At 44.1% G+C, this 144,179-nt stretch overlaps 3 protein-coding genes across 6 annotated transcripts; 1 reads left to right on the top strand and 2 right to left on the bottom strand.

Moving 5' to 3' along the window:
- Positions 1 to 34,498: 34,498 nt before the first annotated feature.
- On the bottom strand, positions 34,499 to 60,305 carry YIPF7 (Yip1 domain family member 7). 2 transcript variants are annotated; one of them, XM_081209106.1, is made up of 6 exons: positions 60,206 to 60,305; positions 58,157 to 58,273; positions 55,024 to 55,190; positions 49,392 to 49,537; positions 41,424 to 41,605; positions 34,499 to 37,415 (listed from the first exon to the last, which is right to left on the bottom strand). In XM_081209106.1, exons 2-6 carry the CDS (start codon positions 58,270 to 58,272, stop codon positions 37,253 to 37,255), a joined length of 774 nt encoding a protein of 257 aa, XP_081065232.1. In that variant the 5' UTR covers position 58,273; positions 60,206 to 60,305; the 3' UTR covers positions 34,499 to 37,252. The 2 variants fall into 2 exon arrangements, with proteins under 2 accessions (XP_081065232.1, XP_081065231.1); XM_081209105.1 differs by having other exon boundaries at positions 60,160 to 60,257.
- A 12,201-nt stretch (positions 60,306 to 72,506) lies between these two features.
- On the top strand, positions 72,507 to 96,698 carry GUF1 (GTP binding elongation factor GUF1). Of its 3 annotated transcripts, none has more exons than XR_014011737.1 (18): positions 72,507 to 72,571; positions 76,139 to 76,544; positions 78,492 to 78,603; positions 80,531 to 80,679; positions 81,961 to 82,041; positions 82,504 to 82,581; positions 84,427 to 84,510; positions 84,856 to 84,920; positions 85,939 to 86,142; positions 87,490 to 87,629; positions 88,748 to 88,871; positions 89,050 to 89,182; positions 89,256 to 89,399; positions 91,526 to 91,659; positions 93,646 to 93,747; positions 94,690 to 94,809; positions 95,793 to 95,882; positions 96,339 to 96,391. XR_014011737.1 is itself a non-coding variant. In XM_081208864.1 (18 exons), the coding sequence occupies exons 2-18, from the start codon at positions 76,392 to 76,394 to the stop codon at positions 96,474 to 96,476; spliced, it is 1,998 nt and encodes a 665-aa protein (XP_081064990.1). In that variant the 5' UTR covers positions 72,507 to 72,571; positions 76,139 to 76,391; the 3' UTR covers positions 96,477 to 96,698. The 3 variants fall into 3 exon arrangements, 2 of the variants coding, with proteins under 2 accessions (XP_081064990.1, XP_081064991.1); XM_081208864.1 differs by having other exon boundaries at positions 95,846 to 95,882; positions 96,339 to 96,698; XM_081208865.1 differs by lacking the exon at positions 82,504 to 82,581 and having other exon boundaries at positions 95,846 to 95,882; positions 96,339 to 96,698.
- A 1,714-nt stretch (positions 96,699 to 98,412) lies between these two features.
- Positions 98,413 to 106,165, bottom strand: GNPDA2 (glucosamine-6-phosphate deaminase 2). The gene is made up of 6 exons (XM_081209094.1): positions 105,917 to 106,165; positions 103,252 to 103,353; positions 102,958 to 103,140; positions 102,265 to 102,449; positions 100,894 to 101,068; positions 98,413 to 99,185 (listed from the first exon to the last, which is right to left on the bottom strand). The coding sequence occupies exons 1-6, from the start codon at positions 106,038 to 106,040 to the stop codon at positions 99,124 to 99,126; spliced, it is 831 nt and encodes a 276-aa protein (XP_081065220.1). The 5' UTR covers positions 106,041 to 106,165; the 3' UTR covers positions 98,413 to 99,123.
- Positions 106,166 to 144,179: the final 38,014 nt, after the last annotated feature.

The following is a 144,179-nucleotide window of genomic DNA, read 5'->3' as shown; positions in this document are numbered from 1 at the left end:
GTGCATATTGTGGTCTGGTGCGTCTCATAGAGCGAAAAATACGGTAACAGGGACACCTTTCTCCTCTCTTCTGACAAAGGTCAATGTACAGGGCTACCAAAGCAGTTTCTGTGCCAAAACCTCTACCTCTACACCAATTGAAATGGATTTAGAAAACCAGTTTCCTCTTCCTCCCAGAGTGCCTGGATACACCCAGTCAAGACCCTTGCCCAAGAAGGAGAAATAGGCAACTGTCCACCGGGCTGCTTCATAGTGAAATGCTATTGGCAGGAAGACCCCATTATTAAGAATGATACCAATTAGAACTGCCCTTTAGAAGATTATGTGTTTATATTTATATGTATACTCTCTTTCTCTCTCTTACACACACACACAAACACACACAGAGAGAGATTTTATAAAAAAAATGGGTATTATAAACACAATAGGTTTTGTCCAAGTACAGTTATGTATGAAAAGGAATCGTAAGCAATGACTACTCTCCCCCCCCCCATCGTAATACTGCAGTGAAGCAATGTAATCAGAGTGTAAAACACCTTCATATTGCAAGGTGCTGCATTTAAAAGCAGCAGTCTCCCAAATGCATCATAAGGATAAATTAACGTTAGTGCTGCAATACATGAATAAGGTTAAAGGTGACAAGCTCTACAGAGCAGCTTAATAAGCTAACATATGTAAATGCAGAATTCAGTGGCGTCTTCCTCATAATAATGCAAATCTAACTTTAGCATCCAGTCCATGGTTGCCAGTGAGGAAACTGGCATCAGAAACATGACAGGAAAAGGCAATACAGAGAAATCTGCAAGAGGAGATTTACCCCAGAGTCTTGTGAACATGTCACTCGGAATGAGTCAAACTATTGGTCAATTTAGCTCAATAATAACAACTTGAAATTGCACCTCAGGATCTTTTGTCTTTTCCTGAGATTCTTAACTCAGTGGTGGGGAACCTGTCATTATTCAGATGTCACGGACTCCAGCTTCCATAGGTCACAACCAGCATTGCCAGTGGTCAGGGATTCTGGGAGTTGTAGTCTTGCGATATCTAGAAGGGTCATGGATTCCTCACTCCCTAATTCAACTGGAGATGTCAGTGATAGAACGTAGTGACTTCTGTCTGCATGTATGTGTCCTTCCTTGGGATCAATGGTCCTCCTGGTATAGGGAGGAGGTGAAAGAAGCTTGTTATATTGCACATTCCAGCTTTAGTCCCTAACATCTTAAGTTGGAAGGAATCGTTGGCATCCATCTGTCTCAAGAGACTACGGAGTGTGGCTCTGGAGGTGGAGTCAAACCGCTACACATTAAAGTGTCACACCGAATAGAACTGATCCATAGAAAGGACTTTATGATCTGAAAATAGAGGCGATGTATGTATGTAGGGGATGTGGGTGGTGCTGTGGGTTAAACAACAGAACCTAGGACTCGTCGATCAGAAGGTCGGCAGTTCGATTCCCCGCGACGGGGTGAGCTCCTGTTGCTCGGTCCCTGCTCCTGCCAACCTACCAGTTCGAAAGCACAACAAAGTGAAAGTAGATACATAGGTACCGCTCTGGCACGAAGGTAAACAGCTTTTCCATGCACTGCTCTGGTTTGCCAGAAGCAGCTTAGTCATGCTGGCCACATGACCCAGAAGCTGTACGCTGGCTCCCTCGGCCAATAAAGCAAGATGAGCGCTGCAACCCCAGAGTTGGTCACGACTGGACCTAATGGTCAGGGGTCCCTTTACCCTTTATGTACTTTTGTAAGCCAAGAAAATTATTAGCAAAAGCAATGAATTAGCAGCACCAAAGTGACCTCCACAGGAATGCAAGCCTGATCAGCGTGTATGGACATCATGGGCTGGGAACTGGCATTTAAAGCACATGCCTTCCCCAGGGCCGGATTTAGGTTTGATGAGGCCCTAAGCTACTGAAGGTAATGGGGCCCTTTATATGTTCAGCTGTCCTTTGTGAATAACAAATTGTCACTGTTTTTTTGTGTTGAATATATGCTATATGGTAATTTATGGACCTAATAGGCTAGCAGGTGGGGCCCATTACTTACATCATAGGAGCCTACACAATGCAACACAACACAAAACACTGTTGCTGTATGTAGGTTTATTTGTTTTTTATCATATTTTGGAAATGTACATCCAGTTGGTTTTTTCCTTTATTTTTTTTTTGGGGGGGAACCCCCAAGAAAGTAGGACCCTAAGCTATAGCTTGTTTAGCTTATACGTAAATCCAGCATTGGTCTTCCCCCAAGGAATCATGAGAACTGATTTCCAAAGCATTTTTTTATATATTTAAAAAAAAGTAGTGGGAAACCATTCATAGGTGAGGATAAAATATGCGAGAAACACTTCCAATCACCCAACAATGCTCTCTTGCTCTGTGTTCTGAATGACTTCTTTGATTCTTGCCAACCTTTCAAAGTTTGGCATGTTTAGTGGGGGGAAATGTATTTTTAGAACCCACATCAATCAATGAGCGGCTCAGCGTTTTTCCTGCACTATGAGATCACTTCATTTTTAGAAAGCTAACTCGTTCCATGATAAATAAGGCTGTTTACCTATGTATTGGCATAGTAGGACTCCCCCCCCCCAAGGATCCTCAAATCTTTATGGAGTCGCATCTCTATAAATAGATACATAAAAATAATGGAAATGTAAAAGAGCTTGTGAAGGAGACATTAAAAGGAAATGCAATCTTAAAAGTGAAAACGTGCCGTATAATTGATTCATATGGGGTTTATAAACATTAATATCCAAGATTCCAGGCTCTGTAACGGAACACTGTTAAAATGCTACATAAAAAAATGAAAAGAAGTTGCAGCTGATTTGTAATAAAAAGAAAAGTAGTATGGTTATACTTAAAACATGCTAGAAGATTACATAAATTTGGCTATTAAATGATAAAGGGTCTGTGCAAGATCAGATTACAGCCAGAAAAAGATTGTAGTTGAGTTTACTCATTAGATACTGGGAGTGGCTGTATATACTGTAGAATAAGAAATCCCATTTGTTTGGATTGAGTGGACTAGACTAGTCGTGATATCAACCACATCATTTCATTTACTGGAATTATTATTATCAACTTTATCAACACTTTAGAGTGTGCAAAGCGAAGCAAATAACACATACACATTACCTCAGCAATGATGCTTTGGAGGCGGAAAATAATGTTATGAGTGAGGTGGATGTGAAATAACGTTCTGAATGAAGTCAGAATAGCACAAGACCAAGTCGTGTTGGCGAAAGCTATAAGTAACAATCCTAATGAAATAAGACAAGTGGCAAAAGGTCAGTTGACAATATGTCTCAAGGAAGAGCGGGATAAATTTAGTAAACTAAAAAAAGCAGGGCGGGGGCGAAGGGTTGGACAAGTTAGATGAATAATTAAAATGCTGATGGTATAGTGGGGGGGGGGAATATTTGGGGAATCCTAGCTTAGTGAAAGGATCAGATCAATTGTTTGATGGATAAAGCAATTAGGCAATGTACCATCTTGGTCATACATGCCCCTAAGGGCAATAACCTCTCTTGTTGGGTTGGATGCAGTTGGGTAACCTCTCTGTGGCTCCTGTTGCTAGTCGCACCTAAGGTTCTTCACTGCCTCCTATGTGGTCCTTTCCCTGGATAACCACATCCCTCAGTGAGGAAAAGAGCCATTCTCCTTTCCTAAACCATGAATGATATTTAACTAAGTTTTACTCAGAACAGACCCATTGAAATACAAGGCTAGGCACTGAACAATTCTAAGTTAGGTCCATTAATTTAAATAGGTCTACTCTGAATAAGACTTAGCAAAATCCCACCTGGTCTCTCTGCCCATTTCCTAGTCCTTGTGGGCCAGCTATGGAAAATCAACAATGAATTTCCCTAACAAAGCCTAACAAACAACAACAACTCATTATTTATATCCTGCCCATCTGGCCGGGCCTCCCCAGCCACTCTGGGCGGCTTCTAACAGGATATTAAAAACACAATAAGAGATCAAACATTAAAACTTCCCTAAACAGGGCTGCCTTCAGATGTCTTCTAAAAGTCAGATAGTTGTTGATTTCCTTGACATCTGGTGAGAGGGTTTCCACAGGGCGGATGCCACTGCCGAGAAGGCCCACTGTCTGGTTCCCGGCTACCTCACTTCTCGCAATGAGGGAACCCCAGAAGGCCCTTGGTGCTGGACCTCAGTGTCTGGGCAGAATGATGGAGGTGGAGATGCTCCTTCAGGTATGCAGGGCCGAGGCTGTTTAGGGCTTTAAAGGTCAGCACCAACACTTTGAATTGTGCTTGGAAACATCATGGGATCCAATGTAGGTCTTCCAGGACCAGTGTTATATGGCCACTTGGCGGCCATTAAGAACTCCAGTGCTCTGATCAGGTATCCCTCAGGAACCTACACTGATAGAGGACTCATTCACCGAAGTCTTAAAGTCAGTGATGGGAAGGATTCAAGGAGGTCATCCAGAGCAACCAACGTCAAACTCACAACACTCTATATATTGATATTTGGTGAAAATGCACTGTGGTAGCACATTTTCAAGCTTTTAACACCTGACGGTCAATCAAGACTTCTCTGGATGTGTGGCAGCCACAACTATCTGACTTTTAGAAGACATCTGAAAGCAGCCCTGTTTGAGGAAGTTTTTAATGTTTGATGTTTTATGGTGTTTTTAATATTCTGTTGGGAGCCACCCAGGGTGCTGGGGAAACCCAGCCAGATGATCTGGGTATAAATAAAATTACCGTATTTTTTGCTCTATAAGACTGACTTTTTCCCTCCTAAAAAGTAAGGGGAAATGTGTGTGCGTCTTATGGAGCGAATGCAGGCTGCGCAGCTATCCCAGAAGCCAGAACAGCAAGAGGGATTGCGGCTTTCGCTGCACAGTGATCCCTCTTGCTGTTCTGGCTTCTGGGATTCAGAATATTTTTTTCTTGTGTTTCTCCTCCAAAAACTAGGTGCGTCTTATGGTCTGGTGCATCTTATAGAGCGAAAAATGCAGTGTTGTTGTTGTTGTTACGTGTGGGATCCACCCAACCAACCAACCATGCATATTCAGGGGCATCCATTAAAATTGCACATCTGTGCAGTGTCACAAGCAGTCCCCCGCTGAATGTGGTGGCATTTGAGCACCAAGCTTGACTATATCTTGGGCCTTAATCACATTGAGTGAGCATCAGCTTCCTTGCTCTTTGATAGGGAAGACAGTGGAGAAAGTGATAATTGCTGATTCGGTAATGGGCCGGATTTGAAAGGGACTTTGTGGCATGGGAGCATTTTGTATCCCGCTTTCTTCAAAGAGAGCAGCTGAACTGTGAAATGAGTGCATAAATGAGAAAGGCATATGAAAAGGTCGGAGGTGTCACAGTAGTAAATGGGAGCATTTCTTCACCTGGTGATGGATGTGCTAGTATTAACTGGCAAGAATGAAGCTGGCTCCGTGTGGCTGCACACAGATATGGCACGGAGCTGCATTTCGGCTCAGGTTTCATCCTAATCTGAGCAAGAGTAATTGTCGAGCGAGCGACAAGCCCCCTACAAACAAAACATGCATGGAGGGCAGAATGCAGAGATTACTTCGGTCTAAGGTTTCAGACGGGAGAAATAAATTAAGATGGAAGAGCCACAATTAAAAGGCAACCTGATGCAGCCACCCCAGTCAAATGGGCCGATCAAATGGGAGGATGGATATCATGGAGGGTGAAATCCAGTTGAAGATGATAAGCCGGTAAATGGCTGTAAATAAAGGATGCCCCAAATGACACGTTACACTGTCCTGATCTTGCTGTTCCCTCAATGGATTTACGATGCTAGCTATTGGCCTTGACAAAACTTTGGGCTACATGCAAATACGCTTACGAGCTGACAGACCATCTTGACCGATAAAAGCCACTTCCAAGGACTGGGATCAGCAGCAGAGAGGGGGCAGATGGGAGGGAGGGGCTCACCATTTCCTGGCCTGTTATTTCCCCACTCCAAATTGCTGCACACACATGCACCCATAATATTTTAAATCTGACTGCATATTGCATTTTGGACTCTGTGAGTGTGTGTGAGCGGGGGATGCAAAGTAGGGAAAGTGTTGTGGCCTCTTCCCACAATTCCTCCATTTCAAATTTCATGCTCTGACAACAGTTTTTCCATTCAAAAGAACCTACCAGGCCCACCATCACATACATTTGCATGTACCATACAGGGGCGTAGGAAGGGGGGGCGGGCTGCCCCAGGTTCCATCATGGAGGGGGGTGACAAATTATCAAGGAACAATTACTGCCCTATGAGGGCGGTTCATAAAAAAACTTTTTTAAAAAAATGCCTGCTCCAAAGGTCTTATCTTACTACACTAGGGATTATATAGCTACATATGAAATTTCATGCATATCAGTTAATATCTTGACCCTCCTCCACAAAAATAGCTGTTTATTTGGCTGTTTTCCTATGTCGTGAAGGCTGAAATTTCAATTCAGTGGAGCACAACCCTAACCCTAACCCTGCGGAAAGCCATCTATAATTAGACTTTAATTTGATTTTGACATGTTTTTAGGAGGTAATTTAATTATTGTTTGATTTTGTACCAATGTTATGTATCTGATGTTAGCCGCCCTGAGCCCGACTTCGGCCGGGGAGGGTGGGATATAAATAAAAGTTTATTATTATTATTACATATTATTATTCCTTTGTAAGAAAATAACATAAAACCAATTTTGCAGGCAAAAAAAAAAAAAAATGTGGGAGGGGGGTGAAAAGAAATCTTCTGACCAGGTACCACCTGACCTTCCTATGCGTCTGGTACCATATTGTTCTTGTTGTTTAGTTGTTTAGTCGTGTCCGACTCTTCGTGACCCCGTGGACCAGAGCATGCCAGGCACTTCTGTCTTCCACTGCCTCCCACAGTTCGGTCAAACTCATGCTGGTAGCTTCGACAACACTATCCAACCATCTCGTCCTCTGTTGTCCCCTTCTCCTTGTGCCCTCCATCTTTCCCAACATCAGGGTCTTTTCCAGGGAGTCTTCTCTTCTCATGAGGTGGCCAAAGTATTGGAGTCTCAGCTTCAGGATCTGTCCTTCCAGTGAGCACTCAGGGCTGATTTCCTTCAGAATGGATCGGTTTGATCTTCTTGCAGTCCATGGGACTCTCAAGAGTCTCCTCCAGCACCATAATTTAAAAGCATCAATTCTTTGGCAATCAGCCTTCTTTATGGTCCAGCTCTCTTCCATACATCACTACTGGGAAAACCATAGCTTTAACTATACGGACCTTAACTATACTGGTACCATATAGTTTGGACCTAAGATGAGCTCCTTATTCCTTCCCACCCCATAGAGCAAACAGTACTGAGAACACTTAAAGCCATGCATGACCCACATGGCATGTTCCTTGGACCTCAGTGTGGGTGTTTTATATTTTAATGACAATCATTACAATTGAGGCTTCACACACGTTTGTGTGAATAAAGATTTGTGCCTCTTCGTGTTAGTTTTCATTTTAGCTCAGAAACATGAGACGTAAACAGATTACCATGAAGAGAGAAAGACAAAGATAGGATAAGCTTGTGTTTCACTGCTTCCAGTGACCTGCATCAGAATTCTTGTATAGCCAAGGCCACATAGGACTTTAAATGGGCTCTTGAGCAGAAAATGTATCTGAACCCATATATAAAAGGTGCCGCAGAAGCACAAAAGATGTAGATATTGAGAGGAAGAGGGAAAGAGAAAACAGCCTTTCAGAGTCTCCTGATTACTTGCTGCCTCATATTGACTGAAATACAAAAGGAATACTCAGAAAAGAAAGTGGAATATATTCACAAGAGAGAAACAAATGAAAATCTCACCTGCAAAACGTCCCAGCTTTGTAGAAACCAACTCAGCTGGAAGAGTTTGAAATAATCAGTCCCACATATCTGCCTTGACAAAACAGGGATTGTTGACTGATCTCTCGAGTGAAATGCATACCCCCATGAAAAGTGGGAACAAGGTGTAGGCTTTAAGCTACTCTTAAGACCACAAATACTACAATATTATTGTGAAAGGTACAAAACCACGTGCGCACACTCGTCATAAGTCTAGAGTACAAACTACTATTAATGTCAACATTTCTGCATCACACAAGTGTGTTAGAAAAGCAAGTCCAACACTTAAAAGGAGACAGAGGCAGTTAAAGTGTGCTTCAGATTGCAGCCTTATAACCTGTGTTTCCTCAGAAATACAGTGGTATCTCAGGTTACATACGCTTCAGGTTACATACGCTTCAGGTTACAGACTCTGCTAACCCAGAAATAGTACCTCGGGTTAAGAACTTTGCTTCAGAATGAGAACAGAAATCGTGCTCCGACGGCGCGACGGCAGCAGGAGGCCCCATTAGCTAAAGTAGTGCTTCAGGTTAAGAACAGTTTCAGGTTAAGAACGGACCTCTGGAACGAATTAAGTACTTAACCCGAGGTACCACTGTAAGTCAAATTGACTTCAGTGGAACCTATTCACTTATTTCCTCCCACTTTGTATGCTACTTAGTTCACAATGTCTTCTGAACAATGAATGAGAAAAACCTTTTTAAAAAAACACCCCAAAACCAACGAACCCCATAAAAAGAATCAACAAAAGCTCAAAAAAACCCAGAATAAAACCAACCACAGTACAAAACTAAATAAATATATAAAGCCAATAAAAGCAATGAAAATATTTAGTCTTAAAACATCAGGGGGGAGGTTCTTCACCTGATACTGAAAATATCACAATATAAACTTACTTCCAAGTAGGTGTCTGTGGGATTGCACACTTACCCCCCCTTTCCTCAGTGAGATGCTCAAGGTAGCTACCATCTCTAGAATTCCAGAATTCCTCAGGTCCAGCTGTGAACCTGAGTTTCTCGCAGGGAGTGCTACCGCATCTGAGAAAGGTGGAACCTTTGTTGAAACCAATGGGGCTCAAAGTTACCAAATGACGCACATTAGTAATGGTTTGCTCCTCTGTATTTGTTTTCTTTTATAGAGCGTAACATACTCCCCTCATAGTTCAGTGAACACCCCGCTGTTGACTGTCATCTGTGTTTCTGAAATAATGGCATTGTTTCTATGGTCTGTTGCAAATATGTTCTCACACGGAAGTGATTTGTCTAAGATGGGCTTCATTTGAATTCAAATGAGCAAGTTATGATTCACTTTTAAGAGATCCTTTGGTAGCACTGAATAGTCTGATTAGAGATGTATCATTATGCTATATTATGGCATCCGTGGTCTTTTATGATCCAGAGTTCAGACAGCCGCCAGCATTCGTCTTTTGTGACGTCTGGAAGCCGGTTTTGGTGCCAACCTTGGTCATCATGCAAAGATTGGGAAGTCAAGGCATCATTTTCATTTGTTATAAGCAACCCAGCTGGGAGTGCAGCTGCTTAATAAGGGGGAAACAATCAAGCTTCCTTCTACCTGGAAGGCTCTCATTATTCAGCCACCTAGATAGTCTCTCAAAAGAGCAAATAAACAAGCTTCAGCTGAACAAAGAAATAGCCCTGAACCCTGGAAGCTATGGCATCTGAAACAGCTTCCAACAGGGGATACTTTATACACTGATATCAACCCAAAGATCTGCTAAATGAAACTGAAGTAATGAGTTTCCAGGGATATGTAATCCGAGAGTCCTAATTGGCCCACTTTGCCAGAGCTCTTCAGCCAGAGCTGCCTTAAAAAGCCATCCTTTCACATGAATGTCATGGCATCTGCACAGAACAAAAGAGGGGACATCTTCATACAATTACCCAGAACTTGCTACATTGAGCGCAGATCCAGGAGAACAGGTAACAAAGGAAACTCTGGCTACACAGTAAAATCCTACCCTTAGCAAGTGTAAATGAGATGATAAATTAGTGAAGCACTTTTAAGATAAAAGGAAAATGGGCTTTTCAATATATTCAACTATATAGTTATGGCAATTGGCTGTGAAAACTTCGTTATATTTGAACTTGCCTAAGATTGAGGTGAGTTGATATTACAGTAAAAGTGTTCTGGTCCATAGCAAATATTATTAATTAATTAATTAAATTTATATACTGTCCTTCATCACAAGAACTCAGAGCGGTTCACGGAATAAAATGCAAGATAAAAACACAAGTAAATAATTAAAACAATAAAAGACACATTAAAAAAGCTCTAGAATATTAAGTCAGCCAAAGGCCCGGTTGAAATGGAATGTTGCATTATATATTTCATAATATATTTTTTAAGCCCCAGGCAAACCTCCCTGGGGAGAGCATTCCCCAAATGGGGAGCCACTACAGAAAAAGTCTGTCCTTGTGTTGCTACCCTCCTGACCTTTGCATTCCTTCCGCTCCCCCCCAAAAAAAACTACTGGTAAATAGGAAAGTTTGTTTTCTTTTGTTTGACACAACTGCTTGATCTCACAGTCTGAAAAACTAGTCACTTCACACATTAGGTTAAACATAAATTTTATTAGAAGGCAATGTGTCATGTCTGCAGCAATCTTCATTCTCACCAGTAAAAGGTTGCATTAGTCATCCCAGTTTGCACATCTCTCTGTTTGCACACATCCTTTTCAAGTCCAAGGAGTTTGGAGAAATGTGCGGAGGGCAACATACGGACCTTTTATCCATGACAAAGGCAGATTTAGGTCCATATGCATTTCACGTGTACAGCCATGCCAGGCCCCTCAAGGTCAAAAGGTAAAGGACCCCTGGATGGTAAAGTCCAGTCAAAGTCGACTATGGAGTTGTAACGCTTATCTTGCTTCAGGCCGAGGCAGGCGGCGTTCGTCAACAGACAGCTTTCTGGGTCATGTGGCCAGCATGACTAAAATGCTTCTGGCGCAACAGAATACCGTGACGGAAACCAGAGCACATGGAAACTCCATTACCTTCCCGCCGCAGCAGTACCTATTTATCTACTTGCACTGGTGTACTTTCAAACTGCTAGGTTGGCAGGAGCTGGGACAGAGCAACAAGAGCTCACCCCGTTGCGGGGATTCGAACTGCCAACCTTCCGATCAGCAAGCCCAAGAGGCTCAGTAGTTTAGACCGCAGAGTCACCCGCTATATATAAGCCATCTGTTGTTAGGAAATAGGATCAAGCAAGCACTTCCAAGAGTGAGAATTGCAGATAAGACATCAGGACCATGGACAGCTCACTGAGAAGCTGGATGAAGCGTTGAGGATTGCAATCAGGCTGCTTTTTAAAGTCCCAGTCAGGAGTTACTGAGATCTGGAATACTGCTGTTGACAGTTTATGGACTCTGGAACCACATACTTGGGTGACCCAACCTAATGGCCTCCTTAGACATCTCCTTCAAGAGCAGTTTCCCAATACCATACAGTGGTACCTTGGGTTACAGACGCTTCAGGTTACAGGCTCCACTATCCCAGAAATAGTACCTCGGGTTAAGAACTTTGCTTCAGGATGAGAACAGAAATCGCATGGTGTCGGCGTGGCAGCAGCGGGAGGGCCCATTAGCTAAAGTGTTACCTCAGGTTAAGAACAGTTTCAGGTTAAGAACGGACCTCCAGAAGGAATTAAGTTCTTAACCCAAGGTACCACTGTATTGTGAACCCCATGAGTCACCCTATTTTTATGTTATTATTTTATGCATGCCCTTTTCACTCTAGCCATTTAGTTTCATTATTTTCTTTTTAACTGTGAAAAGGGTTTCTTTTTAACAAAAGAAGTTCAATGCATGGAGCAACAATTTTAAAACTACAAAATGCCAGAGGGTGGTATTCGGCCTGGTCTCTACTCTGTAATTTGCTTAGCACAATAGTGGCCAAAAACTGAAGTAGCTAACAGAGGTGTGTTGCAGATTGAGTGGATCCTCACCACTCTCCCATGGCCTGCTATTCCATTGCTTCCAAGATTTAAGTGCTGTGCATCTGAATGCTAAAGAGAGAACCTGTACTGTATATAATATCGAGTAATAGGGAACTGCACAAGAACACTTGCCAGAAAGTCTTGAAGCTGACAGCTTCTCAGTAAAAAACAACGACGAAAAACCTTCATGTAAAATTTGCAATCAATGACTCAATAACTCGCATAATATTTTCTGAAAGGAAACATGTTGCCTGCCAGCATTTTGCCCGAGGTTGAAAGGATTTCTTCCAGTCTTTTCAGTTCGGGAAAGCAAAATGATTGACCTAATTCATAGTGATTGGAAAACTGGGAAAAGACGGAAGGAGATCAAAAGAGCCATGTTCAGAGGCACAGCTGCGACTCTGTTGATACAATATAGTTGCAGGGTAGGTTGTTTCATAACCGTGCTAGAAATGTTAATACTGGGAAATGATGTTTGTCATAGAAATAGGAAGGCGTGGTGATTCTGCTCAGTGTGTGAACTCAGTAAGAATTGAGCTTATTAAGTTTAAACTTAATAAACATTGCAACCCCTGGGAGCTCGTGGCCAGGACATTGTGACCAGGACTTGTAAACAGGGGTGTTTGTGAGGGCGACGGCGAGGGAGCTGCTGCAGTGACCACAACACCTGTGCCATGCTTGACTTCCTGCCTGAAATTGTGCAAAGCTGCACCTGTAGCTTCAGATTTGACTTGGGCTGATATTTACTCTAGACCTGGCATCCCCAAACTCGGCCCTCCAGATGTTTGGGGACTACAACTCTCATCATCCCTAGCTAACAGGACCAGTGGTCAGGGATGATGGGAATTGTATTAGCAAAACCTATTTGGTGTTTCGCAACTTTCTAACTAGTTGCAGGACCTTAGCCAGACCTAGCAGAGTAAATGCAGAATCCATGGAAGCAATTGGCAACTTGGCTGCAGACAGGATAGACGAAGCAGGAACCAGGAACTTGTTTATTATATACAGTGGACTATTTACAGGAACAGAACACGGATCTTTAGCTTGCTCTCTCATACACGACTCACAACTCCTACACTGACACACTGAACCAACAGTTAGTAGGCCATTAATTATCACTCCCTTGAGAGAGCTTGACCAATCATGGAACTGTCTCCATGCCTCTGTATCACCAGGCAGACTTACTCCTTCACATGACCTTCTGGCTGTCTGCCAAACCTTAATTGACTCTGTGTGAGTAGCTGCACGTACACAGTTTCCCAACAAATTGTAGTTCCAAAACATCTGGAGGGTCGGAGATGCCTGTTCTGGAGCTCCTCCAGCCTGTTCTCTGAAGGCCAGGCTAGATGGGACATCATTGGCATGAATAGAACTCATGTGTATGTTTCTCTTAGGTCAATAGAAGCCACAGCACATGCACATGAGCAACAGCAAGATGCTTCCAGTAGAGGCTTTCACCCAACAGCGGAAAGTTTACTAAAATGAAGCCACCCTCCTGACTTTGGCATCACTGTAACTTACCCGGATAAGGCTGGTGCATCCACACAACCCCAATCTCAGCACTGCCTTGTTCCCCGGCCCCCCAAGTCCCATCTAGGTGAGCTGCAGCAATGCTGGTGTCAGGAAGGCAGTTCTGTGGCTCTTCCCTGCCACAGTGTTGCTTCCTTGCCAATGCTAATAGCAACTTGGGGAGGGGTGGTTTTCATCAGGACCATGGAAGGAGTAGCCGGATTATGGGTCCCCCTTGGCTGCTACTTACCTCACAAAAAATGCACAGGAGTTCATTGTGTTCGTACAATGAAAATCACATCCAGTTTTGTCGAGAGAATGAGCTATTTGCTCAAGGCTATTGAGGCTGCAGTCCAATACTGTAGGGTTGAGGAGGGGACCATTTTCAACCGAAGGGTTACATTCTCCCTTGGTCAGCCTTCTGAAAGATGCAGCCTTCTGAGAGGTGGGCGGGGCCAGAGGCAAAAGTAGGTGGAGCCAGATATATCTACACCCCCTACCTCTCCATCCTTCATCCAGGCATGCAAGAGGCATTGTCAACTTTTCCCTTTTCTTGCGAGGAATCCTATTTGGAATAAGGGAATTAAAAAAGGGGAAACGCTGACAGCTATGCTTGGGTAACGAACACGTTCCACCCATGAAACAGAGCCCAAGGAGAACATGTAGCAGGGCCAGTGAGAGAGCAAGGAGCCTGGGGAGAAACCCAAGGGCCACACAGAGAGGTCTGGAGGGCCTGAAGGCCTAATTGAAATAATGGGACTTACTTCTGAGGGGACATGTGTAGGATTGTGTTTTTACTGAGCTGTATAGCTGTGGGATGCGGGTGGCACTGTAGGTTAAACCACAGAGCCTAGGACTTGCTGATCAGAAGGTTGGCGGTTCAAATCCCCGCGATGGGGTGAGCTCCTGTTGCTTGGTCCCTGCTCCTGCCAACCTAGCAGTTTGAAAGCACATCAAAGTGCAAGTAGATAAATAGGTACCACTCTGGCGGGAAGGTAAACGGTGTTTATGTGCGCTGCTCTGGTTCGCCAGAAGCGGCTTAGTCATGTTGGCCACATGACCCGGAAGCTATACACCGGCTCCCTCAGCCAGTGAAGCGAGCTGAGCTCTGCAATCCCAGAGTCGGTCACGACTGGACCTAATGGTCAGGGGTCCCTTTACCTTTACCTTATGGCTGAGGGAGGATTTCAATCCAGTTCAAGCAGTTCTGTTAAGGAACATCTTCGTTGCAGAGGATTTGAAGGCATGTTCTGACTTCCCTGGGGATGATGGCCAGGTCTATTGAAACTCAGCTTTGCCTTATTATGTGAACTGTGAAAGGACTCAACACTCGCTTCACATAACACACCTGTTGCTTCACATAACAGGGAAAGATTGATTGCTAACTGTAGGTTTGGTTGTCTTCAAGGGAAACCTATATGCCATCACTAATTCATCTATTTACTTTAAAAATGTATGCCGTGCCATTCAGGATCTGGGCCCCAAAGATGGCAGATCACTAATATTCCCACTGAAGAATCACCAGTGAACTTCCATAGAAAAAGCAGGTTATTGTATTTTAGTGTTTTGTTGGAAGCCGCCCAGAGTGGCTGGGGAAACCCAGCCAGATGGGCGGGGTATAAACAATAAATTATTATTATTATTATTATTATTATTATTATTATTATTATTATTATTATTATCATCATCATCATCATCCTCGGGGGACTAATACTCCAGCTCTATTTTACAAACCGAGGGCACCCAAATACCGATTATTAAAGACCTCTGCAATACAAGATACTGTTTCAAGGGCATTATAACATGGGGAACAAAGTTATGTTTCCCTTTTCCCGACATTTAAAAACAAAGCATTCCTGTTTATTGTAAGAATAACTCACAATTGTCAGTGCAGTAAGCTAAAAGCATATACCCTGACTTTGGAAGGAATTGCATGATACTAGATATTAAGAGCACTGTTGTGGTGGTACATATAATTTTATGAATTTATAGAAAACGCTTTGTGGGGGTTTCCCTTAGCTGTATCTGTTTTGATTGAATATAACCCTGTTGTGACATAAATTGATGCCCTGCATGATTAATCTGCTTAACTCACCCCCTTTGCCTGTATGAGCTGTGATTAAAAAACACAAAAATACATATTGTTAAAAGTCACGTAAGGCTGAGAATGTAGCAAAAGTGGGGGGGGGGTTAGGCTAAACACAAAACATACTTAAATTCAAGCTAAATTTTGCATGCAACATATTTTGCAGTTTATTTAAATACTCAATTTCCTTTCTTTGAGTTTATCCAGCTTAAAATAGTGTCTTCCCATGCTAGCGTGTCACGTGTTTGCCTATAATTACTGCAATCATTTTTTTTGCAAAACAACTGTCTAGCCCATTTAAAATGAAAAAAGCTAACATCAATCTAATTATCCCCTGTGAGCCTACTTTCCATCAATTTCCATTACAAAGGTAAGTGAATTGGCCATTATTTTCCACTTCTAACTGCAGCTTCCAAAAGGTCCCCCCCCCCACTCCCTGTGTGGCAGATTTCTTTAAACCCCATAGCTTTTATTTCAGAGTGTGCATCAAGACTATTGACGACTAATAAGAATTGCATCTCAGATGTACTTCTGCACACACTTTCAGTTTTCGTATCAGTTAATTTGCTTTCACCTTGGTAATGGACATTCAGGGGTGGAGAAGCAGCAGGGGCTGGTTTTGCTCCTCATACATCTTCTTATGAACTCCACAGAGGCATCTGATTGGCTGCTGTTGGAAACCAGATACTATTTGGTGGACGCTGGGTCTGATCTAGCAAAGCAATTATTATGATGCACAGGCCTTACAGCAGTGACTCCCAACAAATGGGTCAGGAAGCCTGTGCAATCGGACCGCGTGGGCTTTAGAAGAAAACCCGAAATAACAAGAACGTTTAATCCTCGATGGGCATGATAAATTTACAGCTTTTTTGTTTGGTTGGCATATTATAATGCTTGCTAGGAGAACCCTGTTCCCTCACAGAGCTACAATTCCCAGAGTTCGCTAGCAAGAGGGATTGTTAAAGCACTCTGGAAACCGTAGCTCCATGACAGGAATGTTGTTGTTTAGTCGTTTAGTCGCGTCCGACTCTTCATCGTTTAGTCGTGTCCGACTCTTCATGACCCCATGGACCAGAGCACGCCAGGCACTCCTGTCTTCCATTGCCTCCCGCAGTTTGGTCAAACTCATGCTGGTAGCTTCGAGAACACTATCCAACCATCTTGTCCTCTGTCGTCCCCTTCTCCTTGTGCCCTCCATCTTTCCCAACATCAGGGTCTTTTCCACCTCTTCTCATGAGGTGGCCAAAGTATTGGAGCCTCAGCTTCATGATCTGTCCTTCCAGTGAGCACTCAGAGCTGATTTCCTTAAGAATGGATGCGTTTGATCTTCTTGCAGTCCTTGGGACTCTCAAGAGTCTCCTCCAGCACCATAATTCAAAAGCATCAATTCTTCGGTGACCAGCCTTCTTTATGGTCCAGCTCTCACTTCCATACATCACTACTGGGAAAACCATAGCTTTAACTATACAGACCTTTGTTGGCAAGGTGATGTCTCTGCTTTTTAAGATGCTGTCTAGGTTTGTCATTGCTTTTCCATGACAGGAATAGCAGTCTCCTAACAAATCACAGCACGCTTAAGAAACTGCACACCAAAATGCACACTTGCATAATCATACATATATGTAGCTTATGAAGCAATATCCTGCAATCTGATGGTTGGTGTTCTTATAGTCCCTTAAGCAAAACCATGAATAACTTTGTGAGTACAATAAATACTTCAACAAATTCCACATTAAGTTATTCTAAGTTAAGTTGGGTTTCTTTTGCATGGATAGATCAAGTTGAGTGACCTTATAGGTGAAGGCTGCCAAAGACGTATGGTCCAAAATTCGCCTGACAATTAATCTATGGGCCACCATAGATTTGGACATGTCTGTCATGTAAATTTGGACATGTCTGTCATGGTACCCAAAATCTGGAAACCACTGCTTTACAGTATAGTGGATTCTGACTTAATTCCTTCTCTCTGGGAGAACAGCAGCAAATGAATCATTTGGCGATGGCACAGAGGATGCATTATATTACAGTCACTATAAGGTACCACTAAATATAATCACTGTGGTGAAGCGATCCCTGTTTTATCTGTAATGTCTGCTCCAGCACAGGGATTATGTTCTTATGTTCCCTGCATTGCCTTTTTGCATTCTTCCCCTGAGAGAAACAAAAGAAAATGTGTTCCACCTTGATTTCAGTGGGATAGTTGCTTAATTTGTACTCTTCAGAGTTACATCTGTTAAGAAAAAAAAGATAAGCTGATAGAAAAGTGGCTCAATAATCCATCACACTTTTGCTGAATTGGGTTGGCTGGGTGGAAGGAGCCTTTAATGGCTGCACACACAGGAAATCACCAGGGAAAGCTTTCAGTTACCAGTAAATACAGTTTTGGGAAAGCTTCACCTGCTGAACTTCATGTTTGTTGTTTAGTCGTTTAGTCGTGTCCGACTCTTTGTGACACCGTGGACCAGAGCACGCCAGGCCCTCTTGTCTTCCACTGCCTCTCGCAGTTTGGTCAAACTCATGCTGGTAGCTTCGAGAACACTGTCCAACCATCTCGTCCTCTGTCATCCCCTTATCCTTGTGCCCTCCATCTTTCCCAACATCACAGTCTTTTCCAGGGAGTCTTCTCTTCTCATGAGGTGGCCAAAGTATTGGAGCTTCAGCTTCAGGATCTGTCCTTCCAGTGAGCATTCAGGGCTGATTTCCTTAAGAATGGATGCGTTTGATCTTCTTGCAGTCCATGGGACTCTCAAGAGTCTCCTCCAGGACCAGAATTCAAAAGCATCAATTCTTTGGCGATCAGCTTTCTTTATGGTCCAGCTCTCACTTCCATACATCGCTACTGGGAAAACCATAGCTTTCACTATACGGACCTTTGTTGGCAAGGTGATGTCTCTGCTTTTTAAGATGCTGTCTAGGTTTGTCATTGCTTTTCTCCCAAGAAGCAGGTGTCTTTTAATTTCATGTTAGGTTGTTGTTAAAGGCATGGAAGATTTGCAAGACTGACTCAAGTCACCTACACAGCAGGCTGGTTAACTCTCGTGTGCCAAGCCATTTTCATGTTCATGAATGAAACACAGATCTGTGAGAGCCAAGCCATCTGCGTTCTCATAGTGCTTTAACCTCCCCATGCCATATCTGCCTCCCTGTGAGTAAAACACCCATGCACAAAAGCGACTGTTTATGTAGCTGAAACGACAACAAAATGCTACAGGATTCAGCTAACTGTGAATGAACTCGTATCATCAGGGGCATTTTAGATGAAGCACGCACGTTGAAATATTAAAGGAGCAGCTGCACAAGGATAAGTGACTGTACTTAACAACAACACACACAGCAGATGCGTTTTCTGCAGAAATCTGTAGCTACAGGTCCAGAGATGGAACTGAAAGTGGAATTCCAACTATAGGTTCCCTGCAGGTTGTAGGAGATGCATGTCTTTCCTGTCCTCTTGACTGTATATACATTACTATAGCATTCATAATCTATAAAACATTATTAACAACAGGGGTTTTGTGTTGTTGTTTTAGAAGGAACTCAGGGGAACTGAGTTCACTTACCTTTTAAAAAATAAAATAATCATTATTTTTTTGTTGGGGGGGGGGGTTTAGAACGGATATACACCTAATGCCTGAGCCAAAATCCAGTGATATCTGTAATTTTAAAAGTTGTGGTCATTTCTAATCCAGATTATAGTCGTTTTGAGTTCATTAATCATATCTTACATTTAGCCACAGTGTTGTTGTTGCAGCACTGCAACTGGGCCCGCAATAAACAAACAAGCAAGCAAACTTTGTGGTGAGTTCCTACACATTTCCCCCCAGAAAAAAAGCACTGATTAACAACACTAACAAAATATCAACCCAAAACAAACATACTAAGCCCTGTTGAATTCATCACAGTCTCCTCACCCCTATAACTCATAATCTTCCACTTGTTCAGTTCATTAAAAGACACCTTCACACAATGCCCATGGCTGTAACTCCATTCTGAAGGCTCCTGGGGCTGGAGGGTGGGGCAAGACAGGTGGAAAGCACCTGCGCTGGTCCTGTGGGTTACCCAAGAGGCGAGGTCCAAGTCCGGTCTGTGGTCAAAGGTGCAACGTGGAGGCAGTCCGTAGTAGCTGAAGTTGGGTGCAGGGCAGGGAGCCAGGTGAAGTCAGGAACAGGCTTGCAAGCAGGGAGCCAGGGTGGGTCAGGAGCTCAGGCAGGAAAGCAGAACAGGGTTCAGGCAGGAACTAGCAACCAACAATGTTGCTCCCACAACTTGGGACTGGGGCTGGCTGGCTTTTATCTGCCCCGAGGCATAGGGCAGCCCCGATCCACAGGTGACTCGCCTCTCCTGGCCTGGAGCTGAGCACTCCTCCTGCGGGAACTTAGTTCCCTCCGCCTCTCTGCCCTGAGCCTCTGCAGCCCAGGAGAGGCTGTGTGCTGGTCCCCGGGGGGGGGGGGGGAGGTACTAATACCGTAGCCGAAGTTCAGTCCAGAGTCACTAGCAGGGTAGACGATCACTAGATGAGATGCGAGGTCCGAAACAGGGAGCCGGGTGGGGGAGTAGGAACGCTGGTAGGGCAGCAGCAGGAAGCCAGGCGGGTAACAGGAACACTGGTAGAGCGGAAGCAGGGAGCCAGGCGGGGAACAGGAACACTGGTAGAGCGGAAGCAGGGAGCCAGGCGGGGAACAGGAACACTGGTAGAGCGGAAGCAGGGAGCCAGGCGGGGAACAGGAACACTGGTGGGTCAGCAGCGGGCAGCCGGGCGAGGAACAGGCACACTGGGAGTGCAGATCTAGGTCTGGGTAAAGCAGGTACTCCACAACGACATTGCTCCCGCAACCTGGGACCGGGCTGCCTGACCTTTATTTTCTTCTAAGGCCGGGGGCGGTCCCGGCCCCCAGGAGCCCCGCCTCTCCTGGCCTTAAGGCGAGCACTCCTCCTGGGAGAGACCAGTTCCCTTCGCCTCTCTGCCCTAAGCCTCTGCAGTTCAGGAGAGGCCGAAGGGTTACTGGGCCCCGGGGGAGGCTCACCTGTAGCCACTGAGTCCTCCAGCACCTCTGGGGCCAGAATGGTCTCACCTGGTGCCTGCCCCTGAGGATCTGGCACAGGTGCAGGCTCCTCAGCATCTAGGCCTTGCCCCAGTTCAGCCGGCCCTGGAGGCGGGGACTCCTGTGCCGGCTGGGATTCCTCCGGTTCACTCTCAGACTCGGAATCCCAGGCCATCACAGGCTGGAGGATTACCAGACCCAGAGGCAACCTCAGCTTCCTCTGATGGGGCTGAGAGTGGAGCACCTGCAGGCAATGGGTCCTCCCTCACCTCAGGAGCCAGAGCAGACTCAGCTGATGCCTGCACCTGAGGATCCAGCACAGGTGAGGACCCTTCAGGCTCAGGCCCCAGCCCCGGCTCAGCTGGTTCTGGAGGCAGGGAATCCTGTACAGGCTGGGAACCCTCGGGTTCAGCATCCGAGTCCGAATCCCAGGCCATCACAGCACCATTGCCTGATGACCAGCACAAAGTCTCTCTCCCCTTACTTTGGAATGAGTCCTTGAACTCAGATACTTCTTGCTTGCCTACATATAGGATAGAGAGGAATCTATAAGTGTGAAGAAACAAGCCTGTAGCCCCCAAAAGGTTGTCCAGAAGAGAACCTCAGGTTGGAAAAAGGTTCCCACACCTCTGATGTATAGCAACATGACCAATGTGTATTCCAGAGAGTGGATCCCACTTCTTTTATCAAAGATTGGGGGGGGGGGTGTTCTGCAATCAGGGCCATTCCCTCATTACAAAATATACATCCCCCACCCCAACAAATAAATGTAGCTTTGCAAATCTACCCTTATCTGTGCAACTGAATAAAAAGAGGATATAGGAAGTTATTTCATAAGATGTGAATTGCAGAACCTATTGTGTGTCTTTGAAGAGGGCTGATAGTTCTGTCATGTTCCTAGGCTATTTCACTAGATGCATGTGTCAGGAAAAAAGGAGGCGGGAAATGGTTAAACATCTATCTTCAGAAATTTATTTTGGCTTGATGCTTTCAGTCTGCAAATACAGCTGGAGCAAGAGCTATGCATCTTGTATACACAATCACACGCATAAAATTTGCGTATTGTATACTGAATTCTACTCCTCAAGCCATAAGCTCTTGCTTTCCCCTATAAATTGCTGATAAAAATTGCTTGCACTGTACTGAGCAATCAGATTTGGAGACAGACTGATTGTTCTTACAAAACTGACCTCGTTTTCCAGATGCAAAGAATTAGGATTTTTAAAAAATATTTTTAAAAAACCAGCAATCCAGAAACAACTTTCTATGAAATAGAAACAAGCAATTTGCTTTGTAGTTTTCTGTCAATCGCTGATGTTATGAAGGCCAAAATTAAGGCCTCCAGGTGGAATCTAAAAGAAAACATTGCAATACTTTCACCAGATGGAGGTTGTGAAAAACACATCCGATGTTGTCGGTAGCCTGTCTTATCAGCTGCATCAATGGATCCTGGAATAATCTGTATAGGAAAAGCATCATGGGCATATCCACACTACAGACTTTAACTAGTTTAAGAGTCATTCTCTCATCTTAGGGAGGCTTGGGAATTGTTGTTTGGGGTTGGTGGGTAGAAAACTAAGGGGGGGGAGGGAGAACCCATCAACACCCTGACTACAATCTGCAGAAATCATTGGGAGAAGTCATTCTTTGAGGATGTATAGGAATGCTTTGCATTTATAAAAAAATCAATCATCAACATCTCTAGTTAAAGGATCTCAGGTAACAGGTGCTGAGAAAGCCATGGCCTGACTTCCCAGTGAGCCTGTGGCTGTCAGGGTAGACAATACCAGGCAATGTGTCTCAGTATAAGACAACTTCATATGTTCATGTGGCAGAAGTGACATAGGCTGGGAGTGTAGGAGATGTTGCTACAGGGAAATTGAACCTGCATCAATGTTGGAAATTCAGATCACATATTCAGATCACAAGGCCTGGTGGCCGCCGTCATTTAGCTTTGTGTGCAATTGGCTTCAAATCAGCTCAGCTCAGCTGCATTTAGTCTACCCTCTCCAGATGCAGCCGAATAAGGCATGAGGAATCATCAGTCTCTATGGCAAGGGGTTGACACTTCTGATGGAGTCAAAGCAGCCATCTCCTTTAAGCTGACATAGCACAGCATTCGGCTGCGGCGCTTGCGTCAATCACGGCACAATCTAACTCTCATCGCCCCACCGTGGTTACTCACACAAAAGGCTGTGTAATGTGACCTGGGCAGCAATTCAAGGGGGCAGCTGGAGGAGGGACCTCACTGAAGACCTCCAAGAGCAGTTGCAGCCTCATACCAGATGACTTTGACCTTCCTCTGCATGGCTCTGGAAGTGAGAAACTGCCTAGGTTCACTGAGAATCAGCATAAGAAGTGGTAATGGGGTTACAGCCCCAAGGACAGAATGAGCAAGTTGATAGTCAGGTAGGGGTCAAAGGCAAGGAGGTATGGTCAAGATTATGAGATGGCAACTGGTATGAACATGGGTTGGGGGCAAGCAGGATATTCTTTGCAGACATTTGGGGTCCTCAGTGTTGAAGGAAGGGTAGCAAAAACAGCTAAGAAGTTCGTATATATGGCTGACACCCTTCTTTGGAAATTAAACCAATGTCCAGACTTTAACATTCAAAAACTTTACTTGCAGAAACTTAGATAAAGGTAAAGGTACCCCTGCCTGTACGGGCCAGTCGTGTCCGACTATAGGGTTGTGCGCCCATCTCACTCAAGAGGCCGGGGGCCAGCGCTGTCCGGAGACACTTCCGGGTCACGTGGCCAGCGTGACGAAGCTGCTCTGGTGAGCCAGCACCAGCGCAGCACACGGAAACGCCGTTTGCCTTCCCGCTTTGTAAGCGGTACCTATTTATCTACTTGCACTTAAGGGTGCTTTCGAACTGCTAGGTGGGCAGGAGCTAGGACTGAAGACAGGAGCTCACCCCGCCGCGGGGATTCGAACCGCTGACCATGCAATCGGCAAGCCCTAGGCTCTGTGGTTTTACCCACAGCGCCACCCACGTCCCTGCAGAAACTTACAGACGAATTAAAACATAATATACAGTCACATGCCTGTCCAAGCATGGGCTTATAATCTCTTCTAACTTCCAAACAACAGTATTTTCCTCTCTTTCCGGAGCTTAGCACTCAACTTTCTGTATCTCAGGCCATGCCTTGCAGCTCTTATGAGAGATTTCCATTTTACTGTCTTCTTCCGTTTTGCTTTTTCTTTCAAGCACAGAAGCACTCAAACACTCAGTTCCACTTAGCACTGGTCACAGTGGATTCTGAAACACAGTCATCTTGCTTCACATAAAATGGAGTCTCTCCTTCACTAGATACCTCCCACATGACTGATGTTAGCCAGTGACATGAGAACTCTCTAAAATTCAATTACCAACCAATCAAATTCAAACACATGGTAATGGATACAAGCATTGGCAATTTCAGTGAATTACTGTACTTAACACTGAATCAGCAACTACCGGGAAGAAGAATGGCTAGCACAACTTAAGGCTGCCAGGATCATATCACTAGAAGACTCCTTGTGTAGAATAAAGGTAATGGTCTAGGGTCAAGTGGGGCTGTATTGGCTCCTGGCTCACCTGGTGGGGCTCTTAGGTTGTGCCTCTGGTAGCCTAATTTGACCTGCAACTTGTCAGTACTGCAGGAGATAAGAGAACTGAAGGATGCTGAAATTTATTCGGAGTCGAGAGTGGATTTCATGCTTTTTATTCAGCTCATAGTGGTGGGGAGGAATGGAAGTTCCCCCAGAATGTCTGCTTTATATACATTATTACACAATGAGCCCCACGTGATTGGTTAATTCCGGGATTCTCCTGTAGGCCAATCAGGTTGCAGATTCACTTCCACCTGGAGCTGGATTGGGTGGCTCCTGTGGGCCAATCAGACTGCTGCATTCTGGATCCTATTGTTCTAGGACCAATCAGACTGCTGCATTTTGGATCCTATTCAACTCAGTACATAACAGATGTCAACCAGTAGTCCCTCCTATCTTATATCATTTCAGCCTTGCATAAGACTCGGAGGGGAAATGAATGGGATTGTGAGGTGTTACCAAAATGATACGGGAGGAGGCAGCAGCAGGGCTGGGATGGTCCTAAGGCCCAGGGAGAGGGTTTGGTTCATCCTGGATGCAATTTGGCTATGCTTCTTGGAGGTAACTGGCAATGGATCCCCTGCTATCGAGGCTGCTGTGTGGCACTTGCGCCATGTAAATAAACAAGACTCCACTTCCTTGTCAAGGGATGGCAAAACCTGATCCATGCTCAGAATAGCACCAAGGAGCAGGGCAAATGAGGAATAAGCAAAGCGCTGACTATGTCTATTAAAGGGAATCTAAGCAGAGCTTGTAGATGAATACTCATATCAAATTCTTGCTGATCATGCATAGTGGGAGCGATAACATTCTACTCTGAAAAATGGTCTATAGCGAACCACAAGGAAGAGATCCATCAGGAAACTTTACCAAGCAAAGGCATTAATACACCGTGTGCCATTCATAGCGGTACCCTTTGATTAGGGAGTAGTATGGGAGAAATGTTTGGTAATGATTCGAGACTTTCCAATGATTCCAGGGTCAACGCTGATAGGGCTGCAATGCATCAGGGTTTTGTAACTACAGAAGGGATTATGAGAAAGATTATTGGATGGTTCCAGGTATGCAAGGTCACTGACACACACATGCTGCCATGATTTGCAGGATCTCAAAAACAGAGAAGCCATATTATATTTTTTGCATTCCGTTGGGGGTCATATAATGGCAAAACCTATTTGGTGTTTTGCAACTTTCTGACTAGTTGCAGGACCTTAGCCAGACCTAGCAGAGTCAACACAGAATCCACGGAAGCAGTTGGCGACTTGGCTGCAGACAGGATAGATGAAGCAGGAACCAGGAACTTGTAGTTAGGTGTTTATTATATACAGTGGACTATTTACAGGAACAGAACACAGATCTTTTGCTAGCTCTCTCTGACACGACTCACAACTCCTACACTTACACAGAACTATGAACAACGAACTAACAGTTAGTAGGCCATTAATTATCACTCCCTTGAGAGAGCTTGACCAATCAGGGAGCGGTCTCCATGTCTCTGTTATCACCAGGCAGACTTACTCCTTCAGATTGCCTTCTGGCTTTCTGCCAAACCTTAATTGACTCTGTGTGAGTAGCTGCACGTACACAGTTTCCCAACATCATATGTTGGTGACCACATGCCAGTTTTAGTTGTGGTCCTTAGCCAGTGGTAGGCAGGTTCAGAACCAAATGGGGTCAGTTGCCCCCTGTGTCTCTATTCCTGCCACCTTCATTTTTTTTACTTTCAGTCATGGTGTCATGTTCTCTGGCCTCAATCCCCTCCAGCTTAGATGAAGAAAGACATGGTTGGGGAGCTCAGGTACCCAGTAACCCTGATCCACTCCAGAATCCACATCTGGAAAATGTGACTTTACCTGATTCGTCAAACTCAGAGGTGTACCCACCTCTGACCCTACATGGCATTCCTCACTGTCCCTACACAAGAAGGAGCTGACAGCTGCAGAATCAAGCAATGGCCTTTAGAGCAGGCATCTCCGGCCCTCCAGATGTTTTGGGACTACAATCCTCATCATCTCTGACCACTGGTCCTGTTAGCTAGGGATGATGGGAGTTGTAGTCCCAAAACATCTGGAGGGCTGAGTTTGCCTATGCCTGCCTTAACACCTGGGAACAGACGACTAAAGAACTATGGCAAGAGAAACTGATGGACTATGCAGAATGGGCAAAGTTGACACATAAACTAGGGGACAAGGATAACTGTGATTTTAAAGATGAATGGGAACCTTTTACAAAGTATTTAAAGATGCAACAAAGTGAACTGGACTCGTTGGCAGGCTTTGAATAAATGCTCACAAACTTTTTATTGATAATAACCAGTCAGATAAATTAAGGATTTATACAATTATGTAACATGCAGAGAATAGCATTTATAGAGAAACCAGAGATTGGAACTGAGGGAAGTCGGGGGGGGAGGGGAGAGTGGGTTGTTTTATGGGGGGAAGGGGGGGAATTAAGGATGATATGTTTTAAGATAATATGTTTTGTTTAAATTCCTAATAAGAAATATTTTTTAAAAACCAAACCCCTGGAACAGAGAGTTTCAGCCAACCCCTTTCATGGTGATCTGTCCAGGGTCCTGACTGATTGGCCTTGTTATTATCTATACCTTGACTCTACTGCTATGAGCGTGACATCCCTTTCTCCCATTCTCACTCCCTCTCCAGGGCTTTTAACGCAAAGTGGCAGGACTTCATTAATTTCAATGGGTCTACTCTGAGTAGGGCTTGGTTGGCTTGCTCCCTTACAATATAAATCGGTGACCCTATTGATGGGTGAAAGAATAACAAAAGGAGCAGTGGAAAGGGTAAGAATTCATACAGGTGAATGAAATGGATACAATACATAGCTGCTGTTTTAACCTCCCATTGTCGGGAACACCGTTAACCCTGCTCTTGCCCCCCCCCCCCCAGTTAACAGCTATTTAACATCGTGTTAAGTTTTGCTTTAAGGTTCACTTGGAATCCTGCCACTGATTCCAGCACCCTCCCACCCTAACGTGCGGTAAAAATATATTAGGCACTAATGCTGCAATGGACATTGCTCTTTAATGTGCCATTGGTCCTCCTGCTCTGCTGCTGCTTTGCTGACTTGCACTTTTGAAAGACAACTGCTTGCCTGATCGATAATCTTCTTGGGAAGGGGAAAATGCAGGATGGTTCTCATAAATTGATTTCTAACCCTGCATCTTCAGCAAGAAAAAACAAACTATCACTACGGAAAGGAGGGAAATGTTCTCACCTGGCCAGGTTGCAAGTGGCTGGCCTGATCTTGGAAATGAGAGAAGTGTTTCTGTGTCCTGACAAAAGGACTAGATAAAAACATTTGATAATGACTCATGAATCTTCCTTCCCCACAAAAAAATGATACTTCAACTTGGACTGATGTTCCTTGCATTAACATTCATTCATATTCCTGGGTGCTTGACGGGGGGGGGGGGGACCATAACAACAACAACAACAACAACAACTTATTATTATTTATACCCTGCCCATCTGGCTGGGTTTCCACATCTACTCTGGGCGGCTTCCAACAAAAGATTAAAATACAAAAATCAAAGCATCAAAACATAAAGACAAAAAATACTGTATTTTTCACTCTATAAGACGTACCCGACCATAAGACACACCTAGTTTTAGAGGAGGAGAACAAGAAAAAAAATATTCTCTCCCTCTCTGCACAGTGCCTCTCCAGCAAAGTGGGAGGAGAAATGGAAGGGGCTCTTTTCTCCTCCCGCTTTGCTGAAGGGGCGCTGCACAGCTCTCCCTCTCTGCATAGCGCCTCTTTAGTGCTGCACAGCGAAAGCAGCAATCCCTCTTGCTGCTCTGGCTTCTGGGATAGCTGTGCAGCCTGCATTCGCTCCATAAGATGCACAAACATTTCCCCTTATTTTTTAGGAAGGAAAAAGTGTGTCTTACAGAGCGAAAAATATGGTAATAAACATAGCCACAAAACCAGGGATAGGACTATAGCTGAGTGATGGGAATATCTGCTTGGATGCAGTAGGGCCCCAGGTTCAATGCTAAGAAATTCCTGGGAAGTCCTCTGAAACCCTGGTCAGTGTAGACAATACTGAGATAGCAGCAAGGCCATTTCCTATGTTCCATAGCATAAAAGCTGTACAAAACAGGAAGTAGGATTAAAACTGTATCTAAAAATCTTGGTGGAGGGAGGGAGTATTTGGTGCTAAAAGAACAGAAAGGTAGGTGCCAGGCAAATGTCTCTGGAGAGAGTCTGCCACAACTGGGGCACCACCACCAAAAAGGCCCTCTCCTCAGATGATGGGGAAGCTCACAAGAACCCCTTCACTGAAGATCTGAAGGAATGGCTAGGCTTCTAAGAAGGTTGACTGGTTGTCATTTGCCTTTTAGTTGATGAAAGCAAGCATTATTTAACTAGCAAAGGTCTTGCCTAATTTGTCTTCCTGTGTCACCATCATTTAGACACATCGTTTAGACCAGACACTGAGATTCAGTTCTGAGGGCCTTCTGGCAGTTCCCTTGGTGAGAGAAGTGAAGCTGCAGGGAGTCAGGCAGAGGGCCTTCTCGGTAGTGGCGCCCACCCTGTGGAACGCCCTCCCATCAGATGCCAAGGAGATGAGTAAAAATATAATGTTTAGAAGACATCTGACTGCAACCCTGTATAGGGAAGCTTTTTAATGTGTAATGTTTTATTATGAAATCCAGCCAGATGGGCGGGGTAGAAATAATAATTGATGATGGTGTTTATATATATATATATTGGAAGCTGCCCAGAGTGGCTGAGGCAACCCAGTTAGATGCGCTGGGTACAAATAATAAAAATGTTGTTATTACTATTAGGAAATACTGCATTCACTTCTCCCTCTTTGGGCTCTTCTGATTTCTGTGTAACAGTAAACACATGGTCTAACTTTCACAACATCTGTAATTGGCAAATATGCCACGGCAGTAATTCTCTTCCCTTCTGCAAACTGCTGGAATTTCTTGCATATTATTCAGGGCCTCTTTTGTATGTGTGGCGAAACTATATCAGTTGAGGCCTTCGAGGAACTGCAACAGTGGATATGGAAAGCATTTTAATTTCCCTCCCTTAGCTATTTTAAGCAAGCAGGTCTTTACCCCATCATCACACCTCTGGCCTCTGATTTCCATAACAAGGAGATCCTAACTAACTGCTACTAATATCAAGGATGGGTCTGCATACATTTCCTTGCCTTTCAAATCCATTGGAAAGGGCGCAAAACACTGGAGAGCAGCTATCTCCTGCGGTATACAGAGTAGATCTGCAAATTCCCTTTTGTGTATTATACATATGCATCTGTAAGCTGCCCTCCTGAATAACACAGAATAAGTATAAAGGCCCAGAGGATGCTGGGAAAGATCCAGGGGGGGGGGGAGGAGGGACTAATCTGAACCAGAGTGTAGAAGAAGAAGAAGAAGAAGAGTTTGGATTTGATATCCCGCTTTATCACTACCCTAAGGAGTCTCAAAGCGGCTAACATTCTCCTTTCCCTTCCTCCCCCACAACAAACACTCTGTGAGGTGAGTGAGGCTGAGAGACTTCAAAGAAGTGTGACTGGCCCAAGGTCACCCAGCAGCTGCATGTAGAAGAGTGGAGATGCAAACCCTTTGTGGGAATGTTCAGGGATGCAGGAGAGGATATATTGTCTGATTATATTGTTATTCAACTTGTGTTAACAAGTTCCACAATTTCAGCAGAGTAACATTCCCCTTATTTTAAGCTTTGCAACAGATGTGTTTGCTCAGGCTCGCTAAAGCCTCTATAATAACTGTTCTGGTATTTTCCCCTTATTCCCTCATAAAATATAAGAGACGACACAGTCTTTTACAAAAGTATAAAAAGTATACTCACATTCTGTTCACAATCAGATCCCAGAAGGCAGACTTAGCTTAATGAAGTAACATACACTTGGAATCTATCTCATAAGAAGACAGTCCCTTTGTTCTCTCTTGGCTGGAAGCAAAGAGGGCATCTTTGGCTTAGTAGATGTTGTTTCTTCAATGCATGTGGTGAAAGAGAGAGAGATGGCTGCCTTGCCCTGTGCTTTTGTCATTGCCTGCACAGGTGAGGCCACATCCACCTCTAGTCACATGCAGCGGAAGTCCGTCCCAGCCCAGAAGGAAACAGGAAGTTTACCTGCTGGCTGGACAAACATTCCTCCCCATGTGCAAACATGTTCACTCTAGGAATGTTGTACTTTACTGCTCTTGTGTTTCACATCCTACACCCGGTTCCCCGGATTACGAGTCTATCGCTCTTAACCACTCCACCACACTGGTTCTCAGAGGGTAACAGTCAGAGTCGGTGGAAGAAGATTGGAAGAAATTTAAAGACTATTTACAGAAATATTGCAAAATTAATGAATGTTAGAATGATGCTCGATTGAAGTTAAGTGGTTTCTAGCTGTAATGGTATAAAAGAATATGGAAAAATTGTATTTTTAATAGGTAAAAATTTAATGCTATAATATATTAAGATTAAAGATTAGGATAAAATAAGGAGGGAAAGGAATTGCTGAACTAATAAATTGAACTGGAATACAAAAAAGGGAAGTATGAGGAGGTCCAGGAAACAAGTAAATGAAAGATAAGTGACAAAAAGATGGAATTATTTTTAACTGTTTTTTATTTTGTATTTTGTATTTTTCCTTTTTCATTATGTAATACTGTGAAAACTTTAATAAATATTTATTTAAAAAACAACAACAGAGGGTAACAGTCAGCAGGATATGGCAGCAAGAAGCAAGGCATGGATTTCACTGTGAATCCATCCTATAATGCATAAGAAGAAAAGAAGAAGAAGAAGAAGAAGAAGAAGAAGAAGAAGAAGAAGAAGCCGCTTTAGAAGGTCATCTGGCAGGTATATTTATATTTATGGAAGCTGAACGATTGCTATTGCTCAATGACAGCCGCCCTCGCCGCTGTGTTAAGGTGGAAGAAAGGCACTTGGGTAAACAACTAACAGTGGAAACTATTTTTGTTTAGGAGAAGAGGCTGCCGATTGAGCCTGTCCGCAGCTTCCGTTGAAACATCTGGAGCGCTTGGCTTCCTGCCCTGGTACATTACTGCCATCTGGGTCTTTTTAGATGCTGCGGACTCCATTCACTAATTGTGAAGCTGCTGATAAATCGACTGGCTCTCATAAGAAGGAAAAATTGCTCAGACCAGTCATGTTGCCATGCCATGTTTATCCAGGGAAAGTGTTCTCAGATATCACAGAATCAATACAGAAGCGTTTATTAGTTTAGTTAACATTGGGTGATGTTTTTTCCCAAGCATTGGGAGGAAAAGGGAACTGGATGAAAAACAACAACAACAATGGGGGGAAATGTTGGGAATAGAACATTTTATTGAAAACTGCAGTTGCCAATACATTTCAGATGCTGGCTTTTTTCAGGAGGCATTTTCCTCCTCTTCTATCCCATTCATTGTGATCCTTCATTCAAAACATCAAGCCTTGGCGTGGGTGAGTCATCTCCAGACTTGCACAAATGCAGAAGAAGAAGAAGAAGAAGAAGAAGAAGAAGAAGAAGAAGAAGAAGAAGAAGAGGAGGAGGAGGAGGAGGAGTAGTAGTTTGGATTTGATATCCCACCTTTCACTCCCCTTCAGGAGTCTCAAAGCGGCTAACATTCTCCTTTCCCTTCCTCCCCCACAACAAACACTCTGTGAGGTGAGTGGGGCTGAGAGACTTCAAAGAAGTGTGACTGGCTCAAGGTCACCCAGCAGCTGCATGTGGAGGAGCGGAGACGCGAACCCGGTTCACCAGATTATGAGACTACCGCTCTTAACCACTACACCACACTGGCAGGTGGGATTTGATCCCGGAACCTACTAGTTCACAGTCACCACGCAGCACAAACTCGTGTCTGGGTTCAGCAGAAGGCTCCATAAATCTCCACAACAGAGAGCTTCCATAATTTGTGCTACAAACATTAATCTATGGAAGCTTCCTCTGTTTTGAATAGTTCTGATTTAGACATAAAATACTCCGAAAGAGCAAGTGCTTCCAGTCCGTAAATTAATTTGTTACGTCGAGGGGGGAAAGTGAATTTTTAAAATCTCGCAGTAGCCCCACAACGAATGGTTTGGCTTTAATCTTTAATTAAAGAATGCAGGGGAGTTAAACGGGCATGAAACAATTTTGTTCCTCGCTGTATGGGGAATGGATGTTGATGTTGGGCCATGCTTCATGCAAAGTAATGTGAAGTGATGTGCTGTAATTTCTGATGCAACGGCCTGCAAATCTGCATGCCAGGAAATTGACTGGGCTGTTATTTCCCTGCGGATTCAAACAGGATCACCACTACAGAGAGAGATGGAGAGACTTTGCAGAAACGGCTCTCTTCTTTTCCCCCTAGCGCTGTCAGGTGATTAAAAGGCTATGTTAATTGATCAGCTGATTGATTTTTTAATTTGTAACACAAAATAACCCCAAGGGAATCCTCCCACTACCACCTTCCTTGTGTTTTCTGTTTCTGGGGGGTCATCTAGTCCTCTTCTGCTGACAGCCTGGTTCTGTGGACCTGTTTTGTTCACTTCTTTAAAGAAATCTAGTTTTGAAGTCTGTGCAGCAGTCGTGGCCCCACCAAGTGAGGTGCTGTAGAAATGCAGATCCGTAAAGGTTTATAAATCCCTAATTAATATTTTCTGACGTGGCCACAGTGCCTCTGGCAAGCGCTTGGTAGACAAGACAAGTAACAGGAAAATACTAGGAAAAACTTCACCTGCAACATCGAAAGGCATCCGCCACCCAACTCCACTTTCCCCCAGGAAGATGCAGCCAGTCTGGCTGGTCCCTCCTACTCAACTAGATCTTTCCATTGCTTCTCCTTCTTCCTGCTATGGGCAGCCCAACCCAAACCATGCCAATCCAGGACTATCTCCGGTGCCATTTTTCTAGAAAAAGAGGTGCTGGAACTCATCGTGAACTTCTCCCTTGTTCTCTGGTAATGGCAATGGCGCCCACCTGAGAGGTGCCGGGGCTGTGCTCTGGTGAGCTCAGGCTGAAAAAAAGCCCTATCTCCAGCCCATTTGGATGAAGCCCATATTTCCTCAAATCAGCCCATTTGGTTGAAGATTTGGCTGAATCCAGTGCACAGCCCAGCCCATATAAACCAGATACTATTGTCCTTTCTTAAGTGATGGAGGACAAAGTCGGAAAACTTCGGTTTTATAATGTTAAAATCACCCTTCTAAATTCTTCCCTCTCAGTATACTGGCTCCCCGTTATTCTGTTTTGTATTCTTCAAGTGGTTGGTTTGCTGCAGATGTATTGTTTGTTGACGATTCCTTCCCCATAGACTGGCTGAGTGAGCTTTGTACGTTACATGCTCAGATTAAATTCTGGCTTCCACGAGACATATTTAGGAATTACCTTGGCTCTGCAAAGGGTTGTTTCTGCTGTGACAGCAGGTGGTAGTTTAGTGGCAATTTTGGAATCAAACATTGCTGTACATTATGTACAGTACAATGGAGCTTACAGAACCATTTGTCTTGAAAAAGAGAAACAGCAACCCAATGGGCTGAAATTCAGTTAGCTCATGTGGCGCTCTAATAACATGTTCCTGTTGTCCTGTCCCATAATGTAATCCTTCAGCATCATAATAATTCCATTTAAAAAACAAACACATTTCTCATGTTTGAATAAACTCTTTGTACAAGGTGCCAAGACAAACTTGTGTTTGGATAATTTAAAACTGAAGGTCTGGAGAAAAAGATTCAGTTTCTAATCAGTATGTGAAATTCAGCGGCTATGTGGAATTGCAGTTTCTCATGTCCAGCCCTGCTTAACTTTGCCATTTTCCGTTCCATGGTTTTTTTCTTCTTCTGAAGACATTTGCCTTTCCATTCTTGATGCCAGCGTCAAACTTAGATGGCAAAAGGAGATTGCAAACTCCATGTTTTGCCCATGTAATTTGGCAGCAGCAGAAGATGGGATGGGGTGGCAGCCATTACCTGACCTCCCAGCTGTTGCTGCCTTCTGGGAGGAGAGCTGGCGGGGAGGTCAGTTCTATGCAAACAAACCAGTGGAGCCAAAATGTCCTCTAGTCCTGGCCCGGGACATCTTACTGCACCATCCAGACATGAATTACTACCTCCATCTACTGCCCTCACCCCCACCATGGTCCCATCTAAATTTGGCCTCATTCTGCTGAACAGCAGCCAGGCCTCAGTCCTGGGTGCACACAAGAAAATTGCATTGGAAACCCCAAGATATGTGGACATGTCCCTAGAACTGCAGGATTCATACATGTGCCTTTCCCATCGTCTATAAAATACATTTTATTTTATTTTCCCTGGGGGGTTTTTAAAGCAAAGTTTTCCAGTGCCTTAAAAAAAAAAAAGTCGTTTCAGCAAAAATGCTTTTAAAAGCAAACATTTACAGCTTAATGCTTTCCCTGTGTAATTATTAACATCCCCTTCCTGGTTTTATTTCATTTTCATCCATTAAACAAATAAAATGTAAATCATATAATCTAATTTCGGTAATGGGATTTAATGCATGCTAGGTAGGGGAAGAGCAGAAAACATTTAAATGTGAATACAGAAGTAGATAGCTCCAAAAATTAAAGCATAATTTTCCTGTATGCAGAATCTTTTTCATTGCCCATTCCCTCTTCGCTCTCTCATACACTGTCTTATTCACGTACACACACTTACCCTGTGTACTGATTTACAGAAAATGCTCACAGGGTATACTATTCACATATTACTCTCAAACTCAGACAATATTCACAACACAAGCTGTGTACACCTTACTAGCTTAAAATGCAGCTAGGTTGTCCTTTTTTCTCAATTCAGCTCGAAACTGGTTTTGGGGTGAAATGCATTAAAATATAGTACACTCGTACCTTCAAGGTCAAATGCCTTGCAAGCCGAACATTTTGGCTCCAGAACGCCGCAAACCTGGAAGTGAGTGTTCCGGTTTGTGAATGTTCTTTGGAACCCAAACATCCAACGCAGGTTCTGCAGGTTCCAATCGGAAGCTGTGCCTTGGTTTCTGAACGCTTTGGAAGTCGAACGGACTTCCGAAAGGATTCCGTTCGACTTCCGAGGTACGACTGTAATTCTTAAGAAATGACAGACTGGATATATATTGTGGCTAACGTCACAGATATGGATGAAGCGATATGGATTGTGGCTAATGCCAGCTGTGGGATGGCAGAGTAAAATAGGAATATGTGCACAGCCAGGCATGGTATAGTAGTTGATGTAAGTGTTACTCTTATTGCAGCATCCTTTTCCATTAACTTCATAGACCAGTATGTCCCCAGACACTGTCTGCTGGCAGTTCCCTCTCCCCACTTAATTCTGAGCATTTGGAATGGTCACAAACATTCCGTGGCACTCAAGCAGTTCAGCCAATGGCTAGAGAGGGCTCATGTTCACCATAATATTAGCCAATCACTACAGAGGTTTCAAAGAATACAGTCTTTGCTTTTCCATTTTTTAATTTGAAAAATGATTACATAATGAAGAGGGTTTAATGTGACACAATTCTTTCTCTCCACCCCTCACCCCAAACTCTATACATTCTGTTCCTCAGATCGATATTATGATCATGAAGAGTTGAATGAGCTAGATAGCAATGAGTGAATGCTCAGCTCAATTCTGAATTGACCTGGTAATTAGTAAGGTTTTTTTGTGGGGGGAACTGTTGTCTGCTTTCTGAGAATTCTCTCCCACTGGGAAATGACGGTGTGGTGACAGGGCTATCTGTAAGTGGATGATCACATAGTCTTCTGGAAAATGTAATTCCCAGCATCAGCCATGGCTGAGAACCAGCTAGAAATTCAAAACCTTCCCCACCTCAAAACAAACAAATCCAGGAGCAGGTTCCAGATCTAGAAGTGGGAGTGGAAATATATAAAAGGTTTGCAAGAAACAAATGAAGATAATTGGCCCGAACAGAGCAATTATTCACCAAGTAAAAGAGAGACGGGTTAGGTGTTCGGGCCACATACTTCATTGCAATCAACAGACATTTCACTGGGAGTTAAGAGGTTAACGTAAAAGACCTTGATGTACGTTTTCCTTCAAAGCAACCTTGTCAGAATAACGTATTATATTCTGAGCCAAGGGCAAACTTCTGGAGGAAACAAGGCTCAATTCACAATACAGCAGAGGGGCCAGTTTGTGAGGGTGATTGGGGGCGGACATCGTTGCATGCGTGACATCAGAACGCTGCAAGGAGCTGGGGGCGGAGCCAAATGCAGCGGCCATCCTGTTTCAATGGTCGGCAGCACTGCCACTGGGGGGAGACTGCTTTGACACTCCTTCCCCTCTGCGGGAAGGAAACAATCAAATTGTTTCTCAAATTGACCCTTTTACATGGTTTTGTATGTATTGTGGTATTTTATGCATTGTGACTTGCAGTTATTTTTATAGAGCATAGTTTAGTCATTATTTACTGCAGCTGTTAAGAGTGAATTTCTGCTTAATTATTATTTGCTGATGTTTTGAGACTTGAATTTTATTCTTTCCTATTATATTCTACTAGTTCTTTTGAAAATTATTTTATTTGATTTAAGTTGTTCCATTTTAAAGTTACGTTTTATTCTGACTTTTTGTAATGGATCAGATTATGATAAGGTGTGTGTTCTTTGCTGTATATTTTGTTGCCATAAACCACCTTGTATATAGAAATATAGAAGGGTGGTACAGTGGTACCTCTGGTTACGTACTTAATTCGTTCTGGAGTTCCGTTCTTAACCTGAAACTGTTCTTAACCTGAAGCACCACTTTAGCTAATGGGGCCTCCTGCTGCTGCCACGCCGCTGCCACACAATTTCTGTTCTCATCCTGAAGCAAGGTTCTTAACCTGAAGCACTATTTCTGGGTTAGCAGAGTCTGTAACCTGAAGCGTATGTAACCTGAAGCGTATGTAAGCCGAGGTTCCACTGTATACAAATTAAAAGTAAAATGAAAATGAAATGAAGGAAGAAAAGGAGCCGGCCACTCGAACCATACCGCACTCAGCGCCACGATTTGCCTTTGTACTTTTTAGACATTGGGGGGCTGGCCCTCACCCCCAAAATATTGGGGGGCCAAAAAGGCCCGGTCCCCAGGAGCTAGTGCCCTCAATACAGCAAGCTTTCCAGGCTGAATTCGAACCCTAAACCATGAGCTTTGGGGAGCAACCTCTAAATCATTCAAAAAGATCTGTAGATGGTTCTGATTTTGCAGTCCAACGTAGAGATAAGATAGCACAGTCTTCCTGGAGACCAAAGCTCAGAAGATAGCCATGAGTGCAAAGAGACCATAGAGCAAAGCACAGGGGTAGGCAACCAGAAACTGCTGGCCTTCCATCGACAAGGCGGAAGTGAATATTTTGGAGGCTGAGAGGCTGCACCATCCAATAATGAGGAGAGCTAGCAGAGTTCCGAGAAACCCCCTGCAAGAACATAAAAAACCCCCTGCTGGTTAATAAGAGCAGAATAGAAACACTTCAAGAGCCTTCCTAATCAGGGATGCATTGATAGCCAAGGGCCAGTGGCAAAGACAATATAACATCAAGCCAAACAAACAGAAGATGAGGGGAGCAGGCGGGAGGGCATTTTTCATTTCGGATGAAAAACAGCTTCATAATTTGCAGCTTTAAAAGACTAAGCAGCAAGTAGTAAATTAGTCAGCTGCTATCTCGTTTGTTAGGTTGGTAAGACAAACAACCGCAGCATTTTCATCCCGCAGCGAACCAGAAGCTGGCAGCAGATAAAGAGAAATGTGTGCATGATGTAATATTTGCAGTGTGCAATCTAGGGCAACGGGCACATCCGCCCTGCAAACTGATGCTGGCTTTGTCTCAATTTGACGGACTTGTGGAGGCAGCTGGAAGCGGCAGCTTAGCAAAGGGGCTGTGAATTTGCTCGTGCAACTGCTGCCCTCCCTCTCCGCAGAGAAACAGTTGTTGTTGTTGAAGAAGAAGACTTTGGATTTGATATCCCGCTTTATCACTACCCGAAGGAGTCTCAAAGCGGCTAACATTCTCCTTTCCCTTCCTCTCCCACAACAAACACTCTGTGAGGTGAGAGGGGCTGAGAGACTTCAAAGAAGTGTGACTGGCCCAAGGTCACCCAGCAGCTGCATGTGGAGGAGCGGGGAAGCGAACCTGGTTCCCCAGATTACGAGTCTATCACTCTTAACACTGGCTCTCAGTTGGTGCTTTTCTCCGGACAGAGAGAATGACGAATGATGTGGCCGAATCCTGTCATAATGATATGCCTACCATGTTAGCTTGTTACAGGAACAAGCTATTTGTTTGTTCTTATATTTACGTCGTATCCCCTTGTCCCCAGTGCGGCTTACAGCAATTTCATCAGTATCTAATGGGCAGCTTGAGGAAACAAAGGAAGGGAAAATGAAAATGATAAAGAATTCATTTCCAGTCACTAACCATTTTTGGTCCTCCATTACTGTTCTTCTCTGTCTTCAAAATATAGCTCTCTTGAGATACACAACCAGTGTGGTATAGTGGTTAAGAGCGGTAGATTCGTAATCTGGTGAACTAGGTTCGCTTCTCCACATTCAGCTGCTGGGTGTCCTTGGCCTAGCCACACTTCTCTGAAGTCTCTCAGCCCCACTCACCTCACAGAGTGTTTGTTGTGGGGGAGGAAAGGAAAAGGAGATTGTTAGCCGCTTTGAGACTCCTTAAAGGGTAGTGAAAGGCGGGATATCAAGTCCAAACTCTTCTTCTGTTTGGTTTCCATTTGTTTCTCTCTTCCCTACCAGTCGCCCCTCACCCCTGTCCCTGCCCTTACCCCCCACCCCGGAAAACAAATCACACTTTTAAGGAAAAGTCTATTTGGGCCCTTAAATATTTTGCAGTGAGGGGCACAGGTGATGTGACAGCTGACAGAGAAGCCACTATAGATAGGAATGGTGCCAATGATGTCTTCCTTGCTTTTTCTTCCTCTCCTGCTCACAGGAAAGTTGAGCCTAAAGATGCAAGGTGTTATTTCATTACCTATCTTACTTTATATATCTATACCTATATATCTATGTACATCAGAGGGGCGGAACTTCTGTTCCGTGGGCCCAATTAGAACCACCAGATCTCCCAGTTTGTCCTGTGAGACCATTTCAACCAAGCCACGCCCACCAGCTCTACACCCAAAGTCCTGATTCTAAATCTACACAGGCAAAAATGGGTCGCCTGACATTGTAACATCAGGTGATTGACAGGAGAGTGGTCCCACCCACCTGTCAAACTTGGTCCATTCAGGCTGGGGGAGAAAAGCTAGTGGGCTAGATCCAGTTTCCTAATTCTGATGTTCATGGAACTTTAGAGTGACATACAAGGGGCGGCGAGGAGCCACAGGGATTTTATAGTTTAAATTGTGATGGGTTCACTGGACATTTTATTTGGCCATTTTCTAAGATGGGCAACAGGTCTGCCATGAAGTCTGGCAATTCTCCAGAGTAAGCCCATTTTGCTGTTGGTGTTTTTAAAAATACGCATGCAGTGCTTTATACATTAACCAATTAACCCTGCATATTGCGGTAGAGACTGCTAGGGTTGCCATGTTTTGAAGAGCAAAAAAGAGAACACATTTGCTGACTTCTCCTTTTAACTATGAATCACTATGACAACTCTACCCATGAAAAAGAGGACATGTCCTGGAAAAAGAGGACATATCCTGGAAAAAGAGGACATATGGCAACCCTAAGGCAAGACAGAATTAATGGTGAAACCACTGTTTGCCATAATAAGGGAAGAAGAATGCTTTAGTATATGGATTGTTGCCAGGACAGACTTTAGCTGCTCAGTGGAGTAGGGAGGAAACTCAGTGCGATAAAAAAGCAACAACAACCACGTCCAACAGCAGCAAAATGTACTTAGATGCAACTGCTGCTTTGTAAAATGAATCAATGGGATTTTTTCTGTTCCATTTCCTGGCTGCAGTTTATCCAGAGCTGCTTTTGCAGCTCCGACTGTTCCATCATTGATTAGGGTTGGAAGAAAGCAGGTGGTCACCAGCAAAACATTCCCCACAATCGTATCCTAACCTGGGCCAGAGCCCTGAACAGGTGATACAAGCCAGATTTAATTACCTGGCTTCATCTGTTGGCTATGGAAGCAAAATTAAACCTTCCTTTACAGAGGCAGTGTACCACATTGTGTGCTGGGAAGAGGCAGCAGAGGGTACCAGGGCTGGGCGATATATCAATATATTGTCCAAAACCGGCTTGAAATTCATATTGTTATATTGGTTTCATATATTTTGATCTGGCAATATACAGTGGCACCTTGGTTCTCGAACTTAGTCCGTTCCGGGAGTCCCTACGACTCCTGAAACCATTCAAAAACCAAGGCGTGGCTACTGACTGGCTGCGGGAGTTTCCTGCACTCAATCGGAAGCCGCGTCGGACGTTCAGCTTCCAAAAAATGTCCACAAACTGGAACACTCCTGCATTTGCAGCACTCGAGAGCCGATTTGTTCGGGAGCCAAGCCGTTTGACAACCAAGGTACCAGTGTATCACAAAGCCTGGTGTGTGTGTGTGTGTGTGTGTGTGTGTGCAAAAATCACAATGCAGGGAAAACTGCGAAGCCAGCCAATGCCTCTACATAGCTCCATCTTTATTTCAGACACTGTGATATGTCGTTATATTGCGATGTTTAGCTGGTGATATATCACAATGTTGAAAATCAGATACAGTAGTACCTCGGGTTAAGAACTTAATTCGTTCTGGAGGTCCGTTCTTAACCTGAAACTGTTCTTAACCTGAGGTACCACTTTAGCCAATGGGCCCTCCCGCTGCTGCCGTGCCACCGCCGCACGATTTCTGTTCTCATCCTGAAGCAAAGTTCTTAACCCGAGGTACTATTTCTGGGTTAGCGGAGCCTGTAACCTGAAGCGTCTGTAACCTGAAGCGTCTTTAACCCTAGGTAGAAGAAGAAGAAGAGTTTGGATTTGATATCCCGCTTTATCACTACCTGAAGGAGTCTCAAAGCGGCTAACATTCTCCTTTCCCTTCCTCCCCCACAACAAAGACTCTGTGAGGTGAGTGGGGCTGAGAGACTTCAAAGAAGTGCGACTAGCCCAAGGTCACCCAGCAGCTGCATGTGGAGGAGCGGAGACGCGAACCCGGTTCACCGGATTACGAGACTACCGCTCTTAACCACTACACCACACTGGCCCTCTGTCTTGCCAGGCCCTAGAGGGTACCTGTCACCACCATGATCTGAGTATCTAGAATAAATTTGGCTGGCCGCAAATGGAAAAAAGCTTGCTAACCTAAACAGATCCAGCAAAGCAATTCCCATAACTCTCTGTTTCCCCATTGCTTCTCTTATCCTTTCTTGCTATTTCCTGGTGTCCTCTGTCTCAGTGAAGCTCACATTACCCCTTCCTTATCATTCAAAGCAACCTGCCAGCATTTGAGATGAAACTTCATACTTACTGTAGGGAGAAAAAGACCGCGTAGGTTGATAGGATCACCATGGGCAGCAGGCAGTAGCCTAGCACACTCGCTACACAGCCATAGGAAACACTTGTGAGGCTCATCAGGCTGAGCAAAGCATGGATTGCTGTGCAACCAATAGCACTCATGCCGTAAACGTAGCCAAAGTGGACTTTTCCCGCCTGTAGAAATGAAGAAAGAGAGGAGGGGATCACCATACAAATGGTAGATCAGCCGGAAAAGAAGTGGAAGGTCTTCCTTTCTGCCAAGCCATGGAGACAATGGGGGTAGAATTTGCTGTTATGTGATTGAATCCCACCCAAAAAAAGGAACAGAGGAGGAGGAGGAGGAGGAGGAGGAGGAGGAGGAGGAGGAGGAGAAGGAGGAAGAGAAGGAGGAGGAGGAGAGTTTGGATTTGATATCCCGCTTTATCACTACCTGAAGGAGTCTCAAAGTGGCTAACATTCTCCTTTCCCTTCCTCCCCCACAACAAAGACTCTGTGAGGTGAGTGGGGCTGAGAGACTTCAGAGAAGTGTGACTAGCTCAAGGTCACCCAGCAGTTGCATGCGGAGGAGCGGAGACGCGAACCCGGTTCACCAGATTACGAGTCCACCGCTCTTAACCACTACACCACACTGGCTCTGCATCCTTAAGAGACGCATTGATGATGAGGGAAATGCGCTGGAAAGTGTGGGGCAACATTTCATTTGACACAACATCATTAATAATCATAATCATTGTTGTTGTTGTTGTTGTTGTTGTTGTTGTTATTATTATTATTATTATTATTATTATTATTATTATTATTATTATCATCTAAGCTTCCCACAAACAAATCAGAACGAGCGCTCAATAAATAGCAGATGTAATCTAAACTCCCCGCATTTTTGTGTGCAAACAGATCAGGATGGTGGCTCATCCAATAGCCAACATTGTCTAATCTCTCTGCAAACACAGGCGAATGCTCACCAAACAGAGTATCTGGCAGTACCCTGAGATATAATTGACCTGTAACACAATTCCTTCCACATGGAAAGCCAACACACCAGGGAGTCAGCTATGCAAGACCCTTCCTTCCATCCCAACATCTAGTTTTCTACGTGGAAGGTTTTCCCTGCCATAAAGGCCTGCGGTCTGATGTAATGGAGCTTACCACTCCAGTAAGAACCAGGGTCTAGTTATTGCTGACCTTGCTGGCTTGCACCCATTCTTTTTTATTTTCTCCATACTGAGCGTTCTGGAAAGTGTTCAACATCTGGGTGCACCTTTCTGTTGCAGCAAAGATACATCATACCTCCAGGGACGCGGACTTATAAAAAATATTGGGGGGGGGGGGGAAAGCTCATGAATAATAAATAAGCTCATGAATATGCATATAAAGTGGCGCCGCCTCCTCGTGAGCGAATAGGGGAGAGCGTGCTGCGCCTATTAATCAGCTCCGGAGGAAATTGGGTGGAGCTTTTGCTCGGGAGGGAGGGCAGGAGGCATGCAGCCCGACGCTGTGCATTTTGGGCTGGGGGAGGGGCGGCGATGGCGCTCTGCTGGAGGGGCGCCGGAGATTATTGGGGGGGCAGAGCCCCCCCAAACGAATTTTTGAGGGGGCTCGGGCCCCCTCAAGCCCCATGGAGTCGGCGCCTATGCATACCTCTTCATGAAAAAGTACAAAACTTACGTAACTGAATCCACAAAATGAGTCTGAGTACGTGCGCTTGGCCATTGTAAGCAAAGGAATACCTAGAAAGTTTCAGTGATACTCTCCAAGCTAATGGCACCAATAGTACAATTGTGATTTCTTCCCTTAATATTGCAGCCAAAAAGCAGTTGCCGCTGCATTAACCTATCAATGACCGCTGACCTTTTCGTGACACTTTTCTTCTTCTTCCTTTGCTTCACCCAGTTATCATTCCCCCCCTCCTTTTAGGGTGCAATCCTACACATCCTTAAAAAGTAAAGGTAAAGGGACCCCTGGCCGTTAGGTCCAGTCGTGACCGACTCTGGGGTTGTGGCGCTCATCTCGCTTTATTGGCTGAGGGAGCCGGCGTACAGCTTCCGGGTCATGTGGCCAGCATGACTAAGCCGCTTCTGGCGAACCAGAGCAGCACACAGAACCGGCGTTTACTTCCCGCCGGAGTGGTACCTATTTATCTACTTGCACTTTGACGTGCTTTCGAACTGCTAGGTTGGCAGGAGCAGGGACCAAGCAATGGGAGTTCACCTCGTCACAGGGATTTGAACCACCGACCTTCTGATTGGCAAGTCCTAGGCTCTGTGGTTTAACCCACAGCGCCACCCGCCTTACCTGGGATTAATTCCCATTGAACTCAATGGGACTGACACGTGAGGAGACCCACATGGGACAGCATGTTAATAGCTATCGACTCCGTAACAAGGACTGTCGTGGCAATTTGAGAAGACACTTTTATCTCTGAAAGAGAATTAACGGGCCACTGGCTTTTCCAACACTCATATTTCCAGCACTCCCCCAACTGCTGCTGACATACTGTGGGTATATAATGCCATTAGTGTAACAGATTACTATCAGCAACCTCAATAGTCATTAAAGGTTTTCAATAGGTTTAGCATTTTCAATTTGGGCAGGGAGGTTTGATCTGCAATATTTCCTGCAGATGCCGCGCATAAACACAATGCCAGCAATAATCAGCTAATATTTTAACTTGTTTGTTCCAGAGCGTTTGATTAATTGACACAGCCATACTTAGCAGCTTAATCTAAGATTAACAAATTGCTTGCGCCAGAGGCAGAAGACAGCAAGATAGTGGCTAAATGAAAACTCTCTTTGATATACTGCTTGGCGGAGGAGGAAGGTTTTGGTGCAATAAGAAAGGGAAGGGGGTAGTTGGGGAGGAGAGGAGGGAAATGAAGCTAGAACAGATGAAGTCAAATTATCTTCCCATTTCCCATGTCCCACGCGTGTTTCTATCTCCTTGACTTTCATTAGAGGCTTGTTCGTGGGGTGGGGGGAATTCACTGCTTTGGAACTTAATATTCCTGATGAGGTTTATGTACACAGAACACACATTATTTTCTCAGATCTAACCTTTTATGACTTAGCCCACAGATGGCAACTTTGGCCTGGAAAAACTTGCCATCCCTCAAACTGCCTGAAATACAGACCAAGAAGAAATATGTTCAAGCCTCTCCGAGAGAGATTTTGCCAGAAATTGACACAGAAACCAGCAATCTGGAAATCTGAATGTCATTCAGTCCCAACGCACCAACTGCTCAAGGCTGCTCGGTGTCTTTTAGGTCTCTGTTTCAGGCGGTAGAACAGATGTGTGGAACCTTTGGTCCTCCAGAAATCGCTGAACTACAACTCCCATCAACTCTTGCAAGTATGGCCAATGGCCAAGGACGATGGAAGCTGTAGTTCATCGACATCTGGAGGGCCAAAGGTTCCACACATCTGGGCAGGATCTACAGAGATATGAAAAACGCTATTAAAAAGTTATTAAAAAATATAGCTCCCAAAGCATTTTGCCATTGATGATGGATCACTGCTCCACAGCGCCCTCTGGTGTCATATTTTTATAACACATTTTTAGCATTATAATGGACCAGTCCAACTGAGTCCCTGCAGGGGTAGATACAACCTAAGGCAGCCTTTCTCAACCTGTGGGTCCCCAGATGTTGTTGAAGTACAACTCCCATCACCCCTAGCTAGCAAGGCCAGAGCTCAGGGATGATGGGAGATGTAGTCCAACAACATCTGGGGACCCACAGGTTGAGAACTGCTAAGGCCATTCTGAAGGAAATCAGCCCTGAGTGCTCACTGGAAGGACAGATCCTGAAGCTGAGGCTCCAGTACTTTGGCCACCTCATGAGAAGAGAAGACTCCCTGGAAAAGACCCTGATGTTGGGAAAGATGGAGGGCACAAGGAGAAGGGGACGACAGAGGACGAGATGGTTGGACAGTGTTCTCGAAGCTACCAGCATGAGTTTGACCAAACTGCGGGAGGCAGTGGAAGACAGGATTGCCTGGAGTGCTCTGGTCCATGGGGTCACAAAGAGTTGGACACGACTAAACGACTAAACAAGGCCATTCTTAATGGTGTGACGGTACAAGGCTCTTTGTCTTTGTCCCTTTATCTGTGTTCACCAGTATCCACAATTCTGGAACAAAGGAAGCTGTTTGATCTAGCTTAGTATTGTCTACATTGATTGGTAGTGGCTCTCCACAGTTTCACAAAGAGGGATCTCCCAGGCCTACCCGGATATTTGGGACCTTCTGCATTGAAAGCAAGTGCTCCACCATTGAGCTACAGCCCTTTCCCCTATGGTACATGTGACTGTCCTCCTTAGGGTGGTTCATTTCCTCTTGTACTGCTACTAATTCCCTTCTTGCTATCTTTGCAATATATACCATAGACGATAGCTTCTTCAGCAGCAGTAGCAGGAGTGTTCCTGGGATGAGTGGCAATGCTGTAGATGGCAGGTTTCCTCCGAGCTGATTTACCCCACTCTTTTTGCACACGCCACCAGTAATTCCTAGCCAGCCTATGCCAATTTATATAACCAAACCACCACATGAATGCCAGCACCATACAACGGTAGGTGTCATGGAGCTTAAAGGATACACCAGTCAGAAAGGTAGCCAACCATGCTTTTTGTTTTGTAAACGGAGCACAGGAAACTCCTGAATCTGCACAGCTACATCTAAGTCCAGTGCCACCTAGTGACTAGACTGCATAATGACACTATCCTCCCGGTAAATTTCTGAATGTTCTCAGCTACATGTAAAAAAAACCCCAAAATGGTAAATGTGGACTCATTTCTAGGAGTGCCATAATCATCGCTCAGGTGGAATTCGGCAAGGCTGACCAAAAGAGACAAAAGAAAACTGCAGTGGAAATAGGCCTTCTGGCGGTTCCCTCACTGCGAGAAGTGAAGTTACAGGGAACCAGGCAGAGGGCCTTCTTGGTAGTGGCACCTGCCCTGTGGAATGCCCTCCCATCAGATGTCAAGAAAATAAACAACTATCTGACTTTTAGAAGACATCTGAAAGCAGCCCTGTTTAGGGAAGTTTTTAATGATATTTTAATGTATTTTTAATATTTTGTTGGAAGCTGCCTAGAGTGGCTAGGGAAACCCAGCCAGATGGACAGGGTATAAATAATAATTAATAATAATAATAATAATAATAATAATAATAATAATAATAATAATTGCATCTAAACAAAAACAGGCCCTCACCTGTGCGCCATAAACTCAACCTGCTGGCAAGGTGTGCCAATTGGTGGGGTGAAAAATTGTAGTTCTGTTCCTTCAGCAAGGTTACAACCAACATGTCACATGGATTTGTGAAATGACTTCTATTTGTGCATGGCAAGGATATGGAGTTCAAAGGTGTACTTTCAGTACCAAAAAGACTTGAAGGTCCTACAGGTGTATCAACTTTCCTTGGTTTATTTTCTATATGGTGGATGCAACAAATAATAGCCATTACAGTGGTACCTCGCAAGACGAATGCCTCGCAAGACAAAAAACTCGCTAGACGAAAGAGTTTTTTGTTTTTTGAGCTGCTTCGCAAGACGATTTTCCCTATGGGCTTGCTTCGCAAGACGGAAACGTCTTGCAAGTTTGTTTCCTTTTTCTTAACACTGTTAATACAGTTGTGACTTGACTTCGAGGAGCAACTCATAGAATGCGGTGTGGTAGCCTTTTTTGAGGTTTTTAAAGACTTTGGTGATTTTTGAAGCTTTTCCAAAACTTTCCCGACACCGTGTTTCGCAAGACGAAAAAAATCACGGAACGAATTAATTTCGTCTTGCGAGGCACCACTGTTCTTGGGTTATCAGCAGGAGATGATGCATACATTTTTCAAGGGGCGCAACCACCATGTCTTCGACTCCAGGGGTAGCAAATGTCCTACCTTCCAGAGATGGTTTGGCTACAGCTCCCATCATCCCTGACCACTGGTCCACACTGTATGGGGCCTAAAAGAGTTGGAGATCCAATGACAACTGGAAAGAACTAAGTTGGCTCCTCTCATTTAACTCCATCCCTTCGCCGGGAGCTTTGCTTAATGAGGAGGAAAAAATGCAGCCTGGTCTCCGGCCTTTAATAACAGCTTGATCTCCAGAACTCAGCGCACCGAAGGTTTTCATCACATGGGAATGAACATTCTAACCTGCTAATTGGTGCTGATCCAGCAGCTGTTTAAAAGAGTTGCCAACTTTTTGTTTCAAATGTTCTGGCACCTTAGCAGGGTCAGGCCCCGAGTGAATCAGAAAGCAGAAGTCATCAGATGCTGGTAAGCCACAGGCAGAATCACGGACAAAAGTGTTCTTCTTTGGCAGGCGCAGAGAGTAAACATGCGCAAATGAATTCTAAAATGGGACTGGCCAGGCTACATCTCTGCCTCCTTTTCTCTCCCATCTTAAGACCCCGTGGAGGGCGGCTATGGAAGAATCGTACACATATACAGTGGTACCTCAGGTTAAGAACTTATTTCGTTCCAGAGGTCCGTTCTTAACCTGAAACAGTTCTTAACCTGAAGCGCCACTTTAGCTAATGGGGCCTCCCGCTGCTGCCACGCTGCTGGAACACAATTTTTGTTCTCATCCTGAAGCAAAGTTCTTAACCCGCGGTACTATTTCTGGGTTAGCGGAGTCTGTAACCTGAAGCGTATGTAACCTGAAGCATATGTAACCCGAGGTACCACTGTACACAGCAGTCTCACATGCAGCTGTGTGTGAAATTGGGCTGAACCTAACGACCTGGCACCCTAACATGCAAAAAAAGGTAAAGGTAAAAGACCCCTGGATGGTTAAGTCCAGTCAAAGGCGATTATGGGGTTGCGGCGCTCATCTCGTTTTCAGGCCAAGGGAGCCGGCGTTTGTCCACAGACAGCTTTCCGGGTCATGTGGCCAGCATGACTAAACTGCTTCTGGCGCAACGGGACACCGTGACAGAAACCAGATTGCACAGAAACACTGTTTACCTTCTTGCCGAAGTGGTACCTATTTATCTACTTGCACTGGCATGCTTTCAAACTGCTAGGCTGGCAGGAGCTGGGACAGAGCAATAAGAACTCACCCCGTCACGTGGATTTGAACCGCCAACCTTCTGATTGGCAAGCCCAAGAGGCTCAGTGGTTTAGACCACAGCGCCACCCGCATGCACGTTTTGTGGTACGTAATGTTTAGGGAAGTTTTCAAAGTTTGATGTTTTATCGTGTTTTCATTTTTTTTGCTGGGAGCTGCCCAGAGAGGCTGGGGAAACCAAGCCAGATGGGCAGGTTATAAATAAGAAAATGACTATTATTGTTATTAATCACATCATTAGCAAAACATATAGTGTTCTAAGCAAAAGCGCTGCTGACAACTTTTAAAGGGAAATGTCCCCATAAGGTAGTTTCAGATAACTACCTAATTTTTATTTTTTAAAAAATGGGTTGGGTTGTTGTCTCTCTTCCGTTGGTACCTAGTTCATATACTGACAGCCCTATTTAGTGATGCTCTTAGCCGCTTTCCTCTCCCAGTTGCAAGAAGCCCTTTTTGAACAGGTCAAGAAGCACAGCAGCTGCATCACGTCTGAGTGGCTCGGAAGATTTCAAGTTCAGTGTGTTGCGCTTTATATAATGGAAGGTGCCTGGGGAGGGCACAACCACACAAGGCAGCTGAGAAAGCTTTCAGTTCATCAATTAAGTTGGTTAGATAGCTGTAGGTGCTGCGTTCAGGTGTCCTTTCCCACTATCCCAGCGATAGGAAGTCTGTGGCTCTCGCACATGACCTCCTATCATCCCTGACCATTGATCAGAAGCAGCTCACTTGAGCAGGGTGCAGCCACAAGCCTAGCTTCCTAGCAGATGAGTCACTGTTGCTTTCGACATTCCTTAGCACATGGGGCTTTTAATCGGGCTCCTTCTCCCTACAAAGCCCAAAGTCGTTTGCCTTTCTACTGAGGATATTGCTGTGAGAACAGCTGCAGTTTGCACTATACCGTACCAGTAGCAGCATCGCTCCAAGCGCCAGGCAGAAAACCATAGGCCCTGTCAGGTCCGTCTCATTCATGATGCTGCCATCTGCTGGCTTCATTGGGTTGAGGACGGTTAATGTTTTTTGCCAGATGTGATCGAAGTTGATCCCCAGCTCTGCAACAGAGGAGGGGGAAGAAGTTTCAAAATGGTTAATCACCCTAAATGAAAAACCTCACTGCAATGGCTCGCTTTAGAATAACAAAACAGTCGGTTGGCTGTAGGCAAATTATTCTAATGATGCATGCGTTGTAGCCAAGACTTAATTTGGAAGTATTGATTACTCAGTTAGGCAAAGGAAAACTATGTGAACCAGATGCCAGCACTGTCCTCAAATGGCTTTGCTTCTCTCTCTCTCTCTCTCTCTCTCTCTCTCTCTCTCTCTCTCACACACACACACACACACACACACACAGAGAGAGAGAGAGAGAGAGAGAGAGAGAGAGAGAGAGAGAGTGTCAGAGAGAAAGAGTCCTGAATAACTTCACTGACAGGAATAGCCCTGTTGAATCAGGCCAATGACCCATGTAGTTCAGTATTTTGTTCCTGCAGTCAACAGAGACTTCTGAAAAGTTCACAAGCAGTACCTGGGTGCAACAGCCTTCATTGCATGCTCTGTTTCTCTTGCACCTGACACAATACATGTATGAAATCGGACATATTCCAATGTGAATATTGATGGATATGCTCTTTATATCCATGCTACTTTTATTAATTTGATTAATGAGCTGCCCTTACAATCCCATTGTACAAGAATATACTGCTTTGTTTTCATAAGCCAATTGCCAATTTTGACAGGTAAGAAAGTGGCTGTATAGGGCACCTCGCTTCAGAGTAGGTGGCTTTCAGGATTCAGTGATGTAGGCTTTGTCAGAGTCATTGCAAACGGAATCCCTTATCCAGACCTTGTTCAGAGCAGAAATGAATTTGCTCTTCACCACAATAATGAGTTCCATAGCTTTACCGCAGAACAGTCTTGAAACAGTTACAAATGAACAGTACAAAATACAAAATAACACATTGCTTGTAAATAAGCAAGGAATGCGGTCTGATCTTCTTTTCAGTCATTAATACAGTTCAATAACTTTCCTCTCTCTGTAACGAGATCCTATGCAACCATCTTGCTTGTTCACTATCTCTGATACTCCTGCTGGCTCCCGCGATTGACTAAGACACTGAGTTCTCAGGTTTCATCTTTTTGCTGTGAGAGATCTCTGCTTGGGTTTCTGGGACGAGCCATCAATTAGCCTTAAACACTCTCCTTGCCGCATTTGCTAAAGACAAACACCTCATGCCTAATGCAAACCTCTCTGCATAGCATTTTAAATACGACACAGTCAAACGTAGCATTGTATGAATATTAAGCTTATACTATTAAAAGGCCTGTTTTACTAGTGATCCAACAAGCCGAATGCAGCCTGTCGGCTGCAAACATTGGAAACCTCTCAGCTTTTTTGGGAGGGGGGGAAGGCTTGGATGAATTCTGAGCTGAATCAGGCAGATTTGGAGAGATTCTGGGCTCTTCTGAGTTGAAGCAAGTATTCTACAAGGCATCCTATGCCAAACTGGGCTGCTCTCAAAGCCTCAGGGCTGCCTTAAAGCTTCACAAACCGCAGAAAGCACAAAGAGGGTGAAACACTCTAGCCCTGTCTAAGCATTCTGTCTTTGTGTTAAGCAAAATGTGGGGGGGGGGGTTGGTGGGGGTGGTGGTGAGAGAAGCAGGCAGAACCAGATATCCTTCACAGTAGGCTTAAATTCAGCGGTTGGCTAGATTGGGCAATGGACAAGTGTTCCTGGGCTCAGAAAGGCCCCCGCCAGCCCCTCACAAAACCTCATCACCCTCCATCTTCTTGTCCAACACCTGGCCTCTGAGAAAGAGGCAAGTGGAACCTTTTTTGCAGTCATTTTGGGTGAGATGGCCAGGAAAATGCCTGTGCATTTGTAAGACAGAGACATGTTTTACGTGGCACCTAGGAAAGCCTTATTTAACAACAACAACAACAACCTGAAGTTTACAAATGTATTTCTAATTGCTATGCCAAACTCCGGTGGTGGATCAGAAATTCTCCTAGCCAGCTTGCTTGGAAAGATGTGAAGCAACAGAGGCAGCAGAAATGTGTGAAATTACCCAAGCTCCCAGCAAAAATAGCATTTTGCTTCTGACATTTTCACAGTCAGGGTGGCTCACAGTCAGTGGTTCCCAAATCGTGGTCTGTGGGATCAGCCATGGTCAGCGAGCTTCGTTCTGATGGCCTGTAGCATGTGCACACTAAATATTCACAGTGGCTTTTAACTGTGCTTTATTGCTTATTTTATTTTTTATTTTTCAACATTGTATTTTATTGCTTTACAATTTGAATCCGACGGGCTGCAAATTGTAATACAATAAAACACAATTTAAGAAATAAAAGAAGCGATAAAAATACAATTAAAAATCGTAAAGCTCAGCACACAGCAATTTCTACAACAGGCAGAGGAATTGTTCAGTAGAGTGTCGGCAATTGACCAACGGTCTGTGGGGTGTGTGTGTGGAGTTTGGGTGCCAAAAGTACGGGGGGAGGGGCATGGTCCAGTCAGAACTAAGGACCCCGCAAACTCATGAACCATCTATGAACAAGCCACTGTCTCTCTTCCTAATAAGATTGCAAGGATAGAATTTGGAGATCGTTTAAGCCAGTGTTTCCGAACCTTGGGCCTCCAGCTGTTTTTAAACTACAATTCCCATCATCCCTGGCCATTGGTCTTGCTAGCTAGGGATGATGGGAGTTGTAGTCCAAAAACAGCTGGAGGCCCAAGGTTGGGAAACACTGGTTTAAGCCACTTGCGTTCCTCCCTGGAGGTTCCTCTTAGGCAGCTTCCCAGCCTTGGGTCCCTGGGTGTGGACTACAATTCCTATGTTCCTTGGCCATTGGCCATATTGGCTGGGGGGTGATGGAACTTTCTGTCAGGTTTCGGGGAATCTGATCCCTCCTACGCTAGCACCCAATAAGCAGAGAAACAATAAAAGATCTTGTTGTTTAGTCATTTAGTCGTGTCCGACTCTTCGTGACCCCACGGACCTGAGCACGCCAGGCACTCCTGTCTTCCACTGCCTCCCACAGTTTGGTCAAACTCATGCTGGTAGCTTCGAGAACACTGTCCAACCATCTCGTCCTCTGTCGTCCCCTTCTCCTTGTGCCCTCCATCTTTCCCAACATCAGGGTCTTTTCCAGGGAGTCTTCTCTTCTCACGAGGTGGCCAAAGTATTGGAGCCTCAGCTTCAGGATCTGTCCTTCCACTGAGGACTCAGGGCTAATTTCCTTCAGAATGGGTAGGTTTGATCTTCTTGTAGTCCATGGGACTCTCAAGAGTCTCCTCCAGCACCATAATTCAAAAGCATCAATTTTGTCCTCTTAGGGATCAAATGGAGATAAATACTGTGCATTATTTAAATATATGGGAAAAGGCTAGACTCTAACAGGGGAGTCCTATGGAGTGAAAATACACAATCAAAGCACATTCAAAACACATCCCGCTCCCCACCAAAAAAGTATACTGAGAACTGCAGTTTAAGGGTGCTGGGAATTATAGCTCTGGGGTGTGTGTGTAAATTACAGTTCCCAGTACATCAGAATGAGATGCAAATATTTCCACTAGGTATTTCATGTACAGATTTTTTAACCTTTTTCATTATTTAAATCTAACACAGTTGATGTTGTTATGGTAATCTATGGTATGTTATAGTTATAGGAAATTTATCAAGTTTTGCCTTGGAATACGCTGCCTTTATTTTTTAAAAAAAGCCGGCAAATTTATTACTAGATATGTAAACAAGATTATAACAAGTGTTTATTAATTATAGGTACCTTAACATGATATCTGATTATGCAATATAAATATAGAGGGAAAGGCAATGCTATGAAATCTGAATACGAAATTTATTGTGATGCTGTCATCTAGAGGCAGTAAAGTACATGATGTATGTGCCATAAAAATGAGTTATCACCTTTATTTTCCATGCAAATTGTAGTGCTGCCCTTTCAAATATAAACATGTGTCTGTGTTACAAATGCAAGACAACAAATTAAACAAAGCTCTCCCCCCCCCCAACCCCAAGTTTCTGATTTGATAGCCTAAGATTGAATATTGCTTTTAAACATACTTTTTACCTAGGATTTTGACTGTACTGTGATCAGTTAAATTACTATTCTGGGCACAGAGCAACTGAAAACGTGTGTGTGTGTGTGTGGTAAGTTAACACATACCAAACATCGATAAACTTTTCTCTTGCTTACATTTATTCATTTATAAGAAAGGGAGTTTTAATTGCAATTTATAGTTTGATATTTCGGACATTATGAAATGTCTATTAAGAACAAGTGATCTGCTGCTTAATTTTAACATGAAAGAAGGTGCCAAAATGGTGTCAAGGAATGGAGTAAAGTCTGGCTTCTGGCCTGCAAGCGGTGTAGAGCATGGGTAGGCAAACTAAGGCCCGGGGGGCCGGATCCGGCCCAATTGCCTTCTAAATCCGGCCCGTGGATGGTCCAGGAATCATCGTGTTTTTACATGAGTAGAATGTGTGCTTTTGTTTACAATGCACCTCTGGGTTATTTGTGGGGCATAGGAATTCGTTCATTCCCCCCGCCCCCAAAAAATAGTCTGGCCCTCTACAAGGTCTGAGGGACAGTGGACCGGCCCCCTGCTGAAAAAGTTTGCTGACCCCTGGTGTAGAGGGTCAGAGCTGGCCAAAAACATTTTCAACTGCTGGAGGTGAAATACAAGATGCTCCCTTGGCACCAGTCCACATGCACAAGTCAAAGAAAGTGCCATTTGAACTGTGCTTTAACTACAGAGCCTAGGACTTTGCCGATCAGAAGGTTGGCGGTTCGAATCCCCACAACAGGGTAAGCTCCCATTGCTCGGTCCCTGCTCCTGCCCACCTAGCAGTTCGAAAGCACGTCAAAGTGCAAGTAGATAAATAGGTACTGATCTGGCGGGAAGGTAAACGGCATTTCCGTGCGCTGCTCTGGTTCGCCAGAAGTGGCTTAGTCATGACCCGGAAGCTGTACGCCGGCTCCCTCGGCCAATAAAGCGAGATGAGCCCTGCAACCCCAGAGTCAGTCACGACTGGACCTAATGGTCAAGGGGTCCCTTTACCCTTACCTTTTAACATTGCTAACAGGATAGCATCTTCCATCACACCTGAGGGCAGCCGAATAGGTTAAGGGGTGCAGGGCAGCTCAAGTGGCACACACAACACTCTCATCTAACACTACCTGGACACAACTCCCAGCCCTTGAGCATCTGCTGCCTGAGGCCACGCTTTGCCCAATGACAGGGCCGGCTTTAGGAAGGATCACTGTGCGTTGTTGTGTGAAGAAATGTTGCCTTCCCTAGTTGGGAAGCCAGAAAAAGGGTAATATTCCAGGCAGGTCGTTTCCCCAGCCTCAGACGAGTTCCACCCCTCATTTAGACAAGTTCTTGTTAGTAATATTATAGGGAAGGAAAATAAATCACTTCCTTGACACCACAGAAATTTGCGATGAGTATTAAGGGATTCCGCTCCACATATAAGCCGCCAGAACATGGGGAAAGTGTAATTAAGTGTTTTAATTCCATACCTTCTAGCAAAGGCGGTTCTTCATCAAAGCTGTCAGGGTAAGCGCTGTTAGGCGGGAACTCTGAGGTAAACGCCGGTTGAAAAATCTGGCCTGTGTACTGCTGAGAAGATGAAGCCCTTTCTGGAGAAGCGAATGCATCTGGCGGTGGCGAGGCAACTGCCCAACCTCTACAAAGAAGACAACATGGGGAACAGGAGTCAAAAGCACTGGCTACTGGAGTGAAAGGGCGTCTTCCTCAAAACAGTGAAGTATGAATTGGGTCTAACCAGGGGTCGGCAAGGCTTGCCGGGCATGGGCCGGATCACTCCCGTGGAGATCCTCCGTGAGCCGGACCTGCACAGCGCAACGCCGGAAATTGCGTCTGTGCATGCCCAGATGCCGAAAATCGCACCTGTGCAGAAGCGATTTTCAGCATCTGGGCATGCACAGAAGCAAATAATTTATTTATACCCCACCCATCTGGCTGGGTTTCCCAACCACTCTGGGTGGCTTCCAGCAAAATATTAAAATACAATAATCCCACCGGGATTAAATTTACGACATGTAATGCCCTAAAAGAGAATATTATGAAAATGATGTATAGGTGGTACATGACTCCAGTCAAGCTTGCAAAAATATATCATTTGCCCGATAATAAATGTTGGAAATGTAAAGAAACTGAAGGTACATTCTTTCAACTTTGGTGGACGTGCCCAAAGATTAAGGCTTTCTGGGAGATGATTTATAATGAAATGAAAAAGGTATTTAAATATACCTTCCTGAAGAAACCAGAGGCCTTTCTCCTGGGCATAGTCGGCCAATTGGTGCCAAAGAAGGATAGAACTTTCTTTATGTACGCTACAGCAGCAGCAAGAACTCTCATCACAAAGCATTGGAAGACACAAGATCTACCCACTCTGGAAGAATGGCAAACGCAATTAATAGACTATATGGAAATGGCGGAAATGACTGGCAGAATCCGAGACCAGGGAGAAGAGTTGGTGGAAGAAGATTGGAGGAAATTTAAAACTTATTTACAGAAACACTCCAAAATTTTTGAATGCTGATGATGTTGAAATGAATTGAAGGGGTTCTAGCAACAAGGTAAAATGTAAGATGGGATTGATAATAGATAAACTAAACTGGAATTGCTGAACCAATTTTTTTAAAAAGGGATACAAAAAAGGGAGGCGTGAGGAAGTCAGGAAAATAAGTTAACTAAAGATGAGAAATTAAAAAAGAGGGAGTTTTTTTTCTTTATGTGTCTTTTCTTTTTTTCCTTTCTTTTCTCTTTTTTGTGTTTAATGTTTGTATTTTTGTATTTTGTAACTTTGTATTTTTCTGTTTTTGTATTTTCTGAATTTCCTTACTGATAAAACTCAATAAAATATTTGGAAAAATAAAATAAAATAAAATGATTCATCAAATATTAAAAGCTTCCCTAAAGAGAGCTGCCTTCAGATGTCTTCTAAAAGTCAGATACAGTGGTACCTCAGGTTACATACGCTTCAGATTACAGACACCGCTAACCCAGAAATAGTGCTTCAGGTTAAGAACTTTGCTTCAGGATGAGAACAGAAATCGTGCTCTGGCTGTGCGGCGGCAGCAGGAGGCCTCATTAGCTAAAGTGGTGCTTCAGGTTAAGAACAGTTTCAGGTTAAGTATGGACCTCCGGAACGAATTAAGTACTTAACCTGAGGTACCACTGTAGTTGTTTATTTCCTCAACATCTGACGGGAGGGCGTTCCACAGGGCGGGTGCCACTACCGACAAGGCCCTCTGCCTGATTCCCTGTAACTTCACTTCTCGCAGTGAGGGAACCACCAGAAGGCCCTCAGTAAAACCTCTGTGCGCTCCGCTCCTCACTGTGCCCTGCCAGTTCCTCCTGCTCCTCATCATGGCTGGGCGGCCGCCACTCAACCCTGCCAGGTACCCAGTGCTCTGGTCTGCTTGGCGCTCTCTGCCTCTTGCTCCTCCACTGCTGTGGCTGTGTCACGTGCTGCAGCCATGGCCCCTTGCCGTGACCCACACTGTGGCCCAACCACCAGCAGAGTGTCGGGGACCATGGCTGCAGCAGCGGAGGAGGAGCAAGAGGAGGCAGCGAGCACCCAGCTGTGGCAATTGCCAGTGAGCCTGCTGCCCTAAGACAGCCACCTCACCACGGCTCATAGGCGAGCCAGCCCATGAAAAAGATGCACTTTCTGTAGCATTTGGAAATTGGAGAATGTGTCATGTTGGCCTCGGAATGCATGAAATGGGAAGCAGCATCTTTTCAAAAAGAAAGAAAGAAAGAAAGAAAGAAAGAAAGAAAGAAAGAAAGGAAGGAAGGAAGGAAGGGAAGAAAGAAGGAAAGGAAGGAAGGAAGGAAGGAAGGAAGGAAGGAAGGAAGGAAGGAAGGAAGGAAGGAAGGAAGGAAAAGCAAGGAGGGAAGGAAGGAAGGAGGAAAGGAGGGAAGGAAGGAAGGAAGGAAGGAAGGAAGGGAAGAAAGGAAGAGAAAGGAAGGAGGGAAGGAAGGAAGGGGGAAAGGAGGAAAGAGAGAAAGAAAAAGAAAGAAAGAAAGAAAGAAGGAAGGAAGGAAGGAAGGAAGGAAGGAAGGAAGGAAGGAAAAGCAAGGAGGGAAGGAAGGAAGGAGGAAAGGAGGAAAGGAATGAAGGAAGGAAGGAAGGAAGGAAGGAAGGAAGGGAAGGAAGGAAGAAAGGAAGAGAAAGGAAGGAGGGAAGGAAGGGGGAAAGGAGGAAAGAAAGAGAGAAAGAAGAAAGAAAGAAAGAAAGAAAGAAAGAAAGAAGGAAGGAAGGAAGGAAGGAAGGAAGGAAGGAAGGAAGGAAGGAAGGAAGGAAGGAAAAAGATTGCTACAACTGTGTTCAAGAAACATGGGGATTAATATTGAAAAACTATTGGTGGGATCTTGTTCTAAATCTGTGTTATTACTTCTTCTTTTTTTAGGTAAAGGGACTGTAAAGTACCCTAAGCATACATTTTAATGTTTTTAGTTTTATTATAAGTGCAGCCAACTGATACGCCTCATAAAATTCTCAAGGCTGGAACACATTTTTAACAAAAGGGGGGGGGGAACCAATTAAATTGTGTTATTAATTGCAATTGAAATGCAATGTTAAAATTAAATCAGTAAATTTGTTCTATTTCAAGCACTTACTGTTTGCTTCCATACTCATTTCCAGGGGGTTCAGGCCCGCTATAACCTTGCTCTTGGTTTTCAGCGATGTAATCTGACTGGTAAAAATCTATATCAAATTGCTCAAAGTTTGACATACTGAAGAGAAGGAAAACAGGTTACTTTAGCAACAATGTAATCGGAAATACGGCAAATGTTTGATACGTGTGCCTTTTGGAACAGAAGCTAGATATCCAGGATTACTGATATACTGGGCATTTTCTCTGGAATTAAAAGCATTTCTTCCATTAATTTTACAGTGAATCCAAATGATGCTGCTGCTAAACTATTGCATTCTATAGCAAGTCTATAAAATCATGGGCACAGCAGAGAGGTATTTTTCTCTGTAGGAATGCTAGTGAAACTGGCATTCAATTTACTATGTGTAGACTCCGTAAAGTATATACCGTATATTTTTTCATAGTTAACTTAGCACTACAATTTATGGGGATGGCCCCTGGCCCTAGCTGCCAGCTTAGAGCTTCCCCCCACTCTTTAAAAAAATATTAAACAAGTTAATGGAAAATAGAGTTTATTCTGCAGGTAGGAGAAAGAAGCCAACAATAAAGACTTGTCATCAATGCCATCTCTACTTGCTACTGATTCATGGGCCAGAATTGAGCCCTTAACTTGTGAAAGGAGACTATTGAGGTCCGCCAGATAAGATACGCAGTTGTACCTTGGTTCTCAAACACCTTCGTACTCATACGTTTTGGCTCTCAAATGCCGCAAACCCAGAAGTGGGTGTTCCGGTTTGTGAACTTTTTTGGAAGCCAAACATCCGACGCAGCTTCCTATTGGCTTCAGGAAGGTCTTGCAGCCAATCGGAAGCCGCGCCTTGGTTTTCGGAAGTCAAATGGACTTCAGGAAAGGATTATGTTTGAGAACCAAGGTATGACTGTAAGGTTGTCTAGGAGAGGGGAGGTGGAAGGACTTATAGAGTCCACTTGTTTTCCATTTAGCTGTGGCTCTCTAGTCAGAAGTGCCACTGAGTTAATTAGGGCTTACCCTCCAGGAAGTGGGTACGGGATTGCATCCTAACGAAACAAAACAAAAAATAAGAGCTGCCATCCTGAATAGGGGCAAATGTCCATGTCATCCTGTTTTCTTGCTGATATGGTACCAGCAGGTTTAGGATGTGTGTAATGGGGCAATAGGGAGGTGGGAAAGGGTTGTGAGTGATTCACCCACCAGCCCTGTATCTGCTCCTAGACCAGTTGAGGGCTAGAGAATGTCCATCTAGGCCTCTAAATCAGGCGTAGGGAACACGTAGTTCCTCCAGATGTTGTTGGACTCCAAATCCCATCAGCCATAGCCAGGAGGGCAAATTGCAACAGATGATGGGAATTGTAGTCCAGCGACTTCTCATCCTCACTCTATCAATGAATAAAGTCAAAGAAAACATAAACCGATGCAGGAACAACTTTCTAAGAAAAACTTTAAAATGTGATCAGTATTTCATTGGGAGTTCTTTTTAAAAAAACAACACAGAATGCATTTTGTATTTACAAGTGCTGATTGATATCCTATAATCAAATCAATCTGCTTCAGGCTGATGCCTTCATTTATCAAAAATACTTAGCACAACAACTATGCCATATAGCAACTCTCTTTCCTGCTAGTTAACAAATCATTCATGTTTCCAAATTTAGAAGAAAATCTGATTTATTTTTAATAAGTCTAGTAAATTAGGGTTTTTTATTAGAAATGTGACATTTTCTATAAATTATGTGCACATAAAATTATGTAAGTACATAATAATTCTTAAAGCAACCCTGGAATATATTTTCTAATTTAATTGTCAGTACAATTTTAATGCTTTAAAATGCCTTTAATATTTCTCAGACGTACCCCTCCCCCCAAAAAAAACTCCCACCCAAAACAAAAGCCAAGCTGTTGCTATCAATTACTTGAGTGTGTCTAAAAAGTGCACAGCTGGGACTTAGAACTACTCCTTCTAAACATTTAAAACTGAAGGCCCATACCTCTTCCTACCGTCGATGAAAATTCCCTACTATAGATTCAGCTTACATGCAGAGAAACGAGCCAAGCCTTCTGGTGTCTTCAGCAGGGTGATCTTGAGCTATTTATAAAGTCCTAAATTTGGCTTTCCAACAGATGCATGACAGAAAGACTTTCAGTGCCATGGACATTATTTCCAACATGATTTGTCTGGTAACAGAGCTAATAAATTTACCAGAAAGTAGACAAGGCTCTTTACTTTAAAACAGTATTTTTGGTCTTTGAATAGTAATTTTAAAAACCCGCTTTGCCTAGCGGGTCCCAGAGAAGGACATTGCACAAAAAAAGGTTCTTTGGTGTTGTGGCTTGACCTTCACAGGGGACGGGACACTTTTTCTAAACTTCTGCCTTCTGTTCAAGTGGCTGACAAAACAATCCTATAGATGTCTACCCAGAGAATTTCCTAGCAGATGACCACAGTGCCTGGAGACAGACAGACAGTCAGGTTCTACATCCATAAGGTAAAGGTAAAGGTAAAGGGACACCTGACCATAAGGTCCAGTCGTGACCAACTCTGGGGTTGCGGCGCTCATCTCGCTTTATTGGCCGAGGGAGCCAGCGTACAGCTTCTGGGTCATGTGAACAGCATGACTAAGCCGCTTCTGGCAAACCAGAGCAGCGCACGGAAATGCCATTTACCTTCCTGCCGGAGTGGTACCTATTTATCTACTTGCACTTTGACGTGCTTTGGAACTGCTAGCTTGGCAGGAGCAGGGACCGAGCAACGGGAGCTCACCCCATCACGGGGATTCAAACCGCCGACCTTCTGATTGACAAGTCCTAGACTCTGTGGTTTAACCCACAGCGCCACCCACGTCCATAGCAGTGGCCAAAGGAGGAATGACTGTTGGGAGGGAGCGCAGAGAGAAGTCCATTCACTCCTCTTGGTGTGGCAGAGTTGTGGGGCGGCAGAGGCTTCACTGGAGCCCCGACACGGGAACTGGAACTGCCGTGCCTTTCCTGAAGCCCTCACCACCTATCAGGATCCTAGCCTGCATCCTGATTTGGCAAGTGGGGGTGTAGGCTGGGACTTAGGCTTTGCCAGGGGGCAGGGAGGCTTCAGTCAGATTCGCCCCTTGCCGGGTGGCATGCATCTTTCCTTATTGGGAAATGACATTTGGTTGTCAGATACGATCAAAAGCATTAAGGCACGGGTGCAGATGTGAGTGGTTTGGTGGCGAGCGTTGCTCGGTTGGCGGCTGGGCATCGGGGCAATCCTTTGTCTTGGATGGAGGGGAGGTTTTAGTCTCCGCCTGTCCCTCCAAACACTGGGGTATCCTATTAAAGGGATCGAGGGTGGGGTGAGTGGCCATGTCCACAGGGGCTGGGGCCGAAGGTGCTCCCGCAAGCAGTGGTCCCTGAGGGGGTCATCCTATTTGATGTGTGTCTTAGGAACCCCCGCTTGGATTGACCACACATATTTAGATTGCCCCACGCCCAAGCCAAACCTCTTTCATCTGTATTCAATCACGTTGTGGCCTGTTTTGACCCCAAACCAGTCTTATTGGTCTCTTCATTTCTCTGGGTTGGGGTATGGGGACCCCAATGCCTGGCCCCGCAAGAAAGGCCATGGTGTATCTGCAGCAGCGCATCCAGATGCCTTCATCTGCCCCGGATACAACAAAACATGTCTCTCCTGTATCGACCTCTCCAGGCACAGCAGGCGCTGTAACCTTCCAAGAGTTTGCCTTCACCCCCAAAAGCCCACTCCTCCATTGTCTCCAAAGACAGATGGATGACAACCAATGCTTCCCCTCAAACATATAACAATATAATAACTGTCTTGGTTATTATGTATGGGTATACGAATTGTTAAAGATCGGGGCAGGGGGACCCCTAAATCCTAGAAATTAATAAATGGTAGGAGTTTGATTAACTGTAATATGGATGGAAGTACAAGCTTCGGAACTTTGCCAGATAAGGAATCCCTGGGCTGCCTTATGCAAAGCAGCCTGGCTGGCTTAGCAAAGACCAAATCTGTTAACATGACAAAAAAGGTTGATCGGGCCATCGGAGAGGGATCCGTTGGCCTGGGGAGATAGATGTTGCCAAGGTGTGTGTTTGAAGTGACAGGGAAAGAGAGTTTTTGTTCTGGGAAGGAGGAAGGAGAAAGAAAGACCAGGATCCATCTTGGGCAGGCTGGCTGAAGGCTGGCTGAGAGAGCTGCACTGCTGTGGGGCACAAGCCCCTCTTGAAATGACCATGGTGTCAGATCTGGACTCCCTCCATGCAGACTGAAGGGGTAAAAAGTTGAACAAACCATATTTCATAAACCTATGACAGTCTCTGCCGTGTCTCTATTCTCCAAAGGAACAGAGACCTGATGTGAGTGCCTGGAACCCTATGGGATGTTGCTACCGCTCACCAGAGAGTTGGAGTGACACCCAACTTTTGTAAGGGTATATTGGGTGGGGATCTGTCACAGCGCAAGGCCTGTAGCTCTTTTTTTTAAGAATAATTTTTATTAAGTTTTCCATTTTAACAATCCAATCCAATCACATTAAATATTCCAAATTATACAAATACATATCATAAAGTCCAAATATTTTGCCAAATTATAAATTTTTGTTGGGGCTTCCCATGCTTCAAGTTCAGTGGGGTTCAATCATCTTATGGTTCTACTGCCTTGAGTTTCCAATAGTTCCTTCTTTAAATCTTCCTGCTGTTATCCTTCTTTCTTTCATAGCCTCTGAGTTGTTTCCACAGGCGAGCTGAAGTGAGCAATAATATGCTCCTGTGTGAATTTTGTATGACTCTCCTTTTTTTTTTTTTTTGCAACTGGTAGTCTTTTATTTGCAGTATGTCCTCACATGCTGGTGTTTATGCCGAATCAATCCAAAAGTTCTTCTCTGGTGGCAGACGCCATCTTCTCTCAGTTCCGATGAAATAAAGTCTAGGCGTTTGCTCATTAATTTTCTCAGACAGGTTGCACCAAACATTAGCCTTTCCAGAGGAGGTTTGCCAAATCAGACTTGAAATACAGATATAACAACAAAGCAAGAGCTCGCCTCCCCCTATGACTATTAATCGCTGCAACTCAGTCTGTCTCATAACGGCGGATCCCGATTAAATAATGCGTCACAGGAGAGTCTTTTATCTTCTTCCAAGTATTTCAAAGAGCAAAGGCTTTAGTTAATATTATTATTTCCACACAGTTCATATTTTCCGATCTCACTTGCTATAAGTAATGTAGACGGTTCTTCGGGGGGGGGGGGGCGTTGTTAGGTATTATCGTAGTAGAAAAAGAAAAAGTTTTATCCCCCCTCCTTTCTGTTCCGTTCCAACATATCGGTTTGGATATTATTCTTTGATGTTATCTTTCTTCCTCCCATCACTCTTAGCACCTCAGTGGCTGTAGTTGGCAGATTAATTAACCTTTCTTCGCCCGAAGCATGTCCAAAATTCTTAAATCCAATTTTTTATCTTAAGAAATGGAACTTGGAGCACTCACAGAGGCCAGGAGATCTGAACTCCCTTGAGGGCTTTCCATCCAGTGCCCCCACCCCCTCCTTCTTTACGAACTCGTGGGTGGTTTGTGGGCAGCCGCGAATGAGACTGCATCTTCCCTTCCACCGGGAAGAATTTGGGAGGCTGATTACTCCCATCTCAGCCTCTAAATTACCTTGTGTGAGCTGGAGAGATGGTATTATCGGCCATCTTCCATGGCGCCCCTAGCGGAGCCCCCGCGCAAGGCCTGTAGCTCAGAGGTACAGAGCCTGCTTTGCATGCAGGAAGTTCAGGTTGAATCCCTGGCATTTCTGGGTAGGACGTCAAATGTCCCCTGCCTAATACAGTGGCACCTTGCTTCTCAAACGCCTTGGTTCTTAAATGCCTTGGTTCCCCAAAGCCGAAAACCCGGAAGTAAGTGCTCTGGTTTTCGAATGTTTATTGGAAGCCGAACGTCTGATGTGGCCATTGACTATTGTTTCCTGGGCGCCTGCACAATCAGAAACTGTGCCTTGGTTTTTGAACATTTTGGAAGTCAAACGGACTTCTGGAACGGATTAAGTTTGGCACTTTTGTTTTAGCTATTTATTTTGCGTTTTTGTTTTTGAGGCTTTTTGGGTTACTTTGTTTTTGTGACTGTGTGGAACCCAGTTCAGCTACTGATTGATTGATTGATTGTATGGCTGCGGAAATGGATAAAAGCCCCCGATCCAAACAATGACTATCATCAGTGCAGGTAAGAAAAAATAATAATTTTAATTTTTATCATCTACAATACTGTCTTACTTATTTTATAGTACAATACATTGATTATTGCTTTCATTTTATGGATCAATGGTCTCGTTAGATAGTAAAATTCATGTCAAATTGCTGTTTTAGGGGTTGTTTTTAAAAGTCTGGAACGGATTAATCCGTTTTGCATTACTTTCTATGAGAAAGCGTGCCTTGGTTTTGGAACACTTTGGTTTTGGAATGGACTTCCGGAAAGGATTAAGTTGGAGAACCAAGGTACTGCTGTACCTTGCAGAAGTGATACTAGTCAGTGTAGGTCATGCTAAATGGATGGACAACTTCCTTTATTCTGCAGAACAGCTGGAAAATTGTGCTTTTTCCTCAAATCGTGCAGGTGCTCAAACTCTAGATTCAAGTCATGGTGTGTGTGTGTGTGTGTGTGTGTGTGTGTGTGTGTGTGTGTGTGACTAATCTTAAGGCAATTTAATCCTTTGTGCTTTCATCCAAACTACTGATTTATCTCTGTGCCATTTTGCAACACATCGTATGCAAACTGTCTCGAAGATTCAGAACCTTCTTGAAAAATTAATGCCATCATGCGAGAAGGAAAACACACTTTCAAATGTCACATTACCATGTGGGAGAGGAAATGTGGGGGGAGATTCATTAGCAGTAAAACTCTCCTCATCAATAATATTTAGGTTTTTTTCTTTTTTCTAAAAAAATAAATCACTTTCAATGTGAAACATCTTTAAGATGATGCTACCTGTCATATCAAATAAATTGTCTCGGCTTTTCTTGTGATTTAGCCTGGTGTACCAAATTATCAGGTGGAATATCATTGTGCAAGACAATGGTGAGGAGACTCCAGCCTAGTTTGGCCCACGCAGCTGCTTCCCAAAAAACATGCGCACCTGCCTTGCACCTGATGTCATATGGGACATCAGATGCAGGGCAGGTACAGATGGAGCTACAAAAGGAAAACTGGCAACTGAAAGCAAGCTGCCAATTGTTAGGACTGACAGGGAGCCCCTGTGAAATGGCTCACAAACATCAATAGACCACTGCGGGGGATACATTCTTAATTGCCTGGTGGAGCAGAAAAGTTTCCAGTAGGAGTTAACGCCCGTCACACAAATTTTAAAGTGTGTTTTGCATCACTAAACATTATGGGAATAGTTGACATCGAGTGACTGAGGCATATAATGACACCATCCATGCAATACTCTTCTTTAATCCAGCAAATGAAGCAGAACCTATGGGGAAGGGGGCCATTTTGCAAGTTTGTTGTGGTGCCTAAATTTCATTTTCAAACTTCATTTGGAAGAAACTGAAATTCACTGTTGAGTCCGAGCCAGCTACTTAAGGAAGGAAATGTTGAGCCGTTTCTTTCAGTGACTCGTTCATTAGCTTACACGCTGACACAAGGACTTGTGATGCCATCCTGAGATTCTGCAAACGAGGTCCTACACCAGCTTGATTGACGGAAACCTTTTGATTCTGCCCTTGGGAGCCTATTCCTGCAGATGATTCTGTTCAGGCACTATTCTGCCTTCAGCCTTAATCACACCTGCTTGACCAGATGCTGATGAGATGCTTGAAGCACATTCGTAGGCGACAGAACGTGCCTGCTAATAACATTTTGAGCTTTCTCTTGAAGGGTAGAATTATATTCATATTGTGCACATTACAATGCCATTTCCTTTTAGCATATACTCAGTCAGGGGACTGGTTGGGCTAGGGAATGTTTTGTGGGAAATGAACACCACTGACTTAATTTCAAATGCTTTTTCAACTGGTGCCCATTCAGTCTGAGCAGGAAGAAAAAACATTTTAGCCTCTCTCTCTCTCTCTCTCTCTCTGTGTGTGTGTGTGTGTGTGTGTAAATTATAACAGCATGTTAGTTAGCAGAGACACTGGCTCCTATGTGGTCAACCTTCAGTTCTATGCAGTGCTTTTTTTCTTTAAAAATGTTTAGGGGTACTCTCATTTTGCACTCATATTGAAATACTGCCCCTCAATGAGGCCAAACTTGGATTCACAAAATGTTATGGGGTATGCGTACCCCTGCGCGTGCCCCAGAAAAAAGCACTGGTTCTATGAATACAGTGGTACCTCGGGTTAAGTATTTAATTCATTCTGGAGGTCCGTTCTTAACCTGAAACTGTTCTTAACCTGAAGCACCACTTTAGCTAATGGGACCTCCCGCTGCCACTGCGCCGCTGCCGCATGATTTCTGTTCTCATCCTGAAGCAAAGTTCTTAACCTGAGGTACGATTTCTGGGTTAGCGGAGTCTGTAACCTGAAGCATCTGTAACCTGAAGCATCTGTAAACTGAGGTATCACTGTACTTGTTCCATGTCATCTGGTTTTACCTTGTGCACAGTTGACAAAATGCAGAGCAGAATTTTCCCTCACCTCATTTGTGTTGAGTCCAAGTAAGTACAGAGTGGGATGTATTAACTGTTAGGTAGCAGACACAGTAGTGTCCCAGTAGTGATGTATGGAAGTGAGAGCTGGACCATAAAGAAGGCTGATCGCCGAAGAATTGATGCTTTTCAATTATGGTGCTGGAGGAGACTCTTGAGAGTCTCATGGACTCCAAGAAGATCAAACCTATCCCTTCTGAAGGAAATCAGCCCTGAGTGCTCACTGGAAGGACAGATCGTGAAGCTGAGGCTCCAATACTTTGGCCACCTCATGAGAAGAGAAGACTCCCTGGAAAAGACCCTGATGTTGGGAAAGATGGAGGGCACAAGGAGAAGGGGACGACAGAGGACGAGATGGTTGGACAGTATTCTCAAAGCTACCAACATGAGTTTGACCAAACTGCGGGAGGCAGTGGAAGACAGGAGTGCCTGGCGTGCTCTGGTCCATGGGGTCACGAAGAGTCGGGACACGACTAAATGACTAAACAACAACAACAAAGCAGACACATATGTATTATCACAATGTCATCAAAATTATGAACAGTCCCAAATTTCAGCCAGGTCGTATTCTGTACACAGTTGATCCTCATATTCTTTACAAGGCTTTGCTATTGCAGAGCCACCTTCTCCACAATGTTTTCTGGAATGGTGTTAGTGCTACATATTGTGGGACTCTGCATTAGTACCAATGTGAGCATCTCTGTGAAGGCTAACAGCAGCCCGGAAAGTGGAAGTGGGCGGATTATTTTGCCAGGACTTTGGTGAAGAAAAGGGTTAAACCTCCCCTCCACATATGCTGTGGTCTGGATGAAACTCGCCCCCTCCCCACTTCCACTATTAATTAAGAAAAATAATCAGTGATTTGCCTCTATGTGAGCTAAAGGTTACTTGGCACCAATTCTCTACTACTAATGAACTTAGGGAAAATAATTATTTTCTGCCCCACATCACTACGGTTAAACAATGTGCCCCTGTTGTTTTTATTCTGCTTCCATATACAGATAGGATGTGTCATGTGCGTAATATAGAGTTATAGCAATGCAAAAAGGGGTGGTTTGACAGATGTGCTTATTGACAACCTCTCCATATGACTTTATCATACATTTAGAGTCTGGCTCCAGGAGAATGGTGCATAATGCAATTATGTCTCATTCAAGGTTCCTCATCACCAGCATATAATGGATGTTTTGAAAACTGTGGCAGACTATATTGTTTCTTTGAAATCTCTGGACATTCTCTTGTGCAGATATTTTTATAGGGCCAGGTGTTAGAAAAAGCAGGTGCAATAGCACAGAGCTAGTGATTTGTATAATGTTTGCTATAATATTGAATCACATTCTTCAGCTTTATATTTTGCTATGCCAGGCAATATATTATTCCTTGCCTTGCATTTCTACATTCAAAGCACCTTGTCATTTACCTCATGCTCAGGTACATAAAGTCTCTGGCATATACGCAGGAATTAATAAATCATCACTTGAACTACCTTTTGGTTCTTCAGGGAATTTTATCTAACAAAATAGCTCAGATAAAGGCAGAGAGTGTTTGAGGTGACTAGTGTTAGCTGTGGGAATCTTGATTTGAAATCAGAGTTTGAGTAAGAGTGATGGGCAAATCATGCTTAGCAGCCTAGTCTACCTCTCTGTAGTACAGGATAAAGTAAGTTAAAATATGTGTAGCATCCTCAGCAATTTGGAGAAAAGGCAGGATCTAAATATCACAATGGACAAACCATCGTGCTGTTAAAAACAGCCCGCTTACAGTTATTTACAGCTGTGACTCCAAGCACAATTTAAGTGTTGTGCTGGCTAAGCTAAAAATTGTTTACCTATGCATTGTTTTAATGACCCAGTTCATTTCTCAATCATGCCCTTGGCCATTCTGTCAGAAGCATTAGCAGGCCATTACTGTGCACACCAAGGCCACAAGTTTATATTGGGAACCATAAAACCAACCTGCACGAACGTAAATTCAATTTCTGCTCTATAGTCTTTTCTGCCTTTACAACAGTCACACATGACACAGGTCTGCGACTCCCAGGCAGCAAAGTAAAACAGACCCTTCAAGTTCTCCTATTTTCCTGGGACAGTCCCAGATTTACAGAAGCCATCCCGGTTTCTGATTTGATCCAGGAATGTCCCGCTTTTCCTTAGGATACCCCTACTTTCACTGGAGAAATGTTGGAGGGTCTGGAGTTATATGACCCATGAGCCAAGGAGATAAGTAACTATACAACCTTTAGAAGACATCTGAAAGCAGCCCTGTATATGGATATTTTTTAAAAAACGTTTTATGTTGTTTTTATATGTGCTGGAAGCTACCCAGAGTGGCTGGGGCAACACAGGATACAAATAATAAAACTGTTGTTATTGAATAGGGCGTCCCTATTTTCATCAGAGCCTTTGATTAAACCACAGAGCCTAGGACTTGCCGATCAGAAGATTGGCAGTTTGAATCCCCGCGATGGGGTGAGCTCCCGTTGCTTGGTCCCTGCTCCTGCCAACCTAGCACTTCGAAAGCACGTCCAAGTGCAAGTAGATAAATAGGTACTGCTCCAGCGGGAAGGTAAACAACATTTCTGTGCACTGCTCTGGTTCGCCAGAAGCGGCTTAGTCATGCTGGCCACATGACCTGGAAGCTGTATGCCGGCTCCCTCAGCCAGTAAAGCGAGATGAGCGCTGCAACCCCAGAGTCGTCTGTGACTGGACCTAATGGTCAGGGGTCCCTTTACCTTTACCTATGGGGACCCCAATGCCTGGTCCTGCAAGAAAGGCCATGGTGTATCTGCAGCAGCGCATCCAGATGCCTTGATCTGCCCCGGATGGAACAAAACATGTCTCTCCTGTATCAACCTCTCCAGCCACAGCAGGCGCTGTAACCTTCCAAGAGTTTGCCTTCACCCCAAAAAGCGCACTCCTCCATTGTCTCCAAAGACAATGGAGAGAAATGTTGGAGGGCATGAATAAAATGGAAGAATAGACTATATCGCTTCAGGATGCTTTTTTTTGGGGGGGGGTGCTACCTTAGGGTTGCCATCTTTCAAAAAGTGAAAATCCGGACAGAAGAGTTGTTGAGGGTGAAATAATGGGATGCTTTTGAGCAATTTTTGTGGGAAATTGGCAAAAACGAGACTGCCAACATCCCAGACATTTAGTCAAATTCCACCCGGACTTTGCTTTCGACTGCAGTATTCTGGATATGTCTGGGAAATTCTGGACGTACGGCAACCGCATCATTACTGCCCATGCCCCTGAAAAACCCCTAACACAAAGTCAGCAGTTGTTTGTAAGGGGTGGCTGGCTACAGGTAATGTCATCATCGTAGCAATAGTTGAGCTACTAGCTACTAGGAGGCAGCCATGTTTCTGAATCCCACCAGTTTATGGAAACCCTAGGAGGGAAGAGGCTCTTGCGCTCAAATCCTGCTTGCTGGCATCTAGTTGGCCCCTGTGATAACAGGATGCCGGACTACACTGGCCAGATCCAGCTGAAGGCTTCTCTTATGTTCTTATGCTAGGCTTATCAGAATATTGGGGTGGGGCGAGGCAATGAGGATACAGCAGGGGTAGGCAACCTCAGGCCCGTGGGCTGGATCCGGCCCATTCGCCTTCTCAAGCAGGCCCACAGACGGTCTGGGAATCAGCGTGTTTTTATATGAGTAAAATGTGTGCTTTTATTTAAAATGCATCTCTGGGTTATTTGTGGGGCATAGGAATTCGTTCATATTTCTTTTCAAAATATAGTCTGGCCCCCCCACATGGTCTGAGGGACAGTCGACTGGCCCACAGCTGAAAAAGGTTGCTGACCCCTGGGATACAGCAAAGGAGGATCTGGATGACTCAGTTGGCTACAGCGTGGCGCTGATAAAGTCAAGGTTGCAGGTTCAGTCCCATTATGGGATAGGTGAATATTCGTGCATTGCAGGGGGTTAGGCTAGATGACCCTCAGGGTTCCCTTCCAATTGTACAATTCTATGGTCTTCCTGCCCTATCTGCATCCAGAGGATGGGGAGGGGAGCAGCTACACTTCCTCCACAACCCATTTCATGCTGACACTGGTTTTAGCCCAGAGAGTTCCTTGATGAGCTAGGGCTTTTGAGTTTTGTTTGTTTATTTATTTATTTCATCAGATTTATATGCAGCTTGATTGTAAGGGGTGGTGGTGGGGGAATGCCTCGAGGTGGCTTGTTAACAAAACAAAACAAAACAATAAATTTATCACTAAAAACATAGAACCATAATTAAAAACATAGAGACCTTTGAGGGTTTGGGGTTGTCTTTTTTAAATAATAATAATAATAATAATCAAGCAGTGTATCGATTTTATGAAATAATAAATCAAATTAAAAGCAGAATAGAATGCACCAAAACAAATTAAAGCTTCAGTGACAATTAAAGCAAATGTTTTATTAATCTGTTCAAATATGGGATTCTTTACTTAGCACTGCCCACTCTTAACATTTCTGCACTAGACTCTACGGTCTTTCGCGTGGATTAAAAATAAAATAAAATCCTGCATCACTTGCAGTTTTGAAGGACAGGTCACACTCCCCCCGCCCCCGCCAAATAAGGTAATACCCAGCACATGGTCCCGCGCATGCGCCCCTCTTTTTAAAACGAACTGCCGCAAGAGCCTCTCCTCTCCCCAGGACTAGCCCTGCCCGTGAGCTTGGCCAATCAGAGGTTTCCCAGTGCCTACAACGCACGCGCAGTACGTCCCTCTCCCTCGGAGCAGCATGTTTTAGTGCGCAGAGCGGTCGGTTCCTTCCTTTTCTCCCCTCCCCTCCCCTCCCCGCGTATAGCCTGTAGACTTTTAAAGGGTTAGACTGCCAGTTTCATAGCCTGGAAGCTCACTTCCGGGTTAGTTTTGATACCCTTCCTCTTCGCCTCTCTCCATCTCTCTCTCTCTCTTTCTCTCTCTTGCCTGCAGGGATTAAAAGTGACAACTCCATGTGCGGCCTTCGCTTCTATAAGCCCTTTGTCAACAACGAAATGTCGCTGTTTTTTGTGTTGAATACATGCTATATGGTAATTTATGGACCTAATAGGTATCTAAAGCCATTTGCACATAACAAAGTATGTATTTTATCCAAATAATTGTTGAACTGAAATACAATTGAGAAGGATATCAATAGTGAAATAATTATTAAGTTCCAACTTAAAATGATATTTTTTTTTCATAACAAACTTAATAATGCAAACACGTTGGCATTTGGCAATAACAAAAGTTCCTTTAGAAACACAATTTACAAAGACTCATAATCTAGCCTCTAGAAACTTGCTATAGAATGAAATAATAATAGCAAACCAGTGATAATTTAGGGAGCAGGCTAGCAGGCGGGGCCCATGACTTACATCACAGGAGCCTACACAACACACAACACTATTGCTGAATGTAGGTATTATTTTATTTGTTTTCTATTTTGTATTTTTGAAATGTACGTCCAGGTTTGTTTTTTCTTTAATTTTTTTGGGGGGCCCCTAAGAGAGTGGGGCCCTAAACTATAGCTTGTTTAGTTTATACATAAATCCGGCACTGGTCTTATTCCAGACTGTGTTAAGTGGACAAACAGCTGTCTCAAAACAGCAAAACTCTAAACCGTGCGCTATATGGATGTACGACTCTCTTTTTCTATCTCTATTCGCCCCGAAAATCCCATAGAGATAAGAAATAAAATAGAGTTATTATTTCCACCTCTCACTTCCGGTACACATCGATTAGTTCCGTGTCAAGGGTCTCGGAAGTCTGTGATGTCCGAGTTAGTAATGGTGGGTGATCCCTTTTTTTCCTTTTCCTTCCTCACCTCGTTGCCTTCATAAGAGGACGGGCAGTATCTTACCCGGGGTGCTAAATGAGGCGGCGGCAAGGGGTTACTCTGGGGTCTGTGATAAGTGATGCAAGGTTTTTATTTTATTTCTAATCCACGCGAAAGACCGTAGAGTAAAGTTGGGGCTAGTGCAGAAATGTGAAGAGTGGGCAGTGCTAAGTGAGGAAACCCATATTTGAATAGATTAATAAAACATTGGCTTTAATTGCCACTGAAGTTTTAATTTGTTTTGGTGCATTCTGTCTTGCTTTTATCCGCGTACTTCCATGTCAAGTGCAGATGAGATTGTAAACATGGAAAGGGTGGCGAGAACCATGTGCAGCCATGAAACTGCCAGCACATTTCGCAAAGCTAAGCAGGATCCGGTATGGTTTCACATCGGTTGGATGGGGAACCAACACATGTTGTGATTCCTGCATATTGCAATGGGGGTTGGGCTAGATGACCCTGGGGGGGGGGTCCCTCCCAAATTAAAAAAGGTAAAGGGACCCCAACCATCAGGTCCAGTCGTGGCCGATTCTGGGGTTGCGGCGTTCATCTCGCTTTCTTGGCCGAGGGAGCCGGCGTACAGCTTCCGGGTCATGTGGCCCGCATGACTAAGCCGCTTCTGGCGAACCAGAGCAGCGCACGGAAACGCCGTTTACCTTCCTGCCGGAGCGGTACCTACTTATCTACTTGCACTTTGACGTGCTTTCGAACTGCTAGGTTGGCAGGAGCTTCCAAATTTACGATTCCATTATTTCTATAAAAGCTCCTCTGACTGCCCTTGTCCCTGCAGAAGGCCCGCTAGCAACTCTTTGCAAAGGCTGTGCGTGACTTTTCATCCATTTGCAGTGGTACCTCAGGTTAAGAACCTAATTCGTTCTGGAGGTCCGTTCTTAACCTGAAACTGTTCCTTAACCTGAGGTACCACTTTAGCTAATGAGGCCTCCCGTTGCTGCCGCAGTGCGATTTCTGTTCTCATCCTGAAGCAAAATTCTTAATCCGGGGTACTATTTCTGGGTTAGCAGAGTCTGTAACCTGAAGCACCTGTAACCTGAAGCGTCTGTAACCTGAAGTACCACTGTATTATATACACTACCTCTCCCCTTGGTGTGTGTGTTCATCTCATCCTCCCCTTTGTGTCCTTACAGTAACCCTGTAAGGTGTGTGAGGCGAAGAGACATAGTGACCTGCCACCCCAAACTCACCCAGAGAGCTTCGTGATTTGAACCAGGATCTTTCATAAGATTTATTCACAGCACTTGATTGTTAAAAAAAAAAGACTAAAAAGGCTTCAAAGTGGTTTACAAAAAATGAAGCAGTAAAATCAAGAAAAAATTACAACCCTACTTTAAAACACACAAAAAGATAAAATACTAAACTAAGACTAAAATTACACACCGACTTTCTAAGCATCTTCGTAAGCTTGCCTAAACAAATGGTTTAGGCAGGCGCCTGCTTGATCTCAATAGGCAGGAAGTTCCAGAGTGAAGGTGCCGCCATACTGAAGGGTTGAGTTCTTACAAATGCAGAATGGGTATTATGTGGCACCTGTAAGAGTGTTAATTCGGCTGACCGAAGTGTAGTGTAAGGCGATCTCATAGGTAAATTGTTCCCAAGCAGCTAAGGGCTGAATAGACTAATAGCAACACCTTAAACTTGGCTTAGTAGCAAATAGGCAACCAGTGCAGATCTCTGAGCGCATGTGTTAAATGCTGACAAGGCCTCACTCCCATCAGCAATCGTGCAGCAGCATTCTGCACTAGCTGCAGCTTCCAGATCAAGCCCCACATACAGCTAATCCAGTCTTGAAGCAACCTACCCAACCTTAGCCCCCCCCACTGTCCCATTATGACTGACCAGATCTGGTGCTTAGAGAGTTCTGATATAACTTGTCTGTGGCCTTTTGTAATGGAAGAAGGCAAGTGGGAGATATGTCTCTGAATTTGCATAGCTTTGCTTCTCTGGAAGTTTTATGTGTTGCAGATTTCCTACAAGGATGATGTGTCTACAAGCTGTTTCATATGTTTACTACACCTGCCTAAACCCTGTGTGTTGTTTTCATAAATGTGATATATGTGAGCAGTGTAACATTGTGGGAACATGGAAAAAATCATCATCCAATCAGGCTTGGATGTTGCAAATGTATATTTTATTATCATAGAAGTTGCTGATGCAATCTTCTGTGTGCTCCCAACTTTGCTGCTGCCTTGCCCGTGTTGATGCGAACAAAACCATAAACATTATGTCTACACCAGCTGTGAAACAATTCTATGCATTATGCATAATGTGGTATAACTGTACTACTTCAGACTGCAGGGAGAGAAAAAGAGAGTTCCATTTTAAATGCCTGCCCCTAAACTAGCATATACAGGAAAACACACACGCAAAGACTGCCTGTTTTATGTGGAGATGCTTTAAAAAATATTGTCCCCCACTAGAATTCTACTGCTTTGCTCTGCCGCTATAATTTCCCCTTTCCAATATTAAAATGCTTATGCACCCAAAAGGACACCACCCACATACAAGAGGGAGATAACAGCAGGTTTGGATTTGCAGAAATTCATATTTTAAACCCTTAATGGGGAAGATTCCCCCCAAAAGCCCAGTGAAGGCTGAGTGTGTTCATTGTCTATAGATAATGACAGACTGCTGAGGAATAAAAGAGTCAATGGGATGTGAGCAGTAATGGAGTATTGTGTTGGAGGTCATAGCTGACTGCCTGGAACAATGTTTTGTTTCAGGTCCCTTGTGTTCTGCATAATGTGTAGATTGATTCCTACACAGAAGTCTATTAAATAGTTAATAGGTCATGCATTTAGACTTGTGGAACAAATTCCTGATCAGTGGACTATGAAACTCAAGTCGCATAAAATTATGTTTAGTCCAGCCACGGGAGAGTATTCTGAAATAATGCTCATTTCTGCTGTTGTAAACAGGCAGCTTGCATCTCTTGACTCTGCCGGAATTCAAAATAATGTGCATTTAAAATAATGGCCATGGAGCATGTGGGTCAGGATGATAGAAGGCGTGAGGAAAATAAGAAAAGCTTAGCAATTTTTTCTAGTCTAGCATTCTGTTTCCAGCAGTGCCTAACCAAAGCTTAGGAAGGGTTACAAATAGGGTATCAAAGCAACTGCCCTCTCTTCTTTATCTCACCATCATTTGGTAGTTGCAGGAATATTGGCTATGACTTGGGAATTTCTACCTAGCTACCCTGGCAATTAACTGTTGATCGGCTTATCCTTCAAGGACGCATCTGTTACTCTGGCTGGTGGGCAGAAGTGAAAGAAAGAGCACTGATGAGTTTGAGTTGCAATAAACCTAACTGTTAGGACAAAAATTAAGTCCTTTGCAATGAAGGATGTAAGTTGATACAGACAAGGTCTGTCATTTCAAGACTGCTTCATAAATTGGTTCTCTCAAACAGTAGTGGTTTGGTTGCAGCTGGGAAAGGAGCACACTTTGAGAACAAGTTCAGTGTACTGCTAAAAAAACTAAGTTCAAGCTTTCTCTCTCTTCACAGGTGTAGCCCAGTGTTTTGGTGCAGAATGGGAATAAACAATGTAAACCTTGGATCTTTCTGCCCTATACAGAGAACACATGCACAGCTTCATAAAACCAAGTTTCTCCAACTTTTGGAAATGTATTTTTGTTAAGGATTCCTTTGACTGATTAGTAAACTATGCTCAGCCACTGGCTGCGTTTATGCCCTGTTCTGAGCACTTTGCTTATCACACCACACTCTGAACGGCGACTGCTGCAGTTCTCCTAAAAGCATGTCTGCGCTTATGAAAAGGGCATTATGGCTTGCTGTCTGCCTCAAGAGGTCATATCATGCTGGCATTTTTTCGTCTCTTTCTCTGGGTTTGGAAAAGTCTCCCGGACATCACGTCACATTCCTCAGGCGATATTCATCCGAGACTGGCAAGGTGACAGTTGTCTTGTCTACTTATAAAATACTTGTTATTGGGTTGAGTTCAGCACGATTAAGTTCACCTTGTAAATATTGTAGCTGAGAAGTAAGTGGGTGGCCAAAAAATTCCATAGCAAGTTGCAATCCAAGTCTTTGGATTGGGTTCTGAAGTAGATGACAACAGGTAGCTAATTCCTGCTGCTACTACTACTACTACTAAATAATAATAATAATAATAATAATAATAATAATAATAATAATAATAATAATTTGTTATTTATACGCTGCCCATCTGGCTGGGCTTCCCCAGCCACTCTGGGCGGCTTCCAACAGAATATTAAAATACAATGGTCTATTAAACATTAAAAACTTCCCTAAACGGGGCTGCCTTCAGATGTCTTCTAAAAGTCTGGTAGTTGCTTTTCTCTTTGACATCTGGTGGGAGGGCATTCCACAGGGCGGGTGCCACTACCGAGAAGGCCCTCTGCCTGGTTCCCTGTAACTTGGCTTCTCGTAATGAGGGAACCGCCAGAAGGCCCTCGGAGCTAGACCTCGTGTCCGGGCTGAATGATGGGGGTGGAGACGCTCCTTCAGATATACTGGACTGAGGCCATTTAGGGCTTTAAAGGTCAGCACCAACACTTTGAATTGTGCTCGGAAACGTACTTTGCAAACATAATTATGCTCCTTGGCCACCTGATGTTTTCCTCCCCTCTTACCACTTTTTTTTTGTTAAATGAGTATCAGGGAGGTTAAGGGTTTATCAGAAATCCCAGTCTTAAGAATATATCCTTGGAAGTAAGTCTTATTCATTTCAGTGAAGCATATCTCCCAAGTAGGTACGTTTTGAGTTTATTTATTTATTTATGTTTGGAGTTGGTCTATTTATTTAGTAGGGATGTGGGTGGCGCTGTGGGTTAAACCACAGAGTCAAGGGCTTGCTGATCAGAAGGTCAGCGATTCGAATCCCCGCGACGGGGTGAGCTCCCATTGCTCGGTCCCTGCTCCTGCCAACCTAGCAGTTTGAAAGCACGTCAAAGTGCAAGCAGATAAATAGGTACCGCTCTGGCGGGAAGGTAAATGGCGTTTCCATGCGCTGCTCTGGTTCGCTAGAAGCAACTTCGTCATGCTGGCCACATGACCCGGAAGCTGTACGCCAGGTCCCTCGGCCAGTAGAGTGAGATGAGAGCCGCAACCCCAGAGTCGTCCGCGACTGGACCTAACGGTCAAGGGTCCCTTTACCTTTAGTTATTTAGTAAATTTGTATGCAGCATATGAGTTCACAACAGTAGAGTGGTTCACAGCATGTAGTTGCCACCTGAAACATCTCGGTTAAGAGTGACTATCAATTGACTGCGTAGCTACTGTATGTGTATGCGGTGACGAATAGTAACTCTTAACTGAGATGTTACGAGCTGCAACTTAAAACACGCTGTGTGTGTGTAACATAATTCAGTGTTCCCTAGACTATTGTTCTCCAGGTGTTTTAACTTGACTACTGTCTATTTGCCTAATGTGAGCTGCACCACTTTGGAAAGAACAGCACAGTTTAAGTTACTCTTGTTGATCTATAAAGCCCTAAGTTTCATCTTGGGACCAACCATAGGGGCAGTCTTTTCTGTTATGGTGCCCAGTTTGTGAAATCACCCCCATCCCTTGAAATAAGACAGCCACTGATTTTATTACTATTATTTAAATTTAGCAACCTTTCTGTTTGCCCATGAATTTGTTGCTTATTAATGCAGATGGAAAACAAAAGCTGTAAGGGTACCAAAGGGATTTTCCATCAGAATCACAAACTTTCATTGGCCTGGACCTCCTCCCAGTTTTGTATCTTGGAGCAAAAAAATGCAAAATGGTATTTTTTAGGTTTTTAACGAGAATATAAATACATTGGCAAATACATTGGTCCACCACCCCAGACTATTCATGATTTGTGACCCTTTTCCTTTATGTGCTTTAGGATACAGTGGACATGTCATTGTTTCCTGTTGAAAACATTAGGAATTTCAGCATAATAGCTCATGTGGACCATGGGAAAAGTACTCTAGCAGATAGGCTGCTGGAGATAACAGGTGAGATAATTTTACAGTATGCTTTATTTCTTTGGGTACTGCCTGTGGGATGTAATCCATTGGAACAGTCAAATACAACATTCCTTATTTCCCTAGAGTGGGCACAACAGGTAACTTCCTGTTCCACTGGTCTGGAGTGTCTTCCCCCTGCATGTGATCTGGGAGATGGGCATGGCCATGGTTTTCTTCATAAAAGCCGAGTCACGCAGCCATTTTCTTTCTCTTGATCTCTCTCTTGCTTGCTGCCATGCTGCTCTCCTGCAGCCATTTTGTTCTCTTAATGTAATTTTGCTGTCTGCTGGCTCCCAACTAGCGGCACATGAGTTCAGTCTCCATGTGAGATGTACTCACAGATTGTTATGTAACTACTAAGTCAAGCCTGCCTTTCAGGGATCAAATTGTGAACTGAAACGTGAGTAAACCTCTTGTTACTTTTAAGGAAAGACTCTTGTGTCTTTATTCTATTAAGAGGGATAAAAGGGGACACCAGAATAATGGGCAAGCCAGATTGGATTACTCAACTAAAGAGATTCAAATGAATCTGCAAACCAGCTTCCTGCTATATTGAAGGAAATCTGCTCTGAAGGAAGGATAGTACTTATTCATTATATCCTTTCCTGATATCCTTGACGTTCCCACACTTCATTTAAAATAAATACCGAGGCAGAACATGTAAAACAGCGACCTAAGACAAAATAGAATAATAAAAGCCATATGGATAAAATGTCATATTCAGTTATGATAGCAAGGTCCTATTAATAGTCAGGAAAAGCTTGGGTGAAGCAGTCTGATTTCTCTTGCTGTTGGAAGCAAACATTTAGCAGCTTCCTGATCTACACAAGGGAGAAAGCCCTTCTTTCCATGGTGAGGTGGTGACCTGTAGGCCATGGAATGGCTACCGGGACCTGCTTCACAGACTGTGGTAATCGTCTTCGTCTTCGTTATTTATGCACAGCAATTACGATTCCAATACCAGTTTCATTTTCTATGCTGGCCATTGTTTATAGATTCAGTAGAATACTTCTAATGTATATCGTTTCCATACCTAAAATAGAACGCTTTATGGTAATGGCTATGGTATTGTAAATTGTAAGTTTTCTTTCGCTTCCTGAGTGTGCATTTTTGTCACAGAAGTGGGATGCTAAAGTTTCCATTCTATTTTATTGTGTTTAATTTGGGGGACAACTGTTTTGTGAAACGGCAGTCAGTTTGCATTAAAAAAACGTGTTAACCTTACTACCAAAAGAAGTATACACATTTCTCCTACCAGCTAAACATTCTCAGATTATCAAAGTCACAGAGGCAACATATGATATGCACACATACGACTTGTGTAACTTGCCTTGTTTGCGAATCCGCCTTTGTCCATTGAAAGCGTGCAGCTCTTAGCTCTTTTTTTCACAGGGATCTTCTATACAGACTAGCATCTGTACAGATGATAATGTATCCAGCTCCCTTCCTACCATTTTCATGCGTAGCACCTATTTAGGTCTCTGATTATAGAGAAGTCCTGGTAAGTCAGGACTACATGTACTTTGGAGTTTAAGACAGGGCTAGGAAAGGCATGGACACAGGTATTGAGACTGCACTTCAACATTTGGGCATTTGGGCTGTGCCACTAGAACTCTGAAACTCAGATGTCAAAATTAACAATATATTGCATCAATTTTGAGAGTAGCCCTTTCACCAATCAGTTGCTCGAATGTTTTAGATGAGTTTCCCTGAGTATTGTCTGCCTGCTCCGCTAAACTTTGGAACCCTAGCTTTCTTGATAGGAATAGACTGAGAAAGATAACACATAAAATTGATCGTGGTTTTTTTTTTTTTTTTTTAAGCAGCCATAGGTCTATGAGAATTAAATATGGCTGTGCAAAAATGGACACTTATCATGATGTACATTAATTATGCAGTATTTTTGACCCTCTAGGAACCATTGCCAAAACAGACCATAACAAACAGGTGCTGGATAAATTGCAAGTGGAACGAGAAAGAGGAATCACCGTTAAAGCCCAGACTGCCTCTCTGATTTATAACCACAAAGGAACAAATTACCTCTTAAATCTCATTGATACACCTGTAAGTCAATCACCATCATTGCTGAAGTAATACGAAATTGAACTATTGTTGTTGTTTTTGAAAAAGTAAATATTGAATGCTTCTAGATTATTATATTTTGCATTATTGTTACTTCTTGTTGCTGGTTTTTTACTTTGGCTTCATTCTGCTGTTGGTTTTATTTTGTTTAGCTTTTAAATGTATGCTTTATTTGTTTACTTCAATGGTCGTCTGCTTTGCTCAGAGGGGAGACCCATTGAAATGAATGAACTGAAGTTAGTCATCCCCATACATTTCAGTGGGTCTGTTCTGCGAAGACCGAACAGTTGGAAAAACCCCCTCTGGTTTTCACTTTTTACAGCAAACTGCCCAGATAATTGGGTGGCGTGTAAATATTGTAAAATAAATATATAAATAACCGTGGACTGGAGCAAATCCATGGCTGTGATCTAGTAACACCGAATTGGTTGTGTAGCTCCGTTCATGCAGGGATACCATGTTTTGGTATATTAGCAGTGATGAATCCTAATGCCTGCTTTAGGGGTTGGATAAAGCTCCGTTGTTATCAGGCAGGAACGAAGCAGAGCTGCAATTAATCACTGGACACACTGCAGTTGTTAGACTAATGCAACTAATTTATTAAATAGGAGAAGCTGAGTTAATGAGGGGGTTTAGAAAGATTGAAGCAAATGAACTGGATGAGTCATCCAGAAATCAGTACAGGGAGGAATTTGTTGACTCTCATGGTCTCTTCGAAAGAAAGTACAAATACAAGGTGTCACAGGCGTAAGACACTATGCAAGCGCATCCCAGATAACTCGGACTACAATTCCCATCCACCCTAGCTATCTTGGCCCAATGGTCATGTCAGGGATGATGGGAGTTGTAGTCATCATGGAGAACACCGGGTTGTAGATACTTAGTCCCTCCGATACTTTGTTCCCTCCTCCCCACAAAGTAAAAATTCTGTCATTTCTTCAGGAACTACAGTTCATTAAATACAGGTCAAGAAGCTTTCATAACTAATTTCCTAAAGGGGGTAGGTTGCTGTTTTGATATTATGAGCTGTTCCTCCAAGATACGTGAGTCTCTGGCATAGGTGTGTTGTCCGTGGACCCCTAATTGGGAACCACTGATTTTGACAATATTCACAAAATGGCAGAAACTAGATTCGATGCTTTCTGGTAAGCTGTCAGACAGTGGGTTACATGACTTCATGGTGTTCTTTTGATGGTCTTTTTAACCGGGCCTTGAGATGCCAAGTTCTTGAAATGTTTGCATTGCTTGTTTCCCCCCTTACAGGGCCACGTAGATTTTAGCTATGAAGTCTCACGGTCGTTGTCTGCATGTCAAGGCGTCTTGCTTGTAGTGGATGCAAATGAGGTAGGGTCTGAGGTGTGACTGACAACAGTAACTTCTGCATCGTCTTTGTTCTTCTTGGAGCAATGAAGAGGTTCCCTCTCCCAAATGGTTCGAGGGAAGAGTCGTCTATCGTTGTAGATAACTTTTCAGAAATACGGAAAAGACCAGTTAGATTTCCACCACAGGCAGTTCCTGATGAGCCAGTTATGGGACTGTTGGCTCTGAGAGTTGGATCCTGTGTGTTGTCCGATATTATGAGTCTCTAGGTGCTACGAGTGCTATTTTCCATGACCAGTTGATTTCATGGGCAGGGGCCTCTCCTAACCTACCTGGCAATTGAAACCTGGGACCTTTTATGTGGAAAATATCCGCTCTGCCTCTGAGCTATGGCCATGTCTTTTTTCCCTTTGGGACAATTTGGGGTGGGGTGGAGAGACTACATTCACAAACTCTCAGATGTTTAATAATGATGTTTTTTCCTAGGGTATTCAAGCTCAAACGGTTGCAAATTTTTATCTTGCGTTTGAAGCTCAGCTGTCAATAATTCCTGTTATAAATAAGGTAATACTTGCCATGCGCGGTATTAAAAAATCTTAGATAACTTTTGACTGTAGAATAGCAACTTGCACTCAGCACCTCTAAATGCAGTTGTGACAGAGGCCACCCACAGAAGGGCAAGTGGCTATTCTGGTTGTGTATCATCTCTGTAGTTGTCTCTTCCCTGATTTACATCATTCCGCCAACATATACTTAACTTTCAAGGTCCTTTATGAGCTTCTTCTTTCTTTCCCATGGTTTGTTCATTTGTTTTATTTTTCAGAAATCTCTATACCTGCCGGGGTTAAGGAATAATAATAATAATATCACGGCAGTGGACAGCATGAAATCCGCAATGAAATTTCATTAGTGAAACAAGTACATCACAAATCTGTAGGTCGGATTGATGCTTCCACATAAACACCAATCCAGCAGGGAAAGCCTGGGATGGGTGAACAAATGAGTTGTAACCAGGTGCCCAAATGCCAATATTGAAATTGCCAGCCTAGTGTTCTTTCAGGACACATGCCAAAGGGTAGGTGCTCCCACACAAGAGGCCTTCCCATCAGATGTCGAGGAAATAAACAACTATCTGATTTTGAGAAGACATCTGAAGGCAGCCCTGTTTAGGGAAGTTTTTAATGTTTGATCTTTTATCGTGTTTTTAGTGTTCTGTTGGGAGCCGCCCAGAGTGGCTGGGGAAACCCAGCCGGATGGGCGGGGTATAATAACAATAACAATAACAACAATAATAATATATTAGTCATACCCTGCCCATCTGACTGGGTTTCCCTAGCCACTCTGAACGGCTTCCAACAAAATATTAAAATACAGTAGTCCGTAAAAATTCCCTAAACAGGGCTGCCTTCAGATGTCTTCTAAAAGTCTGGTAGTAGTTTTCTTTGACATCTGGTGGGAGGCAGGGCGGGTTCCACTACCGAAAAGGCCCTCTGCCTGATTCCCTGTAACTTGGCTTCTCGCAGTGAGGGAACCACCAGAAGGCCCTCAGCGCCGGACCTCGGTGTCCGGGTAGAACGATGGGGGTGGAGACGCTCCTTCAGGTATACTGGACCGAGGCCGTTTAGGGCTTTAGAGGTCAGCACCAACATTTTGAATTGTGCTTGGAAATGTATTATTATTATTATTATTATTATTATTATTATTATTATTATTATTACTATTATTGAGAGCATATACACTACTAAGTGGTCCCTCTTATTCTTTATATTGTGCTCAATTTAATCTTCTGGGTAGGCCTGTTACTTCCTCAGTGCTGCCTTATCCTTGAGCTCAGCAGTTGCAATTCTGTGCATTTACTTGGGAGTAAGCCCTGCTGAAAACAGTGGCACTTATTTCCGAGTAAACATGCACACGGTTATGCTTCGCATTGTCTCCTGATGCCGAAAGAAAAACAGAATTTTGAACCGACTTATTCTGCCCTGCATTTTCTTTTACAAATACTTTAGCTGGATTTTTGTTTCAGATGTCCATTTTCTGTGGTTTCCCCCTTTATGCATCCCCCTCCCTTACCCTTCCCTTTGCGTTAGGCAGAGGGTTTGTCTTTTTAAAAATGGTTTGTCCCGTGCCCGGTAATTTTATGTGCTTTATAAATAAAATAGGGTGACAACGAACCCCAGGTTTCCAATTTTGAATAAACTGCTCTCAACAAACTCCATCTTCTTGACTGCAGGTCCCTAGTCTTGTTCATAAGTCACAAAAACTTCCCAGGTTACTAGTAAAAGATGAGGAAAGTGAAAGTGTAAAGGCAATGCACATTTTTGAAGCTTTTCTTATTTTTGCTCTAACAGAATTTACTTCTGACTTCTGTTACATTGGGTGCACTTTTCCGACAATAACTTTGTTTTGCAGATTGATCTAAAGAATGCAGATCCTGAGCGGGTGGAAAATCAAATTGAAACCGTGTTTGATATCCCCAAAGACGACTGTATTAGGGTAAGACACCTTTTCTGGTGTATAAATATGTGTGTAGTAGCTGTTGCTAAAACTCTCCTACATGGAAACCTTACCAGGTTATTTTTATTAAATGATTATATTCTCACAGTGCAGAGTGTTTACTTACAATTAAGCTCCATTGAGATAAATGAAACTCAGCGCTTCTCCCAGAATAAAGTGCTTTGCTTCCTTCTACTGTAATCATTGAAGAAATGTATTTGCTTACTATTCAGAGTAAAGCATTTTCAAATATAACTGCATGAAGCATAATATATTGAGGTGACAACAGCTTACTAGTTAGTGTGCACTGAATTAAGCTCTCTTTCCCTTTTTAATTTGCTTTAGATTTCTGCTAAACTGGGAACAAATGTTGAAAGAATACTTCAGGAAGTTATTGAACGAATCCCTCCGTAAGTTTATTTTTCTGGCATCTTATATACAGTGGTACCTCTACTTGCATTCACCTCCGGTTACGTATCCTTCGGGATACGTACGCAGCAAACCCAGAAGTATTTTTCCGGGTTTCGCCACGCGCGCATGCGCTTAAGCGGTCCCTCCGCATGGGAAAACCTCAGGATCCGACCGGAGCTCCAGAACGGATCCCGTCCGCAACTGGAGGTACCACTGTACTATTGAGAAATGGACTGCCTTGCAGTTACGCTGAGCCATCTGCTAGAGCCAGTTACATTTTTGCGTCTTTTTAATAATCTCTTTAATTTAGTGAGTTAACATCTCTCTCTCTCGCTCGCTCTCAAATTTTCAGTTTTACAATTTAAAATCCTCATTTTACATCCTTAAGATATCAATAACTTCCCTTCTTCTCTTTCCATGGTTCATTTTCCATATCATAAATCCCTGCATATTTTACATAAACTGTGCCATTCAGTATTCCATGATTGCATCCATCAAAACTTATTTACACTGTTGAGTTTATCTTAATGCTGCCCATGTTTTCAAGTGTACACAATCTCCCCCCATATATTCAATAAACATTTTTCCAGTCTTCTCTAAACATACGTTCTTCTTGTTCTCTTATTCTATATGGTAAGTCTGCAAGTTGTTGCATATTCTGTCAAGCTAAGTTGCCATTCTTCTTTAGTTGGGACCTCGCTCACTCTCCATTGTGGGGCTAACAAAACACGGGTCGCAGTAGTGGCATACATAAATAACCCTTTTTGACACCTGGGAATTTCAGTCTGAATTGAATTCTTGATTGAATTCAGAACAGTAGATTTCTCTGGTAAATATAACATGATAAAGCAGAAACAAAGGCATTTCAATGTTCTGCTTGCAGTGTATGTTGCTATTTGCTACAGTAACTGGAACTGTATTTATGCGAGCACTTGGAAAACAGACATTTGGTACTGAAAAATAACTCTCAGTATGTATTACACAGTAACCGTGATATATATGTCTTTCTTATAACAGGCCCAGCGCCAGCACACAGGATCCGTTGAAGGCTTTGGTGTTCGACTCCACCTTTGATCATTACAGGGGTGTGATTGCCAATATTGCACTGTTGGGTGGGGAGGTTCGCAAAGGCCAAAGGATAGCATCAGCTCATACAAAAAAGGTTTATGAAGTTAATGAAGTGGGAATTCTGAAACCCAACGAGCAGCCAACGCACAAATTGTAAGTTGCAAGCGTTTGAAATAAATCAGAAACTCTTATTTATTTGGCCTTTGTCAATACAGTGGTACCTCGGGTTAAGTACCTAATTCGTTCCAGAGGTCCGTTCTTAACCTGAAACTGTTCTTAACCTGAAGCACCACTTTAGCTAATGGGGCCTCCTGCTGCTGCCGCACCACCAGAGCACAATTTCTGTTCTCATCCTGAAGCAAAGTTCTTAACCCAAGGTACTATTTCTGGATTAGCGGAGTCTGTAACCTGAAGCGTATGTAACCCGAGGTACCACTGTATCCATATCAGGGTTTCCCACACTTGGGTCTCCAGCTGTTTTGGGGACTGCAGTTCCCAGCATCCCTGACCACTGGTCCTGCAAGCTAGGGATGATGGGAGTTGTAGTCCAAAAAACAGCTGGAGACCAAGGTTTGGGAAACCCTGATCTGGATTGCTACTGCCAGCAGCAGTAAGATTGATTTCCCATCAGCTTTGCACTTTCCTTTGGCAAAACGCAGAGCGGAAGCATCTTCTTGATTAGCGCAGCGTGGGGAAGTGGCTAATGGCATATAAAAAGGTAAAAGGTAAAGGACCCCTGGATGGTTAAGTCCAGTCAAAGGCGACTATAGGGTTGTGGCGCTCATCTCGCTTTCAGGCCGAGGGATCCAGCGCTTGTCCACAGACAGCTTTCTGGGTCTTGTGGCCAGCATGACTAAACCACTTCTGGTGCAGCAGAACACCGTGACAGAAGCCAGAGTGCACGGAAACACCATTTACCTTCCCGCCACAATGGTACCTAGTTATCTACTTGCACTGGCATGCTTTCAAACTGCTAGATTGGCAGGAGCTGGGATAGAGCAACGGGAGCTCACTCCATCGTGGGGATTCAAACCACCGACCTTCTAATCAGCAAGCCCAAGACGCTCAGTGGTTTAGACCACAACACCACTCATGTCACATGATGGCATATAGGAGCTGTTTCATGGTGCCTCTGTCCCTGGACAAAGCACTGTTGACTGACTAATGTATTTTTAATCTTTGCTGGAAGAAACCCAGCCAGATAGGCGGGGTGCAAATAAATTATTATTATTATTATTATTATTATTATTATTATTATTATTATTATTACATTAACATTTCAGGCAAGAGTAAAATGCTCTGCTTCCTGTCTTATTTGCCAAGGCTGTGTAGCAAGTTTTGTAAAGATTGCAGCACACGAATGTGGGGAAGAGGATTTGACATAATTGTAGGCATTTGATAATGTGCGATTAAATCCCTAAACAACTTCATCTCGCCAAGGAAAAAGGCTTGAAATATCTAATGTGATAAATATTTCCGCATGATGCTGGTTTTGTTTAGATATGCCGGCCAGGTTGGCTATCTCATTGCTGGAATGAAAGAGGTCAAAGAGGCCCAAATAGGAGATACAATCTATTTGCATAACCAACCAGTGGAGCCATTGCCCGGGTTTAAGTCGGCAAAACCCATGGTCTTTGCAGGTGAGGCACACGCATTTAATGATAGGAAGTACTTTCATGTTTACTTATACTGGTAGAGTGCTTGGGTGCATTTAGGAATCGTTAACCGTAACAGGAACGCCATGGATCCCTGTATAAATTGTACCCAACACTTTTTGTGCTCTGAAACATACTGGAAGCCAATGTAGTTCTTTTAGGACTGGTGTTATATGGTCCTGGCAGCCGCTCCGAGTCACCAGCCTAGCTGCCGCATTCTGGATTCATTGCAGTTTCCGAATCACCTTCAAAGGTAGCCCCACATAGAGCGCAGAATCTTCTTGTTGACCATGCTTTCATTTTGTGTTTATGGTGGGTTTCTGTAAATTAGGTGAGGTGGTGCTTCAGTGCCCGTCAAGATCACTGCTTATTACAACAGTGGCTTTAGAGCCAGTGTGGTGTAGTGGTTAAGAGCAGTGGACTCGTAATCTGGTGACCCGGGTTTGATTCCCCGCTCCTCCACATGCAGCTGCTGGGTGACCTTGGGCCAGTCACACTTCTTTGAAGTCTCTCAGCCCCACTCACCTCACAGAGTGTTTGTTGTGGGGGAGGAAGGGAAATGAGAATGTTAGCTGCTTGGAGACTCCTTAGGGTAGTGATAAAGCGGGATATCAAATCCAAACTCTTCTTGGGAAAGGTGGTTTATTTTTTGTTGACAGAATAGTGATTTTGTACAGGCTTGTGAATCGCTATGCCTTTTCAGTTATTCAGATAAACTGCTTTACCCGATCAGATTTAATTTCAAGGAACGATTTCCTCACACAGACAGGTACCTTCGAAAATTTCAGTCAGTTTACTCTAATGTAAAACTTCCAGGAGGAGAATATTTTTGAGACTTCCTTATGTTCATGCAATTGATCTTTCTCTTCCCCTCCTCCCAGAAGGATAAGTTATTCAAGCTGCCTACTGCTCAGTCAACCACTGAATTCAGCCCTTATGTGAAACAAGACTGAAGACTGATAATTTAAGAACCTGGTATATTATTTGTGGGCTGGCACCTGTCTCCTACAGAGAAGCGTCTTAAGTGGTTCTAGAGAAAATGCTGAATGAAATATATGAGGATCAGCTGCCTTTACCAGCCAAGTTCTGTGTTGTATTGACAGGAATGTACCCAGTAGACCAGTCGGAATATAACAACCTGAAAAGTGCTGTAGAAAAACTGACTCTTAATGACTCCAGTGTTTCTGTTCATCGTGATAGCAGCCTTGCCTTGGGAGCCGGATGGAGGTGAGACTTGCAATATTCAATCTTCAGCGCCACAAAGCACAAACATTTTCTCTTGATTTCCTTTGGCCAGGAAGTTTAACATGCTTAGTTGGTGCTTTTTTTTTGGGGGGGGACACATTTTTTAGCACCATGTGATCGACAGGGAAGATTGAGTACCATGTAAACGTTGCATTTACAGGTTGGGCTTTCTCGGCCTTTTACATATGGAAGTTTTTAATCAGCGTTTGGAACAAGAGTACAACGCATCTGTCATTTTGACATCACCCACCGTACCCTATAAAGCCGTTCTTTCCTCAGCAAAATTGATAAAGGTAATGACATGGTTTTGATTTGGCTTTTTGAAATCGGGGAGGTGCAATGCTGACTTTTTTTTACCTTTTGTAGGAACATGGAAAAGAGGTGATCACTATAATAAATCCTGACAAGTTTCCTGACAAGTCAGTAGTGGCGGAATACTTGGAGCCTACAGTTTTGGGCACTATCATAGCACCTGATGAATATATTGGAAAAATAATAAGTCTATGCCAGGTTAGTGATTTTTTTTTAAGCTTGGGTCTCCTTTCTGCCTTCAGGGTTGAGATGAAATGAGGCAGTTTTAATTTTAACGAGCCAAAAGTTAATTTTAATGGGCCGGTCACACTCTTAGAGAGCCACTTGTCTGCTGAAGAACCTCACCTATTGCAGAGGATTCTGGGGGATATTCTTTGTTAACATCGGAGCCTCGGTCAAGTATCTTGAGCCTCCTTTTCCCCTGTGTGAACTGAGCGTTTGCTCTAGAACACGTTCAACCTGCAATGCAGAGAACATCCATGGTGACAAGCAAGTTTTCCAGAAAACGCAGGTTCCTCACAAGAGAGTTTGGAAAGCCAGGAACATGTTTGATTTGGGCAAGCACATTCACCTGGATTAACTCACCATGAAGTTGTTCAGAGCTGTTAGCCTGTTTTATCCCAGTAATCTTTATTACAACCCTGTGAGGCACTAGGCAGCTTCATTACAGATTGGAAACTGAGCTGAAATAACAGTGGCTGGCCTAAGGCTATATATTCAGTTTGTGACGGAGATGAAGTTTCAGCTGACAACTTCCCGGCTCTCATCGTTCAGACTCTAAGCCACTGAAGTACTCTGTCTCTTCAAATGAAATCCATGTATATGTATAAATTGGTTGAGAGGAAGTTACACGTACCACAGTTATTCATTTAACTGGTTAACTGATTAAATGAACAAATGTGGATTTAAAATATGGAATTGGTTGATAAATATGTTTAGGCTTATGCAGCAACAGGATAGATATATGAAAACCCTTATGGCTGAGTTTTATAGCATGGAGACACTCAGTTGGTTGTCTTGTCCGATGACTTCTCTCAAACAAAACATCCTTTACAAATGCTTGTTTGATCACCAAGAAAGAAGATGCCACCGCTACCTTAGGCTTCTTGATGCAGTGCTGAACTTCCTAGATTAAGTGCAGTTTCTTCTAAGGTTCATAAAAGGTAAAGGGACCCCTGACCATTGGGGTTGCGGCGCTCATCTCGCTATATTGGCCGAGGGAGCTGGCGTTTGTCCACAGACAGCTTCTGGGTCATGTGGCCAGCATGACTAAGCCGCTTCTGGCGAACCAGAGCAGCGCACGGAAACGCGTTTACCTTCCCACTGGAGCAGTACTTATTTATCTACTTGCACTTTGACGTGCTTTCGAATGGCTAGGTTGGCAGGAGCAGGGACTGAACAACAGAAGCTCACCCCATCATGGGGATTTGAACTGCCAACCTTTTGATCGGCAAGTCCTAGGCTCTGTGGTTTAACCCACAGCGCCACCCGCGTCCCTTCTAAGGTTCATACTTAGAGCTATATTAGTACTATAATCTGTTTCTAGTCTTATCCTCAATGGATAGGATGTTTCATTTCCCTTTCTTTGTACTAAGAGCCTTCAAAATATTTGATGATAGTCAGCCAGTTCTCCAGATTATTGAGGCTCAGCACAGCAAAAATAGATGGGACTTTGTCCTAACTAGCTTACCATCTTAAATTACAATTTATTTCACTCCGTACAACTTGGTCTCCTGAAGCCATTTCTCACCCAGCAGGCAAAGTTATAGGAGATCAAGCAAAATAGCTTTCCATTACAGTGGTACCTTGGTTTATGAACTTAATTTTCTAGAAGTCTGTTCTTAAACCAAAGCGTTCTTAAACCAAGGCATGATTTCCCATAGCAACAGGGGACTCAATTTACAAATGGAACACACTCAACAGGAAGCGAAACATGTTCTTATTCCAAGGCAAAGTTCACAAACCAAAACACCTACTTCTGGGTTTGCAGCGTTCTTAATCCAAGTTGTTCATAAACTAAGCTATTCTTAAACCAAGGTACCACTGTATTTTCATGAAACTTTTGGTACCTTAGCAATAAGAAATGTGAGTAGTTGGGAGAAAGACTCACAGAAGAATGTGCAAATAAGATGAGAAAATAAATATCTGTTCCGTAAAGAAACACTGGAGCTTTTATTGCTTAGTTATGTTAATTTGCCAGGTCCCGGTAATATCGGTCCTTCAGTTTAAAATTCACCCATCATGTTTTAGAATGGAATATTTACTGAAGATTTATATCATGAGAAATTCTAGTTGACTGTCAAAACTACTGTGTTGCTTGGCAGACTCGAAGGGCTATTCAGAAGGACCTGATATACATTGATGACCACAGAGTCATGATGAAATATTTCTTTCCACTGAATGAAATTGTCGTTGACTTCTACGATGCTCTGAAATCCCTCTCTTCTGGATATGCCAGGTACAGTAATGTATTTTTAAAATAAAATAAAGTGGGACATTCATTATTTGTTGGGTTTTCAGAATTCCAGTTGTACCCAGTCCCCACTGAATTTAAAGGTTTTGCAGAAGAGGTGGAGTCTCTCCAAAGTGCATAAAATAATAATAATAATAATAATAATAATAATAATAATAATAATAATAATAATAATTTTACCCCACTCATCTGACTGGGTTGCCCCAGCCACTTGAGGAATACAATGGTTTTGCCTCTGTTGTGGGGCAGAATGGGCAAGTTTATGCGTCTTGCAGCACCATTCTATACATGTCTGCTCTGAAGTAAGACCCATTGAGTTCAGTTGGATTTCTTTGCAAGTACATGTGTATGCAGTCTATTCCTCAGGTTTCCCTGCGACATGTTTGAGGACTAATAATAATTTATTATTTACACCCCACCCATCTGGCTGATTTTCCCCAGCCACTCTGGGCGGCTCCCAATCAAGTATTAAAAACAGTACAGCATTAAATATTAAAAACTTCCCTGAACAGGGCTGCCTTCAGATGTCTTTTAAAGATAGGATAGCTGCTTATTTCCTTTACATTTGAAGGGAGGGTGTTCCACAGGGTGGGCGCCACTACCAAGAAGGCCCTGTCTGGTTCCCTGTAACCTTACTTTTTGCAATGAGGGAACCGCCAGAAGGCCCTCGGTGCTGGACCTCAGTGTCCGGGCTGAACAATGGGGGTGGAGACGCTCCTTCAGGTATACAGAACCGAAGCCGTTTAGGGCTTTAAAGGTCAGCACCAACACCTTGAATTGTGCTCTGAAACGTAGTGGGAGCCAATGCAGATCTCTCAGAGCCGGTGTTATGTGGTCCCGGCGGCCACTCCAAGTCACCAGTCTAGCTACTGCATTCTGGATTAATTGCAGTTTCCGGGTCACCTTCAAAGGTAGCCCCACGTAGAGCGCATTTCAGTAGTCCAAGCGGGAGATAACTAGAGCATGCAGCACTCTGGTGAGACAGTTCGCGGGCAGGTAGGGTCTTAGCCTGCGTACCAGGTGAAGCTGGTAGACAGCCGCCCTGGAAACAGAATTAACCTGTGCCTCCATGGACAGCTGTGAGTCCAAAATGACTCCCAGGCTGCGCACCTGGTCCTTCAGGGGCACAGTTACCCCATTCAGTACCAGGGAGTCCTCCACACCAGCCCGCCCCCTGTCCCCCCAAAACAGTACTTCTGTCTTGTCAGGATTCAACCTCAATCTGTTAGCCGCCATCCATCCTCCAACCGCCTCCAGGCACTCACACAGGACCTTCACCGCCTTCACTGGTTCTGATTTAAAGGAGAAGTAGAGCTGGGTGGGGGAGGCTGTCTTTAAGGCCTTGTGGGACATAAGCAGGTTATTTCCTTTCTCCACTATTTTAAGTTCTCTAGCAAACACTAGTAAACACTGGAAGAATATTTTGAAAGGGGAAAAACCCTCCCGAGAAGATTATTTCAAGTACAGTCAAACCTTGGTTCCCAAACACCTCCATTTTTGAACGTTTCGGCTCCCGAACATTGAAAACCCAGAAGTAAATGTGTTTTTTGGAAGCCAAACGTCCGACGCAGCTTCCGCTTGAGTGCAGGAAGCTCCTGCAGCCAATCAGAAGCTACACCTCGGTTGTCGATCGTTTCGGAAGTCCAATGGTCTTCTGGAACAGATTACATTCCACAACCAAGGTTTGACTGTATAGAAATGGAAGAGCAATGACTTATCAAATCGGTGTCTATATAACTGGGTGAATTTAATATACTAAACTAGGAATAGCTCTATATCTATATGTGATTAAGACTAGGCCATGTATTTATTGTTATTTGCAAAGGGGGCTTTTTTCCCTTTTTTACTGAGGGACAACAAACCTGTATCTTTATTTGAAGAATTAATGCAAGTATTATATTAAAAACACTGTATTTAAAAAGATGAAGCCAATTTGAGTGATGAATTTAATATTTCCCCCCCCCTCTTCAGCTTTGACTATGAAGATGCAGGATACCAGCCTGCGGATCTTATCAAAATGGATGTTCTTTTAAATGGGAACCCTGTAGAAGAGCTCATAACTATTGTTCATAAGTAAGTAAAGTAAAAATGCAGCCGTAGTCTGTAGAGGGTATCTTTAAGAGATGGTGTGGGTGTGTCCGTGGTGGAAGAATTGCCAGTCCCTAAACTCTGCTGGATTTACACTCACTAGGGCAGAAAGTGGGACGCGGGTAGCGCTGTGGTCTAAACCACTGAGCCTCTTGGGCTTGCCAATTGGAAGGTCGACGGTTCGAATCCCCACGATGGGGTGAGCGCCCGTTGCTCGGTCCCTGCTCCTGCCAACCTAGCAGTTCGAAAGCACGCCAAAAAGTGCAAGTAGATAAATAGGTACCATTCTAGCGGGAAGGTAAACTGTGTTTCTGTGTGCTGCTCTGGTTTCGCCAGAAGCGGCTTAGTCATGCTGGCCACATGACCCGGAAAAACTGTCTGCGGACAAACATCGGCTCCCTCGGCCAGTAAAGCGAGATGAGCACTGCAACCCTAGAGTCGTTCGCAACTGGACTTAACTGTCAGGGGTCCTTTACCTTTTAGGGCAGAAAGCAGGTTTACTTTTTTCCTTGTAATAAGCTTTTTTTTTTTTAAATCCCATTGATTACATTGGGAGGGGCTCACTTATCAGGTCCATGTTGGAAGGCTTGTGGATCTGAGCCAACCCTTGACCCCACCGACAGCAGAATAATAGAAAATGCCACTGGAAGGCCCACAGTATCGTCTGACCCCCTTCAGGTACCATAGGATTGTGCCTGAAGTGCAATTCCCTTCTTTTGCTTACATTCCCAAAACTACCTGTTTGGAATTTCAGTTTCATTGTACAGGTTGGTGCTCTTCCAGCAGAACATGAGTTCTTCATTTCAGCGATTCCATTTCTTTGTGGAACATTAATCCTTCTCCCCTTTATATAGTTAAATGGGAAAATCTAATTGTAAACCTTGTTGTAGACATCCCAGTCTTTTCCTCTTTTTTTTTTTTTTTAAGGGACAAAGCATACACTGTTGGGAAAGCTCTGTGTGAACGTTTAAAAGATGTTATCCCAAGACAGCTATTTGAGATAGCTATTCAGGCAGCTGTTGGGAAAAAAGTCATTGCGAGAGAAACGTGAGTTGTTTTGTGTTTTGCTTTGTGCTAAAAAAGTCATTTGTTAGACAAGTGCTAGTATTGCAAACCGAATAAAAGTCCCTCCCCTCCCCCTTTTATCACTTGTAACTATTAAAGTTGTTTCCAATATTTACTTGAGAAAACGACATTCTAGTCCAGGCATAAGCAAACTCGGCCCTCCAGATGTTTTGAGACTGCAATTCCCATCATCCCTGACCACTGGTTCTCTTAGCTAGGGGTGATGGGAGTTGTAGTCCCAAAACATCTGGAGGACTGTGTTTGCCTATGCCTGTTCTAGTCTCTTAAAAGGTTACAACTAAAGGTAAAATCAATGTGGTCTTTCATTTAGGCTACCCACTTCAAGAGCATTTCAGATTAGTCTCCATTTGTTTTAGCAGATGCCAGCTTTATTTCAGAGAAGGCATCTAGACAAAGGCTCTGAAAATTTCAACATACAAGGATATTGGAACGAGAGGTGTTCACAAAGACCCCCTGGATCCAGGCTGTTTCGTAACTTTAAAGATCAGCACTTTGCCTTTAGCTTGGAGACTAACCAGAATTTTGACTTTCTTAAAAAGGTATATCATGTGCCTTAGGTGGCTGGTACTAGTTTGCAGTTGCAATCTGGAGCGCCAAAAGTTTCTGAACTGTCTGGAAGGGTAGTCCCACATAGAATGCAGAATACGGTGCATAGTTGAGGCAGTAACCAAATAATTTCCCATTCCGAATTAAAGGAATGGTCTCACAAAAGGAAATATAATTATATTTCTCTGTCATACTGCTTTGTAATTAGGAAGCGCATAGTAGACTATTAGAATTCTCTCCAATTTTCCTCTTCGATATGGGAAAAGTAGCCATGGAGTAAGGCTGACACCCAGTGGTTAACATGAACTAGAAAACAGATTTCACTTGAGGCCACATGCCGATTATTGAGTTGCCTTTTGTGATATAGCACTAGGTGACATCATGTAACATTTTTGCAGGGCATCTTGTGAAAATGCACTTTGGTTTAAGCATTGAAACTTATTTCTTCCAGAGTGAAAGCTTATAGAAAAAACGTCCTGGCAAAATGTGTAAGTGTCATTCTTTTCCTTTCTGTGGGGCGGAGAGAGACTGACTGATAATCACCTTCCTTTTCCTTTGGTAATGTCTGGTGATCATAGAATCATGCCCCCCCCACTCGGTTTTTTGCTTCCTCTATTGTAGGTACTGGTGCTAAGCAATATACTCCTGCTTTTCTGTTGTGTTTTAGGTTCATGTTGATACATGCACATTCAGTAAATATGACAAGTTTGCTTTTGGTGGCAGTTCCACAGTGTGTGAAGTTAAGAGATCTGGTTTTTATAAGAGTTTTGCCACTTATTTCACCCAAAGCTCAGAGTAGCAGTTTTACATTTATCTGTCTTTTTAGTTGCCTTGGGTACTTGAAAAACAGTAGAAATGTTTTGACCAGAGTATGCCGGCCAGTATTATAGATATTCATATTGTAAAACATAGAGAAAATAACCTGTTTGTTTCCCTTTAAACAGTACGGAGGAGATATTACACGGAAAATGAAGCTATTAAAGCAGCAAGCTGAGGGAAAGAAGAAGTTGAGGAAAATCGGAAACGTGGAAGTGCCAAAGGATGCCTTCATAAGTGTTCTAAAGAGACAGACTGACAAGTAGTTGGAAGTCCACAATTATGGATTTTTAAAAGTAAATATTTGACAGACTAGTGTTTACAGTGTGTGGATGCCCTGTCTGGAATCCGATATACCCTGTGTGTACATACAACTCAAGACTCTGAAATGTCATGAATGTAAATGTACACTTTTGACAAGTGTTCTGATTTCAAGAATGTTTATAAATGACGAGTGGCTAGAAAGCCTGCAACTCTTTAATAAAGCATTCTGGCTGGTAATCAATTTTTTTTATGATGGCGTTATGATCCTGCAACTTATTGGCCACCATAACTTTGCATGCCACCTTTTATTCCATGTGCATTCCTGACATGCTCTGATTGTAGAATTGGACGGGACCCCAAGGGTCATCAACCTCCATTGCAATGGAGCAATCCCACCCACAGCCATCCTTGGGTGGCCTCGAACCTCCTGGTTAACAGCCAGACACGCTGATCCACTGCACCATCGAGGTCCTTAGTGAAGCGCATTATGTACAGTAGAGGCAGCGGCCATTTTGTGCAGGGATTCCATTCCTGCCCCCTATGCGTATTGGCAGAGCATGCATAAGCCTGTTCCTCCCTCTCCCAGGTCTAAAAGGACCTGTGTGTGCAACTGGTTGTGCATCAATTGAATTTTAGACAGCATAATAGCTATGTTAAGCTTTACTTAAGCTAGAATTACAAGAGAGTGGCATTCTTATGGAAAGTTAACAACAAGGAGGTACCGTATTTTTCGCTCTATAACACGCAGATTTTTGCTCCTAAAAAGGAAGGGGAAATGTCTGTGCGTGTTATGGAGCGAATGTGTGTCCCTGGAGCCGAAAAATGAGGCAAAAATCAAACCGCGCTTCAGGGAGAAGGGAGCTCCGTGAGACAGGAAGCTGCTTTCCTTCATTCTGCCTCAGGGTCTTACTGCCCACCCTGCTCTGTTTCGTTGCTGTGTTTGCTCAAACGGAACAAAGAGCAGGGAAAGCCCCTCCCCTCCAGGCAAGTAGAGAGGAGAGCAGAGCGTCCAAACAAAGAGCAGGGAAAGCCCCTCCCCTCCAGGCAAGTAGAGAGGAGAGCAGAGCGTCGCTCTATCCTCTCCCTGCTCCGGAGGGAACAATGTTTGTGAAGGGAAGAGAGATTACAGGTTCGGCTTAAAATTCTGATTTGACTTCCTGCTTTTTGTTTTTGGAGACACACAGCATTCAAATATGCTTTCTTCCATTTAAAAGGATGAAATCCTTAAACAGTGTTTTGCCTGTAAATTCATGCGATCTGGAAGATTACAGTGTCTGTACCTCTTAAGGGATGGCAAAGCTTAGGTTTCGCTGCTAAATAGTTCTTAATGCAGTTAAAATGCTTTCTTCTGTCATGCTGGTGGGAGGGAGGGAGAGAGAGAGAGAGAGAGAGAGAGCGCACGCTGGCTGGCTTGGGTGGGTGGATGGGGGGAAACTTTTGCCTTCCTTTCCTCACGTTATAGCCCTCTCCTGCATTCTTAGCCTTCTGTGTTTTTCCTTCCCTCCCCACTTAAAATGTGGTTACAAAGCATGGATCCACATGGATCCTCAGGATCTTTGCATTGGGTCAGCCAAAATTCACCATCAGAGCACATAGCATGTCCATGGCTACAGCCTGTCCCCCCAAAAAAAAATCACGCACCCACTGTTGCCTGGGGCTGCAATGGTGCAAAAACGTGGTTACAAAGCATGGATCCACAGGGATTCTCAGGATTTTTGCATTGGGTCACCCCAAATTCACCATCAGATCACATGTCTGTGGCCACAGCATGAAGCACAAAAATGATACGTCCACTGTTTCATTCAGAATATTTTTTCCCTTGTTTTCCTCCTCTAAAAACGATGTGCGTGTTATGGTCAGGTGCGTGTTATAGAGCGAAAAATACGGTAATACTTCGAGATGTGTATAATTCAGTTTTCTTCCGCCTTGCAGGAAGGGCAGCTAACCCTCATAAATCTAGCTTCGTTTAATGAAACTGAGTGTTATAGCAGAAAGACAAAGATATACATACACACACCCCTTGACTGTCCAAGTTCATATTCAAGGTGCCAAATAATTTCCTTGCTGTTTTTGCTGCAAAAGACCAATATTGGCTACACCTCCAGAATTCAACAAAACACGACCAGCAGCTTAGGGATGAAAAGTCTTTCACCTTATTTCTGTGCCCCATGCGGATTCCCAGGTGTAGATTTTAAGGCACGCAGCTGCTGAGGTTTAGGTCTGACAGTTATGTGCAAGTCTCTCAAAGTAAAGTGCTCAATTACCAGTTTGTAGGTTAAAATTACACAGCCCGTGACAAAAAGAACTTTTATATATACTTGAATTTACACAGAGCTCTCCTCTTGCAAACAGCTTGTCTAGAGCTACCTTTAAAGTCTGAACTACTCTTCCATTGGCTTCCAGTAGCATACAGGTAGTGTGTAACAGGCAAAAAAGATCTGGACAAAAAAGCAGAGAACAGTGCTTGCAACAGTGCTAAGAGGAATGTATGTCTGCACATTTGGACCTTTCGAACAAAGACAAAACCCCACAGTACTTTAGATTCTCCATTTTAGCCAGTATTCCAGCATATTGCATAGCAGTACATTCATCTGCTACCTAAAACCACTGCCAGGGTCAGCCAGACGAGTCCAACTTTGATCCTCTCCCTCAGTTTTGCTCTTTCATACTGTATAGTGGGTCCACGAGTTTGTTGTGCACATGCATCAAACCTTGAGAAAAGAGAATTGACGTTAGCAATGCTTCAGTGTAGATAAACCTTCATTCTATGTCTTTTCTTACCCTCTCTATCAACAGGCTGTGGAATCCAGCTCCCGTTTATTGCTAGTCACCAGGGCCAATTGTCAGGGAATTGTTATTATTTGTACCCTGCCCATCTGACTTGCCTGCCCCAGCCAGGAGCTGGGCCAAACAGAGAAGTGGGATCATGGAGAGAAGTACTTATGCAAGCCAGATTAAAGACAATACAGTGGTGCCTCGCAAGACGAAATTAATTCGTTCCGCAAGTCTCTTCGTCTTGCGAATTTTTCGTCTTGCGATGCACGGTTTCCCATAGGAATGCATTGAAAATCAATTAATGCGTTCCTAGGGAAACCGCCTTCAGACCAGGTCCGGGGACAGTCTGTCCCCGGACCTCTTCTGAAGGCTGGGGGGGGGGGGGGACAAGGGCTTTTCTTCCCACCCCCAGCATTTTAAAAAACCCCGGGACAGCGGAGGACTTCTCCGCTGTCCAGGCGATCTTAAAATGCTGGCGGGCGGCATTTTAAAATCGCCCCGGACAGCGGAGGACTTCTCCGCTGTCCGGGGCGATTTAAAAGCCCCTGGGAAGGCAGGCAGGGGGGACAAAGACTTTCGCCCCCTGCCCGCCTTCAGAAGGTGTTCCCGCCCCCAGCCCCGCTTCGGAACAGCGTTCCGAAGTGGGGCGGCTGGGGCAGGTGTTCCCGCCCCCCCTCCCCGCTTCGGAACAGCGTTCCAAAGTGGGGCGGCTGGGGCAGCTGTTCCCGCCCCCCCTCCCCGCTTCGGAACAGCGTTCCGAAGTGGGGCGGCTGGAGCAGCTGTTCCCGCCCCCCCTCCCCGCTTCGGAACAGCGTTCCGAAGTGGGGCGGCTGGGTCAGATGTTCCCGCCCCCCCTCCCCGCTTCGGAACAGCGTTCCGAAGTGGGGCGGCTGGGGCAGCTGTTCCCGCCCCCCGCTTCGGAACAGCGTTTTAAAATGCTGGGGGGCGGCAGCGAACGCTTCGCTCCCGACCCCCAGCATTTTAAAATCTCCCCGGGACACGGGGAGATTTTAAAATGTTCCCGAATTCTCTGCTGTCCCGGGGAGATTTTAAAATGCTGGGGGTTGGCAGCGAACGCTTCGCTCCCGCCCGCCAGCATTTTAAGATCGCCCGGGGCAGGCGGGGGGGGGGGAAGGCAGGCGGGGGGGAGCAAAGACTTTTGCCCCCCGCCGGCCTTCAGAAGAGGTCCTCTTCTGAAGGCTGGCTGTGGGCGAAAGTCTTTGCTCCCGACCGCCAGCATTTCCCTATGGGCTTTCGTCTTGCGATGCAAGCCCATAGGGAAATTCGTCTTGCGAAGCGCCTCCAAAACAGAAAACCCTTTCGTCTTGCGGGTTTTCCGTCTTGCGAGGCATTCGTCTTGCGGGGTACCACTGTACCAAGGAAATTCTGCAGTACTAATAGGCAAATTTGCACTTCGAGGTTCAAGAATCATGAAATTGTAAAGCTGGAAGGGTGAGCTCAAAAACTACCAACCTGGCTAACAGCCAGACACACTGGCCCATTGTACCTCTAAACACCCCATCAAGGAATAAATTGCTGTGTGTGTGTGTGTATTAAAAAAATAAGTAAACCATTATTCCTTAAAATAACTTGGGAACAGGGGAGACTTCACTGGGAGAAGCCTGGTGTACAAATGCAGCTCACCTTTAAAATACTTGACCGTTTTAACTCTTAGTTCTAAGGTGGCGTCTTCATCGCATACAAAGATAGTGTGAGGATGTTGCTGAAAAGCAGAAACTGTCCACATGTGATTGACTCCCTCCTCAATTGCCTTGTACAAGGCAAAAGCTTTGTGCGCGCCAGTGATTAGAATCATCACCTGGAAGAAAAGAGCACCATAATTATGCTAAGGAAGATCTGCAGACAGTTGTTGTTATAGCAGATGACAACATCAACTTCGTTGGACTGGTCACGTTGTGCGGATGCCTGATGATCGTCTTCCAAAGCAACTACTCTATTCCGAACTTAAAAATGGAAAGCGTAATGCTGGTGGGTCAACAAAAGAGGTTTAAGGACTCTCTCAAGGCAAATCTAAAAATTAGTATAAACACCAACAATTGGGAAACACTGGCCTGCGAGTGCTCCAATTGGAGAACAGCCTTTACCAAAGGTGTCATGGGCTTTGAAGACACTCAAACTCAGGATGCAAGGGAGAAACGTGCTAACAGGAAGGCACGCTTGGCAAATCCACACCGTGATCAAATCCCGTCCGGGAACCAATGTCCCCACTGTGGAAGGACGTGTGGGTACAGCATTGGCCTCCACAGTCACTTACAGACTCATTGTTAAAATCTGTGTTTATGGAAGACAATCTTACTCGGCTACGAGCGATTGCCAAAGAAGAAGAAGAAGAAAGAAGATGGCAGATATTAAGCACACATTTCCTACTGACACTGTGTTATGCTTCTGTAAGAAGACACTGCCAAAGTTGACCTTGTACAGGCAGTAGAGGACATAAACTTGATGGGATTGAGATGGAGAAGTGTGTCCCCGTTCAAATAAAGTAGTCCACCTAAAGGCTGCACTGTAATTGGAGAGAGAAATATTTTGTCCTCTACAATCGCAATGTTTCTCAAACTTGGGTCTCCAGCTGTTGTTGGACTACAACTCCCATCATCCCTAGCTAGCGGGACCAGTGTGAAACAGCAGCATCTATTTTACTGTGATTACATGCATTATCGGCTCAAGAGGAAGCCAAATCTAGAGAGTATTATTTTATTCAGTTCAATCAGGATGTTAATTGACAGTAAGAAGGATACTAATGTATTGGGAATAACATTACACCTCTAGCACCTTGTCCAACTTGGGAGGAAAAGATTGTTTACCAACATCATCAGTTACACCACACAAAATAAATAAATATGCATTACTAGCACAGAATGTTTGTAGCAATGATTCATTTTGCAGTTCCATTGTTTTGCAATGAAATGGACCTGCTATGCTTCACAGATACATTTCTTGTCTAAAACAAACACACTACAAAAATATCCAGAAGAGAAAGAAAAATATTCTTACTTCTCTAGCATCCATCACGGTTCCCACGCCAACTGTTAACGCCATAGTAGGAACTTTAGCCAAATCTCCATCAAAGTATTTTGCATTTGCCAGAATGGTGTCCATTGCTAGTGTCTTCAATCTCGTTCTTGATACCAAACTTGAGCCTGGTTCATTGAAAGCTATGTGACCATCTGGACCAATGCCTTGAAAGAGAACACACAAGGAAGACAATGTAGATAGGAATGTCTGGTAATACTAAATAACTTTATGCAGCAGTAGATTGGTGGCATTCATTCTCAGCTATAGTTGATAGTTTGCTTTTGAGAGCATCAAAACAACACTAAGCACATCTTTATCTTGGTAGTTTAGTTCATAAGATGTGCTCCAAACTGCGTTGAACAACTCCGCAGCACAGCACTGGGCGCATATGTAATATAAACAGATTGTGTTTATTATGAGCCAAACTTAACAGGCTACTCCCACTATGTTTAATAAACTATTCCAACTATTTTTATTCCACCCAGATACTTTTATTAGGCTGCAATCCCCCCCACTTGCCTGAGAGTAAATCTTATTGAACTCAATGGGATTATTCAGAGTAAACCTGCACACAGAATTCTGTTTGGTAATTATGCATTACTGATTTGAGTGCTCACTGAAAAACACCTTTTTTGCCACCACTGTTGAATAATATATATATATATATTTTACCTCCAACAAATAAATCTATTCCGCCAGCTTCCTCTATCTTTTTTTCAAACGCATCACACTCTGCCTTTAGATCGGCAGCATTTCCATCGAGAATATGAGCATTATTTGGATCTATATCAATATGCTTGAAAAAATTGTTCCACATGTAAGAATGGTAGCTTTCTGGGTGACTTCTGGGAAGCCCTGGAACAAAAGATTCAACACAAATGCTAATTTAGTTATCCAATTACTGGCATACATGTAAACCACCCAGTCCCACCCTATTTTGCAAAGAAACATTGAAGACAAACCTACCCACATATTCATCCATATTGAACGTCTTCACATACTTGAAAGAAAGGTCTCCTCTTTTGTGATATTCTATCAGTTTTTTGTAACATCCCAGAGGTGTACTTCCTGCAAGAAGCAAGTTCTCATTATTTCATGCACTCGGAAAAAAAATACCTTCACTGTAGTCACAAATTGCAAAATAATCACAAATCCAGTTGATCGCTAAATCTAGGTTTGAAGAGCAGTTGTTGAGTATATGTGCGGCAAAACCTCAATTTATACCTTCCAGTATTTCACAAATGGAAATAGGACATGTGTTTACTTACACTATGTGTCTTTCTCTCTTAACATCCGCCTTTTATTACTAGTAAGGTAAAAAAGGTAAAGGACCCCTGGACGGTTAAGTCCAGTCAAAGGCGACTATAGGGTTGTGGCGCTCATCTTGCTTTTGGGCCAAGGGAGCCAGTGTTTTTCCATAGACAGCTTTCCGGGTCATGTGGCCAGCATGACTTAAACCACTTCTGGTGCAGCGAAACACCATGACAGAAACCAGAGCGCACAGAAATGCCGTTTACCTTCCTGCCACAGCAGTACCTATTTATCTACTTGCATTGGCATGCTTTTGAACTGCTAGGTTGGCAGGAGCTGGGACAGAGTGACGGGGGCCGTCAACCTACAGCAGTAACCCAGAGAAGCAGGAAGATAAATACTTGTTGCAGCAACTTGCTGGTCACAGGACTGGACAAGTTGCCAAGCTAGGTGTAGAACTGTCATACAATAGCGGAAGAAGTGTGCATGCACACGAAAGCTCATACCAATAACAAACTTAGTTGGTCTCTAAGGTGCTACTGGAAGGATTTTTTTTTTAAAAAAATACAGATTAGACATGCCCCCGATCTGACACAGGGCTTTTATTAGGTTTTTATTCTTTGCAGTTCAAACGCACGTCAAAGTGCAAGTAGATAAATAGGTACTGCTCCGGCGGGAAGGTAAACAGCGTTTCTGTGTGCTGCTCTGGTTCGCCAGAAGTGGCTTAGTCATGCTGGCCACATGACCCGAAAGCTGCACGCAGGCTCCCTCAGTCAATAAAGCGAGATGAGTGCTGCAACCCCAGAGTCAGCCACGACTGGACCTAATGGTCAGGGGTTCCTTACCTTTATTTGATGCACATTTTTTTAGAAGCTAGTCAGTACACATACAGGATTGCAGACCACCTGCTCCCCACAAAAAACTCCTAGGCACAGGTGATTCTCAAAGCTGGCTTGCTCTGGAGACTCCACAGAGATAGAACCTGCTCTTCCGAATGTAATGCATTCAGCAAAGAAACCTTTCTCTAGAAGCCCAGAGTCAGCAGTCCTTTGAAGGTGCTCCTACCATTCTTACTCCTGCCTTCAATAGCCAGGGACCCGTTGTCGCTACACAAAGTTCAAGGCTTCTAGCCTTTTTTTGGCAGTCACTAGCTCTCCCCCCTCACCCTTCTTTCCATAACAGACTCACTCTGGAGAGCAGGAAGAGAAAGAAATCAACATATGAAGTAACCCTTACTCAGAAGCAAGCCCCACTGAACCGTGTGGTAGCTGGCTCCGAGTAAACCTGGTCAGGACCTTGCTGAAACTTTTAAAATGTGCTACATTCTTGCCGAAAGAAAGTGTAACGAAACTCCAAAAGCCATTTTCATCAGGCTACTCTGGGAGCAGGCAAATTGCAGTACATGTGTGTATGTGCACCTGTCATTTTCCATTCGAAAAATGAATCTGGATCCTGTGGAGGGGGGTGGTTTGGAGAAGTTGGAAAAGAAAAACATCCTATGTTCTTTCCTTTACAGCCCCTCCTGAGACTATTGGGCTTTCTGTCATATGTGTGTATCTGTGAACCCACTTTAACTGCGTTAAACAAATAAGGGAAGTGAGAATAGAAAGCAGGATGAGGGAGGAACTCACAAGCCTGGCCGGAAGGAAATTATCCAACAACAATACGCAGGCAGTTGAAGGATGAACAGTGGCTTCCTGCACAGCGCAGGGTCATGTTCGGTGCCCACTTGTAGAGTTGGAAGGCATTCCGAAGGTCATCTAGCCCAACCATAGCTGTCAACGTTTCCCTTTTTTAAAGGGAAATTCCCTTATTCCGAATAGGATTCCTCGCAAGAAAAGGGAAGAGTTGACAGCTATGAGCCCAACCCCTGCAACAGAGGAAACCATAGCATCCATGACAGATGGCCATCCAACCTCTGCTTAAAAACCAGAAAGGAGAGTCCACCACTTCCGGAGGGAGCACTTTCCGTTGTCAAACAATACATGCTGCCAGAAAATTATTCCTGTTGTTTAGCTGGAATCTGCTTTTCTTACAACTTTAATCGCTTGTACAGTATTGGTTTTCATTCTCTGACGCTGTGCTAGGAGCACTGGATCTAGGGGAGTTCCCCTGCACAGGGCGCAGAGCCAAGGAGCCACAAAATAAAATAAATAAAAATAATATCTATATTTATACAGGTGGCAACTCAAAGTTGGGTGGGTGTGTCCAATTTTGTCCTCCTCACTCAGGGAACCCTGTTATGTCTCTGGTGCTGGATTTTAATTCAGAGAGCCCCTGGTGTGTGTGTGTGTGAGAGAGAGAGGGGGGGGGGCAAAAAACACATAAAACCCCCCAGCAATTTTTAATAAATAAATGCCAAGCAATTGCATTCATTTACCTGTTGGCAAGCCCAGGGTGAAATACCTGCTCTGGCTCGGTTTGTACTGGATGATGCGGTTGCAGATATACTTCGCAGCCCACTCGCTGGCCAGGTCGTAGTTGTCAAGGATCACCAGCCTCATTCTCCTCCTCCTTCCTGGAAGATGCAGCGGAGAAGCAGCGGCGGCCAAGGCGAGCAAAACAAAACAGCAGCAGCAGCAGCGACTCACTACCCGGCCTATGGAAGCGAGAGGGAAGCGGGCGGACTTCCGGCGCCCGCCGCGAGCCCCGCCCCTTTCGGCCGCCGCCTCCGCCTCCGCTGCTTCGGCAAGTTCCGCAGTTATGGGGAAAGGGGCGGGGCCCTTTCCCCGAGCCGCTGAGGAAGGGGTTCGGAGAACCCAGCGCGCGTGCGCAAGTTTGGCTATAAATACCTGCCGGCAGCGGCGGCTCGCGTTTCGGGTGTGGAGTGCGAGCTTCAGCGTGTTTAGAGGGGGAAGGGGCAGGGAGAGGAGCGTTTCAAACGCTGCTTTGAAAGGGGGGAGGCTTTTTAGACGAGTTTTCAAACAGTGCAGGGAGAAAAGAAAAATGCAACCTGAGGCAGTGCTGGGGGGGGGGGGAATTAAACCTTCTTACCCCCCATTGTTTGTTAAACGAGGGAAGAATACTCTGCCAATGCAGATAGAATTGGATTGTTTTACATGTATTGCAAGGGTAGGTGGGGAATTAACTTGGAGAGTGGGCTAAATGCAAACTTGAGCAGTGCAAGGGGGAGGAATGCAACCTTCCCCCATCATAGTTTGTAAACGGGGAGAATACTCTGCCAATGCCGATAAAACTGGATTTTTTAAAATATGTATTGCAAGGGTAGGTGGGGAACTAGCTTGGAGAGTGGGCTAAATGCAAACCTCCACCCCACATCATAGTTAGTAAACATGGGGATACTCTGGCAATGCAGATAAAATTTGATGGTTTTACATGTATTTGCAAGGGTAGGTGGGGACCTAGCTTGGAGAGTGGGCTATATTATGCCAACCCTGCGAAGTTACCTAATCCTTAGTTTGCTTGGTGTATGTGGGGGTGTTAGGTTAGCCCACTAGTATTTTGGCATAGTTTATTGGGAGAAGGGCAGACTTTGAACTTAAACTACTGAGAGGCATAGCTACTCAGGCTTCAAAATGGTGCAATCACAAAATGCTGGAAATATGCTGTAGACTTGTTCTCTGCAGCTAGTTGTATATTTAGTTGTATTGCCTTACGCACACACCCCACCCCTGCTGCAAAAAATTCTGTGAATGCTTGGGGTTTTTCCTAATGATGCAAGCAGCTTGCAATATAGACTCAAAAATAAATAGGATACTCAAACTTGAGCTGAGGAAAACTGCATTTTAAAGTTCAGGGGGGCTGCATGGCAGGATCTTGTAAAGAATCTCTGTTGCTTTAGGGAAAGGGGTGAAAATGCAGTACCTAATTATTTTTTTGCTGGTAGGCCAATAAATGAAGATCTTTCAATGTTAATTGAATTTATTTGCATGCTGCTTCCCTACAGTGAGCTGTGCACATAGCAGCTGACAGCAAACATTCAAAGCAAAGTTTTTGGGGGTATAGTTTGCCTTTGTCTGCTGTCACTGGAAAAAGTAATTTGATAAGACAAACTTACTTGTAAACTAATAGATTAATCACCATGATTTAAAATTCGGCATCCATTATAGTGGCATAAAATAAGAATTATTAGGACAGACGTACAAATAGCAATGCAATAACTAAATCCTTGACTTACTACTAGTACTTAGTCCTACATTAACAAATTAGAGGGGGCAGAATATATCCTGTTAAACTCAATCTTACGTAGGCAAGATTTTGATGGAGTTCTATAATCATAGTATCTTAGATCAAGATTTGTATGGGCTCCTTCCTGTGTGACAAGCTTTGCTATTTACATTTACTGAGTTGAAGGCTGAAATCAGATTTATGAAAGCTGAAAGATTCTTGGAGAGTCTTTGTGTAGTTTCAATTAAATTGCAAAGGACATAGTTAATAGTGTTTCTAGTTTTATGGAATCCAAATTGTGCCTCTGATACTGTTGGCTGAAAAAGATATCTAGAGTAACCATTGCTATTTTTCTAGAAAGAGGCGCCGGAATTCACAAATTCCTCCCTTGTTATCCTATAATGGCAATGGCACCCACCTGAGAGGTGCCAGAAGTGTGTTCCTGTGAGTTGCAGCTGAAAAAATATATTTAAGGGATCTTGCAAATGCCTTTTAGGGGCATTAGGGAAAGGGACCTCATTGTGTCCTTCATCCTGGGAGCGGTAGAATTTAAAGAATCTGTTGTCAAGTCTTACGATGTTTGTTTTCAAAAACTCTGGGTCTGGGGACCAAATACAAGGAAGATTTTTATGTGGAATTATTGTCAGCAATTGAATGAATCCCCCCTCCTTTCCCAAGTCAATGTCCACATGACCAATTAAACTCCTGGGCTGTAAATGAGATTTGGCTATACACACCAAGCACAGAAATCTGTAATTTGGCTTGGCCTGGGTATTTGTCAGCTTTGTTCCATTGCAAATGGTTCAACTGATGAATGAATGAACTTTATTACGGTCACAGACCAGTATAAAAAAACAACATATAAATAGAATAGCAGGAATTTTTTTTAACTGATAAATGTTGGAGCAAATAAGGACAAAGAAACAAGCATAGGATAAAACATCTGAATAAAATACAAGATTAAACACGGATAATGGATGGATAAAAACTGATATTTAAACCAGATAAGAACTAAAAACAAATAAAAACAAGCAGTTAAAACAACTGTAAAAGCGTAAGAACTAAAAGACCGCAGTTAAAACAACTATAAGAGGCTGCAGAGTAGAAGCCTCTGAAATAGAGGACACTTACAACATTAGAAACTGATGTGCAAATATGGTTAAAACAGACAATTAAAACAATGTACAACAATAAATTTAGAAACAATGTGCAACAATAAACTGTCCCAGGGAGTTGACTTAGTCATCCATGGAACCAAGTTTGGGGATTTTCATGCCAGACTATTTTGAGTTGGGTGATGGTTTGCGCCTACAGATTTGTACGCAGAATCTGGCGACCATCCAGGTTTTCTTCTGATCTTTGCCTAACAGCAAAAGGTCAAATTTTTGCTTTTGCAGGAAGTCGGCGAGCCTCACCAGTAGGGGATAAATGAACTTACTACGTGCCTCTAAGTAGAAGGGACATTTAAAGAGCAAGTGTTCTGGGCTTACTTCCTGTCTCTCCCAATGGACAGGTGCAAAGTCTCTGAGCATACGAGACCCTTCTAAAGGCTCCATCCAGGATCGGCGAGGGAAGAGCCGTGCTTCTGGCGAGTGTAAAGGCCCTTCTTGCATTTCTAGATACGAGAAAGAAGAGATATGCCGCCAGTGCGGCTATATATCCCTCAATTTCTCCAATTTTATAGTTTGGGCACCTTGCGTAGCCCAGTTGTCTCTTGGTATCTAATATTCTTTGCCTGACCATGGCTTTTGCCTGGCCCAACCCCAGACTTAGAAGGGCTTGAGGGGCAAAACCCAGTTTCTGGAGGGTGTTCAGAACTGCAGTCTGCCAGCCTGACTGGAATTGGTCACAGAGGATCAGTGTGGCTATCCCTGGGGGGGGGGGGGGAGCAGATTCAATGTCAGCCGTTTGTAGATTGATGTTAAGTAAATGCTAGCCTCCACACTCATCCCCGTTTCCAATCTCACCCATGCATTTGAGACACATCTGGGGACTTGGAGGAGAGCTCTAAGAAGTCTAGATTGAACTCTCTCAAGGGGTGAGAAAGCAGAGGAAGGAACCATCCAGGAGTTGTGCCAAAGTTTTGGCCTTGTATAATTTTAGAGCTGCGGAATTTAAGAATACAATTTGCGGTTTTTTCTGCTGAACTCCCGATGGAGTTTATGTGTAGTTTGTTGGTTCCTGAGGCCTGTACCACCATTCCTAGATACTTGTAGTTTGTGACTTGTTCTAATTTATGGCCTTGGAGTTCCCAGCTTCTAAGCTTTGGTTTTTCCCCAAAAGCGAGTATCTTGGTCTTTTGATAGTTGATTTTGAGACATTCAGATTCACAGTATGCTGCGAGCTTTCTTAGTGCTCTTTTGAGTCCAATGGGGGTTCTAGATAGGATTACCGCATCATCAGCATATAGCAGGACCGAAATATGCCGATTTGCAAGCTTCGGCGGGTGGAGTTCTGAGTCATTGAGTGCAGATACTAAGTTATTTAGATAAAAATTAAATACAGTGGTGCCTCGCAAGACGAAATTAATCCGTTCCGCGAGTCTCTTCGTCTTGCGGTTTTTTTGTCTTGCGAAGCGCGGCTATTAACGGCTTAGCGGCTTTAAGAAAAAGGAAACAAACTTGCAAGACGTTTTTGTCTTGCGAAGCAAGCCCACAGGGAAATTCGTCTTGCGGAACGACTCAAAAAACGGAAAAATCTTTCGTCTTGCGCGTTTTTAGTCTTGCGAGGTACCACTGTAGTAGAGGGGCCAATGGCACCCTTGCCTTGACTCCTTTGAAAGTTTTACTAGGGTCCATTAGGTGTCTTAGGCGGCTTTGTGCAACTGAGCTTGGGTGACAACCACTATAGGATTATCCTTCCCCTTCTCCCAAACAGACACACCCTGTGGTCACACCTTTGAGATTTATGCATCTGTTGTCTTAGGTTCACTTGAGAGTGCTGAACAGATTGAATATCCTCTTTCCAGGTCCCATCTTGACCCAAAGTCCTATACATATTTAAAACATCCCACCTACTCAAAAAGGCCATAGAGAATTAAGACACAAAGGTTAAAAAGTAATGTTTTTGCTTTTGCGGCACAGATTTTGTAGTTGCCGTGGACCTCAGGAAAAGTCCAGCCACCAGATGCCTCATTATTATTATTGGTGAATTAATGCTCAGTATGTACATTGCTGTCGTACAAACATAATTTTTTTAAAAATTGATCCCTCTCCTGGCTTAAAATTTCATTGATCGATAGGATTAAGTTTTAGGTTCAGGTATTGGGTGTACCTGTTGGCTTCCAGTGTTCAGATGCCTTGTTTTAAATGTACAAACAATTTTTAAAATTGTGTAACATATATACTAGCCACCAGATGGCAGAAAAGGCTTGTGAATGGCTGAGCAACTTGTAGAAAATGAACACCAAGTGTGCAAAAAGCCAAATGTAGGAATTTATTATGATTGGCTTAAGGTAACCAGCAGTCTTTTTGTTCCCCCGTGTATGCTGCTTGCCCTGATCTCCTGAAATGGGCAAGTCCTGCTGATGTGTATAGCTTACTGGTTTGCTGCTGTTGAAAAAGCTCTGAAGAAATGAACCTATGCTGCCAATTCTCATAGACCAGTATAAAGTAAGACGCACATAAGCGGCACACAAAACAGTAAAAAACCATTCTATGTTCTAAATCTTATATTAATAATCCAAAAATTGAGAGAGCTATGTACAAGATCTACAGAAGCCACAAACAGAAAACTCATTCAGATTGTGTCCAAAAGGAAGATAGTCTTTACATGTTCCTTTAGCCAGGCTCCTGTAGATATCAACGAGGATAAGTTTGATCAAACGAAGTGTCGGTGATGTTACGCACAAGAGTTAAGAGGGTGGCGGCGTTTGTCACCTGTTTCACCCATGAAGAGTCTGGGTTCTTCAGTAAATCCTCACGGTTTTGATATATTTATAAACATTCAAGTCCATATGTTACATTTCTTCTTAGATTAAGCTACAATATTTAATTTCTTCAGGAAATTCTCCCTCAAGATTTTGGTGTATTTACATACATTCAACTTCATATTCTAAGTTCTTTCTTGACTTAAGCATTTATTAATTTACTAAGTCATGGCTGTTGAAAAAGCGCCACAGCGGTTACTTCTATACATGGCCGGCGCAGCCATTAGGCAGAGTGATGCAGTCTGCTCAAGCGATGGACATATGACATCTTTGATCTGCATCAATGGCCAGGGCTGGGCAGCAAACCAGGACACTAGCCACCATGGACATACCGATAAGAATATGGCATATATTGCAGGCCCTGGTGCAGTTTGAGAAGTCCTTTTGCCTTAAAATCCACCCATTATCTGTAGAGGAAATGGGTGGCATGTATATGTGTAGATATAAAATGATTGGCCACAGCAAGCAATCTTCCGTTGGCTACTTGCAGACTAGTTGCACTGCAGAAGGCGTGCTGGGGAGACCACACATTACAAGGAACGCAAAATAACTTTAGCTAGGTTTTAATAACAAAAACTCCTTTTACATTAATTGTAATATACAGTGCTGCCTCGCAAGACGAAAAGAATCCGTTCTGTGATTCTCTTCGTCTAGCGGTTTTTTCGTCTTGTGAAGCAAGCCCATTGACGGATTAGCGCTATTAGCGGCTTATCTGCTGATCGGATGAGCTGATAAGTGGCTTAGCGGCTTAGAAAAAGGGGGGGGAGGAAAAAAACCCAGCAGGAACTCGCAAGACATTGTCGTCTTGCAAAGCAAGCCCATAGGAAATTCGTTTTGCGAAGCACCTCCAAAACGGAAAACTCTTTCGTCTAGCGAGTTTTCCGTCTTGCGGGGCACCACTAAGCATAACCCAACCACCAGGGTACTGAGAGAGTGAGGTGCTGCTCTTTATATACCATACCCAACAGCTTAATCACCACAGCCAAACATCACCTGCTATACTGCTTCACAGCTATAAAACTAGATCACGTTATTTGCTCTGGCCCTTTAAATACACATCTTACTGAACAATAATGAAGCTTCAAATTTAAAGAGACCATCCAACACCTTCTTTGCATATTTCATCACTGCCTCGCGTACAAACTCAAGGAGGGACAATGTATTTGTGAAATCCTTCCAAATTCACCATCCAGTTAAAAGATGGCACACAATCCATTTACCAGGCTTTGATTTACCTTTTCCGGGATTTAAATACCAAACAGGCAGCAAACCAAAAAGTCAAGTGGCAGGCCCTGGAGGTAGCCTTCAGGGTAGGCAAGTTAGACTTCAGAATACAGGCAACCAATCATTTGTTTGTACTTAAAATAATGCCTCTGCTATGGGAGCTCAATCTCACACTGAAATGGATAGAAAATTCATGGTATTTTTGGTTGGACATGAAGTGCAGTCACAAATCAGGAGGTTCAGAAACGCAGTCCAAAGTCAGTTTTTGTAAAAGTATTTTTTTTAAAAAAAAAACCTTTTAAAGCAAAACTACCTCATCTGGTTGCCTAACACAACACACATAAATCATTTTATGAGCAGGAGAGCAAGATGCCAACTGGGGTCTGAACAGGCACTGATCATCCATGATGAACTTCCATCAGTCCTAATCCAGATTTAAGGGTGTTAACTATGGGTGTTCACCCTTACCCCCACCCCAAAGGAATCAATCTCTGTTCTCATTACGGGCCTTGGATTAACTATCAGCCTTGAGACCTTAATGAGAAACACTTGTGTTTGAGCTTACTATTCCAGAATTGCTGACAGCTTTCCACACAAACCCACAAGCTAGCCTTAAAGGGGGAGGACTGTTGTCTCAACAGACAGCCACCATACCAGACAACCACTATACCGGCTTTTCTAAGGGCATTTGTTACCTTAGAGATGACAGTGCTGTCATCTGGACCAGGCTGTGTTCCTTTATTCCTTTATTTCTGGTCGGGGACAGAGGGTGGCGCTAGGGAGGGAGATACTCTGAACAGAGAGTACTACTACTGATGGGGAATGCAAATTAGCCAGAATTTCCTTCCTTAAGTTGTTTCCTTGAACTGCAGAACATGACTTGCTATAGTTTTGTGATAATCCTTATTGATAAGTTTGTTTAAACTATAGTGACCTACAATTTGCAACACCACACTCTTCATCGGCACTGCAGTTATGCATTTGTCTTCGTTCAAAAGCAAAAGCTTTCATTCATCCCCTTGGGGGGTCATGAAGCCTGCAAGACTGAATAAAAGCAAACAACGTTCAGAGCAAACAATTCATAAGTCTCTAATAAACTGTAAGCAGTTCTAAAGATACTTCCTGAATACTAATGAACAGTATATTTTTGCAGTTTAATAATGTGGGTTGACTTGTGAATACTTAACCGTGAAGAGTTCAAAGCAATACAAAAATAGGTCCCCCCCCCTTGGAGCTTTACTCCTACTTGTTCCCCTGTGTTAAGATCAGCTGTTTAAAGGACAGTCGGCATTTAGAGTTGGTTGTTGCTCAGGTGTTTAATTTTGCCTTGAACTGTAGGCACACAGCATAGCTTTTTATTCTGTGTTCACTTCAATCTGTATACAACACCACCACCACCACCACCCAAGCAGCTCCATTTCTGGCTGTTTCCTAATGTTTCTGCTAATAAATCCATTCATCTATTCTGACACCAGAACACCCTTGGTCCGCTTCAGTCCTCACGTTCTAGCAGAATTTGTTGTCGTTTTGTTGTGTCCGACTCTTCTTGACCCCCTGGCCCAGAGCACACCAGACACTCCTGTCTTCCACTGCCTCCTGCAGTTTGGTCAAACTCATGCTGGTAGCTTCGAGAACACTGTCCAACCATCTCGTCCTCTGTCGTCCCCTTCTCCTTGTGCCCTCCATTTCCCCCAACATCAGGGTCTTTTCCAGAAAGTGTTCTCATGAAGTGGCCAAAGTATTGGAGCCTTGGCTTCAGGATCTGTCCTTCCAGTGAGCACTCAGGGCTGATTTCCTTCAGAATGGATCGGTTTGATCTTCTTGCTGTCCATGGGAATCTCAAGAGTCTCCTCCAGCACCATAATTCAAAAGCATCAATTCTTTGGAGATCAGCCTTCTTTATGGTCCAGCTCTCACTTCCATACATCATCACTACTGGTCTAGCAGAATAGGAGCCATATTTTTCCTCACTGGTAGATGGAATCCCTCAGGGAGGCTTTATAGAACTGATATTCCCAGCTTTTGGGGCACTATGCCTAATGGGGGGACCCACTGGGGGTGCAAGGGGGGGTGCAAGTCAGGAGAGGACCAGCAGCTTATCTTGCCCAGGGTTCTTTTGTTCTTTCTGCTACCTCAGGGTACCCTTACAGACTTGACTGCGTGCGTTACCAGAAACTGGTTTACGAGAAACCTGGGATGTGAAAACCAAATTTGAAACCTTCCTCAAGATTGCTGTCTGTTAATAACGGTATAATCGTAGAAGGGAAAGCATGGCCATTTAAACTGGTTGGTGCTAAGGAGAATAAGGTGACGAGAACCTGCTCATCATCAGTAATAATCAGTCTCACGCCAAGATGGTTTGAGGGAATCTAACAGCCTCAGGAGCTGTTGCAGCCCAACATTTATTTTGTACTGTAAAAAAACATACTCTCCAAGGAAAAAAATAGAACATTGTATCAGCCGGCAGATAAAGACAATACCATACATGGGTATCATGCCACCATCAGGCTATGCTACGTGGACCAATCATTTGAGATCGCATGAGCTGTTCACGCGCTGTTCATACTCCAAGCAACGCTTCTTGCTTGAACCCTGCAATAAACTTTCGCCCATGCACTTATGCATAAGCAACCATTTCTCTACAATAAGGAGGTAATATATGTGTGCTGCCTGTGTTGTTTGATGTTGGGCACCTTCCTAGATGCTTCAGGGCCCTGAGAGGCCCAAAAAGGTGGTCTTTAAAACACTTTAGAGTGAAGATGTGATTCAGCACAACCATGTTCACATGCATGGAAGTAACAGCAACTTTCCCTATAACAGGCCCATTATTAAATTCCCAGCACAATCTATGCTACAGTTTCTGCAGCCGGGCCTTTTGTTGCCAGGTGGGTTCACAACCTCCAACTAGATGCCAGAATTCTCTGACCAGTTTCCTAAAAAATCTCATCATTCTTGATGGCAGCTATGTCACTGGCCTTCTGTTAAATCCCCAGGATTTTTTTCATGCTGGGTAAAAAGTTGCCATCACCTATCTGGTTGTAGGAGGCAGAGATCAACTCAGCGGAAATTTAATAGGCCTTCATCCAGTTTGTGAAATTATACTCCAAAGGGGCCTTTTTGCTTTGTCGTACGTCTCCCTTTCCTTGTTGCTCCTTTTAGTTGCTGAGGACAGGAGGGAAAACAAATTAGCATATTCGCTATTAAGAAAACATTCTCCCTTTAGTGCAGAGATTTTATATATATATATATATATATGCAGGTTTTGGTGTCTTCGGGTGTCTTCCCGTGTAAGAGTTGGGGTGTCTAGGCGACGTTTCGACGAGGTCTCACTCGTCATCTTCAGGCTGGTGCTTTCGGCTTCTTGTTAGAAGTGAGACCTTGTTAGAGTGAGACCTCGTCGAAACGTCGCCTAGACACCCCAACTCTTACACGGGAAGACACCCGAAGACACCAAAACCTGCATTCCTGTACCCGTGAAAATCTACGAAAGCAAATATATATATATATATATATATATATATATATATATATATATATATATATATATATATATATATATATATATATATATATATATATATATAATTGCGGCGTGTATCCTTTATGTCTAATTTTAGTAATTTTCCCTGGTCCAGAGGTTTCTTTTCGTTATGAGGGTCCACGTATGTAAGCCAAATAAATCGGTCCACTTGATCCCAGCGTTCAGCCAGCAACAGTGCAGCGTTTCTCTGGAAAGTCTTACCTTAACGAATGGCCTCTGCCTCACCAACCATGGCGTAGGCCATCCTCATGATGAGTGATAAACAATTAAATGCATCGCTCTCTTCGGATAAGCAGCAGCTACTATGCAGGAAAAAACTTGGAAGCTGTTTAGCCCAATTTTCAAGTGTTTCCTCAACCCTGGGTGACTTGTATTTACCCCCCCCCCCCAATTTCTTTTATTGATTTTCCAGAATTTTTAAACAAACAAAAATCTTAACTGTACTTAATCCAATCTTAGTAACATTGTAAAGTGACTTCCTCTAATCCTTCTGGCTAATCCTGTATATCATTGTAACAGTTTTCCAAAACCAAATTTCTCATAAAATTAACTTAATCACTTAACATCATTCTTTTCATTTTAACTTTAAACATTTTATTTTCTAACATCACATATTTAAATCCTAAGCCTATCTGGTATTTGCCAGTTTTTCCATTTAAGTTAGAATCATAGAATCAAAGAGTTGGAATAGACCACAAGGGCCATCGAGTCCAACCCCCTGCCAAGCAGGAAACACCATCATATGACATATGGTTGTCAAGCCTCTGCTAAGTTACCTTAGCATATTTAACTGAATAGTCTTTGAATTTCATCCATTCTTTCTGGTACTCCCCCTCCTCCTGGTCGTGGACTCTTCCAGTCAGGTCAGCTAGCTCCATCTTCATCTGCCATTCTTCCACTGTTGGGACTTGTGTTTTTCCAATTCTTAGCTAACAAAATTCTAGCTGCAGTTGTGGCATACAAAAACAGTCGTAACATCTTGGGCAATTCCAGACCTATTATTCCAAGAAGAAATGCCTCTGGTTTCTTAGTAATTAAAATAATAAAAATAATAATTTATTATTTATACCCCACCCATCTGGCTGAGTTTCCCCAGCTACTCTGGGTGGCTCCCAATCGAGTGTTAAAAAACAATACAGCATTAAATATTAAAAACTTCCTTAAACAGGGCTGCCTTCAGATGTCTTTTAAAGATAGGATAGTTGCTTATTTCCTTTACATCTTTTTTCTTGCCTTTTTTTTTTTGAAAAGTTTATTGTTAAAATAATTCAGCATTAATACATATTGCGAATATACAAACATACATTTCATACAATCCTTAAAAATGTTCAAACATACCTACACTCAATCCCACAGATTTCTTTTCCCATCACCATCCACCACCCCTCACCCCACCTTTGTGTTAACTTCCAATCTACTCAATTGCAATTTCTTTCCACTTCTGTTACTTTCTTTCACACACCTTCAACCTAATTTCATGCTTCTTTTTCTATTACACATTGTTATTCATCTTAGTATTTCAGTATTTAAAACGGAACTTGTTTATTCTAATAGTTCTGATTTTTCACTATGGTTTTGCAAGTATCCTTTAAACACCTTCCAATCGCTGTCTATCTTCTTTTGAGATCCTTCCAATTTCTCCCATTGTTTTGGATATATTGTAGTACTCCAATAATTTGGCAAGCCACTCTATTTTTGTCGGTATAATACCACTTTTCCAATTTTTCGCAATCAGTAGCCTTGTGGCCACTGTTGCATATAAATATAATGTATTGTCTTCCTTTAGACTTTCTGGTACTATTCCCAATAGAAAACCTGGTGTTTTCCTAAATGAATATCTAAACTTTTTTTTTCATTTCGTTATATATTGTTTCCCAAAATTGTTTGGTGTTTAAGCAATTCCACCATATATGTATCATAGTACCTTTTCCAGTGTTGCATCGCCAGCAGACATTGCTATAATTTTTATTCATTTTTGCTATTCTTTCAGGTGTTAAATACCATCTATGTTGTATTTTGAGGTAACTTTCTTAATATATACAACAGATAGTGAATTTCATATCTTCTTCCCACAATTTTCCCCATTGTTCAAACATAACATTTCCCCCAATATCTTGCACCCATTTAATCATGGATGCTTTAACCAATTCATCCTGTTTCCCACTCTTAAGATCAGATTATACAATTTAGATATATATTTTAATTTTTCTTGTATTAAGTATTTATCGAATTTTGATATTTCTTTTTCAAATCCTAACTTTTTATCTTTCGCTAATCTATACTTAATTTGAATATATTGGAACCAGTCACTAATATGAGCTTTAATTTCTGTATAATCCTTTAATTCCAATTCTACATTTTCTTCCTTTAATACCATTTTATAAGTAGCCCATATTTCTTTCATACTAGTTTTTTCACTACGACAATTTCTGCCAGCGATGCTCACCAAGGAGTTTTCGGTTCTAGGAGTCTTTTATATTTCTCCCATATTTTATATATAGACATTCTGACTATATGCCCTAGGAAGCCTTTATGTAATTTGACTTTTCAATCTATTAGATAGGCATGCCATCCAAATTTCGTCTCTACTCCCTCTAAATCCAATACATCCGAGTCAACTAATTTGATCCATTCTTTTAGCCAGGTCAGACCCACCGCATCATGATATAACTCCATGTTAGGGAGGCCAATTCCTCTCTACTTGTCTATCATTTTGTGTTTTATTTTTGGTTTTTTCTCTGACCACACAAATTTGGCCAAATCTCTTCTCTAATTATTAAAACATTTATCTTCTAGTATTTCCTTCACATCTGAAGGGAGGGTGTTCCACAGGGTGGGCTCCGCTACCAAGAAGGCCCTCTGGTTCCGTGTAACCTCACTTCTTGCAATGAGGGAACCGCCAGAAGACCCTCGGCGCTGGATCTCAGTGTCCGGGCTGAACGACAGGTGTTACGTGGTCCCGGTGGCCACTCCCAGTCACCAGTCTAGCTGCCGCATTCTGGATTAATTGCAGTTTCCAGGTCACCTTCAAAGGTAGCCCCACGTAGAGCGCATTGCAGTAGTCCAAGCGGGAGATAACTAGAGCATGCACCACTCTGGTGAGACAGTCTGCGGGCAGGTAGGGTCTTAGCCTGCGTACCAGGTGGGGCTGGTAGACGGCCGCCCTGGACACAGAATTAATCTGCACCTCCATGGACAGCTGTGAGTCCAGAATGACTCCCAGGCTGCGCACCTGGTCCTTCAGGGGTACAGTTACCCATTCAGAACCAGGGAATCCCCCATACCCGTCCCTCAAAAACAGTACTTCTGTTTTGTCAGGATTCGACCTTAATCTGTTAGCAACCATCCATCCTCCAACTGCCTCCAGGCACTCACACAGGACCTGGGTGTCGTCTGCATACTGATGGACACCCAGCCCAAACCCCTAGATGATCTCTCCCAGCGGCTTCATGTAGATATTAAAAAGCATGGGGGAGAGGATGGAACCCTGAGGCACCCCACAAGTGAGAGCCCAGGGGTCTGAACACTCATCCCCAAAACCACTTTCTGGACATGGCCCAGGAGAAAGGAGCGGAACCACCGTATAACAGTGCTCCCAGCTCCTCTAAGACGGTCCAGAAGGATGTTATGGTCAATGGTGTCAAAGGCCACTGAGATCCAGCAGAACTAGGAAACAATTCTCACCTTTGTCCCTAGTGCGCCGGAGATCATCAGCAACACGACCAAGGCAGTTTCAGTCCCATGGTGAGGCCTGAATCTCGATTGGAAGGGATCCAAATGGTCCCGCATCCTCCAGGCGTGCTTGGAGTTGTTCAGCTGTATTATATCTGCCTGTCCAGTACATTTCCTCTGTGCAAGGTTTCTTCAGGCAGTAGCAGAGCTGAGCAGTGGTTGCTGCCATGTGAGAAGAAGGAAAGGAAAAGTCCACACACTGTTCTTTTCTTCCTAACAGCGTTTATTTACAAGCAACTTTTCTATCCGAACTTGGACACATCTTGCTCTTGCGAAAAGTGAAACTAACTTCACACAGACAAAGAAACTGCAGCTTCTGTTTGAAGCTCCTCCCCAGATTCAGAACGCTCAGGAGGTTTAACCCTTAACCACCAAGCTCCACATCAGTAACCACCCGCTCAATCATCTTGCCCAAGAATGGTAGATTTGAGACTGGGCGATAGTTGGCCATATTGGCCGGGTCTAAAGATGTTTTTTTAAGAAGCGGTTTAATGACCGCCTATTTCAGCAGGGCTGGGAAGGCTCCCTCTGTGAGGGAAGCATTCACCACCCCGCAGAGCCCATCACCCAGCCCTTCCCAGCTCGCTTTTATCAGCCAGGATGGGCAAGGATCAAGGAGACAGGTGGTTTGTTTCCCTTGTGTAAGCAGCCTGTCCACATCTTCGGAGGCAACAGATTGGAATTGATCCCATGCAACAAGACTAGACAGGACTCTAGCACTCTCCCACCCTGGCCCTACCACCCTGGTGGAGTCTACCTCCTTCTGAATCTGAGTGACTATCTGCAAAAAACTATGCAAAAGCATTGCAGGAGATCTTGGGGTCCCTACCAGGCCCCGGTGGTGCAGGTGGTTTCCGATAGACTGAACCATCTGAAAGAGTCCCCGGCTGCTGTTTTCTGCATATGCAGTAGAGGCGGTGAAGAAGGCCCTCTTTGCCGTTGCCACTTGGTAGGCTCGACGTTGAGCTCTAGCCCGTGTCCGGTCTGATTCAGAATCAGTTTTCCGCCACCGGCACTCTAGCCGTCTCAACAATGGTTTCATTGCCCTCAGCTCCGGGGAAAACCACAGGGCTGTCCGGGCTCCAAGCAATCGGAGAGGGCGCTTCGGAGCCAGACAGTCAATAGCCCTAGTTAACTTCGCATTCCAGCAGGCCACCAGGGAATCAGCTGAAAGGCCATCAACTTGGGATAACACATCTCCTACCACTCTCTGGAAGCCTATTGGATCCATTAAGTGGCGGGGCAGACCATCTGTAGTAATGCTCCGGCCACTCGCCCCTCCGTCACCTGTCCTACCATCCAGCTGGACCCAACTGGTTTTCCCCAGTTCCTGAACTTTGCTGTTCTGTTTCCCAATCGTCCTCTGGTCGCAGGTCGCACAGCAGGACTTGAAGTTAGAACTGGAGGCTTCTTTTCACTTAGTTGGGGGTAAGCGGCTTTTACATTGCCAGGCTTTTTTACAATAGAAACACAGTCCTGAACTAGGAGAAATTGTAGAACACTCCCCTCCCGCTACAGAAGAGTCTTTTGCAGGCATGCGAGCGGCCTTATTTTGGTCTCTGGTGGGAGGAGCAGACCTCCCAGCAGGAGCTGATGCCGTCGGTCTATTCCCGCTCATCTGTCCCCTATGCGCCAAATGGGACTGGTTTAGCTTAAAGGATTCTGCGAGTTCTGTCGCCTGGTCCAAAGAGCTCGCAATCTCAGGAGGCAATTGGTGCATAAACTGTTATTTTAACACCAGTTGCTTTGGTCCTTCTAAAGTATGGACGCCTTCAGCTGAAAGCCGCAAGTCAAAGTTCTGGGGCATTTTCGCGGAAGACACAGAAATATTGTCGGAGGGGTTGGACATATCCCCCTTCCAAAGGCCCATCTATAATTTTCGGCATGAAGCCCATGCCTTTGCATAATCAATTTTTTAAAACGCTCATAGTATTGCTTGGGACAAAGGGAGATGGCCCATCAGCTCAGCTAACTCCCCACAAATTAAGGAGCACAAAATCGGCATCTACATTTTCAAGGGCACCCCCATATCCCAGCAAGTTATTTCAAGAGAGTCAAGTAACTCAAGACATCGGTGGGGGGTTGGTATTTAGGAACTGCCCTCCAATGAAGGTTGCTCAGAGCAAGCCCTGGAGGAGATGGTCTGGAAATTACTCCGTGTGGCTCTGGGCTGTAGAGGGGAGCACCTTGGAGCATAACAATAACGAGGTGCCTGCCCATTCGGACGCTGGCAGTCCTCTGCATATCCACGCGAGGGTTTGGGGTGAGGTTCAACCTCGTACTTTCGCACCACCCCACGGGTGTCCCAAGCTCTTACTGGCGAGTAGACCTGGATTGGGCTAGGCAAACGCCATCTCACCGATCTGCGACTGTCGCGTGATGGACACTCCAGATTGCAGTTTCCTACAGATGCTTCTTGCAGTTTTTGTGTCAAGTCTCAATACTCATAGGCCATCCAGCTGGTTCTTGGGCCCATAATGATGGACTGGCCCATTCTGGGAAATTTCTCCCGGCACCAAAATCCTCCTTGAACTGGATCTGGCACCCACTCCACAGCTTCTCTGGCTGAAAATTCCATTTCTTTTGGCTCAGCATAGACAAGATAGTTTTCTCTAGGACGTGTAGAAGCCATCCCAGCTTCCACGTCCTCACGAGGTGACAATTGTTGATTAAACGACGCACCCATTGCTCTTTGAGAGTTGCAGGACTCTCGCCCACCTGTCCGAGCAGTTCTTAATTGGCTGGCGTCTGCCAGTCCCTCTTCCTCCTCGGAATCCCCCCAAAACCAGGACGAGGAATCCGCTTTGGGACTTGGAAGTTGGGGGGTTCTGCTGCAGTAGGAAGTGAGTTACTCTCTCCACCCGGCCCCCATTGATCCAACGTTAGCATTGTATTTTCATGGGGGGCTCAGCCTTCCATGATTCCTAACTGTCTACCAGAAGGGGAAAAAATGTCTGCAACCTATAAGAGATACGTGCTCAATTAAAAGAGTGCCTTTCTGTAGGGAAGCTCAATCCCACAATGCTGCCAAGATGTAGTAATGTTCCGGCCACTCGCCCCTCCCTCACCTGTCCTACTATCCATCTGGATCAGGTTTAGAGGAATGACAGCCAGAGGCATATACTTTTCACAGGACAAAACGCATCAAAAGGGGTAGTTGCTGCCACCACTCCCTTGTAGCAGGGGCACCAGAAGGTTTAACCCAAGGGAGAAGGTTATCCTTCCTAGTTATCGGATGCCCCACCCTGCAAGTTGCTTCCACAAAATGCAGGCAGAAATTCAACAGATGCAGTATGCGGCTGATTGGTCAGGCTCTGGATTCAGGCTTTTCCCCATAATGGTACACCGAACAACAAGAAAGTCTCTTTAAAATTTATTTTAAAAACAAGATTAAACATACTTAAAAAGCAGGCACATCTCTTAAACGTTTCAAACAGAAAAAACAATAACATTGTAGAGTATAGCTAGCTAACATACTTACAAAATGAGAACAGAGTTAAAGTTAGAATGGTTTCAAAGTCCTCAGTTAGGATCTCGGAATTTAGGAGGACTTTTATGTCTTGCCCCAGATAGATATCCCACTTCTTACGACCGGGGGCTAAGATCAGTGAATCCTGGAGGTGGGGTGAGCTGGGCAGCCTCAGCTGTGTGTGGTGAAAGGAGATGGCAATAGGAAGGTGGTCACTTTCGGTTCTGTTGAACACATTGAAACAATATGCCATATCATTAAGTGCCGAGGAGGACCAGATGTAATCTATAATGCTTGCCCCTCTAGATCCTAGAAAAGTATAGTATCCCCCGGACCAGTCTTTGGGTGTGCCATGCAAGCTGTGCAGCCCACAGTTTATGGTAAACTCCAGCAGTATGATGCCAGCCCTATTAATGGTCTTGTCATGTGAATTCCACGTAGGAAACCACTCCTCTTCTATGAATAATTGCGACTTATCGGTAAATGAGCTTATATCTGCTCCGATTCTGGCATTAAAGTCCACCATTATGAGGATCTCTGATTTTGGGAATTCGGCCACAGATTTATCAAGGATAAATCTTAAGTCCTCCCAAAGCTGATTTGTATGAGAAGAGGAGTAGGTAGATGGATTGTACAAGTTAACACATATGAAGTCCCCAACCGAGCTGTTAGTGATGTGCAAAGTTTGAATACAATTACTCTCTAACCAAAAGAGGAGAGATATTAAGTTGAAGCTCCTGCGAAACAAATGTTACCAGGCCTCCACTAGGGCGCCCATACAAATGTGTTTTGGTCGCAGGAATCACAAAGGCGTCATAGCCCAGTAGGGATGGGGGGGATGAAGATTCTAAGCACCAGCTCTCTTGTATACCCATAATCTGGAATTTCGCTAGAAACTCTTTCATATCCCCGCCATCCTGTTTGGACGTCCATCCCGCCACATTCCAGGATAGCACATTGAAGCAGTTTGAGGTGGGACTATGTGCTAGTCAGTTACTCTGGTTGCTGGTGGGAAAAGCATTTCCAAGGGTCTGAGACAGCGCCAGGCGTGATACTGCCGAAGGTATCGAAGGGGTGGTGGTTTGATTGATGTGGCCAGTAGGGTCTTCAATAAAACCTAAGCTGTCTCTTTGCACAGTGGCTTCCTTAACATTTATGTATTGGCTTGAGGAGGTTGTGGATAAATGAGGTTCTACCAAAAGAGGTTGACTGGGAAAAGACGAGGATATACAGTCATCTGGCTGGACCGCACTGATTGAAGACTCCAGGTCAGGCATAAAAGAATAGGACATTGACAGATTACCAGGATGGGGGGTGTTTGGCGCGTTGCTCTTTAAGATGGGGGACAAAGTAGTTGATTGCAGATCTATTAGTAGAGGTGAAGGGGGTCTGCGTTGCGACGGTATATGAAGAGCTTCCGCCAGGCGGACTGCCATATCATCCGTTGTTGGAGATCCAGTATTTGGCAGGGGTTTCTGGGGTGTTAGCCCCTTCATGAGTGCGTTCCTTTGATTTAATAAGTTGCTATGACCAGGTTTTGAGGAGATTTTCTCTTGAAGTACATGTGTGAGTTGCTGTTTGAGTGTATCAAGCCTGCTTATAACTTCCTGCTGTTCTACTAATGGCAACTCGCCATAAGATGAAATAAGGTCCCTCTCCTCTGAGACAGCCAAATGGCTGGGCCCGCTTTGGTCATGCTTCTCCGTTGCTGGAATAGATAAACCAGGAAGCTTGGGCTGAGAGGGAGGGTGAGGTTCCCGGGTAGACAGCTTGAGTTTCAAGACTATGTCGCGCCTGTCTGGCAAGCGGGTACCTTTTTGTATGATGCTACGGAAAAGAGGTTTAATCCTGGTGTTGTTAAAGACTCTTATTGGAAAGATGCCCCAAGTGGCCAAGAACGCTTTACGCCTAACCAGTATGGAGGGAATTTTTGGTGACTGGAAGGAGAGCAGTACTTTTTGAAACCGATGGTGGTAGTTTAAAAAATGGTTGTAAAATCAGAGATTGGGAGTCCAATTGAGTTTTTAAGAGGTGACCACCAGTACCACTTTAATGTCTAATGGGGGAGGTACACCTCTCTGTCCCTTTAAATCCCTCGGGGGCAGAGTATGGTTGTGCTGCAGCTCTAGCAAATGGGCCTCAAGCTTTTGGTGGAGATTATCCACCTGCATGGAGATTCCATTTATGCTCTTAAAGATGCAGCGCAGGGTCCTGATTATTAATTGGAAATGATCGAGTCCCATGCCATCGCCCAGGGCCGTCTCGGACTCCCCCTTCGAGGTGACTTTCACTTCTTCGTCATTATCGTTAGCATTATATGATGCTTTCGGATTCACCCCCTCCACATCTATGTCGGCTGCGAGGTCAATTAAAGGATTAAAACGATTGTGAGTTTCAACCGAGTAGCTAACTTCCTCGTTATTTCTGCTACAGTTAAGAAAGAAAGAATCAATCTTGGACTGATTGGGCTTCGGGGGAGGCATTGCCTCATCCAGGTCCCTTGGCCGCTTGCCATTCCCCATAGTGGAGATTAAGAGAAATATCCACAACAGTTGGAAGTATCTCAATGCACCCCAGAGAGCACTGTAGGAAGCAGGGGAGTAGCGAGCGAAGAAAAAGTAAGGTAAAGTTCGTTGCTTACTTACAATTCTCAGTCATTAAGGAGAAAGAAAATTGTACTAAGCTTATCATTCCGGCCCACGATGTAGCATCAGGGAAGGGTAGTCCTCAAACGAAATAAATAAAAACGTGTTGTTGTTGTTGCTTGTGCGCTCTTAAGAGCCGCTCTGTTCCTCCGGCAGTCCTTAGGCCTGCTTGCCTCCTCCTGCATCAGCTCCAACTTCAGGTCGCATCCAAAGTCCTCAGTTGAATCCGCATCTCAAAGATAGTAAGAATCTTCATCACAAAGACCCGCATGGGAATGCAGCAGGGAGACTGTCTGGATGGCAACTGACAGGCGGGTTGCAAAGCGCACCCACGGCTTCTTTCTTAGGGTCTTTATTTCTAAACCTCACGTGGAAATGGATCTCAGATCCAATCAAAATTCTTGATTATGTTTAAATTCACCAATGGTCAGCTAGTTGACTAATAACTTGTGACAGCTGAGCTTGTTAGTTCTCAGGACCTTGGATCAAAGAGTTCTAACTTATTTCTCAGAGACTCAGCAGATAAACATTCCTGGAATGATTAGGGTTGATAACTCATTCACACCCAGACAGCCTTGTTAGGTACTAGAATACCACTAATCAACATGGAGAGTTTCCTGTCTGAGATAAGCAAGTCACACTTTCAGAGACTGTTAGTCTGCAGCTTTAAAGTAACAAGGGCACACTTTCCCCCATAAATCCTATGGCCTTTGGTGTTCCCATAATACTTTGCTTCTTACTTGACCAAAGTTTTGTCTTGAGATTTCCTAACTTCAATACACTTATCTGAATCTGTCCCACCTCCCTGCAGAGGGGAAGGGTCGCTGAGAAGCCCAGTTGCACCAGGAAATGATCTGACCATGGCACTTCTTTTGTTTCGCTTTTACTTAGTGTCAGATCACCAACATCCATAGAGGTAAACACCAGGTCTAAGACATGTTCGCGGCTATGAGTTGGGTCAAACTTATTCAGGGACAGCCCCATAGAGGCCATGCTTTCCACAAAGTCCTGAGCGGCCCCTCATAAGATCATGTCGGCATGGATGTTAAGATCCCCCAGGACAACCAAACTAGGTGTCTCCAGGAGCATATCCACCACGACCTGAAGCAGCTCAGGCAGGGAATCCTTGGTGCAGTGGGGAAGTCGGTACACCAAAAGGAATCCTGTACTTCCCCTATTGCCCAACTTCCAGAACATGCACTCAGAAAACTGGGTCTTCCCAATAGGATGCCTGGTGCAGACTAAAGACTTCCTAAAAATCGCTGCAACTCCCCGCCCACATGACCTGGGTTGCTGTGCATAAGAGAAACTTGGTGGACAAGCAGCGGCAAGGACAGGTTCATTTGCTTCATCCAACCAGGTCTCTGTCACACATGCCAGGTCAAATCCTCCATCCACAGTCAGGTCATGGGTGGCAGTGGTTTTATTCATCATTGACCTGGCATTGCACAGCAACACTTTCAGGTCATGTTGAAGGGCCATTAGAATATTGTTCTCTATATGATCCCCAAAATTCTCTTAGGCATTTTCTCCTCTCAGAATGACTGGCTTAGGCGGGTAAAAGATAAGAGCAAAGTTGAATGGATGTTATTGTACCCCAGACAGGGGGAGACTGAAAACAAGGAGACGAATTGAAAAGGAGGAGGGTAACACAAGTAACAAAGCCCATCTTATTGTTATTAGTGTAAATGACATGTTTTACATGTGAACACGTGTCGAGGTTCATCAGGAGAACAAGGCTGGCATTGATGGAACAGGCTCAGATGTTTATTATTCAAGGTTGTATAGAGATAAGCAGACTCGGGAATGCATATTGCTGTGGCGTGGAGAGTCTGGTGAGGCCACTGCAGGAAAGAAGGGGGAGGGGCAAGCACATATAAGGACATAGGAAGTTGCTATAACTTCCTATTTCCCAGAAATCAGGTGGTATTGTGTTCTGCAAATGTATAAAAAGGGGGCGCACCCTGACTGGGTGTGCAGGTTGCGAGCTTATCGCCCTGTACCTTTGTTCTGCATATATGCACTTCAAATAAAATCCTGTTAATAACCTGCAAGGACGTTTCGCAGCTTTGTGTGAATCTGTGCTCCGGGGACCCAATAGCAGAGATGGATGGTCCAACAATGGGGGTTTCCCTTGCTGATTTCAGTATCCTTCCGGTCAGGACCAGACCTGGAGGCAGGGATAGTCCTCAAATGACGACTAAGCCTGCCTCCTCGGTAATGACATGGTCTGGTCTTAGTATAACTCCTCCTGCCCGTGATCACTGAGATCAGGCATCCCAATACATCCCTCCCCCCTGTGAAACCTGCCCCAGCCATTCTGTTGGCTGAGGCCCACTCCTAGGCAGCCCTGACCCTTCCCCTTAAAAAGCAAAATACAATAACATAACAAAATAATAAAAGTAAAAACAAAGCAAGAAACAGTTATGCTAAAATTAAACTACTCCCCACCCTGACTAAATATTTATCCTGCCCCAAGCAGAAATGGAATATATTATAAAAAACCACCATTTGAGGTGCAGCGAATTAAGAACATTTAAAACTATTTTTGTCACTTGCTTCAGGGAGCTGCTCAAGCCTCTTAAGCTGTGGTGGTGATTGCAGGCCCCGCCCCCTAGGCCCAGTGGAATTGGCAGGAGAGGGAGCGGTCCTCCCAGCACTCATGAGAGCAGCAGCAATGTCCTGGAGGCCTCTCTCAGGCCTCTTAAGCTGTGGCGGTGTGTGCAGGCCCTGCCCCCTAGGCCCTGTTGAAATGTATATTTCAGCATTTTTTTCAATTCATTACAGTGGTGCCTCGCAAGACGAAATTAATTCGTTCAGTGAGTTTTTTCGTCTAGCGAATTTTTCATCTTGCGAAGCACAAAATCCCATAGGAATGCATTGAAATTCAATTAATGCGTTCCTGTGGTCAAAAAAAGTCCAAACAAAGCCAAATTTGGTACAAGAGTTTATTAAGCTCTTTAAAGTCACACATACTGTAAAGAGCATTTCAAAAATTGAAGGAACAATAAATTAAGTTTCTAAACATGACAGAAAAACATTTAAAAATCAACAAAGTGTACAGCACATTTTCTAAGACTCTGGGGGACCACTCGAAGAAGGTTCCTCTTCCACTCTTTGCTTCTTGCTGAAGAACCTGTCCATGGTCTGCTGTTTCATCCGCCTTTTCAGCACCTCCCTGAAAGGCGACATGACCCTCGTATCAAAAGTGTTCGCAAGGTCATGTGCCACGTGCTTGTCAGGGTGGTGCCGCTGTGCAAAAGCCTGCACATCCTTCCACTTCATGCAAATGTCCCTCAGTTCTTTGGAGGACAGCCGTTCCTCAGTTGCTTCCTCCTCTTCCAGCGAGGCCTGCTCCTGCACAGCCCGCAGTTCGACCAGCTCCTGGGTGGTCAGCTCGTGGTCATGCTCCACCACCAGCTCGCTGACGTCCTCCTCTGTGACCTCCAGGCCCATGGTCCTCCCCAAGGCAACAATGTCCTGCACCACTGTTGACTCTGGTGCATCAGAGTCACTTGGTGCCACACAGTCCGGCCACAGGCTGCGCCAAGCGCAATTCAAATTTCTTTGGCTGATCCTGTTCCAGGCCGTGGTGATCATCTTCAAGCAGGTGACGATGTCGAAGTGGTCCTTCCAGAATTCCCGCAGGGTGATGGTGGTGCAATCAGTCACCTCGAAGCATCGCCTGAAAAGCTCCTTGGTGTAGAGTTTTTTGAAATTGGCGATGACCTGCTGATCCATCGGCTGGAGCAGTGGCGTGGTGTTAGGCGGCAGGAACATGATGCTGATGAAGCTGAACTCCTCCAACAAGTCCTCCTCAAGGCCTTTAGGATGAGCAGGAGCATTGTCCATCAGAAGCAAAGCCTTCAGTGGCAGGTCATTGTCCAGCAGGTACTGTTTGACAGCAGGGCCAAAAGCAAGATTGACCCAGTCCACAAACAGCACACGTGTGACCCAAGCCTTACTGTTGGATCGCCACATGACACTCAGCTGCTCCTTGTCGACCTTGTGTTTCTTGAAGGCTTGTGGGTTCTCCGAGAGGGTACACCAGCAGGGGCTTGATCTTCAGGTCGCCGCTTGCGTTGGCACAGAAGAGCAGGGTCAGACTTCATGGGCTTGTGGCCAGGCAACTTGGCCTCCTCCTGTGTGATGAAAGTCCTTTTGGGCATCCTCTTCCAAAACAGCCTGGTTTCGTCGTAGTTGAAGACCTGCTGTGGAACATAGCCCTCCGTCTTCACAACCTCCAGGAACTCCGCTGCAAAGTCTTCAGCCGCAGAAACATCAGAACCGGCAGCCTCTCCGTGCCTGACCATGCTGTGGATTCCAGATCTTGCCTTGAACCAGTCAAACCAACCTCTGCTTGCCTTGAAGACTTCTGGCTTGCCTGAGGTTCCTGGCTGTTCCCGGATGAGGTCTGCGTGCAAGGCCTTGGCCTTCTCACAAATGACGGCCTCAGTCACTGTGTCCCCTGCACGCTGCTTCTCTTCTAACCAGATGAGCAGCAACTTCTCCACCCCCTCCAGAACAGCTGGGCGGTTCTTCATGATCCTGGTGACTCCCTTGGCTTCATCAGTTGCAAGGATCTTCTCCCTCATCTTCAGGATGGTCCCGATGGTCAGTGGATTCCTCCCATACTCCCTGGCGAGGTCTGTCACACGCATTCCACCGTCGTGCTTCTGGATGATCTTTATTTCCAGCGTAACCTCCTCCTTCCCCTCGCCGGCCTCTGCAGCAGCAGTCTTCTTTGGTCCCATGGCAGCACAGCTCCTACCTTCACCCCCCCCCCAAAAAAAACCAGTGCTTCACATCCAAAAAATTCAAAAGCAGCCAGCCACCCACCACACAGAAATTCAAACCCAATACCAAGTCCTTGAATTCCAAACACCCCAACCCAAAATCCAACCCCCCCCCAAAAAAAAGTTTTAAAAGTTTAACTTATCAAATGGCTGCAAAAGAAGTTTTGGGAAAGCTTCAAAAATCACCAAAGTCTTCAAAAATCTCCAAAAAGGCTACCACACCACGTGCTATGAGTTGCTCCTCGAAGTCAAGTCGCAACTGCACCTCTTCAAGCAATGCACCCTGGGTATTAACGGTTTTACGAAAAAGGAAACAAACTTGCAAGACGTTTTCGTCTTGCAAAGCAAGACCATAGGGAAATTCGTCTTGCGAAGCACCTCAAAAAATGAAAAACCCTTTCGTCTAGTGAGTTTTTCATCTTGCAAGGCATTCGTCTTGTGGGGCACCACTGTATAAATCTTTTCCCAGAAGTCTTTCACCTTGGGGGCAGGTCCGCCACATGATAAAAGGTACCTTCTTTTTCTTTACATTTCCAGCATAGATTCATTTTCATAATTTCTTTAACGCAGTACTTGCAGTGAACTTGACCCCTTTCCTCTACAACCTTTCCCAGTCTTCAAACATGTTATGTCCCCCATCTCTTGCCCAGGCTATCATCACAGATTTAACTTGTTCATCCTTTGTATGCCATTCCAAGAATAAATTATACATTTTAGACAAGTTTTTAACTTTACAGTCCAACAACTCCATTTCCAACTTACATTTTCCAAAGCAAAACCATTTTTCTTATTTAATTTATAAAGTTCGTTGATCTGGTAATAGTTAACCAATTTATTTTATCCTTGATTTCATCAAATGGTTTTAATTTATATCCTTTATCTTCCAATAACAGATCAGAATTATCTCACCATTTGGTTTCCATATTTAACTTTTCTGGGCCTTTGCCTCCATTGGTGAAAGCCATCTGGGTTTTTTCCTTTCTAAGAGATCTTTGTATTTTATCCAAACATTATATAACGATTTTCTAATTACATGATTTTTAAAACCATTATGGGCCTTTATCTTGTCATACCGTAAATAGGCATGCCATCCGAACACATTGTCAAATCCCTCCAAGTCTAAAACATCTGCATTATCTAGTTGAATCCATTCCTTAACCCAGCGAAGAGCAGCAGCTTCAAAATAAACCTTCAAATCTGGCAGGGAGAGTCTCCCTCTTTGTTTTGAATCCGTTAATAATTTGTACTTAATTCTGGGTTTTCCCCCCTGCCAGATAAATCTAGATAAAGCTTTCTGCCATTCTTTAAAACATTTCACATTGTAAATAATTGGGAGGGTTTGGAACAAAAACAGCGTCTTAGGCAATACATTCATTTTAACCACTGAAATCAGGCATACCTCCTTCTGAATCTGAGTGACTTTATCTGCAAAAAACTTTGCAAAAGCATTGCAGGAGATCTTGGGGTCCCTGCCAGGCCCCAATGTAGCAGGTGGTTCTGCTAAATTGCGAACCACCTGAAAAAGTCTCCTGCTGTTTTCTGCAGATGCAATAGAGGCGGTGAAGAAAGTCTTCTTTGCCGTCGCTATCACTACTTGGTAGGCTCGACATTGAGCTCTAACCTGTGTCCGGTCAGCTTCAGAATGGGTCATCCGCCACCGGCGCTCTAGCCGTCTCAAAGATTGTTTCATTGCCCTCAGATCTGTGGAAAACCACGGGGCTGTCTGGGCTCCATGCAATCGGAGAGGATGCTTCGGAGCCAAACAGTCAATAGCCCTGGTTAACTCCGCATTACAGCGGGTCACCAGGGAATCGGCTGTAAGGCCAACAACATGGGATAAAGCATCCCCTACCACTCTCTGGAAACCATTTGGATCCATTAAGTGGCTTTTATCCATTATGATAAAAGTGTATTGGCAATAAGTAATATGAAATTGAAATATGGAATAGATGGGAGGTTGGGTCATTATAGTGTTAAGACCAATTTATGTTTTATCGTTTAAGAAAATTATGTGTTTATGGTTATTCCTGTGTGTAATTTGGTATTTGTGTTTTCTCTTTTCTTGCTGTATCAATAAAAAACAAAACAAACATAAGGCTTGTACTCCATATGTAGAAGTTAATTAGAAAAAGAACAAAAAATAGATGGCTATCTATTTTTTATTTTTTTTCTCCATTTATGTATAATGGATGTATCTACGTGTTTGCAATAAAGAAATTTAAAAAAGGAATGGGAGACCACATGGTCTAGCTCAGGCTTCCTCAACATCGGCCCTCCAGATGATTTGAGACTACAATTCCCATCATCCCTGACCACTGGTCCTGCTAGCTAGGGATCATGGGAGTTGTAGGCCAAAAACATCTGGATGGTCCATGACTGATAACCTCCATTTCAAAACTGACCACCTCAAGGGATCGGCCAATTCCAGACTACAGCATAAAAGCTCCACCCACTAGAGGCCAGATATTTTATTAAGCAAATTAGGCTTCAGTGTTTTCCCTACAGTGCCTAAACCAAATCGAACATACACCTGGAATCAATACTGTTGTGGCCAATTTTTATAATACCAGAACTTTGTCTTTTCCAGTTTGTTACCTTGGCTCAGGCCTTGCTCCGGAGTGGGGGTTCACTGCGAGTTGGTCCACAATGCAACACAGAAAAGGTACAAACAAACAAGCACACAACTTTTCTAATTATAAATTTAACACTAAAAAGCAGATCAAAACGAATTTCCAGTGGGGAAAAATAACAGGCTGCAGTATCTCCTACAGCCATAATTGTTAACAGCTTAGGGTGAGGTCTAACAAGAACCACCTTTCATGTAGGAACCAAGTGTCCTTTCTCAGTTGTTGGTGAAGCTCATAAATATGAGACATGCTACTGCTCCCAGTGGTCACATAGGGGCACTGATGCCAATTATATTGGGCCTGGCTACCCACAAAAATTTGTGGGGCTCGGCACCCACACCGCAGGGGCCTTCGACTTCTGGGTTTTTACAAAGCAGCAGACTTCGTGTCCCAAGACCTTGCATGGCCTTCGATGCGGCTCCCAGGTGGCACATGTGATTGTCATGACATGTTACTGTTGAGGGGGTCACTTTCCTCAGTCCTCTCAAGCTTTATTGGCGTCCCTTATGGCACCAGCTACAGACATCCAACAGCCGTCTAATCTACAGCGTGTTCTCTCCCTCCATGTGGCAGGTTAACTCGACAAACGCCTCAATTAAATATTCTCTTAAATCCTGTTCCCCTTCTGGGACGCCTCTCCGCCTAACAACCAATTCCCTCGGTTTCATTTCCAAAACTGCGATAGCGTTCCAGGGTGCTCCCTGCATGGTGCAGGTTCCATCAATATCCTTAATAGTTCTTGGTCTTTTTTCGGGTTCTGGGTCTCTGATTGCAGTTTTTAAAAAGGTTTTTTCCTCCATGCCCTTTACTGATACTTCCTGTTGTATAGTGGGAAAGATGGGCGACAGACAGCTCTTTTAAGCAACAGCTCTTTATTACAGCAGTTAGCACTGCTCTAAGTCTCTCTGAACAAAAGTGAAGCTGGCTGCCTTATATAATGCTCAATAACTTGTAACAGTAATGGATTCCAACTAACTACCCAATTGGTGAAAGCAACTCTCAATCCTTCATTTGCATACTGGTGGCCCAGAGTGAGAACTGCAGCCAGTCTGAATACATAATACTTCCAGAGCAGAGGTTTTATTTGTCAATTCTTTAATTTGGCCCGTCAAATCCAAAACCGATTTTGTATTACTTTCGATTTGAGTTGCCAAAACATTCACATTTTCCTTCATATCTTAATGTATCTTTCCTCAGTTCTGCTAAAAGCTCCGCCATCTCCGATCTAGATTCCCCCTCCTGAGCTGAAGACCTTCTGCTCTCAGTTGGTGTTTGTGGGGATTTTTTGGCAGCCATTTCCACTCCTAATTTTCACTCAGATGAAACAAATAGACGGCAAAAATTAATCCACCTTTTGTGCACCTTAAGGTACTACTCGCTTCTTTCCTAGCCTCTTTATTATTATTTTTAACTTTTATTTTGTTTTAAAGAAGTACATATAAATATAGACAACCAAAATTACAAAGGAAAATTCCTTAATAGTAGTGAAAAAAACTGAAAAAAACTACAAAAAATATTGAAGTGCATGACACAGAACATAAGCAACTCTGGGAAAGATAATAGAAAAAAGAAGCCAAAGCAGGAAAGCTCATCTATTGTACACTTCCGTCAAGCTCACAACAAATCATTATTCTTATCAATTCTCTCTATCTGCATTCCAAAGGAATCCCTCACCTTGGTATCAGGGAGCATTTCTCTATGCGGTATCATTCTAAACATAGCCAGGTCTTTCTTGTTAAGTCCTTGTCCCCTAAATAATTATTTAGACATTCCCATTCTTTCACCAATTTTTTAGGTTTATCTCTTATTGCATCTGTCAGCTCCTTAGTGGGTGTATTTTTATCTTTCCAGTGTTTTGCCACTATAATGCTTGCTGCTGATGTTGCATACATAAATAGCCTAGTTTTGTTTTTGGGAATATTATCTGAAACCATTCCTAGTAAAAATTCTTCCGGTTTCTTGCTAAATGTAGTTTTTATCAATCTTTTTATCTCTTCATAAATCATATTCCAAAATCTTTGTACCTCTAGACAGGACCACCACATATGGTAGTATGTTCCTATCTGTTCCTTACATCGCCAGCACTTGTTATTGTTTATTTATTTTTGCACGTTTTACAGGGGTCAGGTACCACCTATAGTACATTTTCATAAGATTTTCCCTTATAAGGAAGCAAGCCGTGAATTTTATATTTTTAGTCCATAATTCATTCCAAATGATGGGTTTGATCGTATGTCGCAGGCCCCTCTCCCATTTTACTGTAATTTATTTCATATCTTCCTCCTTTCTTTGCCAATTCAAAGGTAGTTTGTACATTTTGGAAAGTGTCTTTTGATTATTATATAAAATATCCTTCTCCAGATAGGATTTTTTTTTTTCAAATCCTTTGGTTCCTTTATCCTTTTCAAGGGCAGCTTTTAGTTGATAGTACTCGACCCACATTATTCCCTTCTGTTTCAATTCGCTTAGGTCCTTTATTTTCGGATCACTACTTGTTTCTTCTACTAAATCCTTATATGTTAATCAATCGCTGTTCATATTTATCCTGTGAACCGACATAGATTCCATTGGTGACAGCCACCATGGTGTTTTGGTTACTACTGATTTTTTACTCCTCTCCCTTACTTCATATAATGCCCTTCTCACAATATAAAAATCCTTTGTGGGATTTAACCTTGTCATAGCCTATGTAGCCATGTTGTGACGTGGGGTTTGTGATTTCAGCTCTCTTGACACAATATGCTGGAGACAGTTCTCTAGTAACACTTCTTTATTAAAGCAAACAAGACTCAAGCCTGAGGAGGGGAAAGCTACATTTATAGGGACAGGGGACTAGCTAGAAAGGATACATTTTGGAGGGAACAATATCAGGCAATCACAGTCCTGCCTTTTGGAGAAAACCAATAAGACAGAGGATCCAAGTACAGCAGCTTAATGAACCAATAGTAGCTGTACCCTTTGAAACCAAAAGGCAGTTACTTTACCCTAATGCAAATACAGACAATAATAATACAGATATAAAATCCTTTGATTCAATACACAACACCCCCCCCCTAGTGAGCACAGCAGACATAATCTCTCAGGTACTGTGGGGTCCTACAACTTCTACTTGATCTCCTGACAACAGGTGTTGCCGGTTCTGGATTGGGTGTTACCAGTGGTAGAGGGGCTGCTATAGGGGTTTCGTCAGGAACAGATGGAGTCACAGACATCTCAGGGTCCCCTACCTGTACCTCGTCATCATGAGGACTAGCAGACCCTGGTTCATTTGCTGAAGCCCCTGGTGACTGCACCTCTGGGCCATTTTCACTCTGGTCTTGCAGCTCTGCGTCATTAGCCAGGGATGAATTATCTGATTCCTCCCTGCTGAGCGCCCGGCGCCTCAGCTGATCTATATGTCTCTTCCAAACTTGCCCATTTTCCAAGGTCACATAATAGGATACAGGTCCACTAGCCCGGGTGACCACACCAGCCACCCACCGCGAACCTCGTGAATAGTTCCTCACCCAGACCAGATCTTCAGGGGCGAGATACCTTGTTGTGTCAGTCTCAGCCTGGGGGGTTGCTCTTGAATTACGGTTTGGCATTTTATCCGGGTGGACATAATCCAGCACCGTTACCAGTCTTCTACCCAAGAGTAGCTCAGCTGGCGACTTGCCCGTCACAGTACACGGCGTTGCATGCTGCAAAAATAACATTCGCGCGATGCGAGCTGACCAGTTACCCTCCATTAAGCGTGCAATGGATTCTTTGGCTGTTCTTACCATGCGCTCAGCCTGCCCATTGGAGGATGGGTAAAAGGGCGCGGATGTGACCCCTCTTATGAAGTTACCAGCCAAGAATGCCCATAATTCTTGGGATACAAAAGCTGCCCCATTATCTGATACAATGGTCTCAGGTAACCCATGGGTTGCAAACAGCTGCCTCAACACCTTGATTACGGCAGCTGATGCCATGCTAGGGACCATTGCCACTTCTAACCATTTGGAATATGCATCGACGATAACCAAAAAGACCTTCCCCTGGAGTGGCCCAGCAAAATCTAAGTGCAGCCGGCTCCAGGGAGATCTGGACTGCTCCCACCAGTGGACTGGTGCTCTGGCCACTTCTGGCCGCACCTCTTGGCATGCCTTGCATGTTCGTACCCATTGTTCTATGTTCTGGTCCATTCCAGGCCACCACACATAACATCGGGCTAGCGACTTCATCCTGACCATTTCCGGGTGTCCCATGTGAAGCGTCTCAAGAACCCTGTTTCTCAGTGGTGCTGGGATGATCACCCTATCTCCCCACAGGAGACACCCCTTATGCATGGACAACTCGTGCTGCCTTGTCGCATAAGGCCTGAATTTGTCTTCATGCAGACCACCTGGCCACCCCTTCCCCACCCAAGTGAGCACACGGGAGAGAACAGCATCTTTCCTCGTTTTCTCAGCTATATCAGTAGCCGTTACAGGAGCCCCCGGAAGTGTTTCCAGCATCATTATGTGCTCCACTGGAGCGGGATCCTCATTGCTCCCGCCGGGGAGGGGCAATCGACTCAGCGCATCAGCGTGGCACAACCGTTTCCCCGGCACATGAGTCAAGGTGTACTGGAACCCGTTCAGGAATATAGACCAACGCAACATTCTGGGGGAGAGAATTTGTGGCGTTTGTTTGTTCAGGTTGAACAACCCTAACAGTGGTTTGTGGTCCGTTTCAATGGAGAAATGGCGACCGTACACATAATCATGGAACTTTTTGATTCCTGCCACAATTGCAAGCGCCTCTTTGTCAATTTGAGCATAGTTGCGCTCCATGGGCGACAATGTACGGGAATAGAAAGAGATGGGCTTTTCCGACCCATCCGGTTCCCTATGACTCAGCACCGCTCCCAGGCCGTATTGAGAGGCATCACATGCCAGGACCAACGGCTTTGACTCATCATAATGAGCAAGGACGCTCCTGCTACTCAGCATTCCTCGCAAGGAATCAAAAGCCTTCTGCTGTCCCTGCCCCCATCGCCACACATTCTTTTTCTGCAACAGTCTATGTAATGGTTCAGCTACCGAAGCTTTCTGGGGTAAGAACGAATGATAAAAGTTAATAAGTCCCAGGAATGACTGCAACTCCGTCTTGTTCTGTGGTCGTGGTGCCTCGATGATGGCCTTAATCTTAGCATCTGTGGGGTGGATGCCTGATGCATCAATTTTAAACCCCAAGAAATCCACAGCTGGCACCCCAAAACTGCATTTTTCCTTTTTCAGTTGCAACCCCACCTCCTTGAACTTGAGCAACACTGCACGAACACGCGCAACCAGTTCCTGTGGGTCTTTTCCAGCAATCAAAATGTCATCAAAAAATGTCAAGACCCCCGGGCAGACCTCTTAACAGGCGTTCCATGAGCCCTTGAAAAATCCCTGGGGCCACACAAACTCCAAATTGTAATCTGTTAACTCTGAGCACTCCTTTATGTGTGACAATAGTTTGTGCTTCCGCTGATTGTGGGGTTACTGGCAGCTGTTGGTAAGCTTGTGCCAGGTCAATTTTGGCGAACACCTTGCCCCCAGCCAGTTTAGCCAACAGATGTGATACGACTGGAATGGGGTATGAGTTTCCCCTGAGTGCCTTATTGCTAGTACATTTGTAATCTGCACAGATCCTGACTTCCCCATTTGCTTTAAGGGGCGTGACGATTGGAGTCTCCCACTTAGCAGAGTCCACGGGTGAGAGAACTCCCTGCTTGACCAATTTATCCAGCTCTGCTTCGATCTTGGGTTGCAGTGCAAATGGCACTCGCCTTTGTTTGAGTCGGATTGGGGCCACCCCAGGGTCCAACTCGAAGTCAACAGGGGGCCCTTTATAACAACCCAGTTTTCCATTAAAGAGACCAGCAAATTCTTTGCATAATGCCTCGCTCATCTCAGGGCAGGTTTGGATTGAATTAAGCCCTGATATACTCAGTCCCAGGGCGGGAACCAGTCAGTGCCCAGGAGACTGGGGCAACTGCCCTTCGCAATCACCAGTTTGAGTACAGCCTGTTTGTCCCGGAACTGAACTCTCACGGCACACATTCCCATAACATGGATGCGGCCCGCTGAGTATGACTGCAAGGTTGCCGGGAAGGGCTCCAGAGGGGGCAACTTACCCCTCGGGAAGAATGTCCTCGCGGTCTGGTCCGACACGATAGTGAATCCAGATCCGGAGTCCACCTCCATGTCGCACTGCTGACCCTCAATCTTCACCTTGACGTGTGCCTTGCGCTGGGAACTGCACGACCCTCCCGTTGATCTCCGTTACGTAGTGGTAGTCCTTTAGAAAATGGGTTGCTGTGGGCGGTCTGCAATGCTCCAGTCTAGGTGCTCCTGTCGCTCCCAACGCCGCCGATCTACAGACCCTGGCGATGTGACCTGTCTTCCTGCACGTCCGGCACATAGCATCCCGGAAACGACAACTCTTCCGCTCATGGTTTCCGCCACAACCTGGACACCTGCCTCGGTGATCTTTGTGCACTGTGCAGGCCTGACGCACTGACTCGACCCCACAGACTGGGCTCTGGCTCAGAGTAGCCTCTAGCTCGTCCATGGCATGCGCAACTTCTATCTGTGGCTTAGGGGCCTTGCGACTGGCATCAAGCTCCTCTCTTTCATAATTCTCCGTGGCGGTGGCCTCCTTCAAGGCTGAAGCAAGGGTAACCTCTTCTTTAGCCACGATGCGTCTTCTGGCTTTCTTGCTGCTCAGACCACCGATAAACCGATCCAGGAGAGTCTCTTCCAGATTTTGGAAGTCGCAGTGCTGAGTGAGCTTCCGCAGTTCAGCTAGAAATGCAGATACAGACTCCCCAGTACGCTGCTGCCTCTTATGAAACTCCATCCGCCGGGCCATCTTGGTCTCAGTAGGCGCCAAGTGGCTTGTTAGGCAGGCAAGAATATCTTTGAGAGATGTCTCACTTAGCTTCGCTGGAGCAAGCAATGCCTTGGCCAGCTTGAAGGTCTCAGGCCCACAGTAGCTCAGGAATGTGGCCCTTCTTTTGCTGGCATCGGTGATCCCTTGAGCCACTGTGAAGAACTCGAAGCGTTCGACGTAGTCTTCCCACGTGTGGGGCTCTGATGGCTGGAAGGGCTCCAATATGCTTGGATTGTCCATTGTCCTGTGGCAGGGTCGACTTCTCAGCTGGCCAGTGAGTCTTGTTCTTAGCTGCAATCCGGACTCTGAGGCAGGGCTGCGGTTAACCGCTCCTCAGCATTCCGGATCCCATCCTCGTCGCCAGTTGTTGTGACGTGGGGTTTGTAATTTCAGCTCTCTTGACATAATATGCTGGAGACAGTTCTCTAGTAACACTTCTTTATTAAAGCAAACAAGACTCAAGCCTGAGGAGGGGAAAGCTACATTTATAGGGACAGGGGACTAGCTAGAAAGGATACATTTTGGAGGGAACAATATCGGGCAATCACAGTCCTGCCTTTTGGAGGAAACCAATAAGACAGAGGATCCAAGTACAGCAGCTTAAATGAATCAATAGTAGCTGTACCCTTTGAAACCAAAAGGCAGTTACTTTAGCCTAATGCAAATACAGACAATAATAATACAGATATAAAATCCTTTGACTTATCCTTTTCAAGGGCAGCTTTTAGTTGATAGTACTCGACCCACGTTATTCCCTTCTGTTTCAATTCGCTTAGGTCCTTTATTTTCGGATCACTACTTGTTTCTTCTACTAAATCCTTATATGTTAATCAATCGCTGTTCATATTTATCCTGTGAACCGACATAGATTCCATTGGTGACAGCCACCATGGTGTTTTGGTTACTACTGATTTTTTACTCCTCTCCCTTACTTCATATAATGCCCTTCTCACAATATAAAAATCCTTTGTGGGATTTAACCTTGTCATAGCCTATGTAACCATGCCACCTGTACACAATATCCCATCCCTCCAGATCTAGGACTTCTGTGTTTTAAATTAATATCCAGTCCTTAATCCATGTCCAGCTCGCTGCCTCAAAGTACAGTTAAAGGTCAGGGACCGCAAAGCCTCCTTTTTCCTTCAACTGTTAGGAGCTTAAATTTTATGCGTGGTTTTTTCCCAACTGTGGATATTCTCCCCCACAGGGACAAACTCAATTTTCCCCAAGTTTCTAATTCTTTTTTTATTTCCTTCCACTTCTCATAATTGTCCTTATATAAGTTTATATTCTTATTGATGATCCAAACCCCCAAATAATTTACCTTATTGGCTACCTTTAAACCTGTTGTATTTTCCAGTTCCTCTTGTTCCGACTTACGTAAATTTTCTGTTAATAATTTGGATTTTCCTTTATTCAGTTTGAACCCAGAGACCTCCCCAAATTCTTCCAGTTGTGCAAGCGTTTTTTGGATACATTCCACTAGGTTTCAGTGGTTACGATTACATCATCTGCAAAGGCTTTAATTTTACAGTATTGAGTTCCCAGGTTAATTCCTCTTATGTTTTTATCCTTTCTTATTGCTATTAAAAGTTTCCTAGCCTCTTTAAATAGTTAACAAATCTCACACCAAATATAAAAAATGGTCTAGATGTTTCCCCCTTTGTCTTCTAGTTTTCCAAAATCCTTCAGTCAGTCTCAGTTCTCAAAAGCTCTGTCTCAAAGGAAGAAGATCTATTTTAAACCTTATCACTGCACTTCAAGGCCACCAAGGTTGGTTTGCATGAATTACAGAGCCTTTATATCTTCTACCATCTGTCCCCTCTTCCCATCAGACATTTGTATTAATATGAATTGATATTGCTCACAAACTTAAACTCTAACTTATAAATTTAAAGACAGTAGAAAGCGCATAAAATCAAAAATTGAAAGAAGAAACCACCTATTTTTCCCAGTAGGATTCAAATTAACAGAGGAGATGGGTCAACAGTCCCTTTTCTTCGGTTCCACAGGAATCTGCAAAACAACTCAGATCTCCATTTAAATGTACCAGGTTTTAAAATAGCAGTTAATGTCTCCAATAATGACAAATGGAACAGAGCTCCTTCAGTGTCAAATCTGTCCCTGGTTTTAGTTTAGTCTTATTTGCCACAGTTAAGATCCACTTTATTGCTCTTAAATTCCAATCATAAGTATCCAAATACGATTGTAAATATTGCTTTTTAATCACTCTCTGAGCTTGCTGCAGTTAGCTTAATCAGGTACCAGCCTTACTTGTAAATCCAGGATATAGTAATAAATACAGAGTCTCGCATCACCTCTAAAGTTCCAAGAGTAGAAATAAAGAAATAAAAATGAGAAAAATAGCCCTAATAGGTTCCAAGTTCCAAACTCTTGAATACACTCTTTTAAGTTTAGGTTCAGTATCAATGTATTAATCCAAGATCTCCAGCTCACATCTCCCAAGTTTGTATGCTTTCAATCCTGGATCTCAAGTTCATGTTCCAAATAATAATAAAAAGAGATAGAAATGAGGAAAAAAATCTGGATTCCAAGTTCCAAGCTCGTGGAGAGAGACCAAGTTCAGGGTTAATTAATCCAAAATCTCAAGATCACTTGTCAAGTTCATGTCTTAATAAGATTTATTAAAGAAGGGATTCAGTCTGCTTTTGTTCCAAACTTTTCATTAACAGCGCTTTGAATCCAAAAGTAGAACAGAAGCTTTTTCACTTGTAAAGTTTTCCCATGCAGGGTAAATTATCCAGAAATGGGGGTGAACTTCCGTTTTAACCTCCCGTCTAGAGCCTAATTAATAAATCCAATTTAAATTCAAATTCTTTACCTTCTGAGTCTACATTGAAAGCTTTTTGGAAAGATAGTCCGCTGTTGGCAGGAATTTGAAGATTCGCTCTGCAGAGTTGCGTTGGAGCATAGTGCGCTGGCTCACTCACAGCCACCACCCCCACTCTGCACCTTTTAGTACAGAGGTAGATGCAGCAGCCAGAAAGCCATTTCTGTGGGTTGCAGGACCTCTAGACACCTCAGAGCACCCCCTGAGGCTTTTTGGGGGGTGCGCCGCGCCTACACACTTACCCCTTCCCTCTGCGGAGCTCAAGTCTGTCGGAGCGATCAGGCTTGCCCTCTGTTTGTCATTACACGGCTATCCGGAAGTAAGAGCAGGAGTTGATTAAACAAACAGGAAATGTTTTATTAAACAAAGGAAGTTTATGACAAAAAGTGGGTTGGGAAAAGAGTTTTTTCAGGTAGAATTCAACTTATAGCTAAAGTAACTAAGATGTCTCAGGTTTAAACACAACATTGTAAGTACTCCTCTTCTTAAACTTCAATTACTAAACATTGGTTGGTACGCTTCAGGTAGATAAATATTCAGGTTTCCAGAAGAGATGGTAAAATGTTCAAATCTGTTAACGTTGTGGGTGAACATATCAGACAACACAGCGATTCTTCAAACAGCTCTTGTTTATTCACAGGCTGAACTGAACTGAGCTGGTTCAGCCAGCCTGCTTATATAGAGCTCCAGTACGACACAACAGTAACCATTTTCTGTAACTATCCAATCACTGAACTTCACTTGCAATCCCTTATTTGCATATGTGGACCTGAGTGAAAACTCTACAGTATCCCCCTGCTGGCCCAGGGTGAGAACT

The sequence above is a fragment of the Podarcis bocagei genome (genome assembly GCF_964188305.1).
Source record: "Podarcis bocagei genome assembly, chromosome: 9".
Lineage (NCBI taxonomy): Eukaryota > Metazoa > Chordata > Lepidosauria > Squamata > Lacertidae > Podarcis > Podarcis bocagei.
Note: the sequence above shows the minus strand (reverse complement) of the source record. Positions and strands in the feature narration are given on the sequence as shown.

Coding starts and splice junctions, on each gene's coding strand:
- YIPF7 (XM_081209106.1), bottom strand. CDS start 58,272: ATGTCAAACTTTGAGCAATTTGATATAGATTTTTACCAGTCAGATTAC. Junction 49,538..55,023: donor AGAACCGCCTTTGCTAGAAG/GTATGGAATTAA, acceptor CCTCTGTTGCAG/AGCTGGGGATCAACTTCGAT. Junction 41,606..49,391: donor TTGGAGCGATGCTGCTACTG/GTACGGTATAGT, acceptor TCATTTCTACAG/GCGGGAAAAGTCCACTTTGG.
- GUF1 (XM_081208864.1), top strand. CDS start 76,392: ATGTCTGCGCTTATGAAAAGGGCATTATGGCTTGCTGTCTGCCTCAAG. Junction 89,183..89,255: donor CCTCAGCAAAATTGATAAAG/GTAATGACATGG, acceptor TACCTTTTGTAG/GAACATGGAAAAGAGGTGAT. Junction 91,660..93,645: donor CTCTCTTCTGGATATGCCAG/GTACAGTAATGT, acceptor CCCCCTCTTCAG/CTTTGACTATGAAGATGCAG.
- GNPDA2 (XM_081209094.1), bottom strand. CDS start 106,040: ATGAGGCTGGTGATCCTTGACAACTACGACCTGGCCAGCGAGTGGGCT. Junction 102,450..102,957: donor AATAGATTTATTTGTTGGAG/GTAAAATATATA, acceptor TTCTCTTTCAAG/GCATTGGTCCAGATGGTCAC. Junction 99,186..100,893: donor AACGGTCAAGTATTTTAAAG/GTGAGCTGCATT, acceptor TCTTTTCTCAAG/GTTTGATGCATGTGCACAAC.